The sequence below is a fragment of the Myodes glareolus genome, chromosome 2 (assembly GCF_982192425.1).
Source record: "Myodes glareolus chromosome 2, mMyoGla1.1, whole genome shotgun sequence".
NCBI lineage: Eukaryota > Metazoa > Chordata > Mammalia > Rodentia > Cricetidae > Myodes > Myodes glareolus.
Genome location: NC_142027.1, coordinates 116066481 through 116196121, shown reverse-complemented (window position 1 = coordinate 116196121; position 129641 = coordinate 116066481). Strand labels below are relative to the sequence as shown.

The window sequence follows — 129641 nt, the reverse complement described above, 5'->3', positions numbered from 1 at the left end:
AAAGTGAATAGATGGAACCGAATAGAAGACCTGGATATCAATCCACACATCTTTTGAACACTTGATCTTTGATAAAGAAGCAAAAAATATCAAATGGAAAAAAAGCATATATAACAAGTGGAGCTGGCATAAGTGGATATCAATATGTAGAAGAATGAAAACACCTGATCTTTGATAAAGAAGCAAAAAATATCAAATGGAAAAAAACATATTTAACAAGTGGTGCTGGCATAACTGGATATCACCATGTAGAAGAATGAAAATAGACCCATATCTAACACCATGTCTAACATCCAAGTCCAAATGGATCAAACCTTAACATAAAGCCAGCCACACTGAACCTCATAGAAGAGAAAGTGGGAAGTACACTTGAACGCATCGGCACAGGGAACCACTTCCTAAATATAACCTCAGCAGCACAGACACTGAGAGAAACAATTAATAAATGGGACCTCCTAAAACTGAGAAGCTTCTGTAAAGCAAAGAACACGGTCAAGTTGATAATTTTTCCCTCTCAACATAGTCCTACTGAAATTTTTTGACAAAAAGGACCCATCCTATGCGTACCTGATAAGGTCATTACACCTTATACCCAGGCAGAAATAACTTGGCTACAGAATTTCGCTGAGGATTGGACCTTGTTTTTATGCACTAATCCCTGCAAGTTTGATAATCATTATCCTTCTGATAAATTGGTCACCTTTTTCAAAAATCATCCGGTATTCTTCCCTAAAGTTATTTCTTTACAGCCTCTGGCAGGGGCAAGAAATGTGTTTACTGATGGTTCCTCCACTGGGAGAGCTGTGGTGGCCTCCCCTGCTGACTTTGACATTCAGCCTGTTGATACTACGCAGGTGGCTGAATTGATCGCTGTACAAATGGCCTTAGAGAAATATGCTGACATTCCATTTAACAGTTTTACTGACAGTCAGTATATAAGCAAAATTCTTGCACCTTTGGAAACTGCAGCTTATATTGCTTCTGTATCTCGAGTCCAGATGCAGTTATTGGCTATTCAAACTTTGCTTTGGGCCCGATCTGTTCCCATTTACGTAGGGCATTTGCGGCTCATAGCAATCTGCCTGGCCCCTTGAGCGAGGAAAATGCTTTGGCTGATCAGCTCACTCGCCACATTTATGCAGTGAGTCAAGAATCTTAGGAAGCTGCAAAGAAAGCTCATAATCGTTTTCATCTCAATGCTAGGTCTTTAAGATTTCATTTTAAGATATCTCGAGAGCAAGCCACTGATATTGTTAAAAAATGCCCTTTGTGTACAGAACTTTTAACTGTTCCCCATTTTGGAGTTAATCCTCGTGGGCTTGCTCTTAATCATTTGTGGCAAATGGATGTTACCCACATTCCTTCTTTTGGGCGCATGCAATATGTTCACGTAACCATGGATACATATTCCCATCTCATTTTTGCCTCAGCTCATACAGGAGAAAAATTACAGGATGTTAAAAGTCACTGTCTCCAGGCTTTTGCCTACATGGGAGTTCCTAAAATTCTGAAAACTGATAATGGACCAGCCTACACTACCACTGACTTTGCTAAATTTTGCTCTGAGTTTTCTATTTCTCATAAATCGGGCACACCCTATAATCCCCAAGGACAAGCCATAGTAGAACGAGCTTATTGTACACTCAAAGCTTATTTGCATAAAACAAAAAAGGGAGATTATGGTTCTACCCCCAGGGACCATTTGTCTTTTATTTTATACATTTTAAATTTTTTGACTGTTGATACTCATTCCCAGACCACTGCTGAGCGGCATGGGTGGCCAAATTCTTCCGGGATGCCTCATGTTAAGTGGAAGAATCTAGCAAATGGTACCTGGCATGGTCCAGATCCTGTACTAATCTGGGGCAGGGTTGCTGACAATCCAATTTGGGTACCTGAGCGCCTGGTGTGTGCTGTGGATTTTCCTGTCCAGAAGCCTGAAGACGGGACAGAACCAAGAGATCCAGGAGACACTGACCTGCCAACTAAAGAGCTGCTGGGTTCCTGAGAAGCTGGCAGTGGTGGTCCGAGTGCCACGGATTCTTCCTTTGCCCATCTTCCCTTCCCATGATATTGACAGCCATTGCTGTGGCTGCCAGAGTGGCTAGTGCTGCTGGATTTTTCCCTTAATCAGTTAGTTGCTTCTGCTAGCGCTATGGATACCCTCTCAGGGCAGGTTGCAAACGCTGTGGCCATTCAAATTGAGATAAATTTACAATTAAATAAATACTGCTGTTAATTTTGCTGTTGGTTGTGGTTTTTGACCTCTGCTAGGTCAGAAAAGGCTTTTTGCTGTTTTTCATGGACCCTGGAGTACTAGATTTACTAATTGGCTATTTTTATTATTCTAGTTAGCTATACCAGAGTTCCTTCCACCAGTGCTGAAACCTTACTTTAAGGGCTCCAATTTGGACAGGTTTATTAAGGATTGAGCAGGCACAGTCTCCTTTTGGAGTGCTTATATGTGCTGGAGCATTATCTTCATGATTTCATGGTGCCAGTGCCAAAGGCAAGCTCAGGTCAATGGTTGCCATGTGGCAAGTTCTCTTAGCTATTGCCCCGGAGTATTTTTCAGCATAAATCTGGCTGAACTTGGTGATGGGTGACTAGTGAGCCAATGATGAGTAAGGTTTTGGGGGGGCTGCCCCAACCTAAGACAGGAAATGTATTTTGACCTGGATGCTTTCCCATGACGAGTAAGGGGTTTTGCCTGATGTCCATTGCCACCCAAGACAGGCCTAGTCATATAATTTATATAAAAGGGGGACCTGTAGGGCCCTGTCTCCCCTTACTCCCTGGGGTGTGTCTCGAGGACAGTTCTGGTCAGCCAGCTAAAGCTTCCTGCTAGTCCCTGTGCTCACTCTGCCATAGCCTGGTGATTTAGCTGTAGGGCCTTGCTTCATCTTTGGTATGGTAATTTTCCACCTACCCGGGAGAAATTCCTACATGGCACCAGGTTCCTCCCGCCTGGGAAGGAATTTCTTTACTGGGGCCCTAGTATATTAGTTTGGCAAAAAGCTGAATAAAGTGGCATTTGGCTGTTCTCTTTCGAATGACCCAGGTCTCTTATGTCTTTTGTTCAATCTCCAGGCCTTTGCCCAAACTCGTAATCAGTACGGAGGCGCGCAAACTCTGTAGAATCGGGTGTTACACCAGAGAACCTAGACAACAATGAGGACACTGAGAGAGACTTACATAGATCTAATCTACATGGGAAGTAGAAAGTAGAAAAGGACAAGATCTCCTGAGTAAATTGGGAACATGGGGACCTTGGGGGAGGGCTGAATGGGGGAGGGGAGCAGAGAAAAATGTAGAGCTCAATAAAAATCAATAAATTAAAGAAAATGACCAGAGTAAAGGTGAAGAACAGATAGTAAATAGAGCCAAAATGTAGCAAATGGGAAGCTGAGGCAGGAGGATTATGATTAGTGAGACCAATCAGGGATACATATTGAGGTCAAGCAATAAAGGGAAATATGTGTGCTATAAAGTGAAAACTAGTAAGTGGGCTTGGTAATACTTGCCTAAAATTCAATCATGTGGGTGATAATACATACCTGTAATTCCATCTCTTGGTAATACATGTCTGTAATTCCATCTGGGTAATACATGCCTGTAATTCCATCTTGTCGATAATCACACATGCCTGTAATTACATCTTGTCAATAATAACACATGCCTGTAATTACATCTTGTCAATAATAACACATGCCTGTAATTACATCTGGTGGGTGGTAATACATGCCTGTAACACCATCTGGTGGGTGGTAATACATACCCATAATTCAAGGTTCTGGGTGGAAATACCTGCTTGGAATTTCATATCGTGGGTGGTAATGCTGATAATTCCATCTTTTAGTAATACATATCTGTAATTCCATCCTGTGGGTGGTAACACATGCCTGTAATTCTGTCTTGTGGGTGGTTATACATGCCTATAATACCATATTTTAGTAATACAAGTCTGTAATTCAATCTCATAAATAGATGCCTGTCATTCAATCTCTTAATACTACAAGCCTATACTTCCATTTCTTGTTAAAATACCTGCCTGTAATTCCTTCTTTGGATAATAATGCATGCTTCTAATACCATATCGCAGATAGTAATATATGCCTGTAATTTCATTTCAGTAATACATGCCTGTAATTCCATATCTTGGTAATAATACATGCTGTAAAACCATCTCATAGTAAATACACGACTGTAATTCCATCTCGTTGTTGGTAATACATACCTGTAAGTCCATCTGGTGAGTAGTAATACATTTCTGTAATTCCAGATGGTTTTGGTAATCCATGCCTGTAATTCCAATGGTGGTTGGGAATACATGCCAGTAATTGCATCTCATTGAGACTAATACATTTCTGTGACTCCAACACTTGGGTGGTAATACATGCCTGTAATTCTAAGTGGTTGTTGGTAATACATGCCTATAATTCCATCTCATGTAGGAACACATGCTTATAATTCCATCTTAGAAATACATGCCTGTGGTTTCATGACTTGGTGATATATTCCTGTATTTCCATATGGTGTGTGGTACTACATGCCTGTAATTCCATCTTGTTGATGATAATACATATCTGTAATTCCATATCGTTGTGGGTAATACATGCCTGTAATTCCATCTCAAGATTGGTAATAAATGCCTGGAATTCCATCTTCGTGGTAATAACACATGACTAATTCTATCTTGTAGGTGGTAAATCATGCCTGTACTTCCATCACATTGGAAGAAATACATGCCTGTAATTTTATCACATGGGTGGTAACACATGCCTGTGATTCTGTCTCATTGGTGGTAATATATGCCTGTAATTGAATCAATTGGGTTATAATACATGCCTGTAATTCCATCTTGTAGGTATAATACATGCCTGTAAATCCATTATGTGAGTGATAAGATAACACATGCCTGTAAGTCCATTGTGTGGGTGGTGGTAATACGTGCCTGTAATTCCATGTGACATGTGGTAATACATGCCTGTAATTCCACTATGTGGGTGGTATTACATGCCTGTAATTCCATTATGTGGGTTGTTACACATGCCTGTATTTCCATCTGGTATATAATAGTGCATGCCTGTAATTCCATCTCGTTGGTGGTAATACATGCCTGAATTTCATCACGTGAGTGGTAATACATGCCTATAATTCTATCCTGTTGGTGGTAATACATGCATGTAAAACCATCTTATGTGATTAATTAATGCCTGTAATTCCATCTCGTTGTGGGTCATATGTACCCGTAATTCCATCTCGCATAAGAACACATGCTTATACTTCCATTTTAGGAAAACATGCCTGTGGTCCCATCTTTGGTAATATATTCCTGTACTTCAATCTGATGTGTGGTGATACATGCATGTAATTCCATCTCATTGGTGTTAATACATGACTGTAATGCCATATAGTGGGAGGTAAGACATGCCTGTAATTCCATCAATTGGGTGGAAATTCATGCCTGTAATTCCAGCTTGTGGGTATAATAAATGCCTGTAATTCCATATGGTGTGTGGTAATACATACCTGCAATTCAATAAATTGGGTGGTATACCGTGCCTGTAATTCGATCTGGTGTATGGTAAATCATACAGGAAATTCAATCTCATTGTGGGTAATACATGCGTGTAATGCATTTTGTGGGTGGTAATACATGTCTGTAATTCCATCTTCTCGGTGAGAACTCATGATAGTAATTCCCTTTCCTGAGTTGTAATATATGCTTGTAATTCATCTCGTGGTTGCTAATACATGCCTGTATTTCCATCTGGTGAGTGATAATACATGCCTGTAAGTAAATTTCTTGCGTGGTAATACGTGCCTGTACTTCCATCAGGTGGATGGTAGTACATGAAAGTAATTCCATATTGTGGGTAATAACACATGACTGTAATTCCCTATAGTGGATGGTAATACATACCTGTAATTCCATCTTGTTGGTGTAATAACACATGACTGCAATTACTTCTGGTGTGTGGTAACACATGACTGTAATGCTATCAGGTGGGTGTCAATACATGCCTGTAATTCCATCTTATCGGTAATAACACATGACTATAATTCCATCTTGTAGGTGGTAAATCATGCCTGAAATTCCACTTCATTCTTGGTAATACATGCCTGTAATTCCACCTCCTGGTTGGTAAAACATGTCAGAAATTTGATCTTGTCGGTAATAACACATGACTATTTCATATGCTGTGTGGTAATACATGCCAGTAATTCCATCTCATTGTGGTTAATACATGCCGATAATTCAATTTCGTTGTTGGTAATACATGCCTGCAATTTAAACATGTGGTTGGGAATACATACCTGAAATTTCATCTGATCGGTAATAACACTTGACTGTATTCCATCTGCTGTGTGGTAATACAGGCCTGTAATTCCATCTTGTTGTAGGTAATACATGCATGAAATTCCAACTCTTTGCGGGTAATACATGCCTGTAATTCCATCAATTGAGTGGTAGAACATGCCTGTAATTCCATCTCATTGGTGTAACTAATGCCTGTAATTCCATCACATGGGTTGAAATGCATGCCTGTAATTCCTTTTTGGTGGTAGTAATACATACCTGTAATTCCATCTTGTCGGTAATAACCCATGACTGTAATTCGATCTCATTGGTGGTCGATCGTGCCTGTAATTCCATCTCGTGGTTGGTAATACCTGCCTGTAATTCCAGCAATTGGTTGGTACTACATGAATGTAATTCCATTTTGTTGTTGGTAATACATGCCTGTAATTACATCTTGTCGGTAATAACACATGACTGTATTTCCATCACATAGGTTGTAAATCATGCCTGTAATTCCATCTCATTTTTTGTAACACTTGCCTGTAATTCCATCATTGGGTTGGAGTACATGCCTTAAAATCCATTTTTGGGTGATAATACATTTCTGTAATTCCATCTGGTCGGTAAGAACACATGACTGTAATCCCATTTGAAAGGTGGTAAATCATGCCTGTAATTCCTTTTTGTTGTTGGTAATACATGCCTGTAATTCCATCTCTTTGTGGGTAATACATGCCTGTAATTCCATTAATTGAGTGGTAAAACAAGCCTGTAATTCCAACTCAGTGCTGTAACTCATGCCTGTAATTCCATCGATGGGGTTGTAATACATGCCTGTAATTCCATTTTGTTGCTGGTAATACATACCTGTAATTCCATCTTGTCGGTAATAACCCATGACTGTACTTCCATGTTGTGGGTGTCAAATCATGCCTGTAATTCCATTTCGTTGTTGGTAATATAATCCGGTATTCCAACTTGTGGTAGGTAAGAAATGCCAGAAATTTCATCTGGTGAGTAATAACACATGACTGTAATTCCATCTCATAGGTTGTGAATCATGCCTGTAATCCATCTCATTGTTGGTAATAGATGCATGTAACTCCATTAATTGAGTGGTAAAACACGCCTGTAATTCCAACTCAGTGGTTTAACTCATGCCTGTAATTCCATCAATTGGGTGCTAAGACATGCCTGTAATTCCAATTTGTTGCTGGTAATACATACCTGTAATTCCATCTTGTCGGTAATAACCCATGACTGTAATTCCATTTCATTGGTGGTCAATCATGCATGTAATCCCATCTCGTGGTTGGTAATACCTGCCTGTAATTCCATCAATTGGTTTGTACTACATGCCTGTAATTCCATTTTGTCATTGGTAATACATGCCTGTAATTCCATCTTGTCGGTAATAACACATGACTGTATTTCCATCTCATAGGTTGTAAATCATGCCTGTAATTCCATCTCATTTTTGTAATTCTTGCCTGTAATTCCATCATTGGGTTGTAGTACATGCCTTTAATTCCATTTTTTTGGTGGTAATACATTTCTGTAATTCCAACTGGTCGGTAAGAACACATGACTGTAATTCCGTGTAAAGGTGGTAAATCATGCCTGTAATTCCATCTAGTTATAGGTAATACATGCCTGTAGTTCCATTTTTTCGGTAATAACACAAGACTGTATTTCCCCCTGGTGGGTAATAATACATGCCTGTAATTCCATCTCGTTGTGGGTAATACATGCCTGTAATTCCATTAATTGAGTGGTAAAAACACGCCTGTAATTCCAACTCAGTGGTGTAACTCATGCCTGTAATTCCATGTTTTCGGTAATAACACAAGCCTGTATTTCCTCCTGGTGGGTGATAATACATGCCTGTAATTCCATCTCGTTGTGGGTAATACATGCCTGTAATTCCATTAATTGAGTGGTAAAACACGCCTGTAATTCCAACTCAGTGGTGTAACTCATGCCTGTAATTCCATCAATTGGGTGGTAATACATGCCTGTAATTCCATTTTGTTGCTGGTAATACATACCTGTAATTCCATCTTGTCAGTAATAACCCATGACTGTAATTCCATCTTATTGGTGGTCAATTGTGCCTGTAATTCCATCTCGTGGTTGGTAATACCTACCTGTAATTCCATCAATTGGTTGGTACTACATGCCTGTAATTCCACTTTGTCGTTGGTAATACATGCCTGTAATTCCAATTCAGTGGTGTAACTCATGCCTGTAATTCCATCAATTGGGTGCTAAGACATGCCTGTAATTCCATTTTGTTGCTGGTAATACATACCTGTAATTCCATCTTGTCAGTAATAACCCATGACTGTAATTCCATCTTGTGGGTGTCAAATCATGCATGTAATTCCATTTCGTTGTTGGTAATATAATCCTGTAATTCCAACTTGTGGTAGGTAAGAAATGCCAGAAATTTCATCTGGTGAGTAATAACACATGACTGTAATTCCATCTCATAGGTTGTGAATCATGCCTGTAATCCATCTCATTGTTGGTAATAGATGCCTGTAATTCCATTACTTGAGTGGTAAAACACGCCTGTAATTCCAACTCAGTGGTTTAACTCATGCCTGTAATTCCATCAATTGGGTGCTAAGACATGCCTGTAATTCCAATTTGTTGCTGGTAATACATACCTGTAATTCCATCTTGTCAGTAATAACCCATGACTGTAATTCCATCTTATTGGTGGTCAATCGTGCCTGTAATTCCATCTCGTGGTTGGTAATACCTGCCTGTAATTCCATCAATTGGTTGGTACTACATGCCTGTAATTCCACTTTGTCGTTGGTAATACATGCCTGTAATTCCAATTCAGTGGTGTAACTCATGCCTGTAATTCCATCAATTGGGTGGTAATACATGCCTGTAATTCCATTTTGTTGCTGGTAATACATACCTGTAATTTCATCTTGTCGGTAATAACCCATGATTGTAATTCCATCTTGTAGGTGTCAAATCATGCCTGTAATTCCATCTCATTTTTTGTAATTCTTGCCTGTAATTCCATCATTGGGTTGTAGTACATGCCTTTAATTCCATTTTTTGGTGGTAATACATTTCTGTAATTCCAACTGGTCAGTAAAAACACATGACTGTAATTCCATTTGAAAGGTGGTAAATCATGCCTGTAATTCCATCTCGTTGTTGGTAATACATGGCTGTAATTCCATCTGGTCGGTAAGAACACATGACTGTAATTCCATGGTAAAGGTGGTAAATCATGCCTGTAATTCCATCTCGTTGTTGATAATACATGCCTGTAATTCCATGTTTTCGGTAATAACACAAGACTGTATTTTCCCCTGGTGGGTGATAATACATGCCTGTAATTCCATCAATTGGGTGGTAATACATGCCTGTAATTCCATTTTGTTGCTGGTAATACATACCTGTAATTCCATCTTGTCGGTAATAACCCATGACTGTAATTCCATCTCATTGGTGGCCAATCGTGCCTGTAATTCCATCTCGTGGTTGCTATTGCCTGCCTGTAATTCCATCAATTGGTTGGTAATACATGCCTCTAATTCAATGTTGCCAGTAATAACACGTGACTTTAGTTCCTTCTCATAGGTTGTAAATCAGGCCTGTAATTCCATCTCATTTTTGGTAATTCTTGCCTGTAATTCCATCATTGGGTTGTAGTACATGCCTTTAATTCCATTTTTTTGGTGGTAATACATTTCTGTAATTCCAACTGATCGGTAAGAACACATGACTGTAATTCCATTGTAAAGGTGGTAAATCATGCCTGTAATTCCATCTCGCTGTTGGTAATACATGCTTGTAATTCCATGTTTTCGGCAATAACAGAAGACTGTATTTCCCTCTGGTGGGTGATAATACATGCCTGTAATTCCATCTCGTTGTGGGTAATACATGCCTGTAATTCCATTAATTGAATGGTAAAACACGTCTGTAATTCCAACTCAGTGGTGTAACTCATGCCTGTAATTCCATCAATTGGGTGGTAATACATGCCTGTAATTCATTTTGTTGCTGGTAATACATACCTGTAATTCCATCTTGTCAGTAATAACCCATGACTGTAATTCCATCTTGTGGGTGTCAAATCATGCCTGTAATTCCATTTCGTTTTTGTAATGTAATCCTGTAATTCCAACTTGTGGTAGATAAGAAATGCCAGATATTTTATCTGTTGAGTAATAACACATGACTGTAATTCCATCTCAGATGTAAATCATGCCTGTAATCCATCTCATTGTTGGTAATAGATGCCTGTAATTCCATTAATTGAGTGGTAAAACACACCTGTAATTCCATCTCATTGGAGTAACTCATGCCTGTAATTCCATCAATTGGGTGATAATACATGCCTGTTATTCAATCTCTTTGTGGGTAATACATGCCTGTAATTCCATTAATTGAGTGGTAAAACACACCTGTAATTCCATCTCATTGGAGTAACTCATGCCTGTAATTCCATCAATTGGGTGGTAATACATGCCTGTAATTTCATTTTGTTGCTGGTAATACATACCTGTAATTCCATGTTGTCCGTAGTAACCCATGACTGTAATTCCATCTTATTGGTGGTCAATCGTGCCTGTAATTCCATCTCGTGGTTGGTAATACCTGCCTGTAATTCCATCAATTGGTTGGTACTACATGCCTGTAATTCCACTTTGTCATTGGTAATACATGCCTGTAATTCCAATTCAGTGGTGTAACTCATGCCTGTAATTCCATCAATTGGGTGGTAATACATGCCTGTAATTCCATTTTGTTGCTGGTAATACATACCTGTAATTTCATCTTGTCGGTAATAACCCATGATTGTAATTCCATCTTGTAGGTGTCAAATCATGCCTGTAATTCCATTTCGTTGTTGGTAATATAATCCTGTAATTCCAACTTGTGGTCGGTAAGAAATGCCAGAAATTTCATCTGGTGAGTAATAACACATGACTGTAATTCCTTCTCATAGGTTGTAAATCATGCCTGTAATTCCATCTCATTTTTGGTAATTCTTGCCTGTAATTCCATCATTGGGTTGTAGTACATGCCTTTAATTCCATTTTTTGGTGGTAATACATTTCTGTAATTCCAACTGGTCAGTAAAAACACATGACTGTATTCCATTTGAAAGGTGGTAAATCATGCCTGTAATTCCATCTCGTTGTTGGTAATACATGTCTGTAATTCCATCTCGTTGTTGGTAATACATGGCTATAATTCCATCTGGTCGGTAAGAACACATGACTGTAATTCCATGGTAAAGGTGGTAAATCATGCCTGTAATTCCATCTCGTTGTTGGTAATACATGCCTGTAATTCCATGTTTTCGGTAATAACACAAGACTGTATTTTCCCCTGGTGGGTGATAATACATGCCTGTAATTCCATCAATTGGGTGGTAATACATGCCTGTTATTCCAATTTGTTGCTGGTAATACATACCTGTAATTCCATCTTGTCGGTAATAACCCATGACTGTAATTCCATCTCATTGGTGGTCAATCGTGCCTGTAATTCCATCTCGTGGTTGGGATTACCTGCCTGTAATTCCATCAATTAGTTGGTACTACATGCCTGTAATTCCATTTTGTCGTTGGTAATACATGCCTGTAATTCGATGATGCAGGTAATAACACATGACTGTAGTTCCTTCTCATAGGTTGTAAATCATGCCTGTAATTCATATCATTTTTTGTAATTCTTGCCTGTAATTCCATCATTGGGTTGTAGTACATGCCTTTAATTCCATTTTTGGTGGTAATACATTTCTGTAATTCCAACTGGTCGGTAAGAACACATGACTGTAATTCCATTGTAAAGGTGGTAAATCATGCCTGTTATTCCATCTCGCTGTTGGTAATACATGCCTGTAATTCCATGTTTTCGGTAATAACACAAGACTATATTTCCCCCTGGTGGGTGATAATACATGCCTGTAATTCCATCTCGTTGTGGGTAATACATGCCTGTAATTCCATTAATTTAGTGGTAAAACACGCCTGTAATTCCAACTCAGTGGTGTAACTCATGCCTGTAATTCCATCCATTGGGTGGTAATACATGCCTGTAATTCCTTTTTGTTGCTGGTATTACATACCTGTAATTCCATCTTGTTGGTAATAACCCAAGACTGTCATTCCATCTTGTGGGTGTCAAATCATGCCTGTAATTCCATTTCGTTTTTGTAATATAATCCTGTAATTCCAACTTGTGGTAGATAAGAAATGCCAGATATTTTATCTGTTGAGTAATAACACATGCCTGTAATTCCATCTCAGATGTTGTAAATCATGCCTGTAATCCATCTCATTGTTGGTAATAGATGCCTGTAATTCCATTAATTGAGTGGTAAAACACACCTGTAATTCCATCTCATTGGAATAACTCATGCCTGTAATTCCATCAATTGGGTGATAATACATGCCTGTAATTCAATCTCTTTGTGGGTAATACATGCCTGTAATTCCATTAATTGAGTGATTAAACACGCCTGTAAATCCATCTCATTGGAGTAACTCATGCCTGTAATTCCATCAATTGAGTGGTAATACATGCCTGTAATTTCATTTTGTTGCTGGTAATATATACCTGTAATTCCATCTTGTTGGTAATAACCCATGACTGTAATTCCATCTCATTGTTGTCAAACGTGCCTGTAATTCCATCTCGTGGTTGGTAATACCTGCCTGTAATTCCATCAATTGGTTGGTACTACATGCCTGTAATTCCATTTTGTCGTTGGTAATACATGCCTGTAATTCCATCTTGTCGGTAATAACCCATGACTGTAATTCCATCTTGTGGGTGTCAAATCATGCCTGTAATTCCATTTCGTTGTTGGTAATATAATCCTGTAATTCCATCTTGTGGTAGGTAAGAAATGCCAGAAATTTCATGTGATGAATAACTGTTATTCCATCTCATAGGTTGTAAATCATGCCTGTAATCCATCTCATTGTTGGTACAACATGCCTGTAATTCCATTAATTGAGTGATAAAACACGCCTGTAATTCCATCTCATTGGAGTAACTCATGTCTGTAATTCCATCAATTGGGTGGTAATACATGCCTGTAATTCTATTTTGTTGCTGGTAATACATACCTGTAATTCCACCTTGTCGGTAATAACCCATGACTGTAATTACATCTCATTTGTGGTCAATCGTGCCTGTAATTCCATCTCGTTGTTGGTAATACATGCCTGTAATTCCATTAATTGGTTGGTACTACATGCCTGTAATTCCATTTTGTTGTTGTTAATACATACCTGTAATTTCATCTTTTCGGTAATAACCCATGACTGTAATTCCATCTCATAGGTTGTAAATCATGCCTGTAATTACGTGTCATTTTTGGTAATTCATGCCTGTAATTCCCTTTTGTTGTTGGTAATACTTGCCTGTAATTCCATCTTTTCAGTAATAATACATGTGTGTAATTCACCCTTTTGGGAAATAATACATACCTGTAATTCCATCTTGTCTGTCATAACACATGAATGTAATTCCATCTCATATGTGGTAAATGCTGCCTGTAATTCCATTTCGTTTTTTTGTAGTACATGCCTGTAATTCTGTCAATTGCGTGGCAATAAATGCCTGTAATTCCATCTTGTCGATAATATTACAGCACTGTAATTCCATCTGGTGTCTTGTAAAACATGCCTATAATTCCATGTTGTTGTGGATAGTACAACATCTCGAGGTTGATAATCAAAGCCTGTTATTCCATTTTGGCAGTAATAATATATGATTGTAATTCCATCTCTTTTTTGTTAATACATGCCTTAATTCCATCTTGTGAGTGGTAATATTTGCCTGTAATTTCATTAGGTGTGTGGTAATACATGCCTGGAATTCCAGCTCTTCAGTGCTAATACATACCTTTATTTCCATCTGGTGGGTACTAATCCATGCCTGAATTTCCATGTTGTCGGTAATAACACATGGCTGTAATTCCATCCTATGTGGTGGTACATGCCTGTAATTCCATCTGGTATATAGGAATACAGGCTTTTAATTCCATATTAGAAATACTTGCCTGTGGTTTCATCTTTTATTAATACATTCCTGTAATTACATCTCATAGTAATACATGCCTGTAATGCCATGTCTTGGTAATAATACATGGCTGTCATTCCATCTCTTAGTAATATATGCCTATAATTCCATGTCTTGTTAATGATACATGCCTGTAATTCTATTTTGTGGGTGATAATGCATGCCTGTAGTCCATCTCGTTGGTAGTAATACATGCCTATAATTTCATCTCGATAATACATACCTGTAATTCCTATCTTGGTAATAATATATACTTGTAATTCCATCTCTTGCATAATAATCCATGCCTGTAATACCATATCTTGGTAATAATGTTTGCCTGTAATTCCATCTTGTGGGTGGTAATACATGCCTGTAATTCCATGTGGTGGGTGGTAATTCATGCCTGTAATTCCTTCTGGTGGATGGTACTACTTGCCTGTAATTCCATCTGGTGGGTGGTAATTCATGGCTGTAATTCCATCTCACAGATCATAACATATGCCAGTAATTCCATCTTGTCAGTTAGCCTACAGAATGAGAAAAGATCTTCACTAACCCCACATCAGACAGGTCTGATCTCCAAAATATACAAAGAACTCAAGAAATTGGTCACCAAAAGATCACATAATCCAATAAAAAATGGAGTACAGAGGAGAGTCTAGGACCTCCCAGGAACTCCCAGAGCCAGGACCTCTGCCAGCCTGGGTGTGAATGAACCTGGATCCTCCGTGGGAATAGGCAGGAACCAGAGATCGCAGTGGGGCCAGACCCAAGTCTCGGACCTCAGAGAGAGTATTCCTGAGCCAGGTCCTCTGTGGGTTCAGGCATTGGTTTGGGACATCAAAGGGAATAGGCAGGAACCTGGAACCCCTGCGGGTCCCAGCGCGAGTCTGAGACCTTTGAGGAAGTAAGCAGCAGGTCCTCTGTGGGTTCAGGTGCACCCGGGCCTAGAACCTCCCAGGCAGTAGACCAGAACCAGAAGCCTTACCAGGTTCAACTCCAACCTAGGGACTTTACAGATACAGGTCAAAGCTGGTAACTTAAGCCAAAGTTACCCTGAGGCAAGGAAATCCACTTTGGACAACAAATTCCACAGAAGTGGAAATGAATGAGACTCCTAGGACAGAGAGAGCCGGAGGAAACAAGCTCCATCCGGAGCAGAAGCCAGGAGCAAATCCCGCCCTGGAAGCCAACCCAGACCTGGACCACTGGCAGATCAGGATTGAGCCAACGACCTGACTCAGAGTCTGCGACCTCCACCGGAATCGGACTGGGACTGAACCAATTACCTAAGACACAGAGAGAAAAAGCCCCACCAGGAGCAGAAGCCAAGAGCAAACCCAGTCCCGGGACACGGGCAGATCAGGACTGAACCAGTGACCAGATCCAGAGTCCAGCCGATCGCCACCAGGACAGGTCCAACTCCAAACCAGGGACTTCTGTAAGAGGAGATCCAGTACAAGGTTTACAGAAACAGATCAAAGCCAGCAGCCTAGGCCAAAATACAACTGAGACAGCAAACTCCAAAGGAGGAGACCAAAGCACAGGAACACTGAGCTACCTCCAAGAACACCGAATAACCAACAGGGTAACTAGAACTGTGACACTGACTGTACCACGAGGAACAACCATCTGAGTTTTGGATTCACTGGCACCTAGAAGACTATTCAACAGAATCTCAGATAGCCCCAACCACACCTATTAGAGGGAAAGATGAGCTGCTCCTTCTTTTGGACCAGGCGGCCTCAGCAGTGAGCAACACAGCCTTGGCCAAGATTAAGGCTCAGGACCTGCGGGGCAAGAAGAAGGAGGAGCTGCTAAAACAACTGGACGATTTGAAGGTGGAGCTACCCCAGCTTCGCGTTGCCAAGGTGACAGGCGGCGCCGTGTCCAAGCTCTCCAAGATACGAGTTATCCGCAAATCCATCGCTTGTGTCCTCACCGTCATTAACCAGACTCAAAAGGAAAACCTCAGGAAATTCTACAAGGGCAAGAAGTACAAGCCTCTGGACCTGCGACCCAAGAAAACGAGAGTCATGCGCCGGCTCACCAAGCACGAGGAGAAGCTGAAGACAAAGAAGCAGCAGCGGAAGGAGAGGCTGTACCTGCTACGCAAGTATGCGGTCAAGGCCTAATGGAAGGGGCAATAAAGTGCAAGACTGGCAAAAAAAAAAAAAAAAAAAGAGTAGAAAACGTAAGATCACATGTTACACCACAAAGAGCAACACAATACCAGTAAAACCTAAAGACCCTACCAAAGTAAGATCTGAACAACCAAGTATGGATGAACCAGAAGAAAATGATCAAAAAAAAAAAAAATAACCTCAAGAGAATGTTTGAAATTCTTAAAGATGAAATGAGAAATCACCTTTCCCTACCTAAAGAAAGATATACCTATGAAGATACAAGAAGCTTACAGAACACCAAATAGACTAGATCAAAAAAAAGTTCTCTCACCACATAATAATCAAAACACTAAACATACAGAATAAAGAAAGAATATTAAGAGCTGCTGTAGTAATGAGGAGTGGGCTGCATTCCCGACGCCCATCTAGCTTAACCCCGAAATAATCACAGAAACTGTATTCATTTAAACACTGCCTAGCCCATTAGTTCTAGCCTCTTATTGGCTAACTCTCACATCTTGATTCAACCCATTTCTATTAAATCTGTGTATCACCACGAGCTGTGACTTACCAGGAAAGATTCAGCATGTCTGACCTGGCAGTTTCATGGTGGGTGGCTCTCTGTCTCTGCCTCCTTTCTCCCAGCATTCTGTTCTGTCTACTCTGCCTATCTAAGCTGCTGTCCTATCAAAAGGCCAAGGCAGTCTCTTTATTTGACCAATGAAAGTAACACATAAACAGATGACTCTCCTACACCATTTCCCCTTTTTCTGTTTAAACAAAAAGGAAGGCTTTAACTTTAACATAGTAAAATTACATATAACAAAAAAGTTATCAAGCAAGAATTACAGTTCTAATATTTATATCTACTTTATCTTTTATCATAACTAAAGAAAACTGTAATTATTTATTCTTCAACTCCATCAAAGACTCCAGAAGGATATAATATTACCAAAGTAAACAAGAAATAAGCAACTTCCAAACTCTAGAAATGACAGAGACATCTCGCTGCCTGGACAGTCACCCAAAGTTTTTCTGTACCGTTGGTCTTCAGCCTACATGACCATAGTATCCAGCAGACTTTTCCATGGAGCAGGAAATTTCAAAGGCAGTTCACTCACTTTCTTTTGTGTCCTGCAGAATATCTCGCAGATGCAGACTCTTTCATGAATCAGGAACCCCAAAGGAACATCTCATCTTTAGGCAAGTTCTGCAGTCCTCTCTCTGCGGGTTCTCTGTGTCCAGCTCATGCAGCAGTCCAGGCAAGAGCAGTTTCTTGCCCAAATGACTAGCAATCTCCATAAGGAGCCTCTTTGAGGCCCATCTTCCTCAGGAAGTAGATTGGTGCTGCCAGGAGCAGGCATGTCTCATTGTCATGAAAAGCCCTAAGTTATTAAAACATCTTAAATGCCATGTTCTGTAGTCTTTGAAAGATATGAAGAACGCCTATCTAACTGAAATATATCTCTACATATCTAGAAAATCTAACTAACATGACTACAAGCTTGACTATTATTGATGAATATCCATTAACAACCTATATTTCCTAATTATACATTTTTAAATGAACTATACAATCACAATACCTTAATCAAGATCAGAAATATAATACATACATATATATAACAAAATTGACCTTAAATTGATATTAACAAAGCAAAATTTATACCAATGTAAATTATTCATATCTATGTCATATCTCCCTTTAAATGTAAAAGAGCATTTATAGACAATATTTGGGAATGTGGGCACAGTTATTTCTCTCCAAACTTCTTCCTGTTGTGTGGGGGTGCTGTTAATTAGGTCTTTCATGGTATAACCTGTGTGCTAGGTTCCTCTCAGTCATCAGTTGGGTGAAGTAATTTACTGAAGGTGTTCACGGTGACCTTTCAGGAAGGCATGATCTATCATACCATATTGGGGTAGAAGCAATCCACAGGGTCTCATCCTCTGTGAAAACAAAAGAAGACCCTCTTTTCCAATGCATCATATCCTTAGATCCAAATTCTGAAGTCAAGATAGCTTTATAATACACATGTTGGATTAGCTTAGCAGACCACACAATGAAATGTCTCTCTGTATTTAGCTCCTTCACAGTCAAAAAATTTAAAGAAAACACAAGAATATACAGAATCCAAACTCTCAGTAAATATTCCATTTTTACATGGCTTATTTTTCTTTATTTCTTTGAATCTATAACTATCTGTACTCTGTTTCTTTAAAGACTTTACCCTTTTTTTAAGCATTAACTTTACTTTATGATTTTTTAATACTCTTTTTTTCTCTCTCTCCCAAGCCTACTTATGTCTATCTAACACTATGACCCATTTAGAGGTCTTTTATGTCTGAATCTGTCCTATTGCATTGTCTGTAATTCTTTACTGTCCAGGAACATTTTTGCTTTGTGCTTTTAAATTGCTAAGTGCTTAAGAATCTAAGCTGTGACATTCCTCAATCAAAAACAGGTACTTCAGGCTTGTCCCGCCCTATTCAACATGGCAGAGCCACTTGTGCCTCTGAGTCAGTTGTGCCTCCGAGCTGCAGAGCGGTGGGCTGTTCTGAATGTTGGCTCCACCTCTCTCCAATTTCAAAATGGTGGATGTACCATTTCTGCTAGCTCTGGGGCCGCAAGGTAGGAGCCACACTCAGCACTTTAACTCTGAGACTGAGCGTGTGGCACATAAACTCTTTCTTTCTGAATTACAGTCAAATCTGCCATGCAGAGCACTGCGCAGCCTGGAAACATCTCTGTGTATGGTGGTGGGAATCCGCCATGCTCTCCCACTTTCCTAAGTCTGATTCCACCGTCAGCCCAGGCGGGGAGCCATTGGCTTAGTCTCAGAGTACTTTCTTGCCGATCCTGAGCAGGCACAAAACATCCAGTCTCATAAAAGCCATTGAAATGCTTTAAAGCCGGAGTTCAAGCTGGCAGCACAGCCCAGGAAGCCACATTTTAAAATGGTGTTGCTTTTTTTCTGCTGTTATTGTTGAATCAGGCAATCTCTCTAGAGCACACCCTAGAAAACAGCAAAAAGCTGTGTTAAACTCTATCTTTGTGTCTAGAATTCCATTTTAAGCCCTCTTAGGTTTTATGTAGAGTTAGTTACCACATTGGAGAGATCCTCTGATGGAAAAGGAGCAGCAGGCCGCATCCCACCACCCAGCTAGCTTAGCCCCTGAAATAATTACACTGAAACTGTATTCATTTAAACACTGCCTGGCCCATTAGTTCTAGCCTCTTATTGGCAAACTCTCACATCTTGATTCAACCCACTTCTATTAAATCTGTGTTCATCACAAGGTTGTGGCTTACTGGGAAAGATTCAGCATGTCTGACCTGGCAGCTTCATGGCGAGTGGCTCTCTGACTCTGCCTCCTTTTCTCCCAGCATTCTGTGCTGCCTATCTAAGTTTTGCCCTATCAAAAGGCCAAGGCAGTCTTCTTTCTTCAACCAATGAAAGCGACACATAGAAAGAAGTCCCTCCTACACCAAGCTGCAAAGGAAAAAGCCAAAGTAACATATAAAGATAGACCTATCAGAATTACTCCTGACTTCTCATTGAAGACAATGAAAGCCAGAAGGTCATGGTTAAGCATTATGCAGACATTCAGAGACCACGGATGCCAGCCCAGACTACTATACCCAGCAAAACCGTCAATCACCATAGAAGGACTAAACAAGATATTCCATGACAAATCTAGATTTCACCAATACCTAGCCACAAACCCAGCCCTACACAAAATACTAGAAGGAAAACTCCAACCCAAGGACAATGGCTACACCAACAAAAACACAGACAATTGATGATCTCATTACAGCAAATCCCAAAGAAGAAAAAATGAACAAATTAACATCACCAACAATGAAAACTAAATTAACAGGAGATAGCAACTACTGGGCATTAATATCCCATAATGTAAATGGATTCATCTCACCCATAAAAAAGCCTAGGCTAACAGATTGGACATGAAAACACAATCAATCCTTCTTCTGCATATAAGAAATGTATCTCAACTTCAAAGACAGACATTGTCTTAGAGTAAAAGGTTGGGAAAATATATACCAATCAAATGGACATAAGAAACAAGCAGGTGTAGCTATCCTAATATCTAACAAAATAGACTTCAAGATAAAAATCAATCAAAAGAGACAAAGAAGGACATTTCATATTAATCACAGGAAAAATCCATCAAGAGGAAATTTCAAAACTGAACATCTATGCCCCAAATACAAAGGCACCCTCATATGTTAAAGAAACACTTCTAAAGCTTAAATCATATATTAAACCCCACACACTAATAGTGGGAAACCATAACACTCCCCTCTCACCACTGGACAGGTCAAGTGAAATAAGAGAACTAATAGATGTTATGACTCAAATGGACTTAACAGACATCTATAGAATATTCCATCCAAACAGAAAAGGATATACCTTCTTCTCAGCACCTCATGGTACCTTCTCAAAAAATGACCACATACTCGGTAACAAAACAAGCCTCAACAGATACAAAAAAATTGGAATAACCCAATGTACCTTATCAGATCACCATGTGCTGCGGGAGCTTCTTCTGTTCCTTCAGCCAATAGCTGCTGAGATACCAGCCCATTGGGGTGTGGTCTCTCTCTCTTTAAAAAAGCAGTGACTGTCCTCCACTCTCTCTCTGGCTTCCGGCTCCATTCCCGATTGTGCAGATGGGCTGTTGTCTGGGATGGTAATCTGTAAGTTTTTCCCCCTTTGAATAAATAATCATTCTATTAATCATAATTCCAAGTTGGTGTGGGATTGTTTGTGACTTACGCCTTCATCTGGCACCCAACGTTTGGTTGTAGAACTCCCCCCCCCCCCCCCCCCGCTCAGCTGCCTGCCACCAGCTCAGCTAGGCACGAGCCCTCCCTCAGCTGTGGCCTGTGCCCTGTGTGTGAAGCCAGCAGTTCAATATAAACTATCACGCAGTGGCTTTTCTTGCTGCAATTCTTTATATTTTCTCATTACACACCTCATATTGGCTTCAAACCCCCACGTGGATTTTAACTCCATGCCTCCTGAGCTCCTCAGGCTCGGGACAGTCTTTGCCCACCTGGTTTGCTCTTTTCTGAGTTGTTTTTAAATCTCCCTTGCAAGTGCAGTGCTTGAGTGGCGTGAATCAGAGCGCAAGCGGTTGCCAAAAGCTGCAACCCCTCGGGGCGACTCGGTCATGTGGAGGCATACATGGGCAACTTCTGGGTTGCTCTTCTCTACCCCTGGATTCTGGGTTTCTGGTTCCATGTATGGAACTGATTTAATTACATTTTCTTTTTTGAGCAACTTATATTTCCTAGTTTTTAACAAATACTAAGGCGGACACTGAAACAGGACCCCGTTTCCGTCACCTTTGCAGTGGTTCTAGTCGCGACTTGGCAATAGCGCCGCCTACTTGATAATAGGTAATATAGCAGTTTTCATTTCCAACGCAAATTTACTGCTTTCTTTACTAATACAATGGATTATGTCATGCAAGGTTTATATGACTATGGGGATACATTAATTTACTTGTTACTAGGTTTCAGTTTTCTTTTCCATATTTTGTCATTAAGGAAGATACAATTTTTACGGACTAATAATGAACGATTAGTTGAAAGGATTAAAATTATTGAAAATCAGGGGTTATCTGAACAAGTGGATACACAAAATTGACTCCATATCCAAGGGTACTAGGAAGTTACCTGAAAGGGTTCAGGCTGTTGAATTTAACGTTCAAACGTTATCACAAAGTTTTGATAAGGTAACAGATAGTATGTACTTCCAGAATGGGAACCAAAAAACTGATACCTTAGTGAAATCCCTAGAAACACATGTAGGTCAGGAGATTCAGGATTTAAGAGAGACAATGATAAAAAGATTTGAAATGATTGAAGAAATTATTGGAGCTGGTGAACAGAGTAAGAAGGCACAAGGACAGGATACAATGCCACCACCAGCTGTTAGAACTGGCTTACCCAGGGTTCTAACGACATACCCTGTAATTTATTCTGACAAAGGGTCAACTTCTAAAGGCTCAAAGGGAGTTAAAGAAGCTAGATGGACACCAATAGCAATGAATGACTTAAAAGAAATTAAGCAAGCTGTCGTTAATTGTGGCTTGCACTCTGCATTTGTTAAGGAAATGATAAGGACTTGGGCTTCTAATGTCAGAGCTACCCCCCATGATTTCTCTCAGTTAGTGTCTGCAGTTTTAGATGATGGACCGTCCTTGATGTTTGGAATTTATTTCAGAGAAGAATCCAAACATATGGAACAGCAAGGAAGAGCAAAAGGTGTGGAGGTTTCCCAAGATCAAATTCTTGGTGTAGGAGCATATGCTGATCCACAGGTCCAAGCTCTTTATGACGAAGAAGTGCTGTCCTTATGTCACAAAGCAGCCTTGAATGCTTTGAATAGAATACAAGATCCAGCAAAAAGGGTCAAATCATATACCAGGGTTAGGCAGGGACAGAGAAAACCCTTTAATAACTTTGTGCAAAGATTAATTAAGGCTCTGGACATAGGGGTAACAGACCCAGAAGCTAGACGAATACTTCTTGAATCTCTAGCTTTTGAAAATGCAAACATAGAATGCAAAAAGATAATTGGGCCTTTAAGGTCTAGATCAGCACCTATGGATGAATGGATTCAGGATACAATGAATGTTGAGACGTTTAGCTATAATGATGAATCTTGGGTAGGAGAAGCGATTTCCAAAGCTATGAGGAGACATCCAACTACCAGGTGTTTTAATTGTGGTAAATTACAACATCTAAAAAGGGATTGCAGGCAAAGAATTTCTAGGAATAATATCTCCTCTGGGAATGACAAAAGTAGGAGACCTCAGCCTTCAAGTATATGTAGGAGATGTGGTAAAGGCCAACATTGGTCCAACGAATGCAGGTCAACAACAGACAGACAAGGCAACCAGACACCATCGGGAAACCCCTTGAGGGGCCTCTTGCAGGTCCCCAAGCCAAAAGTGGACCAGTCATTCCCAGTTACAGTGGAAAACGTGTCTCACCAAGAAAATTGAAAACTCCAATGTCTGCCGTAACAAGTAATACTGGTCTAAATGATGAATTACATGTGAAGAATGAGTCAAAAAATCCAGCAGGACAGAGTAAATGTATATTTTGGCAGACTTCTATTAACGATCAAAGACCAAAGCTAAGAGTCTGTATAAATGGCATTTTCATTGAAGGCTAATTAGACACAGGTGTGGATTTAAGTATCCTACACCAGAATCTTGGCATCCGAATTGACCTCTTCAAGAGGTAGATGTTCAGTTCCTGGGAACCCTATCTCGTGTAAAACAAAGCACAAGATGGGTTGAATGCATAGGGCCTGAAGGGCAAATAGGAAGACTAAGGCCATATATAGCCAATATTGCAATACATTTATGGGGCCGTGACCTGATACAGCAATGGAATACCCAGATTAACATTCCTGTAGTTCCAGGAACTCACAATTCTGGGAAGGATATAATGAGGTATTATGGGAAAAGGTCACCAGCCATTCAGGCTATACAAGAACATACAGCAAATAGCAAACCTTTAGAGGTACCAACAACCCTACCTTTAAAATGGCTAACTGAGAAGCCAATATGGATCAAGCAGTGACCTCTAGCTGAAGATAAATTACAGGCTTTGGAACAGCTGGTACAGAGCAACTAGATGCTAACCATATTGAAGAATCAGCCAGCCCTTGGAATTCTCCTGTGTTTGTTGTAAAAAAGAAATCTGGTAAATGGAGAATGGTGACAGATCTAAGAGCTGTCAACAAGGTAGTTCAACCTATGGGTCTGCTACAATCTGGAATTCCTTTGCCTTCTCTATTACGAAGAGGATGGCCTCTTATAGTTATTGATTTGAAAGATTGTTTTTTCACTATACCTTTGCAAGAAAAGGATAGAGAAAAATTTGCCTTCACAGTGCCTACTTATAATAATTCTCAGCCTACTAGGAAATATCAATGGACTATCCTCCCACAGGGGATGCTCAATAGTCCTACATTGTGTCAATATTTTGTTAATAAGCCATTGGAAATAATTCGTAAGCAATTTCCCAAGTCCATAATTTATCATTACATGGATGACATTTTATTATCTGATTCAAATATAGATACTTTGGAAAGGATGTTTTCCTAGTCTTGCCTAGGTGGGGATTACAAATTGCCCTTGAAAAGATTCAAAAAGAGGAGATTCTATTAATTACCTAGGTTACAGAATAGGGTTAGAGAAAATTCGAACGCAAAAGGCACAAATCAGGAGAGACCTGTTACGGACTCAATGACTTCCAAAGATTGTTAGGATAACACCTGATCTAATAGTTCATTTAAACAAAGCCTTAGATGGTGATAAAGATTTGAATAGTCCCAGAATATTAACAGCAGAAGCAGAAAAGGAACTGACAACGATTGAGGCAAAATTACAGGAGACACATGTGGATAGGGTGAACCCAAATCTTAGTTCCATCCTAGTCCTGCTGCCTTCCAGAATTTCTCCTACAGGGATTTTAATGCAGAGGGAAGATATTATTTTAGAGTTGATATTTATACCTCATAAACCAAGTAAAAAATTAAAAACTTATGTGGAAAAAGTCTCTGAATTAATTATAAAAGGTTAACTGAGACTTTGTCAACTAGCAGGTATAGACCCAGCAGAAATTATAGTGCCTTTTACTACTGAGGAAATAAGAAAGTTATGGGAAGATAATGAACCATGGCAAAGAGCTTGTGGTAATTTTTTGGGAGAAATTAACAGCAACTATCCCTAAAGTGACAGACTTCACCTCATAAAGAGAATTTCTTGGATTCTCCCTAGAATTGTACGTAATGCTCCAATAACTGGAGCCTAGACATTTTATACCAGTGCAAATAAATCAGGGAAAGCAGTTTATAAATCGGAAGAATTGAGTAAGGTGGAACAAAGCCCTTATAATTCTGTCCAGAAGGCAGAATTATATGCCATTCTTATGGTGCTAAGGGATTTTAAGGAACCTCTTAATATAGTTACAGTTCACAATATGCAGAAAGAGTTATCATGCATATTGAAACCGCTGAATTCATACCAGATGACACAGAGTTGACTTCATTGTTTATCCAGGTACAGGACATAATTAAGAATAGGCTTTGTCCAATGTACATAACACACATCTGGTCCCATACCAGTCTGCCTGGTCCTCTAATACAAGGTAACGCTGAAATTGACCAATTATTGATTGGAAGCGTGTTGCAGGCCTCAGAATTTCATAAAAACATCATGTCAATAGTAAAGGCTTAAAGAAAGAGTTTTCCATTACATGGCAACAAGCTAAGGACATTATAAAGAGATGTCCTACTTGTTCTTTCTATAATCAAACACTGCTGCCTGCAGGGAGTAACCCAAAGGGTACTCAAAGGAATGAAATCTGACAGATGGATGTGTTCCACTTTATGGAATTTGGTAATTAAAATATGTACACCACACTCTATGGCATTCAGGTTTTCAATGGACAACTGCCCTGAGCTCAGAAAAGGCTGATTCGGTAATCTCACATTTATTGGAAGTTATGGCCATCATGGGTATACCTGACAAGGAAAGACAGACAATGGTCCAGCATATGTATCTAAGAAAATGAAATGCTTTTTTGCTTATTATAATATAAAACACATTACAGGTATACCAAACAATCCTACAGGTCAGGCAGTTATAGAAAGATCAAATCGTACTATAAAGGATATGCTGAACAAACAGAAAGGGATGAAAGATATCCCCAGAAATAGATTGCATAATGCTTTATTAATCTTGAATTTTCTATTTATTTATTTATTTATTTATTGTGTATACAATATTCTGTCTGTGTGTATGTCTGCAGGCCAGAAGAGGGCACCAGACCTCATTACAGATGGTTGTGAGCCACCGTGTGGTTGCTGGGAATTGAACTCAGGACCTTTGGAAGAGCAGGCAATGCTCTTAACCACTGAGCCATCTCTCCAGTCCCCTAACCTTGAATTTTCTTGATGCTAATGAGAAAGGAACAACAGCAGCAGAGAGGCATTGGATAATAGAAAAAACTTCTGAATTAAACCAACCTGTTTATTTCAAAGATGTGCTGACCTCTCAATGGAAGCCAGGAGATGTGCTACGTTGGGGAAGGGAGTTTGCTCTTGTTTCCACAGGAGAAGAAAAATTGTGGATACCATCAAAATTAATAAAGGTTCGATCTGAAGAGGAGAAACCTCTTGGAAAGGAGAAATGACAGCTCATCTACAATGATGATATTCATACAGGTGTTAAGAAAAACATATAGAATGGGGGCAGGGCTCTGTTCTTATCTCCACAGGAAAACACTCATCTTTGAAAAATTCAAGAGACCCTGGATGCTTGGATACTGACAGATGGAAAAATAACTTCCCCATAGGGACTATCAAGAAAACTGAATAGGGGGCTGGAGAGATGGCTCAGCGGTTAAGAGCACTGACTGCTCTTCCAGAGGACCTGGGTTCAATTCCCAGCACCCACATGGCAGCTCACAACTGTCTGAAAACCCAGTTCCGGGGGATCTGACACCTTCACACCAATGCACATAAAATAAAGTTAAATAAACCATAAAAAATATTTAAAAAAAAGAAAACTGAATAGGTTCTGTAAGTAAAATATACTAAATCATATTTCTAAATTTATAGAGCTGGTTTTGGAGTTGGACTCTGGCTCAGTCCCTCTCTAATTCCAAGCCTGTTGTTAAAAGAAAAACCCAGAGTTTCTGGAGTTTCTGTCTCATGTCAAGAGTCATGATATGGGACAGAAAGAAATATGAGTTTAGAAAACATCTTTGCTTTTCTTCGTATCTATCATACCTTTCATTAAATATATCTATCATGCCTTTCATTGAATATATGTATGTCTGTATATGTCTATATGATTAATGTTTAAGTTTTCCACAATAAACAATGAATTTTTCCTGCAGTAACATTTGAAGTTTCCAGGAAGAAGATGAGGCCCCATAACAACAACTCCACCCAGTTGATATGGCCTCATGATACTGATAGCGCTACTACAAGACCTGTTTTGGGTACCAGTTGCACAAGACGGTTCCAACTCGGTTAGCTGAAATGGTGCACATCTTGTACAACATTCTGGCCAGACCTCCACAAAATACTCAGAGACTATTTGCAATTTTAAAAGACATTGATCTTGAAATTTAACCATCATTTTACTTTCACAGGCTCCCCCAGAAAGAATGTTGCCCCCATGACAGTTGGAAGTAATTCTAGAGGACGATGTCTTCTCTCCCAGTAAAGTTTGTCCTTGGGTTTAGGGACATCATTTAGGGGTTGGTTATAATTAGTATATGGTTGAGGGTTGGGGGAGGAATTTTATAAGCTCAGGGATCTTTTTGAAAAAAAAGAGGAAAAATTGGACAGTGGGATAATAGATTGGTACTTGTGAGTTATTGTTTTTAGACAAATATATTGGTATTGATTCTTGTATATTGATACTAAGTTAAATTATATTGACTATTGTATTCATTCATGCTTCTACCTCTGTTTAAAACATATTTTATGTTTTGATATATATATTGTATCAATATATGTACATTTACCATATTGCATTGTACATTTCTACCTCTGATTAAGATACTTATATATTGTTTATGTATTGATATATATTTACCATATTGCAATGTATACTTGTACATTGTTTACATTTGGAGGTCATATTGTCCTCATTTATTACACAGTTGTTTACTATCTCAGTCTTTAAGTTAGATAGGTATTGAGAATTATATAGATCAATAGTCATCTATGTTTGTCATTTATAATTAGACTAATCAGGTTCTTTAGATACATAGAGATTATATTCAGTATAGATAGATAATCTTCAACCTCTTCAAAGAGCTGTAGAAAATGGCCTTTAATCTAACTCAGAGTTTTGTGGTAGTGAGACACAATCGCTCCTGGCAACACAGATCTATGCCCGAGAGAATGTTGAGCACCAAAAACACTTCACCTGGAGCCTTTCTTCTTGGCAGAACTGGCCTTTGGGTAAAGAAATGCCCATACCTCAACTACTGACAGAGTTACAGAGTATCGGTAAATGGATAAAACAGGACTGTCGTATCCTGCCAAGACAGGGTAAGATAGTTTTGAAAAGTTCCTTGCCTTTGAAAATGGTATGTCAGTTACGTTAGGCCTTAGCCAAAGTTGGTTGCTTCAACGCTGCAAACATGACTTTGGGTGTTTGCCCAGGTAGCCAGTTGTCTCTGTGATTTGTTGCATGTTCTGGAAGTTGTTTGATTGCACTTCCTAATTACTCAGGTAACATTATTTCCCTTCTCAGATCTTCGATGGGGTTGAAGATTTTATAAAAGTAGTTACTTTCCTCTCATGACTTGGCCAAGTTATTTGTTATACAAGACTTAAGCTAGTTAGAATAGAATATTTGTATTTATTGTATATAATTCTGTAGGTTTGTACTTACTGTATATAATTTCGTAGTAGGCTTAGAACTCTCTTACTTAAACAAAAGGGGGAGGTGCTGCAGGAGCTCCTTCCGCTCCTTCAGCCAATAGCCACTGAGATACCAGCCCATTGGGGCGTGGACTCTCTCTCTTTAAAAAAGCAGCGGCTGTCCTCTATTCTCTCTCTGGCTTCCGGCTCTGCTTCTGGCTCCTAAATTCCATCTTACACCTGTAAGAATGGCCAAAATACTGATGACAACTTGTGCTGGAGAGGTTGTGGGGAAAAGAGAACACTTCTGCATTGCTGGTGGGAATGCAAGCTGGTCCAACCTCTTTGGATGTCGGTGTGGCGATTTCTCAGAAAATTAGGAAACAACCTTCCTCAAGACTCAGAAATATCACTTTTGTGTATATATCCAAAGGATGCTCAATCGTGCCACAAGGACATGTGCTCAACTATATTCATAGAAGCTTTTTTTGTCATAGCCAGAACCTGGAAACAACCTAAATGTCCCTCAATCGAAGAATGGATAAAAAAAAAAATGTGGTACAGTTACACAATGGAGTACTACACAGCAGAAAAAAAAATAACGACAGTTTGAATTTTGCAGAAAAATGGACGGAGCTAGAAAACACTATTTTGAGTGAGGTAACCCAGACACAGAAAGACAATTATCAGATGTACTCAATAACTCATAGGTGGTTTTTAAACATAAAGCAAAGAAAGCCAGCCTACAAACCACAATCCCAGAGAACTTAGACAACAATGAGGACACTAAGAGAGTCTTACATGGATCTAATCTACATGGGAAGTAGAAAGTAGAAAAAGACAAGATCTCATGAGTAAATTGGGAGCATGGGGACCTTGCGGGAGGGCTGAAGGAGGAGGGGAGAGACAGGGAGGGGAGCAGAGAAAAATGTAGAGCTCAATAAATATTAGTAAAAAAAAAAAAAGAAAAAAGAAATGCTTAATCAGCAAAATGGTGTAATAAAGACCCCCTGAGGAAAAAATAATTCCATCTCGGTAGTAATACATGTCTGTAATTCCATCCCTTAGTCATACCTGCTTGTAATTTCATCTCATGGATGGTAACACATGCCTCTAATTCCATTTCGTGGGTAGGAATATGTGCTTGTAATTGCATCTTAGAAATACATGCCTGCGGTTCCATCTCTTGGTAATACATGCCTGTAATTCCATCTCTTGATAATAATACATGCTTGGAATTCAATTAAGTGAGTGGTAATACATACCTGTAATTCCATCATGTGGGTAGTAATACATGCCTGTAATTTCATCTTGGTAATACATTCCTGTAGTTCCATCTCTCAGTAATACATGCCTGTAATTACATCTCTTAGTAATACAAGTCTATAACTTTATTTCATGAGTGGTAATACATGCCTCTAATTGCATCTCGTGGGTAGGAATACATGCCTGTAATTCCATCTTGGTTATACATGCCTTTAATTACATCTCGTGGGTGGGAATATATGCCTGCAATTCCATCTCTCAGAAATACATGCCTGTAATTCAAAATTTTGGTAAGAATACATGCTTGTAAATCCATCTTGTGGGTGGTAATACATGCCTGTTATTCCATTTTCATAAAACATTCCTGTAGTTCCATTTCTTGGTAATAACACATACCTGTAATTCCATTTCGTGGCTGATAATACATGCCTGTAATTCCATCTCGTTTGTGATAATACATGTCTGTATTTCTGACTCAGTTATACATGCCTATAATGACATCTTTTGGCAGTCCATGCCTATAATTCCATCTCATTTGTGATAATACATGTCTGTATTTCCGGCTCAGCTATACATGCCTGTAATGACATCTCTTGATAATACATGCCTGTAATTCCATATCGGTAATACATACCTGTCATTTCATCTTGATAATATATGCTTGTAATTCCATCTCTTTGTTATACATGCCTGTAATTCCATCTCTTATTAATACATGCCTCTAATTACATCTTGTGAATGGTAATACATCTGTGTATTTCCATCTGGTGCATGGTAATACATGCCTGTAAATCCTTCTTGGTAATACATGCCTGTAATTCCATCTCTTGGTAATATATACCTGTAATTTCATCTCTTAGGAATACATGCCTGTAGTTCCATCTCATGGGTGGTAATAAATGCCTATAATTCCATCACTTGGGAGGCCAGTCAAGGAGGCCAGTCACTTTGGAATTAGAGGCCATCCTGGGCTACATGAGACCTTTGTCAAAACGAAAAAGGACTGGAGAAATGGCTCAGTGGTTAAGAATACTTCCTGCTTTTTCACAGAGCCCAAGTTCAGTTCCCAGCACCCATGGGGTGACTCCCAGCTCTCACCCTTTCTGACATCACCCAGCACAGCACACGTGGTGTACATGCAAACATACAGGCAAAGCACTAATACATATAAAATTTAAAAATAGTTTTTAAAAATAAAAACAGAAAGAAAGAAAGGAGGAAAATATAGTAATGCCTTAACCAGGCATTCTAAGGAGGATTACCGAGTTCCTTCAAGGCCCAGTGCGAGACCCTTAGCCTGGAGCTGGGGCCTGAATGATTGATCTCTCAGTGGGTGAGTGCTGCGCTGAGATCTATGTTTGTCAAGAGAATTAATAAGTTCAGGGAAATAAAGTATCTTCCCAACACTGCCCATTGAGTAACTGTTAGGGGTAGAGCACAAATCCACGCAGCCTGGACCCAGAGCCTGGGTCTTAATCATCACCTTCCAATAACCATCTTTAAACGAGACTTTTTTCCTTACTCATCATTAGTACTTCCGCGGACTTTTTAAATACCACCCTAGATTTAGTAATTTGACAGCCATGACTGTGTACTAAGAGCTTTAGGTAGATTACTGTCTTTAGGACTTCAAGACAGTGCGGAAATCAAGAAAAGCATATGTAAACCCGTATTTCTTTTTTTTCTTTTTCTTATTTAAATAACTTTTTTTTCCCATTTATTTTACATGCCCACCAGTTTCCCCTCCCTCCTCTCCTCCTGTTCCCTTCCTTCCCTTCCCCACCTGCCCCACTCACTCCCCATCCACTCCACCTCCCTCCCTTCAGAAAGGGACGGGCCTCCCACTGGCTGGTAGAGACCGAGCTCCTCCCCCAACGTTGGGGAGGGGCCTGGTGATACGATGTGGAGAACAGGTTACCAGAAGCCGGCTAAGAGCCGGGAGAGGTCCTGCACTCACTGCTGGAACCTTACTGGACTGGAGAGGTGGCTCAGAGGTTAAGAGGCTGCTCCTCCGGACGTCCTGATCTGGCGCCCTCTTCTGGTCCGCAGGCACACATGGTGGCAGAACATTGTTACGCAATAATTCTTAAAGAGAGACAAAGCTACGTGAATGGGGTGGGGGTGGGGGGACTGGGGAGGATGGAATAAGGGGAACAAGAGGGAGTAGGTTGGGTGGGCTGAGTGCAGGGTGTGGGTTGAAGGCAGGATGGAGGGGGAGAGTAACAAAAGCGCCATCTTGATGGGGGGACTTTTGCCGGGACAACCCCAGGAACCCACGAAGAAGACCCCAACTAAGATTCCTAGCAGTGGTGGAGAGGGGGCCTCACTGGCCACCCGCTGTAAGCAGATTGGTGATAAAACTTATAGTATGAGCTCTCAGAAACTGGCCGGTAGGTGAGGGCCAGGCAAACATTTCCTTTTTGCTTCAAAATCAGGCTGGGTTTTTGTTTGTTTGTTTTTTGTTATTTTGAGGCTTTTTTTGTTTTTAAAGACTCATTTTCATTTTCGCCTGTATGCACGCCCATGTGCTGCTTGTATGTCTGGTGCCATCACGGCTAGCAGAGGGTGTCGGATCCTCTGGAAGTTCCAGAGAGTTGTGAGCCAGCATTGAACCAGATCCTCTGGAAGATCAGCAAACATCCTTAACCTCTGAGCCATTCCGCAGCCTCTAAAGATTGTAATTTGTAATTGTGTGCGTGTGTGTGTGTGTGTGTGTGCGCGTGCGCGCGCGCGCGCGCGCGCGCGCCAGAAGTGGCCATCGGATCCCTTAAAGCCAAAGTTGCAGCTGTTTCTGAGGCCCTGAATACATAAAATGGGAGTCAAAGTCTGGTTCTCTGTAAGAGCAGTGTTTGTTCTTTTGAAACAGGATTCACCGTGTAGCCCAGGCTGGCTTGGGACTCTTAAAATCCTCTGGCCCCAGTTTCCTGAGTGCTGGGATTACACACATGCCACCAAACATCTGTGTTTGTAAAGAACTGAAAACGCTGGCCTGTCTGGGCTACTCTTGGGGTTGAGTTGCTTCTGCTACATTGTTGCTGTTCCCTGTGTGCCTTCCAGGACTTTCTGTCTTTGCAAAGAGAACACTATCTTACTTGGAACTGTGTGAGAGAGGTAGATTTTATTCCTTTAGAACTCATAATTTCTTTTTCTCCTTAAGGCTTGGTTGATTTAATTATTCTTTTATCTTTTGCTCCTTAAAGTTTATAACAAAATAGTTTGTGATTTTGAGCACGCGCGGGGGGGGGGCTTGTATAAGGCTTATGTTTAATATATTTTTTGTTGTTGTTTCTCTGAGGTGGTCTACTCTCTGTGTAGTCAAAGATGCCTTTGACTCTTCCATCCTCTTACCTCCGCCTCCCGGGTGCTAGGTGTCAGGCGTTCACTACCATGCCTGACCCTGTCTTGTTAAATGAGTCTCATTCTCTCCAAGGTTGTTCCTAAAGAGCTAACGTCGGTTCGTTTTCACAGCGAAGCCTCTGTTTTGCTGTTAGATAGTGTAGAGATGGTACATGGTGGGCTTTGGTGGAAAAGCCTAAAGTGCCCTCTGTTGGCTAAACAAGGAATGACTGTGGGATCTAAAAATGGTTTTCAGAAATAGACCAACCAGAATGTATGGAAGCTTTGTCTACTTTGCTCCCGAAGGCAGCTGCCGTCCAGCCTGGCCGCTTGAGTTCTGTCCCAGGACCTCACGTGGTGAGCGACGGAACCGAATCCTGCATGTTGTCCTCAAATAAAGAGATGAAAGGGATTGTTTTTAAAAAGAGGAAGTGGTCGGGAACACTCGTTGCTCCTGCAGAGGACCCCGCTGTCTTCTGTCTCACGACTGTCTCTAGCTCCAGTTCCGGGATCCGGCGCCCTCTTCTCAACTCTCAGGGCACTAGGAAGACATTCGGTGCACATACATAACATACATATGGGCCAGACATTCAGAAAAACAACAAAAAATAACAAAAAGGAGAGAGTTTTGTCTACAAAAAGAGTTCACTGCGATGAGCCTCTTTTTTTCTTTTCGGGTGGTGGGGGTGGTGTTTTTTGTTTTTGTTTTTGTTTTTTCCGAGACAAAGTTTCTCTGTAGCTCTGGAGCCTTCCTGGAACTCACACTTTAGATCAGGCTGGCCTCGAACTCACAGTAGACCCGCCTGCCTCTGCTTCCCAAGTGCTGGGATTAAAGGCGTGCGCCACATTTATTTCCTAATGACTTACTACTTAACCTGCCCTTTTGAGCTAAGATTAGCAATACTGATGCTGGCAAGACGTGGCTCTTTCTCCATCTTCACAACTAGATCACTGAAATGTGACTTAAGGGTGAAACAGAGTCTCCTCTCCGGAATGCAGATGGAGCTGGCTTGGGGAGATCACAGTGAGGCTAAGATTCATGGTTTCCTTTTACAGAGGTGGTAAATGCTGGCCAGGGAGCCAAGCCTGGCCACGCACTCACTCATTTCGGGCTTGTCTGTGGCTGCTCTCCTGCTACGATGACAAACAGCAAAAGGCTTGCCAAGCCTAGAAACCTTGGCTCTGTGGCTCTGGGCAGGAAAACCTGACCAACCTACACTCTTACTATTTTAATCCTATATCGCCTTGGGACTAGTATTTCCCTGTGCCTGGAGGTTTCTAGCCAACCTAAAGAGTTCAGCTGAATCCAGCTCCAAATAAACACTAGAACTTAAGAGCTAGTAAATCAGGTGTGATGGTGTATGCCTGTGGCGGAGGCAGGAGGATTAGAAGTCCTGGACTGCTAAAGGAGTTCTAGGCCAGTCCCGGGATATGTGAGGCCCTGTCTCAAAATAAAGACTGGAAATATGGCTCAGCAGTTAAGAGCACTTGCTGCTTTTCCAGAGGACCTGAGTTCAGTTCCCAGCTCCCATGCTGGGTGGCTCACAGTCACCTGTAGCTCCAGCTCTCAGGGATCTGACACTCTCTTTTGGCCTCTGCAGGTACCCAGGCACAGGTGCATAAATACACAGAGACACATAAAGAAAATTAAATTAGGAGAGTAAATGCCAACCGAGTGAGCACTCAGGGTTCTTCCCTTTAAAAATGAAAAAATATGGGACTGGAGAGACAGCTCAGCATTTAAGAGCACTTGGCTGCTCTTCCAAAGGAACCGGGTTCAATTCTCCACACACATCTGACAGCTCACAACTGTCTGCAATTCCAGTTCCAGGGGATCTGACACCCTCACACAGACATACATGCAGGCAAAACACCAATGTATGTAAAGAAAAAAGTAAATTATTTAAAAAATTTTTTTTCTTTGTGGAGAGTTGACAAAAACAACAGCACTGAGTGCCTAATTTCAGGGCTTGATGTCATATGACTTGTTTATCTGATTCTTGGGGGAGTTCCAGGGCCTAACAGCCTCTGTGTTCTGAGAGGAGACCCGCCCGGCTCATCCTCAACGCTCCCTGACCCTTCTGCACAGCCTCTGGGAGCTGCTGGGGGTGGTGTGGAGGGTCAGCAAGCAAACTGTCCCTCCCAGACGCCTCCTTTAGGCCTTCCTACATTCCCAGCAGCCCTCACTCCAGCCTGCTGACCTTGGATTTTCCAAACCGTGTAAACAAAACCGAGTAGGAAAGTACATTCCTAAGGGAAATTCTTGGCAGAAAATAGAAGAAAGCTCCAGCACATAAAAATGATTACGTAGGCATTGTCTGGCCTGACATTTTGGTGTTCTGTATTTTCTTTCCTTTCTTCTTTCTTTCTCTCCCCCACTCCCACTTTTTTTGTTGTTAGATTTTTTTTGTTTGTTTTTTGTTCTTTTGAGACAGGGTTTCTCTGTGTAGCCTTAACTGTCCTGGAATTCACTCTGTAGACCAGGCTGGCCTCGAACTCACAAAGATCCACCTGCCTCTGCCTCCCAAGTGCTGGGATTAAATGTGTGCGCCACCACTGCCCAGTCCACTTTCATTTTTGAGACACAGCTCAACCTGGCCGCAAACCCACTTGTCTAGCTGAGAATAACCTTCAACTTCTGGTCCTCCTGTTTCTACCTCCATGGCACTGGGAGTTAGAAGTCTCATTTTTGTATTTGTGTGTTTGTGTGCACATGCTCACATGGATGCCGTGGTGTGGGTGCGGAGGTTGGAAGACAGTTTCCAGGAGTGAGTTCTCTCCCACCACATGGGCTTTAGTGTTTGCACACAGGGTGGTGGCAAGGGCCTTGATCCGATGAACCATCTCATCAGTCCGAGTTTTATTTTGATTATTGTTCCAATATCCAGTTAATATATTACTGGGGGTGGAACCCAGGGTTTAGTCCATTGTAGGAACTCTACCAACTAAACTACAGCATCAACGTTTTTGGGTTTTTTTGTTTTGGTCTCACTATGTATCCCAATCTGGCCTCGAACTCTTCCTGCCTCAGTCTCCCAAGTGCAGCGGTTGCAGGTGACTGCCACCCCCACTCGGATCCTCATCAGCCTTTCAGAATGCCTTCTCCACGCTCCTTAGCTACATGACTTTCTCATGCAGACTCCTAAGGGGGGAGAGGCCCTCTGGCAGAGTGGATAAATGAAGAAACTCGATCCAGCGAACCAACCTTGGGCCTGCTCAGATTTCTTGTCATGTATGATAAAATTCTTTCTGTTGCCTAAACCAAAATCTGGTTGCAGTTTCTGTTGCAGTGAGAGCACTCTGGCATAGGGAAGAGAAGAAACTGTTTGAGTTGGCGGCTTTTGCTAGTTTGTGCTCCCCTGAGTTCCACTTCAGGGAACTCAGGCTGGCCTCTAACTCACTATGTAACTGAGGATGGCCTTCTGCGTCCATCTCCCAGGTGCTGGCACTACAGGTCGATGCCCCTACGCCCTGGCTTCATTTTCCATTTCTATCAATGGTATGAGAGCATATGAGGAACTCAGTGAGAAAGTAGTTTAAAATCTGAAGTCTGGGCTGGAGAAATGACTCAGGGGTTCAGAGCACTTACTGCTCTTCCAGAGGACCTGAGTTCTGATCCCAGCACCCACACTGGGCAGCTTAGATCCACCTTCACTCCAGCTCCAGGGACCTGATGCCCTCTTCTGGCCTCCAAGGGCACCTGCACATGCTCACACACAAAGCAGGACAAAAGCCTGATTGACTTCTGTCCCTGTTTTCTCTGTGTCAAAGTCCTGGTTGATTCTACATAGGCATGCTTGTCATTTGAGTCACTGCCTGAACCTACGACAGGTCCCTTCAGGATGGGCAAAGGGACGAATGACTGAGGATCTTACTGTCTGTCCTCTGGACACTGTCCTCTTCCAGGTGGATTCTCAGAAGAAGAGACTCACAGCAAAGACACCCACCCACAACCCCCCGGGGGCCACTGTCTATGATGGCAAGGCCACAGGGGAAGCAGGGGTGATCCTAATCAGCCTGTCTCCAGCTGAAAGGATTTCTTTGGACCACTTTACAGAATCAAAACCAAGCCAACCCACTTGTCTGGGGCTGCTTTACTTGCATATCTTGTCTCCTCTGCCCCAATTGGTCCTCTACGTAAACTCCAAGTTCATGTTAATCGTCAGATGAACTTGGAGGTAACTGGACTCCTTGATCATTTCTCTTCCCAATCCGGCCATGTTGATTAACTAACTCTCTGGTGTTCTCTCTAAGTGGTTTACTGAAACGGGCAACAAAGCCTGTCAGAGCTGCTGAAAGGTACAGGGTTTTTTAGTTTTTGTTTCTTTGTGGTTTTTTGTTGTTGTTGTTGTTGTTGTTTTCCTTTTCCTGAAGGAGCCTTCCCCAGCAGGTCACACAGTCACTGAGTGACTGAGGTGTGTTGCATCAGTAGGTCATCTGGCTAGCTGGGACGATTCCTCTGGAAGAGCCTGTTTCCAACTGTGTCCTGGTGCAGAGGTCATGATGGCATCATGGTGAGGTCATCTAGAGTTGCAGGTATAGGTTCTTTTTCTCTGTCTGGTCCAAGAGAATGACAAAGCAGGGACAGCAAGAACTCAGCAGTCAGCCAAGTTTTACTGAAGTCATACACACAGCAAAAGACACGCACTCCCTGCCAGTGGAGAAGGGATTCAGAAATCCAGCCTAAAGGTGGACTTGAGTCTTTTAGTGGTAAAGGGTGGATCTCCATCCCCTTAGTTCTGATAGCTCAATTTAAACAAACAGGAGGGAGCTGATAACCCATACCATTATGAAAGCTGAGTTACATCTGGGCAGGTATAGGAGAGAAGGGGAACCCTGCTGGCAGGGGTGGGGGTAGAGGGGTAGGGGGTGGTGTTGGAACTGCTGGCTTTTGGTCTTGGTGAAACACCTGCTCTGTTTGACATCTTGTCTACCTACAGGGCTTCTTTGCCAACCTGTCAGGAGAAGCTGTTATTCATTGATCTCAGTGGGTCCTATTTTGGCTTTTCTTTCTCCGTGGTTATTTTATTTTTTTCCTTTTAAGTATCTTTTCTCGTCATGCATCCCAAGGTGGACTCAAACATGCTACTGAGGCTGGCCTTGACTCCCAAGTACTGGGATTACAGTGTGAGTCACCATGCTCAACTCTATTATTGTTGTCGTTGCTGTTATTATTATTATTAGAGACGAGTTGAATACTCAGAAATCCTTCTAAGCCTCCCAAGTCGCTGCGATTAAAAGTGTAAGCCACTAAGCCTGTTTTTTTTTTTTTTCTCCTTCTTCTTCTTCTTCTTCTTCAGATTTCTGTGTGAGTCCGCGGAAAAAGCCTAGCACAGCGGCCATGCCCTTGCGTTACAAGAAGGGCCAACCGCATTGTCGCAGGGCTGTTTCCATCTCTCGCATCCTCAGAGACAGACCAGCCAGTACTGGATGCTTACGGCCGGCGAAGACAAGGTGGCTTGGAGCTTCGCGCAGGCTAGTCAGAGAGCCAATGCCAGCCGGACCAAGGCGCTGCCCCCCTAGGAGCGAGCTTCCTGCCAATCAGGGGCTGAGCCAGCGGGGACACCGCCAATAGCAGGGAGCAATCGGGTCTTTGCGGTGGCCGCGCCCCAGACCAGCGCTGTTGTCGAGCTCCGTGCCCGTTATGGCCAAAGAGAGCGGGGCGGTCGGCAAGTCGGCTGTCAGCTATCACTCTAGCTCACACAGGACTCGAACCCGGGTCCTCTAAGGTCGGTCCAGACCTTTATCGGTCAGGGCGGGGCTAATCACACCCCGCCCACAGCGGGAGGCGGCCGGGTCGGGGCAGAGATGCTACCTGCGCCGCGGTAGCTAGGCAAGAGGCCAGGACCAGGGGAGTCAGCGAGCCAATCAGAGAGGAGCAAACCGACCCCGCGACCCCGCCTCGAGACCAAACGTATTTCCGCTCTGATTGGGCGAGCCCCCTGCCAATCACAGCAGGAGCCAGTGAACTCTCGGCCAATAGCAAGAAGCGCCTGGCTCCGATTTGCGGCGTACGGTCCAGGCGGTGGTGGCCGATCGAGGTCGGCGCTCGGAGATCGCCTCCCCTCGGCCAAACCCTCGAGCAAGCCGGCGTCTCGCGCGCGCCTGTCCGTCAGCGAGCCAATCAGAGTGGGCAGGCCCGCGGCCGTCCCGAGCTGTTGCCTCTGTGATTGGACGAGCCTCCCGACAATCAAGGCGGAGCTAGCGGAGGCTCGGCCAATAGCAGGAGGCAGCCAGGTCAGACCAACGACTAACGGTAGGCGAGGTGGTCGTTAGACGGTCGGAGGGCCGCGCACGACGACCCGCCCGCTGCTGTACGCTGGCCCTCGGCGTCGGGCGCCCGTCGGCGTCCCCGTCCCGTCATGTCAGGCGCCGCTTGGCTTTAGTCCTCCAGGCCTCCGCCCACCCGCCTACCCGAAGCCGCGCCCACCGCCCAGAGCCAGAGGGATGGTGGTAGTCACCGGGCGGGAGCCAGACAGCCGTCACTCGGACGCTGCCATGTCCAGCTCCGAAGCCGAGGACGACTTCCTGGAGCCGGCCACTCCGACGGCCACGCAAGCGGGGCACGGGCTGCCCCTGCTGCCCCAGGAGGTACCTGGACCGAGCGATGGAGGGGGGGAAGGGAGGACCGGTGCGTGCAGAACTGACCTTGGGAGGTGAGCCTCCCAAAGAGCTATCAACCACTGATGCCTCCCTGCCCGGGGTCACCTGCACCCCGTGTGTCTCCTTCCTACCGGGACGTCCAGTTCCACTCCTGTATCCTATCTCCCCTTTAATCAGCTAGGGGAGGACTCGGGACTTTTCAACACATAGCTCGTTCCACACAATCCAAAAGGAGGCTTGCCCAGGTGTATTCTCCAGCAGTCCAGAGAGTGGTGTAAAGAAGCTGTGCCCTGGTATGATTTGGGGAAAGGACACACCCGAGTGGAGCGACCTCTCCCATCCAGGTGCTTTCATGCAGTGAACAATGTGCATCACCGCACGGGGCAATTTCATTCGCTAGGAGGACAGAAATGCGTGGTAGAGCATTGGGGGCAAAAAAAAAAAAAACCACTACGAACAAGGGCGTAAAGGTGATAAATTCGGGAACTAGCAGGGGGGCACTGAAGGCTTGAACTCCAGATGGTGGGGTTGGCCTGCTCAATCCTCTGCTACTCTACTGTGGAACACGGTGACTTCGTTAGTAGTCCTTCATGGGTGTGACACTTTGCACCTGCAGTGACTCTCGAGACAAGCAGGCAGATGGATACAGAAGTGGAAACTTCAGCCCACAGAGTTGTCTGAAGGGGCCGGCTGGGTGAGGCTCTCAGGCAGCAGCCAGCATTGCATTCCGGTTAGAAGCCCCGAATTGCCCACATCGTGGGAAACTTGTGAAAATAAGCAAAATTTTAGACATAACTGCAGTCAGGAAAAGAGCCAATAGAGATACAGTGGAGGGTTTGTGTGTGTGTGTGTGTGTGTGTGCGCACTCTCATTGGATAAAAGATGTGGTTTGAAGGAAAGGGCATGACTCCCCAGACTGCGGGCCAGGTGTTCAGTCCCAGCTTCCTATGAATCACATCCCTCCATGCAATGTTGAGAACCCTCTTCAGTGTTTTCTCTCACATGTGGTTCAAAGAAGTGGATGAGTATGAACTCCATTTAACACAGACTCCCGAAGTGCAAAGCGTCGTACCAAGACGACATTTGAGTCTTGGCACATACGCAGAATGGGTTTAGAGTTTCTGTAGAAAAGTAGAAGGTATTTTGCACTGTGAGGGTTAAAATTTTCTGGGCGTGGTGGTGCACACCTTGAGTCCCCACACTCCAGAGGTAGAGGCAGACAGACAGATGTTTGTGAGTTCTGGGACAGCGAGGGCTACATAGTGAGACTCTATCTCAAAAGAAAAAAAGCGTTGAGTTCATACTTAGAATTGTACATCCTGTGTGTTTCAGTAATTGATTTTGTGAATTTCAGTTTTTACTATAAGGCAGGTCTTAGGTAAGTAAGTTTTATTTCATCACTTGCACTCTTTCTTTCCATGAGACAGGGCCTTTCTATGCAGCACCCTGATTAGCCTATCTCACTTTGTAGACCAGGCTTGGCCTCAAAGAGATTATCCTTCCTCTGCCTCCCAAGTGTTGGGATTAAAGGTTTGCACCACCGCGCCTAGCTGTACCCTTCCTTTTTTCTTTCTTTTCTTTTTTTTCCAAAGGATTTGTGAAAACTGGGGAAAAGACTGTTTGCATAAATATATAGACCTTAGACTCTCACCATAGCTAGAGCGATGTCATCACATTGAAAAATAACAGTTATGCTGGGATAAAATGTTAGTTGATTGGGAGGCAGTCTATGGGAAAGTTAGATTGGAAACAGTTCTTTCATATATAGTTTAGAGAAAATAGAGTGTTGAAAAAAATTTTTTTTTTAAATTCTCAAGCATTTCAGGAAGGGACCCTTGTGAGATCCCACAGCTAACCTTTACCGTCATTTTCCCGTCGTCACTTAGCCCTTGCCATGCAAACCTTAGGGGACTTGGAGACCAATAAGTCACTCTGGTTTGAGAGGAGAGGAGTGGAGTGCAGTGGATGATGGGGATGGGGATGCTGAGAGAGAAGCTCAGCCGTAGACGGCCTGCGTAGTGTGTGAGGTCTCTGGGTAAGAAAGGGATGGGGACCGGATGCCTCGGGCCATTGGACACAGCTGGTCCCTGGTAACCACCGGCAAGCACACACAGTCTCTGTGCCTTAGGATGCACATTAGGATGCCTGGCGTCTGGTAAGATGGGTTGACGGAGGAAAAAGTTGGCCATTGCGTTGTCCCAGGTGCTGTGACAGAGGAGAGCACGGCATGCAGGGAAGGCATAATGGAGGACTAGAAACAGAATCCTGTGCTGGGGACCTGTGAGGGAGGACAAGAGCAGTAGTGGCCCCAGAACCTTAGAGAATAGACCAGAGCTGCCAATTGACCTGGTGCCTTGGTGTGAATTAGAAAGGGGCACACAGCTGGGTTGGTAGGCGATGCCCATCCCGGCGCTTACATGGTGAACAGCCTGTCACACCACGTTTGGCAAGTTCATTGGCTAGCTGGACGGGAGGAGGCTAGTAAGAGCGTTTGTGGTCAAGGAGAAGGCATGGATAAGGACGTCGGGATGATACGTTCAGGAAGGGGGGAGGATGAGCGCTGAGCAGTTGTGGGGTTGTACTGAAGAGGACCTGATGTAAGAGCTGTCAGGTGGAGTGAGCAAGACATGGTGATTGAACTCCAGAGAAGAGGGGAGAGGGGGAAAAGAGAGTATTCAGGTGGTCCCCAAGTTTGGGGTGAGTGAGTGGTGTGACATTATCGAGCCTAGGCAGACTGCTCTGCAGGAGCCCGGCTCTCGTTACCTTTGCCAGTCTGAAAGCTATGTGGGTTCCTTTCCAGTTTCCTGAGGTCGTCCCCCTTAACATTGGAGGGGCTCACTTTACCACACGCCTGTCTACCTTGCGGCGCTATGAAGACACCATGTTGGCTGCCATGTTCAGCGGGCGACACTACATCCCTACAGACTCTGAGGGCCGGTACTTCATTGACCGAGATGGCACGCACTTTGGGTATGTCTCTTCCTTTGCAATCAGCTCCATAGTCATAGCAAGCAAGTAGTCTGGGATTCGGTCTTGAGTGTTGCCATATTCTAGGGTACCAGAGAAGATAGCCTGGTGGTGGGATTTAATAAATGTTCTTATTGACTTAGAATAAAACACTTAGTTGCTTTGCCAGAGGAGGTGAAGAAAGCAAGAGAAAAACATTTTTTTAAAGATTTATTAATTATCTATACAGTGTTCTGCCTGTATGTATGCCTGCAGGGCAGAAGAGGGCACCAGCATTATACATGATTGTGAGCCACCATGTGGTTGCTGGGAATTGCACTCAAGACTTCAGGAAGAGCAGCCAGTGCTTTAACTGCTGAGACATCTCTCCAGCTCTGAGAAAAAAAAAAAATTAAATATTTGGAGACAGGGTTTTTCTGTGTAGCCCTGGCTGTCCTGGAACTCACTCTGTAGACCAGGCTAGCCTTGAACTCGGAGATCTGTCTGCCTCCCGAGTGCTGGGATGAAAGGCATGAGGCACCACTGCCTGGCCAATAAATTCTAATACTGGCAGGATTTTATGGAACTTTTCCCATCCCATTCAGTTTGAGACTTGGGGAGTTATCTCTATGGAGAAGAATGCATCTGGAGTCAGAGAATGTCAAAAAGCATCTTGGAGAACACTTGTACATTTAGATTCTGGGGCTCAATAATACCATGCAAGTTGGGTTTGTGGCACTCAGCTATAATTCCAGCTCTTGAGAGGTGTAAACAGAAAGATTGCAAGTTGTTTCTAGGGCAGCTTGGGTTACATAAGGAGACCCTTAACTCTGCCAACAAGCAACACCTACTGCAACATGGAGGAGGCCTGGTCTGTACCAGTGGTTCTGAGGCTTGCAGTGGCTCAAAACCAAAAAGGTGAGGAGAAGGCTGGTGCCAGATTGCTACCCCTTTATCTTGCAAGAAGCCCTTAAAAAGCAAGTGTGTGATGTTCCTGAGATTTTAACAACACACACACACACACACACACACACCACAGTCTCAATGTATTAGATATATATATTCTAAAGAAATGCATGTGTGATTTATACACCTTCCCATGAAAACATTTCTGGCAAACCTTATAAAGACTGTCTCAACTTCATTGCTTTTGTTTGTTTGTTTGTTTGTTTGTTTTTTGAGACAGGGTTTCTCTGTGTAGCTTTGGTGCCTGTTCTGGAACTCTCACTGTGGACCAGACTGGCCTTGAACTGACAGAGATCCACCTGCCTCTGCCTCCCAACTGCCGGGATTAAAGGCATGCGCCTCCACCACCTGGCTCATTGTATTTTTTGTTTTTTAAGAGTTATTTTTATTTATGCATGTGTCTCTCTTGTGTGTGGATACCCTCAGAGGCCAGAGTAGGATGTTGGATCCCCTAGAACTGGAATCACAAACAGTTGTGAGCTGCCATTGTGGGTGGTAAGGACTGAACTTGGGTTTTCTGGAAGAACAGCAAGTGCTTTTAACATCTTAGCCATCAATTTCCTTGGTGATATGAGAAATAATTGTGGCTGTCTGGTGGACTTGTCAGAAAGGGTTAAGTAAAGAGCCTGTATGTGGCCTCAGCTAGGTCACATCTTGAGAGCACATGGCTGGAGTCCTCTGCTCCTCTGCTCTAGCTGTAGAGATGACTAGAGGATTGGCATGGCCTTTGACCTTGAACCAATGGCGGGGGGAAGCAGAAACTCTTCAACTGATCTATACATCTTTGTGTTGACCTCCAGTAAGGTTTGCCTACAAGGGCCATTTTTGTCCTTAGAAAGGAGCCTCTGGCCGAATTCTTTGTTTTGCAGTGTCTGGTTCTCCCCAGTGGGCTATCAGCTGCCTCTGGTGGTGAGGAAACTAAGTGTCACATCACCCTGTAACTATAAAAAGATTTTTGTTTGCAGGCATTTGGGGAGGAAAGTGCTGGCCCCAGCTGGCAGCTCTTAGCTGGGCTTGGCCCAGGGTTTATTGAGGATCCCAGAGGACTGAATTTCAGGGGGTGGGAGTGGCTAGAGAGATGCTCAGTGGTTGTGTGTACCGCTCTTGCAGGGGACCTGAGTTCAGGCCCCAGCACCCATGTCCGGTGGCTCTCAATAGCTTGGAACTTGAATTCAAGAGTGTCTGGCACCTTTTCCCACCACAGGGTGCCTGCACTCCGTGCCCGTATCATTCCCACACACCAGACAGTGAAAAATAATAAAAATCTTTAAAAGGGCTGTGGGGAGGAAGAACAGGGTCCAAATTAAGGCTTATATGCCAGTGCCCTGTTGGCCTAGGCTAGAAAGTGGCCAAAGTATAGCAGAAAGCAAGATGTAGGCATTGATGCTTGGGCTGCTGGACTCCAGTAGTCTAGTTTATCAGCAGGAGATGGAGTTCTTCAAAGATTCGTAGTATGAGGCCAGGGTATTAGGAAGGGTGCACACATCTTTGCTGATGGAATTCATGCATCGACAGTACCATCACAGGGACTGCTTGAGCCTGGGGGGAGTCCCTCTTTGTGCGGACAGCACTTTGGTTTGGCTGCTCCTAATGAAGTGAGGACCATTGTTGCAGGCTCAAGGTCAGCTGTGCCCAGAGCTGAGCCTTTGCCCGCTGTGGCTCCTTTAACAAGTGTCTCCCCTAACCTCTTAGATCCCAGCCGAGCCCCATTTATAGACAGGAACTAAGAGAGACCCTGCCCTAGAATGTCATTAAAAGGATCAAATGGGTGGCATGTGATTAGTGGTTAATGCAGATTAATACTTGGTGTTAAACTGGGCAGTGGTGGTGCACACCTTTAATCCCAGCACTCAGAAGGCAGAGGCAGGCAGATCTCTGAGTTTGAGGCCAGCCTGGTTTACAGAGTGGTTTCCAGGTCAGCCAGGGCTATAGAGGGAGACCCTGTATTGAAAAAACAAAACAAAAAATGGTGTTAGCTCTTGTCACATTATAATTCAAGATTAACTATTGATGTAACAGACTTATTTAAGGGTTTCCTTACTGTCTTCCATAACCACTGGCAATAGGCCTGACTAATGTCACTCTCAGCACTCGCTAGAGAGTCTGAAGAGGGTCAGAAGGACTGAGTATACTGGGCACTAGGGAGGCAAAGGCAGGCGGATCTCTGTGAAGTCGAGGTCATCCTGGTCTACAAAGCAAGTTCCAGGCTAGCCAGGATAGTTACACAGAGAAACCCTGCCTCAAAAAAAACAGAACAAAACAAAACAAAAAACAAAAAAAATCAAAACAAAACAAACAAAAGAACTGAATATGTACTTTAAAAAACTATATATGGCTGGGTGGTGGTGGCGCACTCGAGAGGCAGAGGCTCAAGGCCAGCCTGGTCTACAAGACCTAGTTCCAGGACAGCCACAGAGCTACACAGAGAAACCCTGTCTAAGAAACTATATACAACTTTCCTTACTTTTAAAACCAGTTAATTCTCATGTAGTTAGATATTTTGTCTTCTCCATAGAGCTACAGAATAACACTAATGGTGAGGATGTGGGACAAGTAGAATTTGTTGTTAGTACTGGGCATGTAAAGCTACAGTTATGCTATTACACCTGCACTTATGTTATGAGGGAATTTTTTTGTCGTTGCTCAAAAGACAGGTTTTCTCACTGTGTCCTGGAACTCATTCTGTAGACCAGACTGGCCTCAAACTCAAAGGGATCCTCCTGCCTCTGCCTCCCAAGTGCTGGAATTAAAGGTGTGCACCACCACACTCCTGTGAGGTACTTTTCTTATTTTTTTTCATCTTGTACGTGATGACACCCAAGGCTTACAAAGGCCAAGTTCACGTACCAAAGTTATACAGCTGACAATGTGGCCCAGATTCTGCTCCAGCCACTTTGACAGCCCCGCCCACCCCTGTGGTCCTTATCTCCTTCTCACCCTTTTTTCTGCACAGAGATGTGCTGAACTTCCTGCGCTCAGGGGATCTGCCACCCCGGGAGCATGTGCGAGCCGTGCACAAAGAGGCCCAGTACTATGCCATTGGGCCCCTCTTGGAGCAGCTGGAGAACATGCAGCCGCTGAAGGGCGAGAAAGTGCGCCAGGCCTTTCTGGGGCTCATGCCCTATTACAAAGGTGAGGGGCACCTACACACCTGGGAAAAGGGTTTGCAAGGCATCTTTCAATTCCCAGGCCTTTCCCAAAAGTGGGTGGGTCCAGAATTCATCCAGATTTGGAGAAAATGTTCCCCTCTTTCAGTAACACTGAGACTTTTCAAGTTTGGGAAGGACCTCCTGTACACTCCCACAGTTCTCCCAGGACAGCCAGCAGATAACATTTCAAGAGGATAGCCCTCACCCTGTATGGGGTTCCTAGCTTTGGAATACCATGGGCCTTGTTGAAGTGTGCCCTTGCTGAGTCCATGGAGTCCCCCCATGAAATCAGCCTCTTCCCCTCTGCATCTTGTCACCGGGTGTCTGTCCCTTTTTGTTTGCCTGTATCTCTCTTCCCCCTCCTACTCCACCCTGCCCCTTGACTGCTGTTGTGTTAAACTCTATAGACCATTTGGAGCGGATTGTGGAGATTGCCCGGCTGCGCGCAGTACAGCGGAAGGCCCGCTTTGCCAAGCTCAAAGTCTGTGTCTTCAAGGAAGAGATGCCCATCACCCCCTATGAGTGTCCCCTCCTCAACTCTCTTCGCTTTGAGCGGAGTGAGAGTGACGGACAGCTCTTTGAGCACCACTGTGAAGTAGATGTGTCTTTTGGGCCCTGGGAGGCGGTGGCTGATGTGTATGACCTGTTACACTGTCTGGTCACGGACCTCTCAGCCCAAGGCCTCACAGTGGATCACCAGTGCATTGGGGTGTGTGACAAGCACCTTGTCAACCACTACTACTGCAAACGCCCCATCTATGAGTTCAAAATCACGTGGTGGTGAGTACCAGTAGCCAAGTCCCATGAAAGAGGTGTCTATCCTCTCAGGCAGCTCTGGGAATCTGATCTCCATAGGAGCTGCTGACTGTCCCCGAACCTCCTGAGGTGAGGACAGTGTGCTGAGGCACAGATGCAAAGGCACGGGTGCTGCTGCAGCCCCCCTGGCTCGTCTACCTTGGGGACTCAATCTGCACTCACCCCATCTTTTCCTCGAGGCATGGCGTCTTCACTGGAGGCCACAGGATTTAGTGGGGATGTCATCGGAAGTCCGGAGAGGTTTGATACCTTCTTGACACCTAGCAAGAGAGCGTCTGCCCATTTTAGAGCCATGTCGCTGATGAAGGTGTCAATCACTTCCTCACCCTGTTCGAACATTCCTGTGCTCAGTGTGTCCGTCAGAATAAGGAGTGTGGTAGGAGATTTACCCAAGTGTCCACCCTGTAGCCCTGGCCAAAGAAGAAAGATTCCTTTTCTCCCCAATGTGCTCCTTGCTCTTCCAGTGACTACAGCACCTTGTCTTAGGACGTGGAAACATATGTCCCGCACTTCCAGAACATGCCTGTCACCTTCTCTTTGAGATTAACCACAGCTGCCAAAGCCATGTACCAGTTGGGCCTTAGAAAAACTACAATGTTTACAGCCGTGCCCGGGGCTTTGGCTTTACATTCTTTGCAGAGTTACACTCATCATAGGACTGGAAGGTTTCAAAGGTTCTCTCCAAAGATTCCCCAAGTTAGGCAGACAGGGAGTCTAGGATCCTGTGGCATGTAGCATCCCTCCAGAGGCCAAGATCACGGCTTGCTGTCAAGTCTTGTGTTAGGATCCAGTGTGGTGAACCTCTTTGGCATGGACACTCTCTTTCTTCGGAAGCTACTGTTTGGGCTCGAGGGAGAGGAAAATAAGTCCCAGGTGGAGGCACGGCCCCTAGGACCTGGAGATGATTGTATGTGTGTGTTCTACTTCCTGCTTCAAAAAGAGAAAACAGTCCACAATAATTTCTTGCTCAGCGGTCAGGGTGCAGCATGTAGCCCCCAAAGAGAAAGATGTGTAGCTCTCTTCCGAGAGCATTACATGTCCACACTGCACAATGGGTTCTATGTAATCATAGGTATCCTTGACCGTTTCTGGATAGAATTTTTAAAAATTCTGTTTTTTAAAATTTATTTAAATTTAATTCTGGATTAAATTAAAAAAACATATAAGGAATTGGCAGTACCCCCAATATTAGTCCTGTAAGGTCAGAGTGGTCCAGTCAGACACTTGGGGGTTAGAGGCATCCATGTGCCTCAGAGGACTGAAAGGCCAAGGCCTGGGCACTGAGCTGAACTCCTCTGTGCAGGTGGAGGGGTTGGTTTTCTGGGGCTCCTGTGAGAATACATGGTTTTGACCTTGTGCTTCCCTCTGAGTGCAACAGAGGTAGAGGCTGAGGTCCAAGAGGGAGGGAGAAGCAGCCTTCTTCCAGGACAGAGTTTTCTCTGTGGTCCTCAGCAAACAATAGGATCTTCTGGGGTGATGAAGCCCCTGCTTGGCTCTTAGCCCAACACCGTGGCTCTGGCCTTGTCTTAGCAAAGAAGTTCTTTGTTTAAATAGGTTTTATTTTTATTTTGTGGACAGGGTCTCATGTAGCCCAGATTGGCCTCAAATTAGCTCTATAGCTAAGGACAACCTTATACTCATGACCTTCCTGTCTCTACCTCCAAAGCTCTGGGGGACATAGGCATGTCCCACCACACCTGGCTCTTGTGTTCATTTTTTTCTTAATAACATAAACAGAGTTTGCAGAGTAGCCAGCTGTCTGCATTACAACACAGTACTCATGCTTAACTCACTCAGAATATACAAATTTAACTTTAAACCATTAACTTCATGACAAAAACAGGGCAAGAAACATATTTGAAACTCTGCTTTTCTGTCCCTGAGATTGCAAAATTATCCCTGAGAAATGGACTCACCTTGTAAGACCAATTAATATGGAGGTAGTTAAGTTTTGTGGGAATTTATAAATAATCAATGCAATATATACAAGTCGTGACTGCAGGTCAAGGTCACACCATCAAGGCATTTGCCCATCCATGGCGATGGTCCCATCTGTCCCAAAGTGCCACTCCTCTTAATTGTTTATTGGAGCAGTGGCCTCGTTAGGCTTGTTGGGAACTGGAGAATGGCTCCATTTGCAGTGGGGAAACCCTTGGGTCCACCAGTTAGCCTGTGGTGAAACAGTTGCCCCGCCCAGAGGCCTTCGTGAGCAATTGTGCTCTGATACTCCTGTTCAGTTCTACTGATCTGCTCAGTTGTCAAATTGGGTGTTACTGAGGGAGCACCGGTTGGGGACTTTAGTGGTATTTCTAAAGGACCTACTTGGGGTGATTGAGATGTTCCTTGTCATTGTCTGAAGGAGGATAGACTGGGGGAGGTGGTGGCTCAGTGAAGTAGGAATGGGTCCCACTCCGCCCGCGCTCAGGGTTGCAGTGAGGTTTTCCCTGGCTAAAGCAGGTGGGAGCTTTCGCCCTGAAACGCCTGGGCTTTCCTACAACCCCGAGGTTGTTGCTGTTTTCTCATAGGAAAAGCCTGACCTTGGGGTGTCTGCTGACTAGAGTCCACTGAGTCACTTGGGGAGCTTCTTTCTTCAGGTTGCTTAGTCTCATCAACTGGGCTCTTGCATGACCAGTGAGGTCCAACCAGAAAATCAGGAGTGGCAACGAGTGAGCTATAGACCTCTTCATACTCATCATCTGAGCTTGCATCTAAGATCTGAGAAGAGGAATCCTGGTCTTGTATATCGCTGCCATGGGGTTATTATTGGATCTTTACCTCCTGCAGCTAAATCATCCAGTGTTGGAGGCCTTGCTCCCTGGCACTGGTTTCCTGATCATCTGGGCTAGTAGAGGTATTCGAAGGGGCAGGCTGCTGGGGTGCTGACATAGAAGAGCCTTGAGTGTTGGGCTCCCTTGATTTGCAGTGTGAACCGAAGCTGCAAGTTGTTGGATTTTCCCCCCACTTTGCTGCAGGTGTCATCTCTGCCTTGATGTCCAATGTTGTGGGTTTTTTTCTGTGTGTGTGTGTGTGTGTGTGTGGAAGTCCACCAGGATTCCCTGTTCAGCATGATCAAGGTCTAGTTGGTCTATCTCTTGCTCTTCAGCATGCTTCTTTGGGCGTCTCTCGGCTTCACTGGCAGCTTCCCAGACTTCTGGTATTGTTCTCCAACAGTAGCACCCACTAGCGTGCCACCGTGAGCCGTCACTGTGCCCTGTGCAACAGCTGACTACTGGGGAGACAGTCCGTGCTTCAGGCTGTTGACTCCTCAGAGATTGAGACTTGTGCGAATGGAGCATATTCTTGGCCAGCCCCCGCAGTGCGAGCTTGAAACTGTCAACCTCTGCTTGAACCATTACTGTCCAGACAAGAGTCGAGAGTGATCTGATGTCCTTCTTTGCGGAAGATGTGATCTAAAACAGTCGTAACTGTCAAGAGACCTGAGCATCTTGCTTGGGCTACTGATTTGGAAATACTGATAGCAGAATCATGCCCAGCTTCCACATTGGCTCCTTGATGGGTCAACATGAATTTGAAGGTAAAGCTGACCCGCATGATCCCAGAGATCACCATCATGAATCCTGGAGTATTCCAACCCTGGGGATGTTATATTAGGCCCCGGTTGGCATGAATGGTTATTTGGCACTGAACTTTTTCCAGGCATGCCCTCTCACCTACAGCTAGCTTCGGTAACAAACAGGCTACAGAAAGAAAGAAATTGCCCTACTTTCCAATGTTCATTATGGTTGTTGGCAAGAGCTAAGAGGGCTTATTGTGTTCAGCTGCCAAGCCCTGTGTCAAGACAAAATTCAGTCAAGTTGCTGGTTGTATTATTTTCTATGATGTGGAAAACTAGTCCGTGTCGTTCAAGATAATGTCTGGTTGCCCTTTTCTCAAAGTTCCCCGAGTTTCCTTCTTAGGGATGCTGGGTGTGCAAAGTCAACAGGCAGCTGTCCAGTAAGTCCCCTAATTCAACCCCAGCCTGTATAGCGCGGATTATCTGTGGGCATAGTTCAGTGGGCTCTGGGGCCCGGTGTGAAGGATCCCACTGGTTGAGTCCTGCAGTTGAATATGCTGTGCAGCTCCAAGTCCTCCTGGGTTGGAGAATGAGAAGCGGGGTCTGCCCCCAAATGGTTTCAATTTTGCCGTGTCAAAGGTGCATCTTAAACCTGACTGGAAGTGAAAGTTCAAACACTAGCGGCAATCAATGTTAATGCCAATGCTCCATGGAATGAAGGACTTAATCGTCCCATTTTTAAACTATCTAGTGACGCACACTGTTGAGGATGATGTCCATATCAGCAGAGAGCTGACAATTAAGTCTGGGACTTTTAGTAACTAGGCCTGGGACCCTTTCTCTTCCTGCTATAGAGTCCTTCAATGCTTGAGAATTTAGAGTCCACAAATATAAGACAGGGAAAACTGATCTGCTCCAAACCAGGCCCAGACTGATTGCTCTATACAAAGATGCCAGGGAAAGACATCGTCTCTGTATTTCCTGGAGACAGTTTCTTCGTCTCCTTTTTTATTCTCAGGATGATAGGTTTTGTACCGTTGTGGCAAGAGAATGTTCCAGGCCACAGGAGCAGACAGAGGAGGGGACTAGATAACCAGCTCAGAATCCCCCCTTCCCTTTCAATTCCTTTACTATTTTTTTTAAATAGTTGACTTGATGTTCGCAATATTAGGGCAGACCGTATGCCGAATCTTCTTGTATGTGTTTTTTTAAATAACAAAGCCCCTTTTAAGCCAGTGACTTCTGTACTTTCTTGCAGCACAGAAACTTTTCTTTGTACTATAAAGTATATTTATTATAATTTCCCTTGACTAGTGAAATATGAAATAAAGCAATATATATTGGGATCTGGGGTGTGGTTTCATAAGAGAACACACCTACCTACTATGCACAAGGCCCTGGATTCCCTCCTCAGCACCACCAAAAAAAAAAAAAAAAAAGACAAGCATCATGTCAAACTGTATCTTTGCTAGTTGGGACTCTACACTCACTTTCTACTCTCTTGGAGCTTTTCTTAAACAGAATAAAAGAATTCATCAGCCTATTCTGGCCCTCTCCAATGAGAAACTGAGCTCATTCCGAAATATGCTATTGTATGTGGTGGCTGCGGATGGCTTCCAAATGAAAGGGTCGTGTCTGACCGTTTGATCCCTTTCCAGTTGCAATTGCTTAGACCCAGACCAAAAGATTTGCAAGGAGAGCTTTTCCTTGACCCACAGGAAGTCCGTTCTCAAAATGATTTGTGCACCGTGTCAATGCCTCTCGCGGTGTGAGTGAGACCAGTTGCTGAAACAGATCCAAGTGCCTAGCCTTTAGCTTCCCTCCTATTTGACTCTGGGCACTTTTTCTCCTGGGTGACATGCTCACTGGTCAGGACAATGAGAGATTTGATAGCAGCCATGTTAGAGTCGAGGCAGAGAAGACTGAGGGAGAGCCACATTGAAACAAAATATTCCAAGGTGTGTTATGGGGGAGGGGTTCATTGTTACTGATCTAATAAAGGAACCGTCACCATCCATAACGATTCTCTGTGTGTTCACCTGACTGCCCAGTACTTTCAACGCCGAAAGCCAACAATACTCTGGACCCTCCTATTCATTCCTCTTGGGGTTTAGGCTATCTGGGAACTAACCGCCTGAGCTCTGTGTCTTGGGCTGATCAAGTTCTGAGTTGCTCCCTGAAGAACTACCACACACCTGCAATACAGAGTCAGTGGGGAGCGGTGGGGGGGGGGGAGGTGTCATGTGATGATGCTGGGCTGAGTCCTGAGACAGACGTCACCCAATACACTTTTCCCACAAAGCATTTTGATCCTAGGAAGAATGTCAAGTGTCCTTCTGCATAGTTTTAAACCATAGTTGATTGTAATATAAACAGTTAAGCTCTCTTGGGCTTCGATGCAAGCTCTTGCCTGGAGGGGATGCCTGTTGTTCTTAAGGAAGCCTTCCCTTATCTAAAGGCAGGATGTTGGGAACTGGGATGGAAGAGACATTTGGGGGGCAATTTTGGAGAAAAATATGTGTCTGTAGTGGGGAGGGTTAGATTGGGAATGTGGGAACAGATTGGGTGTCAGAACAGATATGGCCTTTTGAGTGTGGGAGGTCAGCTGGATCCATTGTCTTCATTTGCATAATTTTGTTTTTGTGTACTGAGTATAACACTTCCTGTGTTCAATAACATGCCTGTTTGTGACTACTCTTGCACATAGAGCCTCGGTTCCATTGATGACATTAAAATCAAGAACTAGAACCTGGGTGATGTGCCTTGCTTTACTGAGTTAGGTCGTCTCCGCTTTGCCAGCAAATGTCTTGACCACTGCTTTAGATCTGGTGTTGGGGATGCCACAATAAAATAAAAATACCAGTGCTGGACTTCTGGGCTAACGAAGTCGAGGGGAAGCCACCCTGAGAAGGCCCTATGGGAGCTCAGACAGGAGCGCGCCCGCGCCAGCACAAGCACTGTTCAGTCCCTGTTGAAAGTGCCCAGGGGAGAACGCTCTGTCCAATCACCACTTCTTTCTCAAGGGAGAAATAGTAGCTCTAAGCATGTATGAGCCTCAGTGTTTAAGTCCAAGACCCCCGAGGAAATGAGTGGAATTTGTTTTCCCAGAAAGCAGAGTGTGGCACCTCCCTGGCTAACCTCATCAGGACACTCCTTGGAATCATTTCCTGGATTAACCCTGCAGATGAGTTCTGAAGTTTCTAGGGCTGCACAACTGTCTAGTACAATGGTTCTCAACTTGTGGGTCGCGACCCCTTGGGGTCAACCAACCTTTTCACAGGGGTCATGCATGTATCAGATATTGGCATTATGATTCATAACAGTAGCAAAATGACAGTTGTGAAGTAGCAATGAACATTTTACGGTTAGGGATCACAACATGAACTGTACTAAGGGGCTGGAGCATTGAGAAGATTGAGAACCACTGATCTCTTTGCTTCCCTCAAACCTCCTATTGGTCTATCTGTTAACTAAAGCTGTGAGCAACACCTTAGCCACTGGAAATGGGCCTCCGGGTGAACCCACGGAGCAGAGCCAGGCTCCCTCATGCAATTCAGTAGCTGCCTCTGGGGCCTAAGCATGGAACCTTGAAAGGCAAGGTTCCAAGGCATACGACGACAACTTTGATCCAGGAACCCGTGGGAATTTTACATCATGCAAACTAATTCCACTCACCTCCCAGTCCCTCTATATCCTCCCACCCCCTGCAGTGCCTCCGCCAATTAGAACACACACACACACACACACACACACACACACACACACACCCCACCTCTTCCTTCATCCTACTGGCATTGGGAGCCAAGATGTATCACACAGTATGTATTTTCTTTTGCTCAGTCAGCTTTACCTTGGTTCAAGACCTCTGAAAACCATGACTCTTAATTGAAGGAAATCTTAAACTCAGAACATTAAAGGGCCCCCCAATTTATAGCCATTTTTAAATTTTTCTCTTTTGAAGCAGGCTCTCATGGAGCTTATTAAGGCCTTAACCTTGGAATTCCACTGCTTCGGCCGCCTGAGTTCTGGGGTCACTTGTAGGCCCCACCTTGACATTGATTGTCCTTGTGACTGAGACAAGTGTCTGTGAGGTGGAGGAAGGCCTTGCTCCTGGGATAGCGAAGTCAAGATGACCTCCATGGTGAGTGATGCTGGTTGGGCCCGGGGTCTGGGAAAGCCTGCGCTAGTGGAACTGCAGCCTTCTGGAACTATCTGCACACACACACACACACACACACACACACACACACTGGGCATTTCACATGTGAGGGGCTATCTCAGGATATGACCTCTCTCCCAGGGACCTGTGGGGTTGGAAGAGCCGAGCTGTATGCTCAGTTGCTCCAGGTCTGGCTTCGGCTCGTGGCCCTTAGACTCAGGCTTTCTATCCTCCTGTGCGAACCTTTGGCTTGATGAAGGTGTCTTGACGGAATTTACCTACCAGTTCGTTTTTGGTTTGTCGTATCTACAGCAGGACCCCTTCACGTCTTTGTATCCTGTTGTGTTCTTTCGCTCGCTCTCCCCACCTCCCTCCTTTTCCTTCTTCCTATTTCCCTTCTCTGTATCTCTGCTTGACAGGTGTTTTGTTTGAGAAAGGAGCTTCCTGTGGAGCCCAGGCCAACCTCACACTCGCAAAAATCCCCCTGCCTCTGCCTTCTAAGTGCTGGAATGACAGACATGTGCTACCTTCCTCTCGTGACCTTGAAACGAAGCCCACACGTGTGAGAAGGAAGCGGATGAAGGTTGTTAACCTGAGCAGCTGCTTCTCCCCCAGTCACTTTGGAGGGCTCTTACTCTCTGGTGACTTAGCTTCATTTCTGCTTCAGCGAAGACCTGCTTCTAAAGTCTAGGAACCAGACAGTGCTACTGTAGAATTCACACACTGGGGGTACCCACTCGATCCAGTAGCCAGAGCTGTACTTCCTCTTCCAAAATCTCACACTCCCCAACATAAGATCACAGCCACATTTTTGGATTAGCCTTTGGATTGGGGTGGCTTAACGACTGAATGGCAAAGATTTCTGCCCGAACACTGACCTTGGGATCCACCTGTATCAACTTCCTGTTCTGCAAAACCTACCAGGGGTGGAGCGCATCGTACTCTCAGAGGACCTGAGTTTGGGTCCCAGTGCAGATGTCAGGCAGATCACAACCACCTGTGACTCTAGCTTCAGGGGATCTGACCTTGGGTACTGGCCTCCCTGGGTCCCTGCATTCACATGCACGTGTCCACACTCGAATGAATGAATGAATGAATGAATGAATAAAAAAATGTAAAAACTACCAGAGATAATCAATTCATAGAAAAGATTGATTTTGAGCCTGTGGTGGAGCAAAGCCATTCACTACATGGTTAGGAAGGAGAAGAGATCAGAGCCCTAGAATCTGTCTTGAGGGATCTAAAATAGCGGTTCTCAATCTGTGGGTCTCAACCCCTTTGAGGGTAAATGACCCTTTTACAGGGATTGCCCAAGACCATAGGAAAACACAGATAGGATTCATAACAGTACAAAACACATTACAAGTCATAACAGTAGCAAAATTACAGTTACGAAGTGGCAACAAAAATAATTTTATGATTGGGGGTGAGGAGGGCCACCACACTTTGAGGAACTGCATTACAGGGTCACAGGGTTAGGACGGCTGAGAACCTAAAGCCCCTTGATAGGCCCCACCTCTGGAAGGCTCTGTTACTGCTCAGTAGTGCCAAGCTGGAGGCAGGGTCTCATGTTTCCCAGCTAGCTTTGAACCTGTGGGATCAAAGACTCTTCTGGCTCCAGCCTTTAGAGACAGTGGAATTGTGACTGCATGCCACCTGTCACCAAATGGACATTTGTGTGCCAGAGGAAAATCCAGCCAACTGTGTGAAAGACTTGGAACCATCCAGAAATACTTCATGCCTCGAGGGTGCAAAGTGAAAGGAGATTCCGTGCAAATTTTCCAGAGTTTTCTGCCCTCCACGATAGGATTCACCCTTTCACAGAGCATGACTTAGAGGAGTCCCCTGCTGTGTTAGAGCCTGTGATTTGATTTTGAGTTCGGGTTTGTTTTAGTTTTGAGGTGCTCTCCTATAGCCTCACCCGGCCTCAGACTTGCTGTATAGCCAAGGGTGACTTCAAGCTCCTGATGTTCCTGCCTCCATATCCCAGGCACTGGGATTACAAGTATGTATCACTACACCTTGCTCTATCTTATAATATTTTTGTTGATACAGGTTCACATTCCCTGACTGGCTTGGAACTCATGGCAATCCTCCTGCCTCAACCTTCTGAGGGCTGGAATTACAGTTATGAGTCATCATACCTCACCATTAATTTGTTTTTTATTTTATTTTATTTTATTTTATTTTGGTTTTTCGAGACAGGGTTTCTCTGTGTAACAGCCCTAGCTATCCTGGAACTCGCTCTTGTAGACCAGGCTGGCCTCGAACTCACAGAGATCCACCTGCCTCTACCTCCCGAGTGCTGGGATTAAAGGTGTGCGCCGCCACCACCTGGCCATTAATTTGTTTTTTGACAGGTTCTCATGTATCTCAGGTGGGGCTGAAGCTCACTGGGTGGCCAAGGATGATCAGTAATTCCTATTCTTTTAAAGGTGGTGGTGCACACCTTTAAAAGGCAGGTGTATCTCTGTGACTTCGAGGCCAGCCTGGTCTACAGAGTGAGTTCTAGGACAGCCAGGACTGTTACACAGAGAAACTCTGTCTCAAAAAAAAGACCTAGCCCTCCCTCTCCCCCCCGGAAAAAAAAAACAACAAAACCTCCTAATCTCCCTCCTCCACTTCCTTTCTGGATTACAGACATGAACCACCTTCCTAGTTTATACAGTGCTGGGGACGCCAGTACTACCGTGTCGCAGCCGCAGCCTTCTCCCCACCTCAAACTTCTCTCATCTAGCCTAGGCTAGCCTCCCAAGTAGCTGGGATTGCAGGCATGTGCCACCACACGCATCTAGACCCCGATGCCATTGTGGTTTGCTTTGACTTCATTCACTGGGTGCGGGGTGGGGGGGGGCACACTTCCACCACAGCACGTGGGGTCATGGGCAGCCTGAAGACAGTCAGCGTGTTGGGGTTCTCAGGAGGACCCTCTCACTGGCTCTGCTACAATTTCTTAAATAAACCTGTGCATTCTACCATTCTGTGCTATGTATGTATGTGAAGCAGCGTTCTCAGCACTGAGGAGCTCTGGAACGCCGTTGGAGATGCTCTGTCTTGCAGCATCGAATATTCAGCTAAGATTTAGTTCTTTGTTCATCTTACTAGAATGCAAATTTGCCTTCGTCTTTTATAAATGATGATAAAATTGTATATCTGCACCAAAGGATTACCCTAAAATTAATTCTTTAATGATTTATTTTCAGGAAGTGTTTGACTTGTGTACCTATTTCATATACCCGTATGCCCAGCCATATAAAATGTCAAGGCCTATCCTTAGGGGTCAGGACTGTAAAGAAGTTTAACCCTTACCTAGAGTTGGGTTAGAGGTCAAAGGAAAAATTCCTTTCTCCCTCCAAACTGAGGCCCAGTTCTTGTTGGAGAAGTCACGGCCATGGCTTACAGAGTAACAGAGAAGTCCCTGGATGCTTGCTCGGGGGACACTTCAGAATAAAACCACGGGAGAAGCGTGCTGCTAACTGCGCTATTGCTGGACCCTGCATTTCCACGAAGGCAAAGAAATGTCTGAACTCTTCCGTGGCTCACCAGCGCCCACTACCGACAAAGAGGAATATCACTTTTGTAAAAATCGAAAGGTTTCCCGTTTCTCCGTTTCTATTGCCCTCTTCTTGAAAAGACAATGAAAGGTGAATTTGCTGCCGAGAGACAACCCGTTGATAACTATCACATTTCTGTGTTGGCTGACCCTTCTTTATAATCTTGTCTAGGCTGCTTTCCTCAGCGTTGAATATTACTTCTTTCATGTCTATGTAAGAGTGGGCGCTCTTTACTCCTCTCTGCTGCACACATCTTCATCAGTTTCCACTGCAGCCAGCACATCCCCGGCGGTCACCATTCACTTACACACAGCCCACTGCGTCCTCTCCGACTCATATCTTCAATCCATCCATGTTGTCGTCTGAAATCTTCCAACTGTGTGCTACAGACACCACTTGGTTTAGCTGAGCCCCCACTTGCCTCCTGAATCTATTGCCTTTCTCAATTCTGCAACCAAATACCTGCCAGGAGCACCTTACAGGAGGAATGGTTTGTTTTGTCTCATCTTGGGCAAAGTGTAGTTCGTCAGTACAGAGGGCGGAAGGTCTTGCTGTGTAGTCCTAGCTGGCCTGAACTCTATATAGATCAGGCTAGCCTTAAACTTGCAGGGCTTCTCCTGCCTCTAATCCCCAACCCCTGCATGCTGGAATCAGCGTGCACCATCATGCCTGATTCCAGGTGAGTTTTTTTGTTTTGTTTTGTTTTTGAGCAGGATTGTTTCAAGACAGGGTTTCTCTGTATAGCCCTCAATGTCCTGAAACTAACTCTATAGATCAGGCTGGCCTCAAACTCAGAGATCCAACTGCCTCTGCCTCCTGGGTGCTGGGATTAAAGGTGTGCACCACCACCACCTGGCTTTTATTTTCCTTTTTTAAAAATGTTTTTAGGCAGATGAGTTTTGCCTGCACGTCCATCTATTCCATCTATGTACTCCACATATACCTCAGACCTCCAGCAGCCAGAAGAGGGTGTTTGTTTCCCAGCATCCACATGAAGGCTAACAACTGTCTATAACTCCTGTTTCAGAGGATCTGACACCCTCTTCTGCCCTCCACAGATGCCAGGCAGTGCACATAAATACACACATGCCATTCTCAGGAAGACCAGAAGGTGCTGGAGATTCTGGGTGCTGGGAACTAAACCCAGGTCTTTAGCAGGAACAACAAAGTGCTCTTAATCACTGGCCTACCTTTTCAGCCATGGTCCTCCCAAAGGTTTTGGTATCAGTTCGAGTTTCTCTAGTTCACCCCCAAGAACCCTGTGAACTCCACTCTTGGGCAGTTTATCTTCATATGGCTTCACTTTCACTCCATGACCCGGACAAACTGAAGACACGATACAGCAAAGCCTCAGGCCAATTCCCAACTCGGTGCCTTGCCTAGCAAATGGTATTCCTCACCCGAATCTGGAGACTTCCTTTATCTCATCATCGCCTCTTATAATCAAAATAGTACCCTAAAACCTACACTTGTGCGCCTCTCCACTGTGTCCCCCCCATCACAGCACCGAGAGAGACAGAGCAGGCACGATACAAATGCAGTCTGAAGGGTGAGCTGAAGGAAGGGCTAGGGAAGCCTCGGCTTCGAGCAGAAGCTTGTGGCGATTCCGAGGACACAGGAGGCAGGAGTTGATGTCCTGAGAGCAGACCGGGTAAGACCCCCAGGGAAACCTGAGAATCCATCGTCTACACTTGAGCTCTGCTGGTCTGCGGTCCACGTCAAAGCCCTGCAGTCATGTGTGTGCAGGAGAGAAGACGGGCACAATTCCTACAGACCTAACTGAGCTGGCCTCTCCGCAGCTGTGTGCCTTAGAGGGTGATCTCAGGATAGCAGCAGGGGCTGCTAGTTAGGCACCGAGAAATAAAGAGATCAGGCCAAATCCAAAATAGTAAAAAACCAATTTTGGTGTCATGGGGACAAGAAGCGAAACTTTAGTGGCCCACACTCTGCATTCTGTCCCCTTGATTCCCAAGACCCTGAATTCTGGCTTTGGAAGAAATAGTGCATTGTACTGAAAACAGTATGCCAACCACAGTCAGGACAGGCCTCGAGCCAGGGGTGGTGGTCCATTCATGCCTGGAGAGGTGGAGGCAGGAGGATCAGAAGTTCATAGTCAACCTCTGCTGCATAATGAGCTTGGGGTCAGCCTGGGATATCAAATGCTGTGTGCTGTGAGGTCTGCTCTTCAGTGTCGTGGTTGTCCATAAATTGTCCATGCCACTGTTCTTATGTCGGGATTCCTAATTAAACACAGTGGTCCGGTAAGGCAGGCTTAGGTGGGACGGTGTCCTTGGTCTGTTTTCTGTGTCCATCTGTGGGGAAGAGACATTTGTTCATGCCTTCCCAGAAAAAGCATGAACCCAACTCCACAGGCCCTTCTTTCCAAGATAATTCTCTATCCCCTTCCCTCCTGCCCAGCTTGTGTTTCAGACCAACACAAATTTGGAGACAAAGGAGGCCAGAGGACAGTGGTGTAAGATGAAACATGGCCATGTGGAGCTTCAGACATCGTAATCGCCAATGACAAGCTGGGGCAGGGGCTGGAGAGGTGACTCAGTGGTTAAGAGCACTGGCTGTTCTTCCAGAGGACCCTGGCTCAAATCCTAGAACCCACAGGACAGCTCACAACCTTCTGTAACCCCAGTTCCAGAGAATCTGGTGCCCTCTTCTGGCCTCTGGAGGCACTGCATGCATGTGGTACACAGCCACATGCTGGCAAAACCTCATAAACATACAAATTAAATTTTAAAAATTGACGGGGCAACGAAAGTTTATGAACACCACCCGGATTAATCATTTTGGGACTAAGCCAGTGCTTTAACGAAGATATGAAATAGTAACTTAGTAGCAGGTTTCCGTTCATGACTGGAGCAAAAAGTACTTAATGTGATAATTTCCCCTTTAAATCAATAAGCAACATCAGAATTGGCAGAGGAACGATAAGGCACGAGGGGTAGATTGTTCCACTAATGGCCTCAATGAGTCAGAGCTTCCAGGGTCCATGCTCCAGCTAGTTCCTTCCCATGCTGACCTTGGTCTTGTCCACTTGCCCACCCTTCCTTCCTTCCTACAGAGTCTTGTTTTGCAGTCAAGGCTGGACTCCAACTCATAATTCTCCTGCTTCAGCCACCAAGTGTTCCCAGCTTGGGCTATGATGCCAGCCCAGATGCCAATTTCTCCATTGCATTACTTCCCTTCCCTGCATCTTTCCCCTCACACATCACCAGCGAATGTAAATTTCTTTTTGGCTCCACCACCTAGAATTTAACAGTATTTTATTTGTTTGTTTGTTTGTTTGTTTGTTTATTTATTACATTTTGAGACAGGGTTTCTCTGTGTAGCTCTGGCTGTCCTGCAACTCTCTCTGTAGACCAGGCTGGCCTTGAACTCATATAGATCCTGCATCTGCCTCCCAACTGCTAAGAATAAAAGCGTGTGCTGCCATGCCTGGCTTATTTTTAATTTTAAAATAAAATTTTATTTAATTTGAGGCAGGGTCTCACCATTTCTCTGGCTGTCCTGGAAATATCCGAGTAGACCAGCCTGGCTTCAAACTTGGAGAAATCCTCCTGCTTCTTCCTCCCGAGTGCTCAGATGAAAGGTGTTTACCATCATGCCCAGCTGTTTTGTTTTTTTTTTTTTTAAAGACATTACATTTCTCTGTGTGTGCATGCCACACCACACACTGAGAGCAGAGGACAACTTGCAGGAGCCAGTTCTCTCCTACAGTCTGGGTTTGAGCTTAGGTAGAGTGTGTTTACCAAGTTAGCCATCTCCTTGTCCCTGGCCCTTAGAACTGAACTCCTCAACAGAGGGACCTTTGTTCTATAACCTGTCGAACAATAGGCACTTAAGAAAAACCTGAGGGGGGAGTCCAGGAACCCCCACTAGGTAAACGGTGAGACAAATGATTAGCCTGAAAGCAGGGACTGCAGCTCACGTTGGCATTTGGTGACTGCACTCGGATGCACCACACATAGCATCTTCTATTGAGCCTGTGGACACAGGACAGCGATCACTCCACAGGAAAGGAGTGTATTTGCAGTCAAATGTGAGTGACCATGGCCCTTCTAGCGCCTTCAGATTGTCCCAGATGATGTATTTATCCACTATGGTGGTGGTTACATTAACTTTTTTTTAAAGATATGTAGAGAAGACTGGCCTCAGACTCACCACGGAGCTGATGATGAACTTGAACTAATCTTCCTGCCTCAGCCTCCCATGTATTGGATTATAAGCACGCACCATCATTATATGAGAACTTTTCATAGTCAGTAAGTCATACATGAATGCATTTGCCAAACACACTGGTGGGGACACTGGGTAGGGAGTTAGAGCAAAGTGAGGGAAATATCTGCCTTTGGCTTTTGGCGCCTAAATGTCTGTTGACATTTCCAGCTTTCAGACTGGTGGAAGCTATGACTGGAATGTGCAAATCCATTCCAAAGATCTTACCCGCCGCTGGCCAAAAGGAGCCAGAGACAGAGAGACAGAGCGAGCCAGAGACAGAGTGAGTCGTAAAAGGCTGTTAAGCAGACTGAAGGACAGTCTGAGATACGATCCACAACATTCCAACTCTCCAAAATCAGTCTACAGGATCTTTAACCGGAGTGTAGCTTTTTAGAACACATTACAAGGCAGACAACATTGCTCTGTTGTCTCTGACATTCCTGAAACGGGAACTGAGACTAGGTTCTGTTTGTGCCCCCACTATTAATGCTGTATAACACTGGCTAACATCTTTAACTCTTAGGTCCCAGTTATACTCTGGTCCTTTTTTTTTTTTTTTTTTTTTTTTTTAAATTCTGAGGCTTGAACCTATGACCTCTGCAGGCAGAAGCTAGTCTTCTATAAAAGGTAGGGAAGGAAAAGAGTTTGTGGTGATAATTGCAAATTGCTCACACATTTTGTAGTGAAAATGGAGCTAAGGTTGAAAAGACTGTTAAGAGTTCAAGCATCAGCCTATAGGTGCTTATATATTATATATCATAACATATAATATATTGTAACATATATATGTTATAATATATAATATTTAATATATACAATATGTGTATTCTATAATATTACATATTATATAATATAGGTGCACCTATATTATAGGTGGTAGTGCACACCTATAATCCCAGCATTTGGGAGGCAAAGCAGGTGGATGTCAATGAATTCAAGGCCAGCCTGGTCTACATAGAGAAACTGTCTCAAAAAACAAACAAGACAAGTGGGTGGGGGAAGAAGGAGGGAAAGGGAGCGCGAGTGAGAGAGAGAGACAGAGAAAGAGATTAGTTTAAGCAAGCAAGCCAAGAACACTAGGGATGAGAAACAAGGAAGTTTGAAGTCATGTATGAGATAGCCAAGGGACCTGATGAAGCCAGGTCAGTGTCAGCTGGCCTGACAGATATACAATATATAATGCTAGTCATTAATACTTCTCCCGCCCCCCCCTTTGGTTTTTCAAGACAGTGCTTCCCTGTGTAGCCCTGGCTGTCCCTTAACTCGTGCTGTAGACCAGCTTGGCCTCAAACTCACAGAGATTCTCCTGTATCTGCCTCCTGTGTGCTGGGACTAAAGGTGTGCACAGCCACTGCCTAGCCTGCCCTTCCCCCCCTCTCTAATGCAGCTAATTATAGCAGACTAAATTGTAGGATGGCTTCTAACAATCCTGCCCTGCTTTGCTGACGCCGTGTTATTTTTCTGCTCTAGTAAATAGGGAGTAAATAGGGAGTCTCCCTCACTTTTCCTCTTTTAAACTTTTAGAAATCATGATTCTTATGTGTGGAAGCATGTGCCATGGAGGTCAGAGGACAACTTTTTGAGTTGATTCTTTCCTTCCATCCTTATGATGGTTCCAGGATTTGGATTCAGGTTGCCAAGCCTGAACGGCCAGTCTTTCCTCACTGAGCCATCTCTTTGGCTATCTTACTTGCCATCCTCTTTAATAAAAGCTGCTTTCATCTCACTCCTGCAAGTGCCTGTGTCTTTAATCTTCATAGACCTTAAACATCCAGCTTGGAAACCGGGTGGTGGTGGTGCACGCCTTTAATCCCAGCATTCAGGAGACAGAGGCAGGCAGATCTCTGTGAGTTCGAGGTCAGCCTGGTCTACAAGAGTGAGTTCCAGGACAGCTAGGGCTGTTACACAGAGAAACCCTGTCTCGAAAAACAAAACCAAACCAAACCAAACCAACCCATCTGGCTTGGAGTCATTTTCCCAGGCTAATTTGATCATGTCTGGTACCCTAGGTCCTTGTGTCAACTACAGCTGGGCCATCAATACCACACAAAATCCCTGCATCATCCACATGTGCTCTGGCTAGGAAGGTATACCCACAGCCTTCCTTTCCTTTTTTCTTTTGGATGCAGGGTTACTTGACATTAGAGTAATACGTCACCACATCTGGCTTTTTCCACTTTTTAATTCCCAGACAGGGTCTGAGTCGCAGGCCAAGATACCCGGGATGAGAACTCTTGACCCTGTCTCCACCTCCCTAGTGCTGGCATTACAGCCTGGTTGCTTTTGGATTAATTCCCTTCCATTCAAAGTCCTGAGATTTGTGAAGGCAAACCGGGAGTGTCAGTTCCGTGGGCCACCTGCCCGGCTGCCCTTCCTCGAGGTGAACAAGAACTGAGTGCCCAGAAACAACAACAAAGACTCGGAAGAGAAGGCAAGCATTAATCGAGACAGAAAAAAGCATTCAGTCAGTCGGGAAGGGTGGTTTTTCCAGAGCTGGAAAATTGTCTAATAGTTCCGGGTTGATCATTTGTGGGGCTCATGGGCTCTCATCGTCTTTCTTATCTTTCTCTATTCTTTCCTCCCCTTTTCTATTACTTATCTCCTCCCTCCGGATGGTTCTTGACCCGGGGAGATAAAGAAGGCGGCGAGGTTGCGTCTCAATTGTAGAGTGGGGTTGTTATCTCTCTCTCCCTCGACCTCTTCTCTGACTACCTAGTCCCCGCTAACTCTTCACAAGGAGAAAGGTGTGTTTTTATTTTCTTCTGGAGGCCGCCTTCCTTACGCGCCGGGACGTGTCTCCTGGACCAGGGCTTCCTCTTTGACTTGATGTCCCATTCCTCGCCATGACTGTCCTCAGGCTTCCTGTTGCCCTCAGGTTAGTGCAAGCAGAAGATGAAAGCACGGAGTAAGGAATGACAGGGGAAACAGCGACTTCTCGGGAGTGGCGGACACTCGTGGTGCCAAGGTCCCAAGCGTCGTCCCCACAGTCTTTCTGGTCACTCATATCCTTTCCGTCCCACACCATCCAGACCCCGGAAATCCGAAGCGTCGCGGAAGTGACGCAACACGTACGCACCGCGCGCGTGCCGGTGGTGCCGGGGGCGGGGCGTGCGGGGGCAGGGGCGGGGCCGGAGCCGACTGACTGGAGCGGCGCTGGGAGCGGCTGTCGGACGCCGGCGGAGCCGCGGACCAGGTTCGGAGGGACGGGGGCTACGGAGGCGCGTTTCCCCTCGGGGCGGGGTGGCGGCGGTGGCGTCCGGCCGCGCGCTGACCCCGGGCCGCTCGGGTCCGCCACTCTGGCGGGAGGGCGGGTGCGGAGGGCCAGGCCGCCGGAGCTCCGTGCTTGGCCTCTCCGCCTCGGTCGAGTTCGTCCCAGCTCGGCGGGACTCGGGCTCACGGGAGGACGCGGTTTCCCCGTCGTCTGCCGCCGCTCTCATCCCGGGAGGGTCCCATTCGGACCCCGCGTGGGTTCTCGGGGATGGTGCGGGCTGCTGTGGCGCGGGGTTTTGAATACTTAGTCTCCGAGGTGGTAGTGGCCGAGGTTACGGGTGTCTCTGAATGAGAAGTCCTGAAGCTGAGACGGGGGATTGCCGCGATTTTGAGGTCAGTCCCCGCCACATACCAAGACCCTCTTAATGGGGCAAAGAAAATGAATTAAGGCAGCCCCTGGTGCCGAACTGTTTAAGAGAAGAACCTAGGGGGATGTCCCTCCATCCCCTCGCGGAAGTTCACTCCAAAGAGGGAAGCGCCTTGGAGACTAGGTCACTGGCAGCTGGCTGTGTCTCAGAGCTGATGACCAATCTCTGTGGTTGGGAAATGTGGGGCTGGATGCGGTAGGTTCCGTCAGCCTGTGGAGTTTGAATGGGACGGTTGGGCAGCACAAGTTTACAGCATCACCTGGTTTTGTGTTAAGAAATCCCCCCACCCCGCCCCACCTGGAAGTTAACAGTTGGGCCTTTTAACCTACAAACCTAAAACTACTTTTAAAAGAAAGACCCAATTAGTCACCCACTTCAGTGTTCTCAGTATTTGAGAATTGAGGCAGGAACAGCCTCGGGAGTTCGACATCAACACCAGCAAGGGCCATTTAGTGAGTTTGAGCCCAGCCTAGGTTACCCAGTGAAATTCCACCCCCTGGCCCTCCAGTCGCAGTTAAAAGAAAAAGAGTATCAAATAAAATTGGCTTGTCAAGAAGCTTGGTATAGCCCGGCGGTGGTGGCACACGGCTGTAATCCCAGCACTCGGGAGGGAGGCAGAGGCAGGCGGATTTCAGTGAGTTCGAGGCCAGCCTGGTCTACAAGAGCTAGTTCCAGGACAGACCCCAAAGCTACAGAGAAGCCCTGTCTCGGAAAAAGAAGACAACGCTTGTTACTTATGACTTTAAGGTTTGCACGTGCTTGATAGGACCAGTTTAACCAGTTTCCTTTCAGTCTTTAGGAAGTACTGTTGGGGGATAGTCTGTCTGTCTGTCTGTCTATCTAGGTTGTGTATTTATTTGCTTATTTATTTATTTTTTTTTGGGAGATGCAGGGTCTCATAATGCAGTCCTGGTTGGCCTAGAATTCCATATGTAGACCAGGCAAGACTCAGAGCTTAGAGCAATCCTCCTGCCTGCACCTCTCAAGTGCTGGAATTGCAGGAGTGGGCCACTGTCTGCTGTCCTTTTCTTTTGGTATGTCTGTTCACGGTGTGTGAATATGGAGGCCAGAGGCTAATGTATATCTTCTTCAGTTTCTTACTAACCCTGGTTTTTGAGACAGGTCTCTCAGTGAACCTGGAAGGGGGTTTGGCTAGACCCATAGCAGGCCAGAAAGCTACAGGATCTCCCAGTCCCTGCCTGCAAGTGCTTGGGTTACCGTCGAAGCACACTTTTTTTAAGTGGGTCCTGAGGATCTGAACTAGGGTTCTCATGCTTGTGTGGCAAGTGCTTTGTAGATTTAACTGTTTCCCCAGCCCTCCTTTTTGTTTTTGACGAAATGAAGTTGGGATTTATTAAGAAACAATTTTGTTATAGATTTAGGCACAGGTGTTAAGGGAGAGGGAGAGACACTTAAAGGGGCACGGGTGTGGACATCCCAAGGGAGTCTCCAAGATTTACTGATTTTTTTTGTTTTTCAAGACCGGGTTTCTCTGTTCTGATCTTGCTCTGTAGACCAGACTGGCCTCAAATTCACAGAGATCTGCCTGCCTCTGCCCTGAGTTCTGGAAATAAAGGTGCTCTACCACCTCCTGGCAGTTTACTGATTCTTAATCAGACAGTTAAGATGTAGTCAGGATTTGAATTTTTACTTGCTTTAAAAAAAAATAGATTAGAGAGTTGACTCAGTGGTTAAGAGATCTGGCTGCTCTTGCAGGAGATGCTGGTCCAGTTCCCTGCACCCACATGGTGGTTCACAACTGTCTGTAACTCCAGATCCTTCTGTGGCGTCCAAGGGCACCTGGCACACACATGGTGCACATGCGTGTATGCAAGCAAATACCCATACATGAAAATTACTATTTTTTTTTTAAAAATCACCGGGCGGTGGTGGCGCACGCCTTTAATCCCAGCACTCAGGAGGCAGAGGCAGACGGATCTCTGTGAGTTCGAGGCCAGCCTGGTCTACAAGAACTAGTTCCAGGATAGGCTCCAAAGCTACAGAGAAACTTTGTCTCGAAAAACAAAAAGCAAAAACGAAACAAAACAAAAATTACAAAGGTGAACAGTAAAAATACTTGAAAGTGTAGAGTGTTTGCCTAGTTTGCAGCATGGTCCAGGGTTCGATCCCCAGCACTACAAAGAAACAAAAATAACAAAAATATTTCAGTATAATTTTATCATGGAGCACTGAGGATCAACACACAGGTCAGCCTTGTCAAGTGTGGAAGGTAGAAGAGGGATCAGGGAATACCTCCCTAGTGTCTTGAAGAATGTGTAACAATTCAGACCAACAAGCTGGAGCAGGAATTTTGGAAGCAGGTGAATGTGTAAGTGTTGGGGGAGCAGGGACTAGGAGAAGAGGCTACCCATCTATATGGGGCGGGTGTTGAAGGGATATGCAGTGCGGAGATGCCAATTGGAGCTTTTCTGTGCTGGTGACAGGGCAGGGGAGGGCATGAAGCAAGGTCATCCTGCGGTTAAGATAAACTAAGCAACAGCTCTCACACAAAGGCTGTTGCTGTGTGGTTGAAGATGATTGTGTCCAGTGTCGTGCTGGATTAGTTACTGTTTTGCATAGCTGTCTTTTCTGGTCATTCAGTATTTGGGTTGAATTGTGTACTCATTTACTAAGATTGGCTCCATTATAAATTTCCAATAACGGGAAATCTACTTTTATCTCTCCACTCTCAATTTATAGTGGACATTTATTGGTTCCATAAGTACTTGCTGACTGCATGAGAACACTCCATGAACTTCTCCCAGTCTTTGGCTAGATACTATAGACTTTTCAGTCTTGACTGTGTGCAATTAAATCCTGGCACTCACTTTATTGACTGTGAGATAAGCATCTCTAGCAGAGGTTATCTGTGCAGTCAACACCTATGTGTCAGTAGAAATGCTGCTAAGTAGCTTTCGTAGTCATTATAATAATAAAGTTACGAAGCTAAAAAGGAGAGTTTCATGGAAATGGAGTGGTTTGCGAATCTTACCCTGTGGTCACCTTCAGCAGACAACACCCTGAGAAGTAGTATGTACAGGGAAAACAATTGACTTCTGTCACACTGACTGTTATTTAATTGGTTTTTATTTTCAGTTTGTTTGTTTGTTTGCTTAGGTTTTTTTGAGACAGTGTTTTTTGTTGTTTTGTTTTGGTTTGGTTTTTTGAGACAGGGTTTCTTTGTAGCCCTGACTGTCCTGGAACTCATTCTGTAGACCAGGCTAGCCTTGAACACATAGAGATCTGCCTGCCTCTGCCTTCCAGGTGCTGGAATTAAAGGCATGTGCCACCATGCCTGGCTTAAATGGTATTTTCTAATGTTTGTATAAAGTTCCTAAAATACTGTAAGAAGAGGCTGTGCAGAGGATTCCCTGAGCAGGACAGCCTGGGCAGCTTAGTGAGACTCTGTCAGAATAGCAAAAGAAGACCTGCATTGTCACTCAGTGGTGGGGCACTTGCCTGACGTGCTGGGGACTCTGATGGCTGCATTTTTTCCAGTTATGTGTATGTGTGTGGATGTGAGTATGTGCACACGATATGCCCTTGGAGACCAGAGGAGGTTGTTGGAGGTTGCTGGGAATTAACCTAGGTCCTCTGCAAGAGCAGTACTTGCTCTTAATCCTGAGCTATCTCTCCAGCACCATGTCTGTTTTCAGAGATTTCTGGGTTTGGTTTTTGTGTTTGTTTGGTTTTTGTTGTTTTCTTTTATCAAGACAGGGTTTCTCTGTAGCTTTGGTGCCTGTCCTGGAACTCGCTCACAGAGCTCTGCCTGCCACTGCTTCCTGAGTGCTGGGATTAAAGACGAGAGCCACCACTGCCCAGCAAGATTTCCGTTTTTAATGAAGCTGTTCCCACTGGAGTGGGAAGTATAACTTCGATGGTAAAGGAGAATACTTTTTCCTTGTTTCTGGTAACATACTTTACAGACTTTTGTTCTTCAGGGCAGCCGATAATTGTGATTATGATCAGTTAATTAGATGTAAAGACAAGCATTGTTCCCTGTGTAAGAGCCATAGGACACTACATGTTGAGGGGGGTTCTTTGGCTGGTGTTCTTGCCAGGGGGTATTGGGGTCACCTGGAGCACATGCTCGGCAAGTACTGTACCACTGATTTACCTTCTCCTGAGTCATAAACTTTTTATTTTTTTCCCAAATGGTACAGAGGAGATTGTTAAAGGACCTGAAGCAGGAATATAGCCAGAGCCTTGAGAGCGCTAACCTTAGGGAGTGGCGCTATGAGCGAACTGAGTAAATCCTGTTTAGTTTGTTTTGTTTTTGGAGACAGGGGCTCTCTGTGTCTTTCTGGCTGTCCCAGAACTCCCCACTGTGTAGACTGTGCCGCCACAACTGGTCCTTAAGTACAGTCTACAGACCACTTCTCAAGCTGGTCTGCTGAGTTTCCATTCAACGTAATCATTGTAATTGAATTTATGATATTTTAAAATTAAATGTGGGGATTAAATTTTTTTAAATGGGGTGGGGGCTGAAGAGATGGCTCAGTGATTAAGAGCACTGGCTGCTCTTGAAGAGGACCTGGGCTTGAATCCTGGCACCCACATGGCAGCTCTCAACCATCTGTAACTCTAGTCTCAGGGAATCTGATGTTCTTCTGGCCTTGGTAGACGCCAGGCACACAGGTGGTGCACATGCACACAAGCAGGCAAACATACGTATAAAAATAAATCTTTGAAAATTAAAAATGGTGTCTTGAAAAACAACAAAAACAAGTTAAAAGTGTGATTAAAATAATTTTTGTATTTAATTTGTATGTGTGTTAGTTTGCACACATGTGAGTGCTTGCTCAGGTTTTGTATAGAGGTCAGAGAACGATCTGTGGGAGTTGGTTTTCTCCTTTTGACATATGGGTCCTGGTGATCAGATTCAAGTTGTAAGGCTCAGCGCAGACACCTTTACTCACTGAGCCTTCTCCCCAGCCCTGAAAGAAAAATGGGGATGATTATTTTTTTAGAAAATAAAAATAAGCTGTGGGTTTTTTTTTTAAAAAAAGTTTTACATGAACTTTTACCTTTTCAAGAGCAGAATCCTAAATGCATAGTCTCTGACCAATTTCTAATCTTTATACTTCTGCTGCCACTGCTGTTCATCAGATGGCTGCACAGGCAGCAGTGGGTGTCTTTAGAGTCTGTGATTTTAACATGTACACCTCTATGTTTTTTTTTCTCTGATAAAAGTACTTATTTGTATTAATTTACACTTACCTTTGTAACCTAAAAAGTAACATTGGTTCTTTATATGAAAATTGTGCTGGTCTTGTATTTTATTTTTATTCTTTTTGTTAGTTTGTTTGTGATAGGTCTTCACTTTGTAGTACTGACTGTCCTGGAACTCACTGTGTAGAACAGACTGGCCTCAAACTCACAGTAATCTACCTGCCTCTGCCTCACTGGGATTAAAGGTATATGCCACCATATACCTTTTTAAGTGTAAAAGTAATGCATTTCATTTGACCTTACCATACATGTCTTATAATTTGGGGTATTTTTGCTTAGAATACATTTACTATTTTCTGTGTGTTTTCAAGCTAAAAATACATAATGACAATATTTTATTTTTGTAGTTTCTCTATAGCAGTGTATATAGAATTTTCTAATTTTAGGCATGCTGTTTGCTAGAACAGTCCTCCCCACCCCGTTTAGATGGCACTTTGGAGCACAGTTAAAAGATGCTTTTAGAGATTGGACTCAAAACATTTATTAATGGATGAAACTCTCTTTGTATTATGCCATAATTTTCTTAAGTAGACCCTCTCTCTGGTACCACATCTTGTTCCAGAAAGGATTCTTAATGACTTGTGAAGACTTGCCCAACCTGCTATTGCTAACATAGCAAGCAAGATGAGTGAGTGGATGAGTGATTTGGAGTAGATGGAGAGTTAAGGTGGGATCAAGGACCAGCTCTGTACCCAGTGCTTGGGCTGAAGTCTGAAGTTTCTGGCTGAGGGCTACAGAGGTGGCCAGTTGAGAAAGGAATAGAAAGGTCTAGTGACCTTGAAAGATAATCAGAAACTCCTCAGCTCTGCCCTTTAATTTCCGCGAGCTTTGGGAGGGCTGTGTGCTTTCTCCTGTCTTAGCTGAATTCCTCTGGCCTCATGTGATCCAAGTGTTTTGATCTTACCCTTCAATCAAGGGTCTGTTTTCACATGATCCAGTCTTCACGCTACCCTCAGAAGTAAAAATCAGCTTTTGCTTTGCTTTTGTGCTGTCTGGAAAGCACCTTGAGTAGATCTATTTCATGTTGTTGGGCAGTCAGAACTCCGTGTGTGTGTGTGTGTGTGTGTGTGTGTGTGTGTTATATAGAAAAGGCTGGCAGGAACATGAGATGGACTGAAAGGATAGCAAAACCAGAGTGAGGATTCATTTCTAGAAGTAAGTTTTGAAATACCAGCTTCAGCACAGAGATGGTTAGCCTGAAAAGCTCACTCGTAGGAGTTGTGTTTAAGGTGGGAATGTAGCCACTCATCTTAGGTCCATAGCCAGTAAGTCACTGCAAGGTTGTTCTTTCAGTAATGATAGTTAGGATTTCTAGAGTGCCAGCATGGTTGGTGTGGCCAGGAGACTGTTCTTATTTACCCTTAGTAACATTAGATGGGACCATCCTTGCCTAAATACAGTTGTGTAATGTTGGGGCTCCTTAATTGCATTTCCATCAACTTTTAACATTGTTTTTTAAATGTGTCCTGAAGAATGAGTTGGACCAGTGACCAAAGATTTGACTAAAATAAGGATAAATAATGCAAGTGAGAATTCTAGAAACAGGACTGAAAGCGAATGAGAAAGATTAACTACAATATATCACAGGGTCTGGTGTGCAGTGCAGTGGTGCTGTGTGTTCATAGTGTACACAGACCTTTGGCCTTCATCTGCAGCAGTGCATGGAAGAAAAGAAAGACAGGAAAGAACCACTAAAGTTCTTTGTTATTAGTGTCTTGAGATGATGTGCTTGGCTTCTGTGTAGCAAATTAATATGTTTCCGTCTTCGAACATCGTCTAGCCACTGCACTTGGAACCTAACGTGGCAACTGTGTAGTCATGAATCTATCACCTTTAATACTACTGAAGAGATTCAGATGGTAGAATTGCTTTCACACCCATATGCTAGCCACTGACTCTTCTGCAAAACTTTATGTTGTTACCTGCCCCACAAAATAACATGCTTTGTGACAGAGACAGCATTGAAATAGCATATTTTAGCTCTATATATTTTGCATATTTTGTGGTGCTAGGGATCGGACTCAGTACCTCATACTTTTTAGGCAGATGCTGTACTACACCTCAGCCACACACGCACATTAGAGTCACATTTATTCTGTTTTTCCTGTAATTTCTTTTTTTTTTTAAATAAGTTTATTGTGTGTGTATGGGTGTCTTGCCTGCATGTGTGTACATGCAGTGTCTGAGGAGGTCAGAAGATCCTCTGGAGTTGGGGTTACAAGCAGTTGTGAGCTGCCATATGAGTGCTGGGAACAGAACCCAGGTCCTCTGCAAGATCGGGTAGTGCTCTTGCCATCAGGATGGCTCCACTAAGCTATCACTCAATCCTTCTAATAACTTCTTTAAAATACAAACTGTATTTGTACATGTGTATTCGTGAGTGCGTGTGTGCGTACACACACGCTGCACATTCATGCATATGAAGCTCAGAGACAACTTTTTGCAGTTGGTTCTCTTTCCACCTTTATGTAGGTTCCAGGCATTGAACTGAAGCCATCAAGCTTGTGCAGCAGGTGCCTTTATCCACTGAGCTGCCTCACTAGCCTCTAATAACTTATAGTGTTTGTTTTTGATGTTTTTTTTGGGGGGACAGGGTTTCTCTGTATAGCCCTGGCTGTCCTTGAACTCGCTCTATAGACCAGGCTTATCTTGAACTCACAGAGATCTGCCTGCCTCTACTTCTGGTATGCTGAGATTAAAGGTGTTAATCTCACCATTGCCAACTTTTGTTTTTTTGACATAGAGTTTTGCTAGCTAATTCAAGGTGCCCTTAAACGTATATCTTCCTGCCTTGGCCTCCTGAGTGTTAGGCTTATAGGTTTGTGTGACTTACTTTCTTTCTTTCTTTCTTTCTTCCCTCTTTCCTTTCTTTTTTCTTTTCTTTTCTTTTTTTTTTTTTTTTTTGAGACTGGGTCTTATGTATCTCGGGTTAGTCTTCCTTCACTAAGCTGAAGATGACCTTGATCTTCCTGCCTCCACCTCCTGGGTGCTAGAATCATAGGCATTTGTAGTTTATGTGGTACAGAACTTCCATGCTAGGCAAGCACTCTTCGACTGCTGCCTTCCAAGCTTTGATTTTTATCTCGTCCCAAATTTCCCTCTATTCCTCCAACAGCACATTCTGGGTTCTGCCTTTTGCTGGAGTCACCTCCTTTTATAATACTGTTCCCCGTTTTCCAGGATCTGGACCCTCCTAGTGTGAAGTACTGGAGAAGCTCTTTGGTGCATTTGGGATAGTGCCTTTAAACACCAATAGTTCACATTGTTTCTAGCTTTCCATTTCCTAGCAGGAGATTGTCCCAGGCTTCTGTCGTACTCAGAAAAGGGCATCTCAGGCTGGAGAGATGGCTCAGCCTTTACGAGCACTTGTTGATCCTCTAGGACTTGGGTTCAATTCCCAGTCCCCATATGTAACTGCAGTTCCAGAGAGCCTGTCGTCTTGTGGTCTCTGTGGGCACCAGGCACATATGTGGTACATAGACATACATGCGAACAAAACACCAATATGGACAAAATAGAAATAATTTAAAAAAGAAAAGGGCACCCCCTCCAGGGGTCAGGAGGAGAGATGAGTGGCCTCACACCTGTGGTGCTTTCTTTATAGCCGTGGTATCCAAGGTGGCTCCCAGTAGCTTCGCTTAGGACCTAGATAAACTCAGATTCTCACAAAAGGTGAAATGGCTGAAGCAGAACTGAGTCAGATAGGACTGAAAACAACCCTCCTGGGGTGGAGATGGTTTACGCATCACAAAGCATCACAAAGTACTGCTACTTGGTGGAACCAAGTCTATTTGCTTACGCACTTGGCGAGCAGTTGCCCATCTGAGTGCTGGTGCCCCTCTGGAGAGTATTGACAGAGGAGGGTGCTGACGAGGCTAGCACAGCTGCATTATTTGAGCCTTAGAAATGGCGTTCTCAGAGCTCTAACTTTGTTCACGTGAGGAGGATATGTCTGAGCAGGGCACAGCTGCCTGGAAGTCCTGAAGAATGCCGCTGCACTGCTCAGCTCCCTCTGAATTGTGTCCCCCGGGATTGATTATCTTTGGACAGAGCAGTGTTTACATACTTTGTTTGGTAACAGTGAAATGGAAACCTGACGTCAGTTGTATACAAGAAGTACTGCTTTTAGAAGGAGTGCCTTCAGGCAGGGAAGTTGATAAAACCCGTATACAGATTTGAAATGCCATGCCTTTATGTGATGGTGCCTTCATAAAAAAGGCTAAGAGATCATTCAAAAAGAGCTCTTGCGAATCAAAGGGAAAATTTAGAGATAGAGACATAAAACCAGTGAGTATCAGTCGTTAATTTATTTGAAAAAAAAAGTATGGGTGGTAACAAATAACAACATGTAGGGTGCTGAGGAAAGGACTCAGCAGTTAAGAGCGCACACTGCCATCACAGAGAACCTGTAGCTCCAGCCCCCTGGGACCCGATACCCTTTTGTGGCCTTCTTGAGCACCTGCACTCACGTGTGCGTAGGATATTCCCCACCCCCGCACATGTATCGCGTACTTTAAAATAAAATCTTTAAAGACAAATATCGATAACATTGGTTACCTGTTGACTAGCAAAAATTAAAGTTGTCTAACGTTGTGTCTGAGGCTGTGGGAAATAGGTTCCCTTACCCCGGGAGTGGGACGGCAGGCGCCTTTTCTGAGGCCCATTTGGAGGCCTGTGTCAGAATGTCAGGTGCATGCACTGGGACTTTCCAGTGTCAAGAAGGCTGCTCAGAGTTTGCAGAGAATCTGCCCGTGTCCTTGTCCTGCCAGCTGCCAACCAGGTTCTGACTTTTTATTAGTACTGTCTCTCTCTATAAGAGTTTGCCTCACTGTCACATGTAAATGCTATTTTCCACTCTGTTTTTGCCCATCTATTTTGGTCACAGGTGAAGTCTTTTAAAAACTAGATGGACGTTTGAATTTGTTTATTCAAATTCTACTTCCTTTTTGATTTTCCTGTAGCTTCTAGGTATAGACATTCCATAAATATATAATGTCTTTCATCTTTCTGTCTCTCTTGAAAGTTTTTAAGTTATACAGGTGTGATGGTGGATACCTTTAGTCCTATCATATGGGGAGCTAAGTTAGGGGGACTAAGTTAGGAGGACCTCAGGCCAGCTTGGGTTACATAGTGTGACAAATTAGAAGCTTTCATCTCCTTCCTCATTACAAAAGAAAAAAAGTCGAATGTGGTGGCGCACACCTTTAGTCCAGCAGAGGCAGGTGGATCCCTATGAGCTCATTAGTTATGTGCGTGTGTTTTTATCTGTGCCCATGGGTGCAGGTGCCCATGGAGTCCAGAGGGCACCAGATCCCCTGGAGCTGGGGTTATAAGCATTTTTGAGCCAAATATTGTGGATTTGGGGACCAAATTCAGGTCCTCTGCAGGAGCAGCAAGAACATAACCATTGAGCCCTCTCTGCAACCTCTTATTTTTATCTCTCTATCATCCATTCATCCATTTATTTATGGTTTTTGGAGACGGTTTTTTTTCCTGTGTAACAGCCCTAGCTCTCCTGGAACTCAGAGGTACGTTTGCTTCTGCCTTCCAGGTGCTGGGATTAAAGTCTTGTGCCAGCACCACCGGCTTGTTTTTCATTTTTTGAGACAAGTTTTCATATGACCCAGTCCAGCCTTGCCGTTGCTATTGTTGGGTTTCACGTGTGTGGGTATTTTGCCAGCATGTGTCACAACTTGCATGTGGTGCCTGTGGAGGACAGAAGAGGGTATTAGATCCCCTGGAACTGGAACTGGTGGTTGCAAGCTGCTGTATGGCTGCTGGGAATCAAAATCAGGTCCTCAGCAAGAGCAGCCAGTGATTTTTTTTTTATTGATATTTATTGAACTCTACATTTTTCTCTGCTCCCCTCCCTGCCTCTTCCCTCCCCATGCTCCCAATTTACTCAGAAGATCTTGCCTTTTTCTACTTTCTACTTCCCATGTAGATTAGATCTATGTAAGACTCTCTTAGTGTCCTCATTGTTGTCTAAATTCTCTGGGATTGTGGTTTGTAGGCTGGCTTTTTTTACTTTATGTTTAAAAACCACCTATGAGTGAGTACATGCGGTAATTGTCTTTTTGTGTCTGGGTTACCTCACTCAAAATAGTGTTTTTTAGCTCCATCCATTTGCCTGCAAAATTCAAGCTGTTGTTATTTTTTTCTGCTGTGTAGTACTCCATTGTGTAAATGTACCACATTTTCCTTATCCATTCTTCGATTGAGGGACATTTAGGTTGTTTCCAGGTTCTGGCTATGACAAACAAAGCTGCTGTGAACATAGTTGAGCACATGCCCTTGTGGCACGATTGAGCATCCTTTGGATATATACCCAAAAGTGGTATTACTGGGTCTTGAGGAAGGTTGTTTCCTAATTTTCTGAGAAATCGCCACACTGACATCCAAAGGGGTTGTACCAACTTGCACTCCCACCAGCAATGCAGAAGTCTTCCCTTTTCCCCACAGCCTTTCCAGCATAAGTTGTCATCAGTGTTTTTGATCTTGGCCTTTCTTACAGGTGTAAGATGGAATCTCAGAGTTGTTTTGATTTGCATTTCTCTGATGACTAAAGATGCTGAACATTTCCTTGAGTGTCTTTCAGCCATTTTAGATTCTTCTGTTGAGTGTTCTCTGTTTAGGTCTGTACTCCATTTTTATTAGATAATGTGTTCTTTTGGTGTCCATTTTCTTGACTTCTTTGTATATTTTGGAGATCAGACCTCTATCTGATGTGGGGTTAGTGAAGATCTTTTTCCATTCTATAGATTGTCGTTTTGTGTTCTTGACCATGTTCTTTGCTTTACAGAAGCTTTTCAGTTTCAGGAGGTCCCATTTATTAATTGTTTCTCTTAGTGTCTGTACTGTTGAGGTTATATTTAGGAAGTGGTTCCCTGTGCCGATGTGTTCAAGTGTACTTCCCACTTTCTCTTCTATAAGGTTCAGTGTGGCTGGCTTTATGTTGAGGTCTTTGATCCATTTGGACTTGAGTTTTGTGCGTGGTGATAGATATTGGTCTATTTTCATTCTACATATTGATATCCAGTTATGCCAGCACCACTTGTTAAATATGCTTTCTTTTTTTCATTTGGTTTGAAGATGTATGGATTGATATCTGGATCTTCTATTCAGTTCCATTGGTCCTCCTGTCTGTTCTTATGCCAATACCAGACTGTTTTCAGTACTGTAGCTCTGTAGTAGAGTTTGAAGTCAGGGATTGTAATGCCTCCAGAAGTTCTTTTATTGTACATGATTGTTTTGGCTATCCTGGGTTTTTTTTTTTTTCTTTTCCATATGAAGTTGAGTACTGTTCTTTGAAGTCTTTGAAGAATTTTGCTGGGATTTTGATGGGCATTGCGTTGAATCTGTAGATTGCTTTTGGCAAGATTGCCATTTTTACTATGTTAATTCTGCCTACCCAAGAGCATGGGAGATCTTTGCACTTTCTGGTGTCTTCTTCAATTTCTTTCTTCAAAGATTTAAACTTCTTGTCTTCCACTTGTTTGGTTAGAGTTACTCTGAGATATTTTATGTTATTTGTGGCTATTGTGAAGGGTGTTGATTCTCTGATTTCTTCTTTTGAGCATCCCCAGAAGAGTGTTCAGTGTGCCCTCTCTATCTTTACAGCTCATGTGTCAGTCACTCATCTCTGTGGTCTGCTTTTGGTTTGGGGTTATGCCTGACTTCCTTCTGAGGTTTACCTTGTGTCTGCATACCTAAATATTCAACCAGAGGGTGAGGTTGTGCTCAAACCTCTCTGGCTAGTAGGGCTTTGGTTCTGAGGGGCAGAACCCATGTATATAGAGACAACATGATGTGGCTCCAGAAAACATACGAGGGTCTTAAATCTGAGTGTATACTTTGGTACATACACAGATCCACTAGTTGGGTAGGAGTTTCATCTCTTTTTTGTGTATGGTGTATGTATATGTTCATATGAGTGTGTAGATAGGTACACGTGTGTGGAAGTCAGAGGTCAAAGTCGGGTGGACCACCTTCTTCAATTTCTGTTCTCCTTATTTTTTAAAAAAAAATATTTTTTATTTGCAGATGTGCTGGCACGCATCTTTACTTCCAGAACCTAGGAGGCAGAGGCAGAGGCAGGCAGATCTCTGAATGGGAGGCTAGCCTGGTCTACATGCCATCCAGAGCTATATAATGCAACCCTGTATCAAAGTTTTAAAAATTAGTTAATTAGTATGGGTGAGTGTGCTTGCCACCACATACTTGTGGAAGTCAGAGGACAACTTTTAGGAGTTGGTTCTCCCTTCCACCGTGTGGGTTTGAGGAATAGAACTCAGGTTATCAGGGTTGGCAGCCAGCACCTTTACCTACTGAGTCATCTCACCAGTCCACCTTAACTTTTGAGTACAGGGTCCCTCACTGAACCTTGAACTCACCATTTCGGCTAATCTGACTGACTAGCAAGCCCCAGGAGTCTGTCTCTATGCCAAGTGCTGAATAACAGGTACAGAGCTTTTAGGTGGTGCTGGGGATTGAACTCGGGTCTTTCTGCTTGTGTAACGTTACATTATCTACTGAGCCAGCCATCCATCTCCCCAGCCCCAGTTTTAATCAATCTTTACAGTTGTTTTTGAATATTGTCTTCATTGTGCTACATGAGATAAGAACTTACAAGAAGTAAAGGTAGGTTTGTTCGTTCATTCCTTCAGACAGGGTCTTTCTATGTAGCCTAGGCTGACCTTGATCTCTTGACACCACTGCTTCTACCTCCCAGATGCTGAGGTTATAGCCAAGATCACTTCAGAGTTGAACTGCTGAAACTGGTTCCCAAAACATTCTGACTGGTTTAGATGGTTTATATTCCTGAGTTTGTGATAAGAATTTACACAGTGAGTGTGGAAGCACTGCTAGAACCTGACCTCTGCCCTTGTTTTTTCTGCTTCCGATTTTGTGCTTAGCTACCTTTTGACCCATTTGGGGAAAATAGCTAACATTCACAATTACTGGTAATAGTAAAAGGAAAAACTTCTTAAAATTATTTGTTTTATTGTTGTTATTTTTATCTTCTGCATGTTTGTATGTCTGGGTGACCTTCGCATGAGTGAAGGTGCCCACATACACTAGATTCTTTGTAGCCCTGGGGTCAGGGTTCCAGGCAGTTTTAAACCCCTTGACATAGGTACTGTGTGTGTGTGTGTGCGCACACACACACATGCTTACATGCATGCATGTGAGTGCAGATTCCCGCTGAAGCTAAAAAGGGGTATCAGATCCCCTGGAACTGGAGTTATGGGCACTTGTGAACTGTCCATCATGGGAACCTAACTTGGGCCTCTGCAAAAGCAGTAAACATTCTTAATTATTGAGCCAGCTTCTCTGCTTTAAAAAAAAAAATGCGTGCAGATACGTGAATTTGGACAAGCAGTTGCAGATAGATAGTATAGTAGAAAAATGTAATCTTACCTGGGTGTGGACCCCTTCTCTGTTGCTAGTTTTTAGTAGAGTTTGAATACTCTTGTTCCTTCAGAAGTTAAAGGTCATCCTTGGAAGCATAGCAGGTATGGTGCTGCCTAATCTACATAGTAAAACCCTGTCTGATGGATGAACAAACAAACCTACCTGTCCTTTTAAGTTGTTTATATCATCTGTTTGGTTCCAATGATGGAATGACACATTTTCCGTCAGTGGCTTGAAGGTTTATTATTAGTGTGTGCATGTGTGTGTGACTAAAGAGACCCCCATCATGCTTGTGGAGTTCAGAGAACAACATGGAGAATTGGTTAATTCCTTCCATTTTCATGTGGTTTCCTAGTATTGAACTCAGGTCATCAGGTTTTTGCTGAACCATCATGTCCACTCTATAGTGATGCTATAATAATTGTCACATGCTTGGGGACAATAATACATACATTGGGTTCTTTAAAAATATGTCAATCAGGTCATCTCCCTCCAGAAGAGCACCAATAGCTGCTTTCTAGAAGCACTGATCTGAACTCTGAGGAGAGTTTGAGAATCAGATCAGTGGACTTGTGTCAGAGAGAGCCACAGTAGCAGGGTTGTGCTGTGAGGCTTCCTTACCCCTGCAGAGAGGGTGTACTCTTGCGAGCAGATGCTTTACATCCCTCTGCTGGTAGGCGGCTAGCTGTGTACCAACCAAGCCATGGTGTCCCTACTTACACTGCTTCTACTTGGAGGTGGCTCTGATGTTATGTGGCTGTCAATATGTTTAATCATTTTTTAAAATTTATTAGGCAAATATCTTTCTTTAAAAAGTTCTTATGTGAGCTGGGCGGTGGTGGCACATGCCTTTAGTCCCAGCACTTGGGAGGCAGAGGCAGATGGTTCTCTGTGAGTTCAAGGCCAGCCCGGTCTTCAAAACAAGTTTCAGGACAGCTAGAGCTGTTACACAGAGAAACCCTGTCTTGAAAGAAAAAAAAAAGTTCTTATGTGTATGGATGTTTTGCTTGCATGTATGTCTGTGTACCACATGTGTAACTGGTAACTATGGAGAATTGCCACATGGGTGCTGGGAATGTAACCCAGGTCCTCTGGAAGAGCAGCCAGGTGCTCTTAACTCCTGAGCCCCCTCTCCTGCCACATACAGGTACTTTCCTATCTTTCAGAAGCCCTCAGTTTGTCCAGAAAGAAAAGCTTATTCACTATAGAAAGGGAGCAGTAGAAACAATGTATCCTTAGAATAGATACAGCTTTGAAAAAGCAAAGGTATAGCTAATGGTTCTAGAATATTCTTCCCTTGACGCCCCTCTCACTCATCATTTTCCTTCATATATTCTTAATAAATCTACCTTTACTCTGCTCAAAAATTAAAAAAAAAACAGTTTTCAGCTGAGGCATAAGCATGATTAATTAGTATGGGAAACGGTGATCCCACCGAAATTTTTGTGCAGATGTGTGAGTTTGGACAAGCAGTTGCAGATGGAATAGTAGAAAAAAGTTGTAATCTTGTCTGGGTATGAACGCCTTCCCTGTTACTTGTTTTTAGTAGTTTATATACTTTTGTGTTCTTCTGTTACTGTGGATTAACACAACCTCCCACACCCTAGGCAAGTACTCTACTGTTGAGGTAGATCCTTAATCCTCTCTTTACGTTTTTTAACATTTAAAAATTATTTATTTATTTTTATTAATCATTTACTTAATTGTATATGTGTAGGGTTGGGTTGGGCACATGCCGCTGTTTGTGGAGGTCAGATGTCAACTTTAAGGAATTGTGTCTTCTACCACGTGAGCCCCTTACCCATTGAGCCATCCTGCCAACCCACGTACTACAACATTTTACTGTTTTTTTGATTTTGAGACAAGGTCTCTGTTGCTGTGACCGTCTTAGAACTTTCTGTGTGGACCAGAGAGGCCTCAAACTCAAGAGATTTGCCTGCCTATCCCTCCCTAGTGCTGGGATTACAGGCCTGTCCATTATACCTGGCTTTTTTTTTTTTTAAGATAAGGTCTGTGGGGGCCCTTGCGAGTGTCTTGGCAGGTAGGGAAACAAACCTCAGTTTAGCCCGACTTACTCAGGCTGGATCAAACTTTGGGAATCTGGTACCAGGTGATTTATTGCCAGCATATTTAAACACAGTACAGTATGGGGAAAAGTTTTCTGGTGTAGTACAATCCCTGGTGTATAAGGAGATATAATTATATCGAAACTCAACTCAAATAGAAGATGGGTTCTAGAGATAGGTTACCCCCGTGCTAGCTTACGGGCCTAGGGAAGAATCTGGTGTGTCTCGGTCATACAGGTCATTTGGGCTGTTAGCCATCTCTAGTCCTGATTGTGGGAGCTTGGGGAGGCCCTAGGCTATATGTGTGATATGTATGTATGTATGTTTATAAAAGGGTCATTTAGACTATTAGCTACCTTTGGTCCTGGTTGTGGGAGCTTAATATAACCTGGCCCTAGTAACACATTACTAGGTTGTTAATCACCTCCAATTCCCAGCCTTATGGTTGGGAAAACAGGTTATATAAAATGGGCAGGCTGTCTTTGGTGACTACACCTCTTTACATTCCTACTGAGAGTACAGAAGGGTTCTGATTTCTTTACATTCCTATCAACAACACCTCCAGTTTGTGTGTGTGTGTGTGTGTGTGTGTATGTTTAAGGGGGTTTTCCTACTAATATGAAATGATGTCTCATTGTGGTTTTGATTTATTCCAATAGTTTCTTTCATGTGTTTGCTGACTGTTAAATATTTACTTTGAGATAAGGCTGTAAGGTAGGTAGGTCTAGAACCTACAATCCTTCTGCCTCAAATTTCTGGAATACCAGGCGTATACCAACGTGCCCAGTCTTTGTTAGTCAATTTTGTTTGTTGTTTGTTTGAGACAGGGTCTTATTGTGTATTTCTGGTTGGCCTAGGACTTATAGAGATCCACCTGCCTCTGTTTTCTGAGTGCTAGGGTTAAAAGTGTGTACTACCATCCCAGCTTGTTGGCCATTATACAAAGTATGTTTTATTAATTTTGTTTATGTGTAAGCATGTGCCACAGCACATGTGAGGAGGCCAGTACACAGCTTTCGGGAGTTGTCTCTCCATCTCCTATGTAGGTCCAGGGATCAAACTCAGGTAATCAATCATGGTGGCAGAAATCTTTAGGTGCTGGGTCATCTTCTCAGCCTGTGGTGATGATGATGATGATGGTGATAATGATGACGTGTGTTCTTTTGTTACAAGATCTTGCTATCTGTTGACCATTTTTATTTCTTTGGAGAGTTGCCTATTCTACTTCTTTGTCTGTCTTGTTGGGTTGTCAGTGTTCTGGGTTTTACCTTTTCTGTAGAGTTTAGAGGTTAGAAATGTCTTCCTTCTTTCTGTAGGCTCTCCCTTTACCCTGCTGATTGCTTTGTTTGCTGTGCAGATGTTTTCAAGTTTGCTGTCGTCCCATCAGTCTGTGTCTGTTGCTTCTGTTACCTGTGCTTTCGTTATTGACGAAGTCCTTGCCAGCTTTTCCTCTAGGAGTTTAAAGCTTTATGCTTAGGTCTTTAAGCATAATACTGGATTTTTTTAAATCCAGTATTAGTCTCTTGAGGTGCCCTGTGTTTTTCAGGTCATCAGATTGAAGTCTTTCTTTAGTATGACTCTGCTTGACCTTGCCATGTTTAACTTTGGGCTTTACACTGTCTTCCTTTCCTCTCTTCTTCCTTTCTCCCCTGTGGCTTGAAGATCTTGACTCACTTGAATTTTTCTACATGAATGTTGTAGTTTAGTAGTATGAGAGCAAGTTAATTTCCATTCTTTGTCACTTCTTTTTATCAGGAAGAAGATGAGCCTAAAGTCTGAACGCCGGGGAATTCATGTGGATCAATCTGAGCTCTTGTGTAAGAAAGGATGCGGTTACTATGGGAACCCTGCCTGGCAGGGTTTCTGCTCCAAGTGCTGGAGGGAGGAGTACCACAAGGCCCGGCAGAAGCAGATCCAAGAGGACTGGGAACTGGCAGAAAGGTAAGAGGACCTCACTGGCTCCATGGAGGTTTGGTGTGGCTACCAGTGATGTAACCAGGTATGAGGTCCTGTCACTACTTAGCCATGCTTTTCTTTATCAAGAGCTGTCATCAAGAGAAGATTCTTTCTGTGCTCTGCTCAACACTTACTAAATCTCCTTTAGTGGATTCTTCATTTTGTTCTTGTTGATTTTCCATTTGAGTGTGCTATTCTTACCTCTTATGAAGGCAAGCATCCTTTGTGGTGAAGATGAGTGATACGCTGCATACAGGGTTTGGCAAGTGCTCTCAAGAATTGCTTTCCTCATTCTTCTGACATACCCACAGTAGTCAGTAGTAGTTAGTTTATGTACATGGTCCTGAAATTGTGACCATTTGATTTTTCTTGTAAAACTAGATGACTCTGAAGTAGCTGTGTCATCTCTAAATACAAGTATGACAAAGATTAAAAGATAGAAGTTCTGGTAAGGGGCTTGAGGGATGGCTCAGAGGTTAAGAGCACTGGCTGCTCTTCCAGAGGTCCCGAGTTCAATTCCCAAGACCACATGGTGACTCACAACCATTTGTAATGAGATCTGGCGCTCTCTTCTGGCTTGCAGGGACACATGTAGGCAGAACATTGTATACATAATAAATAAATCATTAGAGAAAAAAAGCAAAGCAAAGGAGAATTATATTAGAAACTGAATGCTCTGTAACACTTGTAATTCAGTCATCCTCCACATAGGGTTTGTAAAAGAGGTCAGTGGGTGCTGGGCGGTGGTGGCGCATGCCTTTAATCCCAGCACTTGGGAGGCAGAGGCAGGTGGATCTTTGTGAGTTCAAGGCTAGTCTGGTCTACAGAGCGTGTTCCAGGACAGCTAGGGATGGTGCTGGTATGTTCAGGGGCTTGGAAAATGCCAGGAGTAAAGCCCATCCTTTGCCATGACATCCTGCAGACTGTGGTGATATGGTCAAACCAAACGCTAGCTTTTGCTGCTTTTCCTTGTCCACTCACTTGCTATTTGTTGAATAACTGCTCTGTTCACATTCTCATCTGTGGTGAATTCAGAGAATTGTGGCATGTGCTCTACTTCCAGGACCTGTGATCTTAACTATGGAGCCATCTCTAGCCTCTTAAATTTTATATAGCTACTTGCATTAAGTGCTAAAGTATAGATATTAACAGGGTAACTTCTTGGGTTTATAATCTTTATGGGTTCTTTGCCCTACAGTGAATTCCCAAATGATAGTTGGTTTGCAGTCAGAGTTCCTCATCATCTGGAGACCAGTATATCCAGCACACAGTCAATCTCATCATCAATGATCCTCCTGTCTCTGCCTTCCAAGTGCTGGGGTTACAAGTGTGAGCCATACGCCTGACTAGAAGCCACACTTTATGATTTCCTGTTGAAAACTGTCCTTTCGCTTAGACTCCTAGGCATCTTGTAGACCTCCCCTAGCGTCACCACTGTAGACCCTTAGACCTTTCCATCCCGTGTTCCAAGAGCACTTGCCTAACACTCTGCTCTAGGAAGTGTCCCTCTCAATTAGGGAAAAGAGCACATCATCCCATCCCTAATTTTCAGTGCTGATGACTGAACATTGGTAGACCTCATGCTCACTGGGCATGTACTCTGCCTCTGAGCTGCATCCATCCCAGCAAGTCCATTTCCTTTTTTGTTTATGAAAGGTTCCTCCCTCCCTCCTTCCCTTTCCTTCCCTTCCTTCCTTCATTTATTGTGATTTTCCTAGACAGGGTTTCTCTGTGTAACATTCCTGGCTGTCCTGGCATCTCCTTTATAGACCAAGCTAGCCTCGAATTCACAGATCTGCCTGCCTCTGCCTCCTGAGTGCTGGGATTAAAGGTGTGTACTACCACTGCCCAACCATGAAAGCTTTTTTTAAAAAAAGATTCATTGTTTTATTAATATGAAGTTTTTGCTTACATGTATGTGTGTGTGTGTAACATATGCCTGGTGCCTGTGGAGTTCAGAAAAGGTCGCTTGATCCCCTGGAACTGGAGTTACAGATGTTTATGAGCCACCATGTGTGGTGCTGTGAATTGAATTTAGGCTTTCTGAAAGAAAAAGTACTCTAAACATCTGAGCCATCTCTCCTATTGTCCAACACCACTGATGGATTCAGTTTTTATTTGTGTGTGTATGCCATGTGTATGGGGACCTGCAGAAGCCAGAAGCAGGAGTCAGATTCCCTGAAGCTGGAGTTATAGGTGAATGTGAGTTTCCTGACATGGGCTCTGGGAACTGAATTTGGGTCTTCTGCAAGAGCAGTAAGTGTTCTTAACTTCTGAGTCATCTTTCCAGCCTGCTTTTATCTTTTAAATAATATATGTTTATATATATATATACGTTTATGTATATGTGTATATGTACAGACACACATATATGCAATAGATGCACACATAAAGAGATACTTATTTTTAATTATGTGTATATGTGTATGTGTGTTTCTGTGTATTTGCATGTGAGAGCAAGCACCTGAGGAGGCCAGGGCTATCAGATTCCCTGTGAGCTGCTCAGTGTGGGTGCTAGGAATTGTACTCAGGTCCTCTGCAAGGCAGTATATGCTCTTAACTGCTGAGACATCACTCCAGCTCCATAACATACGTACGTTCCATGATCTTTATAATTTAAAAATTATCTGTCTGTCTGTCTAGTTTTGTGAGAGGGGTTGTCTCCATATATAGAGGTCAGAGGTTCTCTCTGCTTTATGAGCTTTGGGGATTGAATTCAGATCATCAAGCTTGGTGGCCTCTACCTGACCTACTGAGCTATCTTGTTGACCAATGTTTTGAGGCAGGCTCTTTCTTTGTCTCCCAAGCTGACCTCAAACTTACTGACCAATGTTTTGAGGCAGACTCTTTCTTTGTCTCCCAAGCTGACCTCAAACTTACTGTGTCAAGGATTACCCTGGACTTTTGGTGCTCCTGTCTTTACCTCCCAAGAGTGTGCCACCATGTACGCAGTGCTGGGGACGAGCACAGAGCTTTGTGGGTGCTGGGCAAGCAGTCATCAACTGAGCTCCATCCTAAACCATACATCTTTAAAATTACATTTCTTTCTATATTCTTTTAGATTTATTTTTATGTGTGTGGATGCCTGCATGTATGTAAGTGTACCACGTTTCCAGTTTCTGAGGAGACCAGAGGAGGATGTCAGATTCTCTGGAGCTGGAGTTATAGGAGGTTGTGAGCTGCCACGTGGGTGATGGAAACCAAACCCAAATCCTCTACACAAGCAGCAAGTACATTTGGACACTGAGCTACCTGTCCAGCTCCTACATCGATCTCACCAACCTCCCTTAGCCCTGTTTCTTTTTTTTTTTCCTCCCAAGGCCGAGTTTTTCTGTGTAGCCCTCACTGTTCTGGAACTCACTTTGTAGGCCAGGCTGAACTGGAACTCAGATCTCTGCCTACCTCTGCCTCTGCCTCCCAAGTGCTGAGATTAAAGGTGTGCGCCACTGCTGCCCAACTATAGCTCTGTTTTTTAATATGAAAATTTGAGACAGGGTCCTCGTCTATAACCCAGGCTGACCTCAAACTCAGCAATCTTGCCTTAGCCTCCCAAATGCGGAGATTAAAAGTGTAAAACCTGGTTTATTATTATTATTTATTTATCTGAGGTGCTGGGTGTTAAACCCATATATATGTTGGATCTTCAGGAGCTACATAATTTCATCTTACAACTAAGTGCTCGACGGCTCAGACCCACTTGGTGTATTTAGTTCCTGTTTATGAAGTCTTCGGCTCCTCTTCAGTCATTTAAACAGGATCTTTTAGACCCTGGGAAAGCTTGGAGAGGAGACAGGTCATTCACAATCCTCTCCCTGAATTTCAGACTTCAGCGGGAGGAGGAAGAGGCCTTTGCTAGCAGCCAGAGCAGCCAAGGAGCCCAGTCCCTCACATTCTCCAAGTTCGAGGAAAAGAAAACCAATGAGAAGACCCGCAAGGTCACCACAGTGAAGAAGTTCTTCAGCGCCTCTTCCAGGGTGGGATCCAAGAAAGGTAATTTTCTCTTTCCTCCTATGTGACTAGATCTAGAAGGAGGTGGACTCAGTCTGTTACATCTGTAAGCCTACAAGAATTCTAGTTGCGATTTAACACAGAAATCTAGCTTGATGGTCAGACAATCCATGAAATAATACTTTCTTTGACTCAAAGACATTGTCTTTTAAAGAAGCTATTTATTCCACAGGAGAACTAAAGGGAGTTGAAATAGTAGTTCTCCTCCTCTTCCTTCTCCTCCTCCTCTTCTTCTTCTTTCTTCTTCTTATTGTTGTACCTTTATTTTTGGCCCTTTTTGGCCTTGTTTTTCATGTGTAATAACACTGTTTATAAATTATCAGAAGTGGCTCTTTCTGGGATCGAAAGTCACCTGAGAGATTTTTCTCTCAAAGTTTATTTCCTATGCTAGTAGGGAACATACAGATAGGAGAAGGCTCATTTGGGGCTCTTGAGTAACTCATATTAAGTGTTTTCTTATAGATGCATTTGTATTCTTTCATTTATTTTGAATTTTTTTTAACTTGTATGTCTGTGAACCACTTTGTGCCTGGTGTGTCAGATGCTTTGGAACTGAAGTTACAATGATTGTGAGGTGCCATGTAGGTTCTGGGAATCAAACTTGGGTCTTCTAGAAGAGCAGGCAGTGATCCTAACCACTGAGCTATCGCTCCAGCTCCTCATTCATCTACTCGAGTGTGTGTGTGTGTGCGCGCGCGCGCGTGTGTGTGCGCACGCGCGCATACACGTGCGCGTATACTTGTATAGACCAGAGATTGTCATTGTGTATCTTTGATTATTCTCTATGGTTTTTTTCTGTTTTGTTTTTTGTTTTTTTTTTGGTTTTTTGAGACAGGGTTTCTCTGTGTAACATCTCTGGCTGTCCTGGAACTCACTCTGTAGATCAGGTTAGCCTCGATCTCACAGAGATCCGCCTGCTTCTCCTTCCCAAGTGCTTGGATTAAAGGCATGCGCCGCCGCCATCACCACTGCCTGATTTCCACCTTGTTTTTGTGAGGCAGAGTCTCTTAATGAACCCGGACCTCCCTGATTTAGCTAGACTGGCTGGCCATTGAGTCCCAGGGATCTTTATCTGTCCCCCAAGATTTGGTGGCTTACTGGGAAAGATTCAGCATGTCTGACCTGAGACCTTCTTGGCAGGCAGCTCTCTCTGCCTGCCTTCTTCCTCCCAGAATTCTATTCTGTCTACTCCGCCCACCTAAGGGCTGCCCTATCAAAAGGCCAAGGCAGTTTTCTTTATTCAACCAATGAAAGCAACACATAGAAAGAAGACCCTCCTATACCACATGATTATTCTACAAATACATGACCCTTGCCACCTTTTCAGGCTGCCTTTATTCTTCATAACCATTCAAATCAAACTAGCAAGGGTATTATTCTCTTCATATATCAAAGATTAAGTTTGACATAATATTTGGTCTGACCTTCTAACAAGCATACATAGCAGGTGACTTACTCACTGATTTAGTTGAGTGACTGAGGTAAGATCTCACTGTGTTCTCCATGCTGGCTTCCCACTCCTGGACTTAAGTGATCCTACTGTCTTGGCATGCTGGCACACTTGTGCCCTCCTGTTGGCAGAGGCTGCCCGTTCATTCCCAGCTACCCAGACTTGAAATAACCCCTCAGAAACTATATTATTTAGATCACTGCTTGGCCAATCACTTAAGCCTAAAGTGTATTGCTTGCTAGCTCCTACATCTTTGCTTAACCCATTTCTATTTTATATTTTACCACGAGGCTCGTGGCCGACCATCAAGGCTCCAGCTGGCAGCTCGCGTCTTTCCCCTCTGGCGGCTACATGGTGTCTCTTGTCTCTACCTTTTCTCCCAGCATTCAGTTTAGCTTTCCCTGCCTAACTCTATTCTGCCCTTTGCAGGCCCCAAACAGCTTCTTTATTAACCAGTGGCATTCATAGCATACAGCATACATTACCCTCCTCTTTTGTGTTGTTGTTATTATTAATGTGTAAGAGTGTATGCATGTGAGTGTCATGCTCAGGGAGCCAGAAGAGGGCATTGGGTCCACTGGAGCTGGAGTAATGGATGCTTGTGAACCAGTCAGTGTGGGTGCTGGGAACTAAACTGGGTCTTCTGGAAGAGCAGTGTGTGCTCTTAGCCCCTAATCCATTATTTGAGCCCCTCCAGGACTATTTAGGTAGTTGTAGCAGATGCTGCAATAATAATAGAGTGGTACAGTGTAGTTATAAAGAACCTGCCTGGACTTGGGATTCCAATCTGGTTTCAAATCCTAGCTCTTCCTTTTACTAGCATGTGGCATTGGACAGGTAAGTGGTAAGTTCACTAAGATTCATCTGTAAGGTGGTACTATCACCCACCTTGTGAAATTGTTAAGAATTAATGAGTGGTTAATGAGCATAGAGCCTGGCACCTACTAAGCGCCCCTTGAGTGATAGATAGCTGAGCCACTGCTTTCCTTGTGGTCCAGGGTTGCTCAGCTGGAAAGCCTTGTTGTATACTGTTTAGCTGGGTGAAAGACAGCTTGAGAATCCTGTTTGACTGGATGGGCTTGAACTGCAAATTGTATTTCTATTTGAGAAACTCGAAATGAGTGTACGTAGATGTGCAGACTCTGGCGGCTTAGTCCCTACAGTTCTAGCTGTAACATGGCTAGATTGTTCTTTTCCATCTCCCTTCTTGTTTTGTTGAAAGCTTTTGTGTTGTCTGGAGAGTACTGATAGAGCCAACCCTTCTTTTTAGTGCTGAGCTCTACTCCAGCCCCCTCTGCTTACATTTTAAAGGGGAATTTGAGGTAGGCTGGATTTTTTAGATAAGATCTCACTTTGTGATCCAGGGTGTCCTTGAACTCCCAACAATCCTCCTGCTTCAACTTTGAAAGTGCTGAGAACCCAACTGCTCAGCTGAGGACTTTTCCGCCCTTTGTTTAGTCAGAAGTATTTGTTGGAGAGGAATGTACAAAAGTGAAACAGTGAAGGAGATAACTGAGCTTCCCCTGCCTTTAACCCTGAAGCTTTCAGTCCCTGAAGCTTTTCAGTGAGGGCTTGGCGTTCTTGGAAGGGTCCGCTTGGACCTCTGGGGTCCAGGGAGTATAGGGAAGCATCTGCTCAGAAGTCAGACTCCTGTTCAGTTCTGCCCGTAACCACAGAAGCAGCTGAAGATCGTTCAAGCCTCGGCTGCTTCAGTTGTCAGTTGTAGGGATACGGCCTGGTGTCTGTGAGGGTTGCACAGCGGTCTTGTGGAAGCGCTCAGCATACGGTAGTACTCACTATAAGTCATTGCCATTATTATCTTGTCACATGGAAGAAATGTTGTGTTTCTGTTGTAGATCATTCTATAAATTTTAGTTTGGGCATGTGTATCTACGGTATTGCACAATATTGTGGGATTTTAAGAAAGTGTTTTATTACACACACATATACATACACATAGGAAGAGTGTGGATGAGTGTGGATGTGTGTGGGCCATGATGAGTATGTGATGGTCAGAGGACAATGTATGAGAGTTATTTTTCTCCTTTCATGTGTGAACTCCAAATTCATTTGTCAGACTTGACAGGCTTGTTCTTTACCTGCTGAGCCGTCCTGCCAGCCTAAGTGTTGTGTCTTACGATTTCTCTTACCTCCTGCTTTGTCAGTGGAGGGTTGAACTCTCCAGTTATGAACTTGTTTCTCACTCCTTACATTTCTGTTTTTCCCTCTTGCATTTTAAAGCTGTGTTGTTAATTATGCATTTAGGACTGCTGTGTCTTGGAGAGTTGACTTTTCATAGTATAACGTCCAACTTGTTGGTTGGGAGGAAGTTCTTTTTTGATTCTTTGACTGTATCTTATTCCTATCCTTAGTGTCCCAATTTAGCCTCTTTATTGTTGTTGTGGCATGGGGTCTCATTGTAGCCCAGCCTGGCCTGGAATCCACATTCCTCTTGCCTCAGCCCTCTGAGTGTTGGGATTGCTGTGCGGCTTCCATGCCCAGCAGGACTTGTGGGTTTTAACTTTGGTAATTATTCCTAAACTGTCTCCTTTTAAAGTTCTGTCACTAGTGTCCCATCTGTATAGTGTAAGCGACTGGTGCAGTCTTGTCAAGATCAAATTTTAGATTTTGTCTTAGTTAGGGTTTCTATTCCTGTGAAGATGCACCATGACCAACACAACTCTTAAAAAAGGAAAATATTTCATTATGGGCTTGCTTATAGTTCAGAGGCTGTTATTAGTCCGTTTTCCTCATGGTGAGGAGCATGGTAGCACACAGGCAGACACGGTGCTGGAGCAATAACTGAGAGTTTTACATCCTGATCTACAGGCAGCAGGCAGAGAGCCACTGGGTGTGGCATAGGAACTTTTGGAAACTCAAAGCCCACCCCCAGTGGCACACTCCAACAAGACCACACCCAATTCTTCTAATCCTGCTCAAACAGTGCACCAACTGGGAACTAAGTATGCAAATATATGAGCCTGTGGGGACCACCTTACTCAAACCACCATAGATTTTTATAATTTTGATTATTATTTTGTTGCTAAATCATTAAGTTAACTTTTTTCTTTTCCTCCTAACCCCTCTCTTCCTTTCCTTTCTTTCTCTCCTTCCTTCTTTCCTTCCTTTCCCTTTCTTTTCTTCCCCTCCCCCTTCCTTCCTCTCCCTACCCTCTCTTCCCTCCCTTCCCCCACTCTTCCCCTCTTTTCCACCCTGTGTAGTCCTGAAATTAGCTCTGTAGACTAGGCTGACCTTGAACTCACAGAGATCCACCTGTCTGTGCCTCTCAAGTATAGGAATTAAAGGTATGTACCCAGCAAGTTACCTTTTTGAATGGCATCTTCTTGTGGTCTTAATTTATGTAGTTGTCGTTCTTGAAGTGCCCATCTTCTCTGTTAAGATTATAGGTCTTGCTGGGCAGTGGTGGCACACGCCTTTAATCCTAGCATTCGAGAGACAGAGGCAGGTGGATCTCTGTGAGTTAGAGGGTCAGCTTCATCTGCAGAGTAAATTCTAGGACAGCCAGGACTACACAGAAAAACCTTGTCTCAAAAAATAAAATAAAATAAAATTATCAGTCTTGGGGGCTGAAAAGATGGCTCAGCATTCACAAGGTGGCTCACATCGGCCAGTAATGGGATCTGATGCCCTCTTCTGTTGTGCAGGCACACATGGAGACAAAGCAGCCATGTGCATAAAATACATAAATAATTCTGTCTGTCTGTATCTACCTAGTTTTGTGAGGGGAGGTCAGAGGTTTTTCTCCTAAATAATGTGGTGTTCCATGCCTTTAATCCCAGAATTTAGGAGGTAGAACTCCGGTAGATGGATCTCTGTGAGTTCAAGGCCAGCCTGGCCTACTTACTAAGTTCCAGACCAGCAAGGGCTACATAGTGAGACCCTGTCTCATAAAAAGATCAATGAAATAATAGTGTGAAGTTGGTCAATTTTCGATTTTAATGCCTTTCAGTTTCTTTTTCTTATGGGATGTGGTGGTGCACACTTATAGTCCTAGCATTTAGGAAGCCGACTCAGGAGGATCCTGTCTCGAAAGGAAAATACAAAGCCTTTTACTCAGTGTCTATTGGGGGATGTGTGTGAGAGAGAGTGGTAGAATCTTGCTATAAAGTTTAAGCTGGTATCACATGTACCATGTAATCCAGGTTGACCTAGGACTTGATCCTCCTGCCTCAACCTCTTGAGTGCTAGAATTACAGGCATGTGCCATTGCACCCAGCTTGGATGCCTTTTTACTATGAGCAGTCTGGCTTGGAAGGTGAATGGTGGGGAAATAAATTGGCCTTTGTCTTTTTAGCAGGTGAAGTGTGATTTGGAAGTTCTTTAACGCTGTGTGTTACCTGATGCTTTTGTGCTCCCATTGATGGTTACTTTGATTGGTAATTTTTAGGTGATCATCAAGAAAGTTGTTCAAAAAAGGGTACCAATTCAGTATTGGTGATTAATGATACAGCTTAATGCATTGTGTATTTTGGCTAAAAGAATGCTAAGGAGCAGCTTCTATTGAGTATCTTTTATTTGTTTTCTGTTAGTTTAAAAAAATAAAAATTTATGAGTTGGGTGTGTGTCTGTTCGCCTGTGGATATAATATTACAACATTGTGGAGTTTTTCCTTTTACTTTATATGGGTTCTGGGGATAAAACACATCTCCAGGCCTGTGTGGCAAACTCTTTTCCCTTTCGAGCCATCTTACTGGCCCATGGTATATGTTTTTATTGTTTACGTTTTATTAGGTTGCGGCTGGGTGTGTGCTAGTATTTTTCCACTGCACTCAGAGGTCATCTCTGTGAAACTTCTGACTTCAGGGAGCACAGGCCCCCTTCGCCTGTTACCTTCTCGCGGTGTCCTGCCTTCCTCCACCTGTTTACTTCCTACACTTTAACACATGTTAGGCTGGTAGCACAAATTTGAGAGTTTTTGTTATTACTTGATTTGCTTTTACTATTTGATTGTTTATTTTCTGGATCTCACTTTGTAGCTCTGGCTGGCCTGGAACTCACTATACAGACCAGGCTGGCCTCAATTTAGAGATTTGCCTGCCTCTGCTGTGTAAAGGTTGTTGCCACCATGCCCATCCCTGTATTTTTATTTTTAAGAATAGTTATGTCTTAATTCACTTCTTACAATCAGGAGTCATTCTCTGCTTCCACTCTGTGTGTCTTGAAGATTGAATTCAGGTCACCAGACTTGTACAATTAGCTCTTTTGTCTGCTGATCCATCTGGCCATCCTGTACTTAAGTTTTTTTGAGACAGGGTCTCATGAAGCCCAGACTGACCTCAGATTCACTAGGTAACTGAGGATGACCTTGAACTGACCTGGATCCTCCTGCCTCCACTTCCCAAGGATTATAGTTGTGCACTACCATGCTTAGTTTATGTGTTGCTGGGACTGGAACCCAGAGATTTTTACATGCATGGCAAGCACTCTACCAGCTGAGCCACATTTCCAGTCCAGCTGAGTATGTTTTAGCACATGTGTTTTTTATCTGCTTATACTTTCAAATTTTCCTTACTTTGAGGACACTCATCCAAATGTTAAATATAAAGTGATATAAATTTAACTTAATTAAACATAATTTCAGTAATCTTGTTAACTACATAGAGCAATTCCATACATCAGTTTTCTGGGTAACAAACTTGCTGTGTTTAATTTTCTCAGCAGAAATTCAGGAAGCCAAAGCTCCCAGTCCCTCCATAAACCGGCAAACCAGCATTGAGACGGATCGAGTGACTAAAGAGTTCATAGACTTCCTCAAGACTTTCCACAAGACAGGCCAAGAAGTCTATAAGCAGACGAAGATGTTTTTGGAAGCAATGCCTTACAAAAGGGTAGGCTGAGACTAACCCCCTGGAAATAAGAGCTGTGGTTTTAGGGAGGGTTAGAGATAACTGTAATCTTGTCATTTTACACCTGACAACAAGAAGGTGATATTTACCTAAGACAAGCCTTTTAGCTCAACTAACACCTGACTCCCTGGCAAGTACTTTTCCACTGTGCTCTGGTGATCTCTGTGGAACTTCTGAAATTAGAGAGTTACCTTGTAATGGAGTAGCTAAACTCTTCAGCCAGTAGCATGAAGTAGATTTTGTTATTACTTGTTTTATTTTTTGTATCTGAATCATTCCTTTTTCAGTCTTTTATTCCCTGATTGAGACAGGGTCTCACAGTATAGCCCTGGCTGGCCTGGAACTCATTATATATACCAGGTTGAGCTTGAACTCACAGAGATCCGCCTGCCTCTGCCTTAAAGGTATGCACCGCCATGCCTGGTGCATATTAGGTTTTTAATGTTCTTCTCCATGTTCATTTAGAGAAAAAAAAAACCCGATTAAACTGTAGACATTGTAAGCTAGCTACAGTTGTCAGCTTGGCGGCTACAGTTTCAGTCCTTTTGCTTTGTAGATGAAGGACGTATGAAACCAAAGAGCTCGTTAGGGTTCTCACCAGTGCTTGGCTACAGCTGTGTTTTCCACATGCAGCTCACTGTGTAGCCCAGGCTAGACTTGAGCTCCCTACCTCCTGCCTCAGCCTTCACAGTGCTGGGATTATAGGAACATATCACAGTGCCTGGTAGGGGGGTTGTTTTGTGGATCTTTGAGATGTGGTCTCAATGTTTGAAGTCCATGTCCACTTTGGACTTGCCACATGACTAAGACTGAACTTGATCCCCCTTTCAGCCTCTGGGATGCTGCTGGCATTTGTATGTATTGTGTGCCACAGTGCTCATTCATACCTGTGTCTTAGTCTAGAGTTTCTTATCTGTGATCTCAGTTTCCATAAGACTAATTGCGAAAGAATTCATTTTGTAAATAAAGATGAAGTATATTCATCTTCTGCAGCATTAAACTCATGTAGTGTTGGCTGAGGCTTCTGTCCTACCTGGTCCCGCAGTTGTTCAGTCCCAAAGAAATACACAGAGGTCTACATTAATCATAAACTGGTTGGCCAGGTAGCTCAGGCTTCTTATTAACTCTTATAGCTTATATTAGCCCGTAACTCTTGTCTGTGTTAGCCATATGGCTTGGAACTTTTTTTGGCAAGGCAGTCATATCTTGTTTGCTCTGTGTCTGGCTTGCTCTGTATCTGGGTGACAACTGCAGACTGACTCTTTCTCTTCCCAGAATTCTCCTATTCTCATGCCCCACCTCTACATCCTGCCTGGTTGCCCTGCCTCTACTCCCTGCCTGGCTACTGTCCAATCGGTTTTTATTTAAAATACAGGTGACAGGGTACAGACCATTGCCCCACAACAATGTAGGTCTTCTTTGTGGTGAGAGCTCTGTGTGTGTAGAGCTCACATAGATGGGAATGGTAATCAGGAAGCAGAGTGGCTTAACTGCCCTCTGGTCAGGCACATCTAGCCTCGTAAGTGTGGATCTGTGTCCTGCATCTCTCAGTGTTCCTAGGATTCAGTTCTCCCAAGGGAAGCTTTCCTTCTGCTCTTCAGGAGTGTTGTGGCCCCGTGTTAGCAAGCGACTGTTTCTTCTTTTAAGTATTTGTGAAGAGACAGTGACATTTAGAGTTCAAGCAAGCTACTACTGGTGTGACTGTGTGTGGGGGAAGGGAGGGAAGCAATGATAGGTTGTTTAATGTGGAAAAAGCGAAGTTTGAGGGTTTTTTGTTCTTGGGCTGGGATGGTCAAGAGGACAACATCTCTACTAACTTTGCATTTATGCTGCAGTATGTACAGAATATATGCTGTAGATTATATTGTATTTACAGAAACACTGCTCAAGTTGGGTTTGTTTTTATTATGAGAAGCATAATGTATCCTTGTTCTGTAATCATTTAATTAACCATTTAGTGAATCTGTGAAAATAAAGAGGCAACCTGGCGTACCTTCAATATCAGCATCCTGGAGGAAGAGACAGGCTAGTGTGGTCTACCTAGTGAGCTCCAGCCAGGGATGCACAGTGAGACCCTGTCTCAAATAAGTAAATACATTAAAAACAAACAGACAACAAAAAAACAAGCAGCTGTTAGAGATACCACCATGCTGTGTGTTCAGGGCACCACTAATTGACACTGGAGACCATGATAAGACTCAGATTCCTCCTGTTTTAAAAACAACTGTGTAACTAAATTCCCGTTTTACACTAGCGCCAACTGTTTTGTGATGAGAGTCCCAGTCTTACACATGTGTCCTGGGACTCTTTGGTGTCTAGCATGATGAACCACATACCTGATACATTTTTTATGTATTTATTTTTTATGTACATTTATTTATTATTTATTTATCTGTGTGCTTGTGTATAGGCATGCATGTATGGAGGTCAGTGGGCAGCTGTTCTCTCCTTCCACCATGTAGGTCCCAGGGATTAAATTTAGACCTCCAGACTTGGTAGCCAGTGCCTTTATCTAACACCAGGTGCCTTTGACTCTGAGTCATGAAACTTGCTGTTTATGCCTGAACTCACACACTCTAGCTTTAAGACACTAATTAGATAAATTTATTAAGTATAATGAGATTTTGAAATGTACTGTAGATTAAGGTGCATTCTGTATTGGGGTTTTCAAATGTGCTCACAAACCTTGACCCAATTTAAACTGTCTTGATATTGCTCTAAGGGCCTGCTCAGCATGAAAACTAACTCTTATCTGTAGAAACAGCCCACTGACCACTGATATAAATCGGTCTTTGTTCCTGTTGCATTGTACAGATTCTTTCCCTAAATTGCTGGTGTAGAACAATGGCGCGCTCTTGCTTTTGTCTGGCTCTGCATCATTCCTGTTTCTCCAGTCCTGGTTTATGCCAGGGTTGAACAACCTGTTCTGATTAGACAGTTGTTTTCAGAATTGCATTAAATGTCTTTCCCAGACATTTGATCTTTGTTAGGAAAAGGAAATACTTAGTCTGCATTTAGACTTTTAAAAACATCCCTAAGCACTATCCCTTTTGACTAAAATTTCAATACCTAGATATTTCACTACAGTATTGTATGGTGATACCTTACCGCCCAACAATTTTTGCTAATATTTTTCTGAAGTCCTTATTTTACCTCCATTTTAAACAGCAGAATTAGTTTATTTAAAATATTTTGAAATAGATTTTAAGCTCAAGGGTTGAGGGGCTCTCCAGGAGAAAGACACATCCTAGTGTGGGGAGGAGGAATCTTCTTAAGAGAGTCATTCTTTTTCTCTCCTTTAAGATTTAATTTTCTTTATGTGGGTATTTGCACAAGACCAGAAGAGGGCATTGAATCCCCTGGTGCATGAGTTATAGGCAGTTATGAGCTGCCATGTGGGCTCTGGGAACAGAATTCAAATCCTCTGCAAGAGCAACAAGTACCTTTTAACTTCAGAGCCAGAGCCATTTTTCCAGCAACCCCTCTTTGAAAAAAAAAAAAAAGATTTATTTATTATGTATACAGTGTTCTGTCTGCATGTATGCCTGCAGGCCAGATGAGGGTGCCAGATCTCATTAGAGATGGTTGTGAGCCACCATGTGGTTGCTGGGAATTGAACTCAGGACCTCTGGAAGGACAGCCAGTGCTCTTAACTGCTGAGCCATCTCTCTCTAGCCCCTCCTTTTCTTTTTAACTGTATTAGTACCTACTGGGTTCTCTTTCATTTGAGGCACGGTCTTACTATGAAGTTCACACTGGTCTTGAATTCGTAATCCCCTGAATACTGAGGTTGTAACTGTGTCCCATCACATCTAACTCTGTTATTAGCTATCTGATTTAATACATATTATCAAACCTCTTTATAGTCTTTAGAATGATATGTTTCTGTTGCAGTGAGAAAAGCAGGCTCATAATTAACACAACATTCTTGCATGAATCACTTCTGTAATCTTCAACACTTGGGAGGTCTAGGCCAGAGAATCACCAAGCTTAAAGCCTGCCTGAACCACATAGTGAGTTCCTAATAAGCCTGAAACTCTGTCTCAAAAAACCAGCCACAAAAATGTTTTAAAATTAATAAAACAGGGGGCTGGAGAGATGGCTCAGCGGTTAAGAGCATTGCCTGCTCTTCCAAAGGTCCTGAGTTCAATTCCCAGCAACCACATGGTGACTCACAACCATCTGTAATGAGGTCTGGTGCCCTCTTCTGGCCTTCAGGTATACACACAGAAAGAATATTGTATACATAATAAATAAATAAATATTTTTAAAAAATTAAGAAAACGGGGGGCTGGAGAGATGGCTCAGTGGTTAAGAGCGCTGCTTGCTCTTCCAAAGGTCCTGAGTTCAATTCCCAGCAACCACATGGTGGCTCACAACCATCTGTAATGAGGTCTGGTGCCCTCTTCTGGCCTGCAGGCATACACGCAGAATACTAAGAATACTGTATACATAATAAACAAATATACCTAAAAAAAAAAAATTAAGAAAACAAAGGAGATAGTCTGGGAATATATCTCAGTGGTAGAGAGCTTGCCTTGCACACATTCCCAATATTGTGAAAAGAAATTGGAGAAGGTCTGCCAGGCATGGTGGTACACGCCTTTAATCCCAGCCCTCAGGAAGTAGACAGTGACAGAGCTCTGTGTTTGAGTCCAGCCTGGTCTACAGAGTGAGTTCAGAACAGACAGTCAGGACTACACAGAGAAACCCTGTCTCAAAAAACAAACAAACAAAAAAAGCAAATTGTTAAGAATATTTTCTAACACAAGCTCTCTGCTAACACAAAAATTCCAATCATGCCGAACCAAAACAAACCAAATTAAAAGATATCCAGGTTTAATTGGACTCCTGCACTCTTGGGTGGCCCCGAGAGGAACCAGAAAGCCGCCGATGCGACCACGGGGAGGGGAGGGATGATGGGGGGTGACACACGGGGACCACGTGTTTATTTTGGGGGGAGCAGTCTAAATAGCCTGGGGGAGTGGTCTTTACCTTTTCTGGGGAGGGGTCAAAGTTTGGCGGGCTACTTTGACCCTCCTCGGTAGGGGTCAAGGGGCACAGGGATGGGGTCTCCAAAGATGGAGGCTGGAGACCGGGATTTACATAAAAAAACAAAAACCAACTCACCCCCACAGAAAGTGGAGAAGAGACCATGCATATGGCTCAATGGACAAAGTTCAGCCTCCAGCACTTAAATAAAGGGGGGGGGGGAGTCAATGGAGGAGAGTTACAAAAGATGCTAGAATTTACTATGCTTGGTTTCTTTATCCCTCTTGTTTTGTTTTTAGGGTTTTTGTTGTTGTTGTTGTTGTTTGTTATTTTGAGACAGGGTTTCTCTGTAGCTTTGGAGCCTGTCCTGGAACTAGCTCTTGTAGCCCAGACTGGCCTTGAACTCACAAAGATCTGCCTGCCTTGCTTCCTGAGTGCTGGGATTAAAGGCGTGCGCCACCACCGCCTGGCAGTTTTGGTTTTTCAAAGCAGGATTTTCTGTGTAGCCTTGGCTGTCCTAGAACTCACTCTGTAGATCAGGCTGGCCTCGAACTCATGGAGGTTCACCTGCCTCTGCCTCCTACCAGGATTAAAGATGTGTGTCACCACCACCTGATTTCTTTGTCCTTCTTAGTTGTATAATATTACTTGAATAGAACAATCTTACTAGAAAAGACTATCTCGAGATGATTCATTAATCAAGAGTACGCTGGTCCTGCACTTTCTGAGGACCAGAAGTTCAGTTCACAACACCCTTTTTGGGGTGTTCACAACTGCTGGTAACTTTAGCTCCAGAGGACCTGTTGCCCTCTTCCAGCCGCTGCGAGTTCTGTGCTCATGCACATACCCCTCCACACATGCATTTGTACACATAATTAAAAATAAAATACTAAGAAAATAGTCTTACTGTAAGACTCAAGCTTTAATTGGGTAAAACAATGACTGTGAGGTCAAGGGTGTGTGTGGTCACCCGTGTAGTATAGGATCTATAGCTTTCTTTTGTTGTACTTTATTACTTTATAGGTATTTTGCCTGCATGCATGTCTGTGTACCTATTTCATGCAGGACCCACTGAGGTCAGAGGAGGGCATTGGATCCTCTGGAACTGGGGTTGGAGACAATTGTGATCTGCCATATGGGTGCTGGGAGTCAAAACTGGGTCCCCTGGAAGAGCAGCAACTGCTCTTAACAGCCGAGCCATCTCTCCAGTCCTTCAGCAGTAATTGTAAAGCATGGTGAAAAGTTGGGTATTGTGGTGTACACCTTTAATCTCTGCAGAAGAGGCAGAGGCAGATGGGTTGCATCTCTGAGTTGAGTTAGAGGCCAGCCCGGTCTATGTAAAGTTTCAAGTTAGCAAGAACTACATAGTGAGACCTCATCTCAAAAAGAAAGAAAGAGAAAAGGCATGGGAAATCCGAAGAGACACTAATCTTTCCTAACTAGAAAACCGTGTAACCTAAGTTTATGTGGTCCATGACGTGAGGGATTGTTTTCTTCAAGTCTGTCCATATGAAAGCATGTTATTAGGCTGGCGTGTTGATGTAAGCCTGTACCTGCAGCACTGGGAGGCCCAGGTGGGAGGGCTGCTTGAGCCCACAAATCTGAGACTGGCTTGGACAAAACAATGACAGTCTGTCTCAGAACCCCAAATCAAGCTGGGTATAGTGTCATGTGACTTTAATCTCAGCACTTAAAAGACAGGTGGAGTGAGTTAGAGGATGGCCGGAACTGTACTGTGAGGTGTGGGGCAGCTTGGGAGGCGGGGCAGGTGGAACTCTGTGAGTTTGAAGCCAGCCTGACCTACAGAGCAAGTTCCTCAACAGCCAAGGCTACACAGAGAAACCCTGTCTTGAAAAACAACAAAAAAAAGTTAAAAATAGGTCCTTACCTTCTACCTGTCCTGAAAGAACAGCCTGCTCTTTTTTGAAAGGGTTAACCCTCTACATCCTCACTATCTTCAGTGTACATTGCCTTTTAGTCTGTTGAATAGTGCAGTAAAACCCAAATTTCTTTTTGAAATTGTGCTTATTTTCTGAGTTTCTCATTCGAGGTTTTTCCTCTGCTTGCTTGTTTCTGTCTCTGCTCTCTGAGCAGGGTCTCGTAGCCTGCGTTTGCTGTCCAGCCAGAGTGACCTCCACCTCATTGCTCAGTCCAGGTGTGTGTGCTGTGGCTGCATGTAGGTTTATGCTCCACTTGACTGCCCTGTGTTAACAGATCAGAAGAGGGCACTAGAGCTAGAATTACAGGTGACTGGGAGCTGCCGTGTGGGGGATGGGAACTGAACCCAGGTTCTCTTTAAGAGCAGCCAGTGCCCTGACCACTGAGCCATCTCTCTAGACGCTTAATTCAGATTTTAAAGACACAATTTCCATAGAGCTGGAGAGCTGGCTCAGTGGTTAAGAGAGAGCACTTACTGCCCTTGTAGACCCAGGTTCAGTTCTCAGCACGCTCACCACTGTCAGCAGATCTGACACCCTTTTCTGGCTTCTGAGGGCACCACGTATGCATGTGGTACAATACATATTTGTAGACAAAGCTTCATAAAAATAAATCTTTAAAAATAAAACCCAATTTCTGTACGTGCAGCTACTGTGTAACCTCGCTTTTCTTACTGAGGAAGTGGCCAAGCATAGCATAGGACCTTTTGGCCATTTCATTGTCACCCCCCCCCCAACAGTCTTGCTATTAAAATTTGCTATGGCCAGGCAAGGTGACGCACACCTTCCAGTCCCACTTGGAAGGGAGAGGCAGGTGGGTCACTTGAGTTTGAGGACAGCCTGGTGTACATAGGAAGTTCCGGGCCAGCCTGGGCTATGGAGAGATCCTGTCTCACAAAAACAAAACAAAATAATTGCTACTGATTAGTTTGTATTAACTTATAGTTTGCTTGGTATTAATGCTTAAGGAAAAGGTATTTTCTGTGTTTCAATGAAGAGATTATAGTTTAAAGTGGGACTGCATCTTCATTCACTTACACTTTCACAGAATAGATGGAAAGATAACATCCCTCCTGTACCTTAAAAATTTTACTGAACATTTCACTCATAAATTTATTTATTTTTGAGACAGGGTCTCATGTAGCTTACACTGGTCTTGAACACCTGATTCTCCTGCCTCTACCTCCAAGTGCTGAATCACACGTGTTCGCCCCTGGTGTGCCCTGTGCTGGGAATCAATCCCAGGACTTTTTGCATTCTAGTTGAGCTCTCTTCTCACAAAGCCACATTGCCAACACCCATGTCAATGTTCTACTCCAAATGGTGGTTTGTCCTTCCTGGTCACTGTTTAAAGAAAGAGACTCATCAGCACAGCTCTAATTCTGGAGGAAGTTGGGAGGAAGTTGTACGGACTTAGTTTTAAAATTAGAAGCAGTGTGTTCTCACTTATAAGCAGAAGCTGAAAAAGCCCATATCATAGAAGTAAGAGTGCAGAACAGGGCAGCAAGACAGAGGGATGAGCAAAGGAGAGCAGGCACAAGGGTGCACTTAGCTGAAACCTCCAATGTACTTTTTTGGGGGAGTTGTTTTTTATTTGTATGTATATATGTGTGTGTCTGCATGTCATATGTGTACTTGCAGGCAGGTGCCCAAAGAGGTCAGCAGAGGGTGTGGGAGCTCAGGAGCTATAGCTCCAGGCTGTTGTGAGTCATCTGATATGGGTGCTAGAACTTAGTTCTGGTCCTCTGGAAGAGCAGCAGGTGTTCTTAACCTCTGAATGACCTTCTTCAGCCTCTCTAATGTTCTTCAGCACAGTAGAAAACTGTGGTTGATGACAATCAGTGGTGTATTTCTAAATAGCGAGTGGAAGGAATTGGAATGTTCCTGGCACAGCACACTGACAAGTCTAGGATCGCATGCTAGGTGCCTCGATCTGCTCACTGCACCTTGGATAAAAATATCACTGTGCCCATGAATGTGTAGTTCCTAGAGAGCAACTGAGAAAAACACTTGATTAGTAGTGGGGCTCTCCTGGATCTGGGGGATGGCCCAGAGGTTAAGAGAGTGTACTGCTTTTCCAGAGGACCCGAGTTCAGTTCCTAATACCTGCGTCAGGGTTAGGAACTCCGTCTGTAACTCTAGCTCCATAGGGTCCACCAGGTCCAACGTCCTCTCTGGCCTCTGCTGGCACTGCGCGCACACACGCGCACACACACGCACACGCACAAATTCTTTTGCTTAAAAAGATTTTATTGTAAGTGTATGTGTGTCTGGGTATGTGCACATGAGTGTGTTGCCCATGAGTCTGAAAGAGGGCATTGAGTCACTTGGAGCTGAAGTTATAGGTCAGCAGTGATGAACTGCCTGATGGGTAGAATCGGGAGCCAAACTTGAGTCCTCTGCAAGGGCAGCATGGGCTTTACCTACTGAGCCCTCTCTTCAGCACCCCAAAATAAATTTAAAATAAGTAAATGTGGGGGCTGGAGAGTTGGCTCAGAGGTTAAGAGCACTGATTGCTTTTCCAGGGATCCTGAGCTCAACCATATGGTCACTCACAACCATCTGTAATAAGATTTGGCACCCTCTTCTGACCAACAGGCATACACGTAGACAGAACACTATATACAAAACAAATAAAATATTTTTTTTAAAAAAAAGTAAATGTGGATTCTTTATGCATGTACAAAACTTAAAATGGGGTGGGATGTAGGAAAGCACTCGTTTATTATTCGTGATACCCTAGGACCAGTCCCCAGGACCAATTTTTAAAAATTGGCTGGAGCAATGACTCAGCAGTTAAGAGCACTGGCTGCTCTCCCAGAGGACCCAGGTTTGATTCCCAGCGCCCCCATAGTGGCTCACAACCATCTATCTGTAGCTTCAGTTTGAGGAGATCCATGCAACACCCTCTTCTGGCCTCTGTGAACACTCATATGCTCAGGGACACACACATACTCATAAAATAAACAAATGAATATTTTTAAAAAATGAACTTAAAGGGATCAAAAGCCTACATGTTACAACTATTAAATTCTAGAAAGGAGGGGGCTGGAAAGATGGCTCATTGGTTAAGAGCACTTGGCTGCTCTGCTTTTCCAGAGGTTCTGAGTTTAAATCCCAGTAACCACGTGGTGGCTCACAACCATCTGTAATGAGATCTGGTGCCCTCTTCTGACCTGCAGGCATACATGCAGACAGAACACATACATAATAAATAAATACATTTTTTAAAAAAAAAGTCTAGACAGCAAGACCCTGTCACAAAAAAATGAACAACAACAATAGTAATAATATATAAGGAGGGTGATGATCTAAGTGAAATAAATGGAGTGTGCACAGATTTTATGTACATATAGTGAAATGTAAAAATCATGAGCAGGAGATTTTTTTTTCTTGTAGAATATATGTAATTTATAAGTGCTTTTAGGATTGGCTCAATGTAAGGAGTGTGTTTTAGAAACTTGATAAAATTTAGTGTTCTGAAACTTTCCAGCTGCTCACCATTCTCTTGTCTGTTGATCCCAGGACTTAAGCATCGAGGAGCAGTCAGAATGTACTCAGGACTTTTACCAGAATGTGGCCGAAAGAATGCAGACTCGTGGAAAAGGTAATGCGTTGTCAGCCAGCTGTTATGGTGCAGCTGGTTGTAGCTCAAGGTAGCTATCCTCGACTCCCCTGATTGGCCTGGCTGGTGTCTGCCGTCTTGCTGAAGTGCTGCACTGACATTGGCAGCTGCCTCATAGCTCGCTACACCCTTGAATGTCTCCCCCTTTGTATGACCAGGACAGTTGAGTAGTATTTTGAGTACTATAATACCCATATTATGGGTAAAGTGAGGAAGATCAAAAGTGCTCAGGAATTTTTCTGTATGTATTCCCCACCTTGGAATTGCCATTTCGATGAGTCTTTGTTCATGATGGCGTAATCCTAAGGGAGTTGAGGCAGAAAAAAATTGAGACTCACCAACTTAGACCTTTGGGTTTGTGGAGATTGTCTGGGACTGGCCTTCCATTAATACTGTACTTTAGGGTGCATTTCACGTATGCATGATGACTGTGTGTGTGCTTCAGAGAGAACATGGTGGGTATGGAAAAGCTCAGAAGAATGGAAATTTGTCAGCACTCGGCAGTCTTGGGAATTCCAAGTGTTGTAGCAATAGAGAGGGACCCACAGAAAGTCTTCCTACTTGGCAGGGCATATACCTGTTAGATCCCAGAGGAACAGTTTAACAAATAGGTGCGAATTCTGTAAGATGCAGTTTAAAAAGTTGTGATTTTGTTGTTGTTGTTGTTGTAGTTTTGAGACAGAGTTTCACATAGTTCAGGCTGGCTTCTAACTTGATTATAGCCAAGGATGACCTTGTAATCCTGATCCTCCTGCCTCTACTTCCCAAGTGCCTGAGAGGCTTATATATGTATAAACCATTCCTGGTTTATACAGTGCTGGGGTGGAACCCATGGCTTCCTGCATGCTAGGCAAGCTCTCTCTCATACAGACCATATCCTCAGCCCAAAAGAGTTGTCAATATTTAAAGGGGATTTTTAATGTCATATTTGTAATTTCTTTACTAGGTGTGTTTATAGTAAATTAATTTTTTTTTCTGTGTGGAAAATACTATAAAAACCTTTTCCTGAGCTGCTGTACCCATCTGTGCATTCCAGTGCCCCCAGAGAAAGTGGAGAGGATAATGGATCAGATCGAAAAGTACATCATGACTCGTCTCTATAAATTCGTGTTCTGCCCAGAGACTACTGATGATGAGAAGAAAGATCTCGCCATTCAAAAGAGGATCAGGTGACTGGCATGCCTGTCTTTTATCTGCTTTCTAGAATGGAATGATAGCATGTGAGCAATAATGCGTGTGAGCGTCCAGCCCTGAGCAGTGCAGCGTGTGGGATTCTCAGCCAGGCCTATGGTACCTGCTTTTCTGTCTAACTCAGTTGGCTGCAGATGGGACCGTGTTGGATAGTTGAGATTGTTCTAGATCTCTAACATTTTCAAGAACAGGAAGACTTGATTTCTTGTTTTGTTTTGTTTTTTCCTCATCTGGAGGGAAACTGCCTGCCTGTCTCAAGGTAGTGGGTGTTATTTCTCCTCCTTCCCACCCTGCTGGGTTACGTTTCCCAGGCAGCCCTGTAGGCACAGCTTTGCTGGTCTGAGGCTGGTGATTACTGACCCATTCTTAGGGAATCCATGGAGTGACCCCAGGTTCGGCAGCAGCGGAACACTTACTTACTAGCCAACCACCTGCGTTGTTGGGATGCCTGCTAGAAACAGCTGAAAAGAAGGAATTATTTGGCTTGTGGTTTAGGAGAGTATAGCCCATCATGGTGGGGAAGGCGGGCCTGTGGCAGTAACATACAGCTGGGGCTCCTTATGACTCCTGATGGAAACCTCTTCTCTCTTCTCCTTTAAAAACGTACTTTATGTGTGTATGTATGTGCTTGAGTGTATCTTATGTGTACCATGTACGCATAGGAACCCATGGAGGTCAGAAGAAGAATTGGATCCCTGAATCTGGAGTTACAAATGGTTGTGAGCCTCCATGTGGATGCTTAGAACCGAACCCAGGTCTTCTGCAAGCGTAGAGATTGCTCTTAACCTCTGAGCCATCCCTCCAGTGCCCCCCCTTTTTGATATAGAGTCTAATGTAACTGAGGCTAGCCTTAGTCGCCTGTTCTTCTGTCTCTACTTCCCAAGGAATTACAGGCGTTCCCACCTGCTCTTTTCTTCAACTCGAGTCCTCAGCCCATGAATGGCACCATTGAAATCCAGGGTAGATCTCACCTCCTTTTACAGAAGATTAGAGCCTACCTCTGTTCTTGGACTTCTTCCTGACCACTCCTCTGTTTGCAGGGCTCTACATTGGGTAACACCTCAGATGCTCTGTGTCCCTGTCAATGAGGAAATCCCTGAAGTGTCTGACATGGTGGTGAAAGCCATCACAGGTGAGTGGGGCTTCTCCACAGATGAGCATGATTTGCAATAGTAACCCATGGGAAAGCCCTTAAAATCTATCGTTCTTTTCCACTCCCTTCTCTCCCTCTTTCTTTCTTTCTTCTGTTCATTCATTTAAGACGGAATCTCATATAACCCTGACTAGCCTGGAACTTGCTATGGAAGACCAGGCTGGCTTCAGATTCAGAGACCCGCCTGCTTCTGCCACCTGGGTGCTGGGGTACTACACTCTACAGCAAGTAAACTCCTTTCCCCTTCTTGTTTTGTGACCAAGTTCTCTATTTTTTACTTGAACTGCTTTTGATATTTAAAAAATGATTTATTTATTTTTGCTTTATGTGCATTGGTGTTTTGCCTGCATGTATGTCTGTGTGACTGAAGTCACAGACAGTTGTGAGCTGCCATGTGGGTGCTGGGAATTGAACCCGGGTCCTTTGGAAGAGCAGCCAGGGCTCTTAACTGCTGAGCCATATCTACAGCCCATGATTTTGATAATTTTTTTAAGTAGCATGACTTATTTATTTATTTATTTGGGGCAGCATACTACATCTTGAGTGTAAGGACAAAGCACAGTTTGTGGGGGCCAGTTCTCTCCTTCCACAGTGTGTGCCACAGGGATCAAACTCAAGCTGTCAGGAGTAGCAGCCAAGTTCTTTTACATACCAACCAATATTGCTGGCCCAAAGTCCATTATTTGATCATTGACCTAACTGAAGTCTAATACAACTAGATATTACAATGGCTACTACTCTAACCCACTTAAGGCCACTCTTCTGACTTCTTTGTCTAAGAAATAGCTTGTTGGTAGCCATATCCCTGAAAAGCAATGTGCACAGCAAAGGTGTTCTAAACTGAGTTTAAAGGTATCTAGGAGAGGCTGGGAATTGGGCTCGTTATATTTGAAGAGGCTGGGGATAGGGCTCAGTTCTGTCCAGTACTGCACTGGGTGTGGTGGTGCACACCCATCACTCAAGCCCGTGGGAGGTAGTGCTAAAAGGGTCAAGTCAAGGTTATCCTGCTACATAGGGAATTTGGGGCCAGACTGGGATAGAAATATAAGTCCCAGTTGCAAAAATAAAAACAAAAGGGCTGGAGAGATGGCTCAGTGGTTAAGAGCATTGCCTGCTCTTCCAAAGGTCCTGAGTTCAATTCCCGGCAACCACATGGTGGCTCACAACCACCTGTGATGAGGTCTGGTGCCCTTTTCTGGCCTGCAGGTATACAGACAGAATATTGTATACATAATAAATAAGTAAATATTTTTAAAAAATTTTAAAAAATTAAAAAATAAAAACAAAAAAAGCAAACAGAAGAAACGGTGTAACTTTTTTAAAGCCTTTGTAGCATGAATAATAAAAACTCTGAGGCAGATATAGGGGTTAAAGCCCAGGAACAGAGAAGCAGAGCAGAAAGCCACTAGAGAAACCCTTCACCTCTACCAGTCCTCAGACTGCCTAGACTGCACTGTGTCTCTTTCCATCAGGCCTCAGGCTCCACACTCCAGTGAATTCCTGTCTCTTCCCCTTTATATTCCTTCCTCCGCCCAGTAGTATCGCTCCTGTGTCCACCTTCCTAGTGTTGGGATTAAAGGTGTGTGACTCTCAAATACTGGGACTAAAGGTGTGAGCCACCACCACCTGGGTCTGTTTCTGAATTGATCTTGTGTAGCCTGGGGTAGCCTTGAACTCAGAGATCTGTCTGCCATCTCCTGAGTCCTGGAGTTAAAGGTGTGTACCACCACTCCCTGGTCTCTAGTGGCTTAGCTTTGCACTCTGATCTTCAGGAAAGCTTATTTATTAAAATACAAATAAGCTATCACTACAGGCCTAGTTTTTAGGGATGCTTTCCCATGGGCTTCTTGGGCAAACTTGTATCATTCCCACTTGAGATGGATGGTTTAAAGGTGGCATGCCTGATTCAATTATGTGTTCTGTGGCTAGGAATTTGTCTTTACTGCTTTGGGTATCTAAGTTCTTCCTATACTAAGTTAACTGCTAGAGGGGTGAGTAATGAGGCAACTCTGAATCCTGAAAGACTAAAAATACTTAGTCCGGTTCTGCCCAACCCCCTTAAGATAAAAACAAGGTGTCACTGTATATTTCTGCTTAGCATCCTATGCTGGGGTGGCAGGTGTGGTAACTGCCTCATGGTGGTGCTGTCCCTCTGCTTCACAGACATCATCGAGATGGACTCAAAGCGTGTGCCTCGGGACAAGCTGGCCTGTATCACCAGATGCAGCAAACACATCTTCAACGCCATCAAGATCACCAAGAATGAGCCGGCCTCTGCTGATGACTTCCTTCCCACCCTCATCTACATCGTCCTGAAGGGCAACCCCCCTCGCCTGCAGTCTAACATCCAGTACATCACTCGCTTCTGCAACCCCAGCCGGCTTATGACTGGCGAGGACGGCTACTACTTCACCAACCTGGTAAGAGTGCACTCCTGGGGGATGTGACTCGGTCCTGTGCCGGCTGTCCTCCACCTCCCTGCACTTCTCCAGAAGTGTACCATTACAATGAGCAGGTCATCTCATGAGTTGAGATCTGAGGCTTGCTGGAGCCTCACTGCAGCCCCACGTGATCTGCTGCAAGGAGGAACCAACTGATTCCGGTGCCGCTGACTTCCTGGGGGAGATTCAGCATTGCCACTGACATGAATAGGGATATTGGGAAAGGAAAGTTCAGTAGACATGGGAGCTGTTTGGTTTTGGATAAATATTTCACAGGTATTAAGTAACTGGAGCTAAGGGGGAGTTGAAGGCAGACAGCACAGGCCTATGGCAGCTGAGAGAGAGAACAGAGATGACAGGATGGGGAACAGAGGGCAGAATCTGTGAGGAACAGGAAGTAGTGGGACTGTAATGCCACTGGACCAAAGGGAAAATCAAGTGTTCAGAAAACAGCTGAGAGGATGAGGTGGGTAGATCGTCAGCTTTAGTTACATAGTGAGACCATGTCTTAAAAAGAGAGCAAGCCCAGCAGCCCGAGCCCGTAATCTCAGACTCTAAAACAGAGTGTGAGGATCCAGGAGATCAGAAACTCAAGATCATTCATGGTTATAGAGTAAGTTCAGGGCTTGCCTGGGCTACCAACTGTCTCAACAACACAAGAAAGGGCTTGGGGTGTAGCTTGTAACAGAGTACTTGCCTAGCGTGCATGAGACCCTGGGTACAATCCCCAATACGTGGGGTGGGGAAAGAGTTTAAAATCTGCCTGAGGACTGGAGAAATGACTTATTGGTTGAGAGCACTGTCTGCTCCTCCAAAGAACTCGGGTTCAATTCCCAGCACCCACATGGCAGCTTGCAGCTGTCTGTGATTCCAGTTCCAGGGGATCTGACACCTTCACACCAGTTCACATAAAATAAAGTTTAAAAAAAAAATCTTTCTGAACTCTTGCAGCCTTTCTGCCTTGACTACCCTGCTGTTCTCTCCTCTGCAGTGCTGTGCTGTGGCTTTCATTGAGAAGTTAGATGCCCAGTCTCTGAATTTAAGTCAGGAAGATTTTGACCGATACATGTCCGGCCAGACCTCCCCAAGGAAGCAGGAGCCTGAGAGCTGGTCCCCTGAAGCCTGCTTAGGTGTGAAGCAAATGTATAAGAACTTGGACCTCCTGTCTCAGCTGAATGAACGGCAGGAAAGGATCATGAATGAAGCCAAGAAACTTGAAAAAGACTTAATAGACTGGACAGATGGGATTGCCAAGGAAGTTCAAGACATTGTTGAGAAATACCCACTTGAGATTAAGCCTCCAAACCAACCATTAGCAGCCATTGACTCTGAAAATGTGGAAAATGACAAGCTCCCTCCCCCACTGCAACCTCAGGTGTACGCAGGGTGATGTCTTGCTCATGGCCATATTTAGTTGGGGCTGATTTCAGAGAGCTGCTGTGTTCTGCTGTTCAGGTCCGGAATACGAATTAACTGCTTAAAACATCAAAGTATTTTTAAGGTACAGTTTTAGGGATTGTTTTGTTTTTTTTTTCCTAGCAGGGGAAGTTAGTAAATAATAATGCACTATTTATTTGAGTTGGTGAAGTAGGTTTGTATGAATTCTGTTTCAATCTTTTATGTCCTTTCTGATTTTCCCATGGGCTTCCTCTGTGGTAGACACTGTTATTGGTTTTGGGCCTTTTAAAGGATAAACAGATTCTACAAAGTCTACGTTGAAATGAATTTAATGTTCCCACACTCTCCCAGTGTGAAGTAATTTTATAATTGTAAAGATAGAAGATATATTAATAAGTAAATATGTAAAATTGTAAATATGTAAAAAATAGGACTCGGGGAGGGATGGTGTCTGCGTGCATGGCATTTCACATGCTGATTTTTTTTAGGTGAAAATGAAATATATTGAATATTTGCCTTTAGCACAATTTTATTTGTTTTTGTCCTACTGAAAATAATCTAACTATTTTGTGCTTTCACATTTAACAGTACATTAGCACTAACTGCCCTAACTCTGAGGTCCTCTCAGGTACACATTATGAAGTTGTGACACCAACTTTTAGGTCACATAAAATATTGGTTTGGGACCTTGGGGAGGTCGCTCAGTAAGTGCTTTCCACACCTGTGTGAGGGCCTGAATTCAATGTCCAGCAGGCATGTCAGCAGCTCAGCATGGTGACATGTACCTGTGGTGGCGCTGCTGGGAGGCGGTGACAGGCAGTTCCTAGAACTTGCTGACTAGGAAGCTTTGCCTCACCTAACCATCGAGTTCCAGGTCCCACTGAGAGACCCTGTCTAAACACCAGGTCTAGACAGATGGCTCCTGAGAAGCGACACCCAAGGTTGACCTCTGGCCTCCACACGCCCACATATGTGCCTGTGTACCTGTACACACATGTGTACCACACACACATAAACATATCACATACAGAGTTGCTAGTTAGTGCGGTTGACTTTGAACTGTGCTCATAGCATCCTCCCCCTTAATCATCCAACAGACTTCTCCACTTGCCGTGGTGGTTGTTGCTTTTTTGTTGTTTTTGCTCTTTGGGTTTGTTTGTTTGTTTGTTTGTTTTGTTTTGTTCTTTGAGACAGGCTGTTGCTATGTAACCCAGGCTGGCCTCAAACTTCTCATCGCCCTACCTCGACCTCCCAATGTTGGGATTTATGTACGTACCACCACACAGCTCATTCAGACACATCATCACTGAGTTCTGTGATGCGAAGACTTAGTCTTGGATGGAAGTTGGAATGAATTGTCAACAGGTAGTAGGCAACAGGTTAAGTAAACCTTTCAGAAATTCCCACCTCAGAACTGGCATTAGTGGCCTGAGAATTCTGTTGCTGTGCACAGTGTGGGATATGTGAGTAACATTCCTCCTTTCTGTGCCCAGTAGATGCCAGCAGCACCCCATGTTTGTGGGATAATGGTCTCCACTCATGTGTTGACACATGCTTATAATCCTGGTACTCAGGAGGTGGAGGCAGGAGGATCAGGAGCTCAGGCCATCCTTATACACATAGTGAGTTTGAACCTAGGCTGTGGAGATCCCGTCTCAAAGAAAGAAAGAAAGAAAGAAAAAATAAACTTGACTCTGGGCATTATTAAATGTCTCCCGGGGGACAGAGCTAGCCTCTGCTAAGAATCACCAGTCTCTTGTAAGCAAGGAGGTTAAGCTCCTGCTAGTTAGTTAATAGGCTATAACCAAAGAACATTGCATTGATTATATAGTGTCATGCTACTTGATGTCTCCCTCAGAGAGGCCCTTCAGTGGGGAACCTTCTCTAATCCTGTGGAACTTTTTACAACCTGGTTATACCGTGGATGAATGACTCTTCTCCGTGGCTATTATCAGCACCCTTGTGGGATTAGGAATTCCTCAGGACACCATTCTTGAACAGTGTCATGGCATTCAAGCAGCTGAGAAAGGCTTTCTTCCTTTCTCAACATATTTTCCTAAATGTTTACTACAAATATGTAGTATAATAATTTTGGAATAAAAGTAGGACAAGTATATAACTTTTAAAATATTTGTTTTTAATTACACGTATGTCTCTGTGTGTGCCTGTTCGTGTGAATGCAGTTACCTGTGGAGGACAGAAGAGGGCATCAGATCCACTGGACCTAGGGTTACAGGCAGAGTTGGTAGTGAGCCACCTGGTAGTTGCTGAGAATCAAATTCAGATTCTCTGCAGGAATAGTATGTGCTGTTAACTGTTAAGCCATCTCTCCAGCATGAATATAAAACTTTAATGCTTTATTTAAGCTGGTATTAAATATGCTGAATTTGACACATCGACTGTCACTAAAGATATAGAGCAGCCGAATCATCTGTCCCCAGGTTCAACCACAAGGCGGTGAATTACACTCAGTGCCGTGAAAGGGTTGAGGAAATGGCTCAGTAGGCGAAATGCTAGCTTTGCAAGCATGAGACCCTGGTTTTAATCCCCAGAACTTATGTTAAAAAACCTGGCTTATTGGCGCATCCTTGTAATCTCAGCCCCGAGGAGGTGGAGACAGGTAGACCCTTGCACTCACTGACTAGCCATCCTACTCTCCTGGGGAGTTCCAAGCCGGTGAGAGATACTGTGTTTTCAAAAAGCAAAGTGGGTAGCATTTGTCCAGGGGAACTAAATTAAAGGCTGATCTGGCTTCCACATACACGTACAACCAGTCGGGATCTTCTCACAGTGACGTGAGTCCAGGTGATTTCAGTGACTCACTCACTCTCCTCTTCTTTATTTTCTCTCCTTTCTAGGTGCTACTCCAGGCCCACATAGTCTTAAAATTCCTGGAAACATCTAGTTCTTTTAGTTGTACATTGGTAAATAGAATAATATCAAAACTGGTGGAATAAAAACAGAGTCCAAGGTCAGTTTATCCCCAGCACTGTATAAACAAACAGAAAAATAGTTTGGAGTCAGCCTTGGCTACATTAGGAGCTCACAGTCAACTTAGGCTACATAACAGCTTGTATCAAAAACCAAAATAAGAAGTACCCACCAGCCTCCCACAAAGCTGACGGCTGTATTTCTTGCAGGTTGTTCACTGAATTTCTGTGGGTATGTCATGTTGGTCCAGTGCTGGAGATAATGTCTTATGCCTCAGGTAGAGGCTTATGTTTCTCTTCAGTCGGCATCAGGACGGCAGCCAGAGATTGTTTTCTAAACAAGAAAGTGTGGTATTTATGTATTGTGAATGTGATTCAAATCAAGTGTTGGGAAAGATGTCCATATCAATAAAAGTTTATGATCCATCCTTCTCCCAAGTAGATTGCTGTTTGGCTCCTTACTGCAGGAATACACATAGTTACTAATATTTTTAGTTCTGTAATAAATGTGGGGAGGTTTAAAAAAAACAGTGATTGACAACTGTATTACTTTTATGTTTCTGTGACAGAAGACCCAACATCACAGCTCACGGGAGGCCCGTTTATCTTGGCTCCTGATTTCAGTCTGGGTCTCTTGTAGCAGCAGGAACACACAGTGAGGCTCCTAACATGGTGGCAGACCAGGAAGCAGCAGCTGGAATGCTAAGTGCTGACCCACTCCATGAGGGAAACCCACAGTCTGTTAAACCATCAGCATGGGCTGGGGAGCAAGTGGCCACACATCAGCCTGTGTGGACGTTTCACACGGCTGTTATTTCTCCATCACAACTCTCCAGGCACCAAAGACCTTCTGTCCTCTCCACATGGCTAGGACTAGTAGAACACTTTCAGGTCTCTAGATAGGCCTACTGGGGAGGTACGCTGAATACTGTCCTAGGCTTTCTCGGACCATGACGTGGAGACTTATTAGTTATGAATGCTGAGCCTTAGTTTAAGCTTCTTCCACTAGCTCTTAAACCTTATAGTAACCTGTTCTCTTCATCTGTTTTGCCTCGGGCTTTTTACCTTTCTTTCAGTCTGTATGTCCCAATTTCCTGCTTCTTCTGTCTGGATGGCTGGTGGCTGCCTGGCCCCAGGCATTCCCCTCCTTCCTCCTCCTAGTATTCTCTCTGCCGCCAGCCCCACCTGTATCTCTACTGTCCAACTATTGGGTGATCAGCTTTTTATTAGATCAATCAGGTGCCTTAGGCAAGGTGAAACAGCAACACATCTTTTTTTTTTAAAAAAAAATTATTTACTTATTTATTATATATACAGTATTCTGTCTGTGTGTCTGCCTGCAGGCCAGAAGAGGGCATCAGATCTCATTTCAGATGGTTGTGAGCCACCATGTGGTTGCTGGGAATTGAACACAGGACATTTGGAAGAGCAGGCAATGCTCTTAACCACTGAGCCATCTCTCCAGCCCCAACACATCTTTACATAGGAACAAATGCATCATAAACAAAAGCCACATACATTTACATAGTTAAACAATTATTCTACAATGTAAATTTAATACATCTTAAAAAAGTATGTTATTCCACAACAGTATGCCAACTCCATAATAGCAGTTAGGGTTACAACTTCAGAAAAGGGGGTGAAGAAAACAGGTAAGATTGGAGAAGGCGATTTAGGACAAAAAAGATCCCAAAGAAAAGTTTGCTCCAAGTCAGGCCAAGTCTCAGCTGAGCTGGCAGCTGTGCCCTCTGGGGTGTGTGTGTGTGTCAGATCACATCTCAGCTGAGCTGGATACTGTGTCCTCTGTGCTGTGTGTGTGCACGCCTCCCTGTTCAGCTGTATGCAATAACCCTGTTTGACTATATCATAAACACGTGGCGCTTCCAGGTTACTGCAGTTTTTCCACTAGGTGGCCCAACTTCCTGTGCCTGTGTCCATCTGTCTGTCAAAGTAATTGAAGCACGATTAATAAAATCTCAGAGAAATTGGGGCTCATCCTGAAGATCATAAAAGCAAAGCAGCCAGCCACTGGCTCTTAGGTCTATGTCAGTCTGAAATGGCGATCACACCTCCAAGGATCTCAGAATGAGACTGTGACTGAGAGCTGTTTCCTCCTGTTTTATATTCCTCTCTAGGGCTGGGATTAAAGGTGTGCACCGCCCGGTTTCTGTGGCAACGAGTGTGGCTACTGGGATTAAAGGTGTGTGTCACCACTGCCTGGTCTGTTAGACTGATCAGTGGTGCTGACCTACTCTCTGAACCTCAGGCAAGTTTTACTTATTAAAATACAAGTAAAATGCCACTTCACTTCACATTTTTGTCTAAAATAAAAAAAGTCTATAGCTAATATAAGAAAAATTATATAAAATAAGTACAATAACCAAATGCAATATATAGAGGCAATAAACACACCAACAATATCTAGCCCTTTTGCATTTGACAATTTCAGAGAAAATACTCCACATCTATCCCATCTTGGTGAGTCCAAAATTTTGTACCTAATTTACTTTCCACCACAACTAGCATTGCCATCCAAAGCTGTTTTGATATCTTTCAACGTTTTACATTTCTTTAGTGGATTTCTTTTCTATGTCTATTACTAACTAGGCTACCTCAGAGGCCCAAGGTGGAAACAATATTAACTGAATAAGCAGGAAGTGCAAGCAAGCACATTTCAAAACATGTGAGTGATGGTATAAACAGCTGGCTGCTCGGACAGTCACCCAAAGTTCCTCTGCAATGTTGGGGCATCCATCTTCAGCCTATAGGCCTAGCATATCTGACAGACTTCTGTGAAGCAAGATACTTTGTGTCCTGCTTGTTCGATTAGGACAGCTTGATGTCAGCCATGGATGCAGGGGCGTCTTCTTACCCAGTGGCTTACTTTTGCCACAAAGAAAACTCCACGTGGAATTTCTTTGGTGTCCATTATCCTCTCTGAAGTAGATTGATGCTGCCAGGAGTAGACATGTCTCGTTGTCATAAAAAATTACCTATGTTATGAAAGCATCTTAAATGCCATATTGTGTAGATCTGTGTTTGAGGATGACCTATCAAAAATACATCTTTCTTTGACCTTGAAAACATACCTAATGTGACTACAAGTTCAGATATATTAGGTAATTAACTACTAACCTATATTTCCTTATTATCGTAAACACTTGGTAATAATATGTCAGGGACCAGCCTAAGATAAACCAGTTCTCATACCCAAGTGGAGAGGTGTGAATAAATGAGACACCGTTCACACGGCAGTATTGAGAGAGAATTTCAGGGATCATTCAAATCCTGAAAAATCTATAATCCTGAAATCACCCGCATTTATTTTTTAAACAGCTTTTATATCAAGGTAAATTGAGGCGGGGGCAGGTAACACAAAATTCCTTAGCATTGTTTCCTAGGTAGCAGGGGAATGACTTAGGTCATGTCGTGCCCTGCCTGTTGTCACATGGACTGAAAATACCTCTTCCCCAAGTGACCTCCTAATTTAGAAGAGAAGGAGCAAAACAACGTTAGCATTAACATATCCTGATCACTTGGTAGGATGGTGTCAGGATGTTTTACTATCAAAAAGCCAGGCAACCACCTCCTGGTGGCAGGTGCAAATTGCACCTTGTAGGTCGCTCAGAATTCTCTGCCTGCCAGACAATGTGGAATATGGGCCTTCATAATTCAGCCTCCACACTTCCCTCCTTTTATTAATCTTAATAAACCCGTGCTTCTGCAACAGGACCGATGATCGTGTCTGTCTTAGGCAAAGACTCCTTCTTTTACTCAGACTTACCCACTTTTGGAACAGGCATTCTAATTATGTGAGTTCCTGTCTTGGGTATCTGGGGAGAAGAAGCTTCAAACCCATCTCTGACTGCCGACCTCCGTGAACAACAGAGATTGAGGGAGAGAAATACCTTTGGGCTCTGTGCCCCGGAGTTGTACTTTCTTGTCTGAAGAGATCATGTTTTAAGGATAATCATGCTCCTAAAGACTATAGTCTCCTATTTAAAAGAAAGGAGGTCGCCTGAGTTGAAAGTTTCTTCAGCTGGTCTAGAGAACCTGTTAACAATTTATACTGTATCAAAATCTAAACTCTTAACACATGCATTAAATGTAAACATATACAGGGCGTGTCAAACTATTCTCAACGTTTTATAAGCAGTTCCAAACATTACCAGGTCAAGACCATAGTTCTAGAATAAAAATTAACAATAAATCCAGATTTTTAACATATCACAACTTTCTGAAATCCATTCTAATTAAAAGGCAAGAAAAGTTGTTTTTTTTTTTTCTGATGGTTTGAAAGTCCAATGACATTGCTGCTATCAAATACCAGGTCCAGTCTCTGAGCAACCATTATACCCTAGTCTGCCCCTTCTTAAGTGAAGAGGGCTTCAGTCATTCCTGAGTCTTTCTCTCCCTGAGGGGAAAGTTTAGGTCTTAGTTCTCAGGTCCAAATAATCACAATGAGCTCGGTGTCCCAAAGATTAAAACAGTCAAATGTTCAGCCTGCATTTCTAGTCCTCCTCCAATGCAAACAGGATTCAGACTGCAGAAAACACGGTCATCATAGCAGGACCTCTGTCACATGTGGGTTCCTAATGTCTAGAAGCAGCTCAGCATCCCTCAGTGCAGAATGGCATCGGCAGGTCCCATGGATCAGACACTCCTCTTTGTGGGGGCAGCCCAGAGGATGCTCAGGAGGCACACCTATCCTGCTCCCTGCCCCTGGCGCTGTCCTGGGTGTCACCTGCGGTAGCGGTAGCGCTTGAAGTGGAACCACAGCTGGAAGATGCCATTGGCGAACTGGCAGCGGAAGCCGTGGCGCTGCGAGTACTCCCACTCGCCACTGACGATCTTGAAGGCGATGTCCTCGTAGGGCGGTCCAGCGTGGAAGCGCAGGATGGCGAAGTCGCGGTTGTCCGCGCAGGCCTCCAGGAAGTACTCCGGCGTGGCTTGCTTGCAGATGAGGTCGGGGTAGAAGATGTTGAACTTGTAGCCCTGCACGATCTTGGGCGGCGGGTTGTCGAAGTCGTAGTGCGTCTGGTTGTACTTGTTCCACTCGAAGCCCGTGTGCACGCGGTTGAAGAAGCGCGGCTTGCGCGGCCGGTACTTGTCTGCCCACACGTAGGCGCGCGCGCCCAGCGGCATCTCCACGCTGAACTGCGCCTCGTCCTGCCCCATGCCCTCTCGCGCGCGCTGCAAGAAGAGGATGTCCTCGGCACTATCGCCCGCGTCGCCTGTGGCCTGGAGCTGCAGCCGCGAATGCTGCAGGCGCTGAAGGTCCTCCTGCGGCTCCAGCACGTGTGCGTCCAGTGGCAGCTCGTGTGCCATGAGCAGCCGCGGGCTGTAGAGGCCTGCATCGTAGTAGTCTGCCAGGCTCTCCTGGATCGGGTCCTCCTCCATCTGCACCGCCTCGCCATTTCTGTCCATGTCCTTGTCCGCTTCCCCATCCCCAGGTGCCGGAGCCCCCTCGGATTCTTCAGGGTCCGCCGAGGGCCCGGGCCCGTGAATGACCTTGGGCTCAGACTTGAGAATGGAGCACAGTGTCTCTCTGTCCACCCGCTGCTTCTGTTTCAGCTTGAGCATCTTTTGCCTCAGAACATCCTGGTGGCGCTCACGGAGCCTGGCCCTGGCCATGCGCGGGCGCAGCTGCTGCAGCAGGCTCTCCCAGTAGCCCATGTCCAGGCTGGGGCCACCTGCTCGGATCTTGCCCTGGATGCCCTGGAAGATGACCTGCAGCTGGTTGTATGTCTTCCCCTTGAACACCGACTGCACATCGGAGCTGACCGAGGCGTTGATGCCCTCGCGGTGGCGCTCCCCTGGGCCCTTGCCTGAGGCCTCCAGCTTGCGGAGCTTGGAGATCTCATCCTCCGTGATGCTTGTCATGTCCCGCCAGAAGTCCACGTTCTTACCCTGCTCCAGGTCCATGTACACCTGGATGTCCTCCAGCAGGTCTTCCATGTCCGCCACTGTGAGGCCAATGAGGAAGGTGTAGGGCTCCTGCACCTCCACGGCTAGGTCGTCGTCCTCTGCCCTGACATACTGGGCCAGCAGGTCGATGGGCTTAGCCCGCCCGGCTCGGATGCGGATCTTGGAGCGCAGCTTGGCCTGCTGCAGGTGGAAGCTGTCCTCCTGCTCCTCCCAGGACTTGAAGTGCTCGGCCTCTTTCTCCCTCTGCAGCAGCTCCAGCTCCTGCTCCCGCATGGTCTTCTCGCGCTCGCGCTCCTGCTGCAGCTGCTTCACCTTTTGGAGCTCCAGCTGGTTGCTCTCCTGGATCTTCTTGTTGCGTTCCTTCAGCTCTTTCTCGTCCAGGTGGCTGATACCCTTCTTCTCCAGTGCCTTGTGCCAGATGAAGGTGCCCAGTAGATTGCTGTCTCCAAAGGGGTTGTCGGCGTTGGTGTAGCCCACATAGTCCTCACTCCAGCCCATCCTCTCCCGTTTCTTGCTCTCCTTAGCTTTCTTCTTGGCTAGTCGTCTTGCACGCTTCTCCTCTGGCGTCTCGAGGGCTTTGAACAGCTCTTCTTGCTGCCTCTGCTTCTCATGGGGCCGCAGCCGCTGCTGCAGGTTCCCTGGCTGGCTCGGGGCCAGGTCAGCTGTCCCAGGGCTTGGAGAGCATCTTGGGGATTCTGAACTAGATGCCCATGACCCTGGGGACCAGGAGCGCCGCCGCCGATTCTGCGGGACCCAGGAGCTGCGCTCCTCACTGGAGTCAGACTGTAAGGACTGGTCCTGTGAGTGCCGTCGGGGTGGCCGAGGGCTCCGGCTTCGCCTCCCAGACCTTTGCATCAGGTCTCCCTCTAAATCTGACCTGTGCCCCCGGCTGTGCCGCGGGCCTTTATGCCTCCTCTTGTACTCCTGATGCCACTGGCTACTCTGTCCATGACTCTGGCTGTGGCTCTGGTTCCACCTTTGCTGCCTCCGACCCCTGCTCCCTGTGGACCTTGAGCACGAGCGAGTGTGGTGACCCATTTAGCAGATGGCTACCTTCTTTATTCTCTGCTCTTTTGTGTTCTTTCTAGGTTCTTTCTTTGTTCTTTCTACCCTATACTTTTTCCCCCGCAAGTTTATAGACTCCGAGGCAGCACAATTAATAAAAAAAAAAAAGCACAGAGACAGTTATTGGAGTTCAAGCTGAAGATCAGAAAAACAAAGCAGCCAAATCACAAGAGAGTTCTTAACTCTACCACGGCTCAGACAAAGGGGCTAGCTATGCTGTCCTCGGAGTGACTGCAGTCTGCAAAGCTCTCCACCAAACCTGGGACTGCAGGGAGGCTGCGCCAAACAACAGCCTTATATAGAGTCCTCTCTAGTGCTGGGATGGAGGGCGTGTCATCCCAAATCCTGAGATCAAAGGTGTGGCCTTGAACTCAGAGAGATCTGCCTGCCTCTGCCTGCCTCTGCCTTTAGTCCTGGGATTAAAGGTGTGTTATCCTAAATGCTGAGATCAAAGATGTGAGCTCTGTTTTCCTTGTAGACGGATTTACTCTCAAGTAGCCCCAGGTGACCTTGAACTCAGAGAGATCTGTCTGCCTGACTGAAATTAAAGGCGTGTGCCACCACTGCTTCTGTGGCTAACTAGTGGCTTGGCTCTGCACACGGATCTTCAAGCAAGTTGTTTTTGTTTCTGTTGTTTTTTTTTGAGACAGGGCTTCTCTGTAGCTTTGGAGCCTGTCCTGGAACTAGCTCTTGTAGACCAGGCTGGTCTTGAACTCACAAAGACCTGCCTGCCTCTGCCTCCCGAGTGCTTGAATTAAAGGCCTGTGCCACCACCGCCCGGCATTCAGGCAAGTTTTATTTGTTAGATTCCAAACAAAATAGCACCACACCAAGAACCCACATACATTCACAGCCAAGCAACTTGGTACAGATTAACTGTGTGGTAAGCAAGGTGTTCTGGTCCAGTCATTCAGTGGCAGGCGGCACTTTGAAGTCATAAAGAAAGGGCCAATTACTTTATTACTTATTTTGCAATGTAATCTTATGAGGAGTCCTAAAGGAACCACAAACCTAAACTTTTATGTGTGAAAAGATCAGTCAGCTCTACTTTAAGACTTCAGGGCACACAGCGACTCAGCAATGGTTTTCTATATCAGGAGATTGAGGGCAAAAATGGGAATGAGGAATTAATTATCGCCTTAGCTTGTTAACCAGACCTAGCAAGGGGAGCTAGCCACAATCAGGCCATTTTGTATCCTTGACCCTAGCCTTGTAAGTCAGACAGCTCAGCTGTGTGTCCTTGTGAAGCTTAGCTGGTTTTCTAGGGTTGTTTCTCTGAAAACTATCAGCAAGGCATCTGGTCTAACCTGATGTTCCCTTGAAGCTTTGTCTTAGCTAGTGCTATGTGACTGCCTCTTTCCAGCAGTAAGGGAATTAGAGCCAGCCTGGCTCCTGGACTCAGGTGATTTCATTTGAAACATTAACCTGAGCAGTTCCCAATGGGGAACTCATAGGCCTGAGTTGTGAAACACACCCTTGTATTTATTTTTACTTTATTTTATTGCGTTCATCAAAGTTCTCATTATTCTTATCAAATTAGGCAGTACAGCTTAGGGAGGGGTCATCCATCTTCTTAACAACCCAAAGGTAAAAATGTCCAGTAGAAGTGAAGAGTCCAGACATAAGAAAATAAAAATAAAGAAATATAAAGAAATGTAAAAATAAAGAAATATAAAGTTGTAAGTCTAGGAGAATAAGAACAGACTATCAGCTGCTTTCTCAGCAGATCAAGGATCATTCATTCACAGTGAGCTATTTTCTCAGATGTTTGGGAAGCGTAGGTCATTTTACAACTGGCTGTTTTATTTACAAGGCCAGAGTGTCTCTCTACAAATTAAGAGCAGTGTCCTGACCATCCTTAATAAACAGTAGATGTGAACTGAGTTTAACCTTTAGGAGACAGAGATATGTGACCTCTGGGTCAGACACCGTCTGTGTTATGGGAAACTGGCACCACCAGAGGAGAGGCATGACCTCAGTTTACACCCGGAGGTACCAGGAGACAGTGGATAAATAAAATGGTTTAATTAATAAACTCTGATAATGGAGATTGTAAAATATGGCAGTCAATATCTAAAAATTTACCTAAAAATAATGTGAAAGGCTTTTCTTCTAAGTTCTCAGCCCAAGAACCAGTTAATCCTAATTTATTAACCTTCTAGTGTTACAAGCAGCCCCTTTTCTGATGAATTGCTAAAGATATCTGTTTATGTTGCTAATATTTCTTCTTGGGAGGAGAGGTTAGCTCTGTCTACCTCTCAGGTCCCTGAGAAACCAAGGCACAGGTCAATCCAAGTTCACTATTTATCAGACTTCCTTACAGACCATCTGTGAGGGTTTACTTACAGGGGTGTGGGCACTCCTTCCTTATGAGCCACATTTGGAAAGCCTTACCCAGTAGGAGGAAGGGCTCCCATACCCACATAGATGAAGCCCCCCTCCCTCCCGCCAACCCACCAACCCAGCACCTCTTTTGGGGAACTGAGTAAGCCCCATGTGGCTGTGTAAATAGCAGATGAGGTCCTGAGGGAATGCGTAGGTGTGCACTGTTGAATCAAGGACCAGTGCCTCAGTCCCATGGGGTTTGGCAGAGTCTTCCATGGGGTGAGGCTCAGAGGGATGTGAAGGCCTTCCTCTGGAGTGTGACTGTGGACCGTGTGTGCAAACATGAATACTTAGGAAGGACTGATTAGTGTGTGCAAAGTGCACATGGCAATTGCAGCCTCCTTCTCCCAGACATTACAGCCTGGGGCTGTTCAACTACAGACAGATTAGCTCCTGCTTCCTGCTGTTCTGTGCGTGATAAACATGCTGAGGTTCTGGGTTGTTTCTGTACTTGATGCCATTTCACAGAGTGGCCTTGGCCCACCGGACTCCAGCTTTTCAGGAGGACGTGTGTCCATCCATTCTTCCATCCCTGTTTGCTGCAAGTCAGGCCAAGTCTCAGCTGAGCTGGCAGCTGTGCCCTTTGATGTGTGTGTGTATGTACACGTGTGCGTGTGTGTCAGGTCAAGTCTCAGCTGAATTTGCAGCTGTGCCCTCTGTTCTTTGCTTGTGTGTTTGTTTGTGTACGTGTTTTGTGCATATGTGCAAAGAAGGGTATATGAGTATGTATGCATGTGTGTGTGTGCATGTGTGTATGTGCACACTCCAGTTATTCCTCCAGGCCATGTGCAAGGTTTCCAGATGGTAGAGAGGAGCTGGACACTTAGGGGTGGGGTGTAAACTCTCATTGAACCAACTGAGGTTCTGTTTAGCAACGGGGAGGCACACTACCTGCTCAAAGATGGCAGTTGCTTGGCTCAGAGGTCAGTCACAATAGTTTAGTTCTTTAGAGGAGGAGATGTTAAAGTAGTAAGCAGGTAAGGCTTCTTAAGAGAAAACTCTAAGGAACAGAATCTCCTGCCTGAGTGGGGCAACATTCCAGCTGGGCCTGGCCAATTGACAGGAGTCTTGGGGGCGGGGGGGACAACCAACCAACCAACCAACCAACCAAATAAAACAGAGAGAATAATGAAAAATTCATTCTTAGGGCCCTTTTCCAGAGGCTCAATAAAACACTCTCACCAAATGATTCCAGGAACTTATCATAATACTATTTTTTTTGTTTATGCAACTTTAAAAACTTCATATGCTGGCCAGGTTTAAAGAAAAAAATGTATATTGGGGGAATTGTGAGTTGGTTTTGTTTCGTTTTGTTTTTTCCTGTCAAAAGTTTGTTAGCTTGCTAAACATACTCACTCATCGATAGTTTTTTATATCAGGAGATTGAGGGCAAAAGTGGGTATAAGGAATTAATCATCGTGTTTGGTTATTAACCAGACCTAGCAACAATCAGGCTGTTTTGTATCTTTGACCCTAGCTAAGCCTAATAAGTCAGACAGCTCAATGGGCTAATAATGGGCTATACAAGTTATAAGAGTTAATAAGAAGCCTGAACTAATGGGCCAATCAGTTTGTAACTAATGCAGACCTCTGTGTGATTTCTTTGGGACTTAACGACTGTGGGAACCAGGTAGGATAGAAACCCCAGAAAAACCTCAGACAACAAATGGTGCCCCAAATCTATTTACACCATGCTATATAACAGAATATAGCATGAATAATAAAAACCAGACACAGATATTAGGATTAAACCTGAAGATCAGAAATGCAAAGCAGCCAGCCATTGGCTCTTACCTCTGCCTCAGACCAAAATGGCCATCCTGCCTCCACGAATTCTCAGAATGAAACTGAGCATGAGACCTGTCTCTTCCTTTTTATCTTCCTCTGGTGCTGGGATTAAAGGCATTACCACTATCACCTGTTTTTTTTTAGAGCAACTAATGTGGCTACTGGGATTAAAGGTGTGTATCACCACTGCCTGGTTTGTGAGACTGACCAGAGTGGCTGTTTTACTCTCTGACCTTCAGGCAAGCCTTATTTATTAAGACACAAATGAAATAGCACTACACTTCGCCTTGTTGTCTAAAATAAAAAAGAAGGCTATAACTAATATAAGAAAAATTTTATATACTAAGTACAATACCATATGCAATATATACAGGCAGTAAATACATCAATAGTGTTTAGTCCATTTGCCTTTGACAAATTCAGAGAAAATACTCCATATCCATTCTGTCTTGGCGAGTCCAAAGTCTTGTGCCTAATTTACTTTCTTTCATAACTTGCACTACTATTTCAAACTATCTTTTGATATCTCTCAATCTTATATTCTTTATATTTCTCTTCTGAGTCTCGTAAACAATGAAAGATATGACTGTCTAGTCTTTAACTTCCTCGGAGACCCAACGAAAAAATAAATTGACTGAGTAAGCATGAAGTGTAAGCAAGGGTCTTCCAAAAACTGTGAGAAATGACAGAAACAGATGGCTGCCTGGACAGTCACCCAGTGTTCCTCTGCAACGTTAGGGCCTCCATCTTTGGCCCACAGGCCTAGAATATCTGACAGACTTTTCTATGAGGCAGGGTTTTTGAATGACTGTCCCTGCCTTGTCTCGGCAAGGTTTGGCAGTCACTGTCTTCTGTGTCCTTCTTGTCCCATTAGGACAGCATATTATCACGAGTTGAGGAAAGGGCATTTTGTTATTTTGTTGCCCAGTGTCTTTTACCATGAAGAAAGTAAACTCCATGTGGAGTTTCTTCATTACCCATCATCTTCTCTGAAGTAGGTTGGTGCTACTAGGAGCAGACATGTCTCATTGTCAGAAAAAAAAAGAAAAAATAACCTCTGTTATGAAAACATCTTAAATGCTATATTCTTTAGTTTTTGAAGATGACCTGTCTATCTAAAATATATCTTTATTTGACCTAGAAAGCATACCTAATGTGCCTATAAGTTTGATTATAACAGGTGATTAACTACTATCCTGCATTTCCTTATTATCCTAAACAGTTGGTAATAATAATTTTCAAGGACTATAAATTTGTATTACATTGGTAAATGAGTTGTATAGGTACAATACCATGAACAAGAGTAGAAATGTATGTACAGTTTGTTCTAACAAAATGAATCTTTAATTTGTATTAATACACAAAATTTGTATACAATATACAAAAATCCAATCCAATGTAAAACTTTTAAAGCTGGTAGTTGCTTTTTAAAGGTAGATTTGATAATCTACCTTTTTATCTTATATCTATATCTGTAAGGCCCAGGCCTTCCCTTGCTCCCTGGGATGCAAATCAAGGACTGTTTTGGCAACCAGCTAAGCTTTCTGCTAAGCTCTGTGCTTGTTCTGCTATAGCCTGGTATAATAGCCTAGGACTCTGTATCACTTTAGAATGGTAATTTCTCAACCTGCCTGGAAGAGCCCAGGCGCCAAGATCCCTCTTCCCTGTCTGACACTGCCCTGCACCCCTCGCCCACCTGCCTGCGGAGAA

At 44.0% G+C, this 129641-nt stretch overlaps 3 protein-coding genes, 1 long non-coding RNA gene and 1 pseudogene across 5 annotated transcripts; 3 read left to right on the top strand and 2 right to left on the bottom strand.

Annotated features, from left to right (window-relative positions):
- Nucleotides 1–14252: 14252 nt before the first annotated feature.
- LOC125400185 (large ribosomal subunit protein uL29 pseudogene) lies at nucleotides 14253–16530 on the top strand (annotated as a pseudogene).
- A 1509-nt stretch (nucleotides 16531–18039) lies between these two features.
- LOC125400197 (uncharacterized) lies at nucleotides 18040–21271 on the bottom strand. Its single transcript, XR_007231893.3, has 3 exons — nucleotides 21030–21271; nucleotides 19832–19988; nucleotides 18040–19511 (listed from the first exon to the last, which is right to left on the bottom strand). It is a non-coding gene; the product is annotated as an uncharacterized LOC125400197 (long non-coding RNA).
- An 18374-nt stretch (nucleotides 21272–39645) lies between these two features.
- Nucleotides 39646–54272, top strand: Kctd7 (potassium channel tetramerization domain containing 7). Its single transcript, XM_048433753.3, has 4 exons — nucleotides 39646–40121; nucleotides 42934–43103; nucleotides 46999–47177; nucleotides 47602–54272. Exons 1-4 carry the CDS (start codon nucleotides 39978–39980, stop codon nucleotides 47976–47978), a joined length of 870 nt encoding a protein of 289 aa, XP_048289710.1. The 5' UTR covers nucleotides 39646–39977; the 3' UTR covers nucleotides 47979–54272.
- A 12315-nt stretch (nucleotides 54273–66587) lies between these two features.
- Rabgef1 (RAB guanine nucleotide exchange factor 1) lies at nucleotides 66588–117206 on the top strand. Of its 2 annotated transcripts, none has more exons than XM_085681900.2 (9): nucleotides 66588–66660; nucleotides 85573–85758; nucleotides 89597–89763; nucleotides 96914–97080; nucleotides 107553–107634; nucleotides 108689–108821; nucleotides 109884–109975; nucleotides 112160–112416; nucleotides 113429–117206. In XM_085681900.2, exons 2-9 carry the CDS (start codon nucleotides 85580–85582, stop codon nucleotides 113825–113827), a joined length of 1476 nt encoding a protein of 491 aa, XP_085538026.1. In that variant the 5' UTR covers nucleotides 66588–66660; nucleotides 85573–85579; the 3' UTR covers nucleotides 113828–117206. The 2 variants fall into 2 exon arrangements, with proteins under 2 accessions (XP_085538026.1, XP_085538023.1); XM_085681897.2 differs by having other exon boundaries at nucleotides 96911–97080.
- A 3684-nt stretch (nucleotides 117207–120890) lies between these two features.
- Nucleotides 120891–126173, bottom strand: LOC125400068 (splicing factor Cactin). The gene has a single exon (XM_048433759.3). It carries the CDS (start codon nucleotides 123729–123731, stop codon nucleotides 121506–121508), a length of 2226 nt encoding a protein of 741 aa, XP_048289716.3. The 5' UTR covers nucleotides 123732–126173; the 3' UTR covers nucleotides 120891–121505.
- Nucleotides 126174–129641: the final 3468 nt, after the last annotated feature.

Coding starts and splice junctions, on each gene's coding strand:
- Kctd7 (XM_048433753.3), top strand. CDS start 39,978: ATGGTGGTAGTCACCGGGCGGGAGCCAGACAGCCGTCACTCGGACGCT. Junction 40,122..42,933: donor TGCCCCTGCTGCCCCAGGAG/GTACCTGGACCG, acceptor GTTCCTTTCCAG/TTTCCTGAGGTCGTCCCCCT. Junction 47,178..47,601: donor GCTCATGCCCTATTACAAAG/GTGAGGGGCACC, acceptor TAAACTCTATAG/ACCATTTGGAGCGGATTGTG.
- Rabgef1 (XM_085681897.2), top strand. CDS start 85,580: ATGAGCCTAAAGTCTGAACGCCGGGGAATTCATGTGGATCAATCTGAG. Junction 107,635..108,688: donor AATGCAGACTCGTGGAAAAG/GTAATGCGTTGT, acceptor TGTGCATTCCAG/TGCCCCCAGAGAAAGTGGAG. Junction 109,976..112,159: donor GGTGGTGAAAGCCATCACAG/GTGAGTGGGGCT, acceptor TCTGCTTCACAG/ACATCATCGAGATGGACTCA.
- LOC125400068 (XM_048433759.3), bottom strand. CDS start 123,731: ATGGGTCACCACACTCGCTCGTGCTCAAGGTCCACAGGGAGCAGGGGT.